The sequence below is a fragment of the Salvia splendens genome, chromosome 13 (assembly GCF_004379255.2).
Source record: "Salvia splendens isolate huo1 chromosome 13, SspV2, whole genome shotgun sequence".
Classification (NCBI taxonomy): Eukaryota; Viridiplantae; Streptophyta; class Magnoliopsida; order Lamiales; family Lamiaceae; genus Salvia; species Salvia splendens.
In genome coordinates this window covers 26,380,059-26,524,237 of record NC_056044.1, presented here as the reverse complement: position 1 = coordinate 26,524,237, position 144,179 = coordinate 26,380,059, and the positions used below count along the sequence as shown (strand labels likewise).

Sequence of the window (144,179 nt, the reverse complement as noted above, 5' to 3'; positions counted from 1 at the left end):
AAAATTTATCTACAAAAAAATAAACCTGTAGTCCAGAAAATTTATCTACAAAATTGCAATTTATTATCTTGGGCCAGCTCTTAATCATGGGCTTTGGAAGGAATATGTCTTACCACTTGAATTGTATTTCATTTTTTATGTAAGTTAAAGATGATCGAAAGTGCTAGTTTGACATAAAATGACTTTTTGGGCCCAGTATATATATATAATACCGTACCATAATTGAGTTTCCATCGTAGTTGAGTCATTTTTTATTTTGATAAGTTCCCCCTTATAGTTGAGTCATTTTCACATATAATAAAAATTAACACTTTTTTTCACTCTTACTTAACTATCTCTTTCTTTCTATTTATTCACTCTCCACTATATTCTATCTTTTTTTTCTCCCTCTTAATTTTTTATATATCTAATTAACACACTAAACATCCATTTCTTAAATTTCGTGCTGTAAAATTCTACCTCAACTATGAGGGAACGGGGGAGTATATTTTTATTGAGGAATCGGCTAATAATTATTGCAACACTTTCTATTTGTTATTTCATGTCGATTAAATACAAAATAAAAATACAAAAAGTTATAATCGCAAAACAAGAACTTTTTTTTTATTCAGATTACAAAACAAGATAAAAGTCACAAAAGTGACTCAGCATATACATATCTATCACTACAGATATGACGATCACTAAAAGAATCACATAGATGTGGATTCAGGTGTCATATATAATCAAAGAGCACTTGGTCGCATCCTTAATTAGAATCACAGCATACTTTCAATCTCGTGTTGTCACGTAGCACGAAAGATGCAATATTATGAACACTAAATTGTAACATATGTTTGTGAAGCTTGCATTTTAGTTATAAGCATATTGCATGTTAGTTATATGTTTTGCATTATAAACCTAAATTATCTACTATGCAAAATAAACTATATATATATATATATAGGGTTGCGTTAAAGATAGAACCATTCTTAAGTGTAGAACCTAGAACTCTACATATTTTATTCATTGGATGAGGAAAAAATGACGGTCAAGATTAAAAATCATATATATTAGACTATGTTTTCAAGACATTCCGGACTCAACATGTGAAAAAACTCACATGTTGATCGAAGAATGAATGAAACTAGGGGTGGCAAATCGTGTGTGTCGGGTCGTTATCGTGTCGACACGATAACGACACGAACACGATAACAGCAAACACGAACACGACCCGTTAAGAAAACCTCAAACACGAACACGAACACGACACGAAATCCTCAGACACGAACACGACACGAACATGACACGAACCCATTAACGACACGAACCAATTCGGGTCAACACGACACGATAACAACACGTACACGAGATGACACGATAACGACTCGATAACAACACGACCTGATAACAGTTAAACCTATTAAAAATGAAAATAATAAGAATTAATAATATTAAAATATTATTTGTTAACGGATAACACGAACACGACACGAACACGACACGAACACGAATTGTTAACGGATAACACGAACACGACACGAAATTTTCGTGTCCTTAACGGGTCGACCCGATAAGGACACGAACCCAATAAGCTCTGACCCAAACCCATTATTTTTGTGCCGGTTCGTGTCGTGTTATCGTGTCGTGTCAAAAATTGACAGCCCTAAATGAAACGAAGAATAGTCCATGCATGCTTTATTTTTTCACTTATCTGCATTCACCCATTAATAATAGTTTTGGTTGTAAAGGGAAGTTGTTGTGCAAATCAACACCATTGGATTAAAAGATCTAACGACCTCCGTTTGGCATTTGTTCTACGTTTAAGAATGGTTCTACGTTTAAGAATGATTCTATCTTGATCACAATCCCATATATATATATATATATATATATATATGCAATTCATCTATATATACAATGCAAATTAAACAGTGTAGGTCTAAATGCAAAACTCAACAATAAAAAATGCAATATGCTTATAACTAAAATGCAATCTGCAGAAATTTATCTATAACTTCCACAAATGTATATTGCATGTTACGTGTCATGTGGTAGCACGATGCTTGAAGTATATTGTAATTTTAGAATTAGTTATTTTTGAAGCATATCCCTATAATCGTATCTACAAAAGATCTACAGTTTTTACTAGGTATCATAGGTGTTTCAAGTGTAAAAGACTCGAGTCTTCCATAGAAGGCTAGAACACACATCACTGACCACAACGTACAAGATTTTATTGACAAAGCAACCAAAACACACCATGGACACGATATAAACACATTTGCATAAACAATCTGCTTTGATTAAAGAAGCGACAGAGAAAAGTGTAGAAGAATAAATGTTAGAAAAATACTCCCTCCATTCTACATTAGTAAAGTTATTTTTGTCATTTTAGCACGTTTTATAGGAGTGAAGTTATTTCCTTTTTTTGATAAAAGTTAACATATTTCTTCTCACTTACTTTACTCTCTTACTTTATTATCTATTCATCTTTTTACCTTTTTCATTTCCTACTTTATTCTTTATTACTTAACTCATCTAACACAATTTTTCTTAAACTCTGTGTCAAAAAGAAATGCATCAACTATTATGTAACGGAGTGAATAACTAGATTAGCATAACTATTAGTATTTAGTAGTATAATTGCAATATCAAAATTAATGTCTAGTAAATTTCCGCGCATTTAATTCAAAATAAAAGTGCATAGAACACGTCAACTTCCACGTCACTCAGAAGGCTGCATTTCCCAACTTATCCGTTAGTCACCACTGCAACCGGTATCTCCGGTTTCCTGTCTCAACCATCTAAAACTCTTTTCGCCAGATTTTGATTGTTAAAGTAGGTAAAACGTCCTTAATTTTCAAAGCTTTTTCCCAAATAAAATTTCACATGATTATTGCTATATACTAGCATCATAGTTCAAGGCTGATACACCTACCAAAAATGAGCGGCGGCGGCGGAGGAGGAGGACTAAGCAATTTAGGCATTTCTCTAGTGATAATATTCACAATCGCGCTTATCGCAATCTTTGCGCAGGTTTTCTACATCATTTGGCGCCGCCTTGCCTTCCGCCGTCGAACCAGTGCCGGTGGAGACGGAATCTCGCGCTACTCTTCGTCGGAATCCACACCGTCAAAGGAGCTCCTCTATTTCTTCTGCGTAAGACCTCAGCTGGACCTCGATCGCACCTCGATTTCAGGAGGCGTCGACGGAAGGAATTCGAATCGTGAATCGGATGTGGAGGTAATTGACATCGATTTGCTCAAAATTCAAGGAGTGTTTGGACCGCCGAGATTTCTGTTCACCATCAAAGAGGAGGAGAGAGAGGGCACGGAGTCGCTTCCTGCTGAAGATGAGGCGACGGAAATTGTTGGTGATGAGAAGAGAGGCGGCGTTAGTTTGGAGGAGTGTTTTCGGTCGGAGGAAGAGACGGCGGTGGTGGTAGAGGTGAAGACTGACGATTGCAGTAGAGATGATGATGCGACGCCGTTTTCGACGCCTTGCGCTTCGCCACTGTATTTCACTCCGACGGCTTCTCCAGTGCATGCGGTGGTCAATGGCCGGTCAACGGGGATTGCAACCACGGTTGCCGTTTAAATTTATTTTTTTGTCCTTTTCATAAATGCACCTTATAATATAATCTTGACACTTTTAGCTCTTCCGAAATTCAAGTGTTGTTAGTTTTTTAAGTATTTTGTTTGAACTAGCTTCTAACGCTCAACACCACGCCTGTTCTTTTAAATACTGACTTTAATAGTTAAGATTGAATAGGGAAATACTACTGACTACTACTCATATATGTGTGGTTAAATTTTTTCCTATAGTTTTACTAATAATATAATTACAGACGTGCGGTGCTTCACTGTGGTAGGATTAATAGGACAAAAGGTTGGAATATCAACACATTAAATTCTCATTTATATCATAAGGTTTATTTTAATAGGACTACATGAATAAGATGAACTACTATTATTAATCAAAACAAAAAAAATGACACAATTAGTCTAGAAACTTAGTCTAATTTATATTCTTTCAAAATCACAAAAAGTCACGTACCTAAAGAATTAGAAAATCACACATTAGAAGAGAATTAAACTAAGATTAACAAATTATGTGGAAGTTTGATAAAATTTTACTTTAAATAAATTTATGAGATCTGTAAAAAAAAGTATAAATAGAAATAATTAAGTTAAAGATATGTATTTTAATAGGAGTACATAAATAAGATGTATCGTGAATAACATAATAATAATAATGATGATGATTGAACACAAGACCTCATGCAATAAAGTCGATTTTGTCAATTTCTTATTGTAGCAAATTCATTATAAGACTTAATTTCATAGTTTTTGTTATCCAATTTTAGTTTGTGAAATTTTGATTAAAGTTTATAACTTTTGCATAGATGGGCCTTAATTTTAATATTTAAACAATCGGTTTTTACCATTCTAGAATTTTTAAACTCAAAATTGGGGCTTAGAACATCCACAACGATTATAGACTAGCAATAGCCTAATAATAACTCAGCCAAAACTCCTCATACCACATAATCATGGACCAACAACAGTCTAGCCAAACAACAATCTAGCAACAGCTCAGCCAATGCTCCACCCAGCAAATAATAAATGACAAATATAAAATTAAATTGGACAAAAAAATGAGTCATATATATAGAGTTGAAAGAATAAAATAATTTGAATATATATATATATATATATATATATATATATATATATATATATAGGGGAGCGTTATTCTCCTTTTCACATTTTAGATCCTTTTTCCTTCTTAATATTACGCGTTAGATCTAAGGCATCAACGGATCAGATTGATTCTATAAAACTGGTTCCGTGTTGCATTATAGAAGGTGGTTGTATGCATTACAGGGTTATTATTGACATTTGACGGAAAAGTAACTGCCACATTTTGGTATCTGCGAATAATGCACCACATGGTCACGAGTAATGCATATAATTGACTATATAATGCACAATATGTGAACTGCAATGCATACGAATAAGATGTACCATGTTATGATGTTTGGACACACGTTTCTTGTTTCCCCTAAGGGTTTAATAAGCTAGGGGCTAGGGTATAGTACGTAGACACGTATGTAATCTTCACATGGTAACGAGTAATGGATATAATTGACTATATAATGCACAATTTGTGAACTGCAATGCATACGAACAAGATGTGCTGTGTTATGATGTTTGACACACGTTTCTTGTTTCCCCTAAGGGTTTAATAAGCTTAGGGGCTAGGGTATAGTACGTACGCATTAATAACAAATTATAAAACGATACGAATAATTCACCAAATTGTCACGAGTAATGGATGTTATTAACTATATAATGCACAATATGTGAACTGCAATGCATACGAATAAGATGTACCATGTTATGATGTTTGACACACGTTTCTTGTTTCCCCTAAGGGTTTAATAAGCTTAGGGGCTAGGGTATAGTACGTAGACATTACTAACAAATTGTTGTTATTGGAATATACATATGTGCATTATTTGGTTTAGGTAGTGCATTATGTAGCTGTTAATTGTCATTATCTCAGTATATTATGCATTATTAGAGGTATTGTGTATATGGGTTAATCAAAGGATTGAAGATTACATACGTGCATTTAGTAATGTCTACGTACTATACCCTAGCCCCTAAGCTTATTAAACCCTTAGGGGAAATAAGAAACGTGTGTCAAACATCATAACATGGTACATCTTATTCATATGCATTGCAGTTCACATATTGTGCATTATATAGTTAATAACATCCATTACTCGTGACAATTTGGTGAATTATTCGTATCGTTTTATAATTTGTTATTAATGCGTACGTACTATACCCTAGCCCCTAAACTTATTAAACCCTTAGGGGAAACAAGAAACGTGTGTCAAACATCATAACACAACACATCTTGTTCGTATGCATTGCAGTTCACAAATTGTGCATTATATAGTCAAATATATCCATTACTCGTTACCATGTGAAGATTACATACATGTCTACGTACTATACCCTAGCCCCTAAGCTTATTAAACCCTTAGGGGGAAACAAGAAACGTGTGTCAAACATCATAACACAACACATCTTGTTCGTATGCATTGCAGTTCACATATTGTGCATTATATAGGCAATTATATGCATTACTCGTGACCATGTGGTGCATTATTCGTAGCGGTTTCCAGCCATTATTAGATTACTATTGTACCCTCATAATGCACAAAATAGGACAAATAATGCAACACGGGATTAATTACCCAATGTTGATCTTGACCGTCCATTTCTCTAATCTAATGGCTGATATTAAGAAGGAAAAAGGAGGAAATATAGGAAAAGGAAATGAATACATCCCTATATATATATATATATAATATATATATATATATATATATGATTGTGATAAATCGGCTAGCCGATTCCATCCACGCCCTAGCTCATGGGCATTTCTTTTTCATCCTCCCCGTTAGCCGCTCGTCGGCGGCTAGGGCGCGGGTTAGCTATTTCGATTTGAAACTGAATTGCCCGAGTGCTCTCTTTCTTCCAGAAATCAGGAGAAAATACCCATTTTTCTTCCTTCACAAAAACATATCCCTAAGGTCATCTCTAACCATTTACACCAAACTAAAATCCATTTTTTCAGTTTTGTCACATCAAACTGTAATTCTACTTCAATCATTTACACCAAACCAAACTCAAAAGAATATTTCATATGAACCTACTTATTTTACTTTTCCAATCTTACATACTCTCTCCGTCCCCCAAAGTTTGTTCCATTTTTTAACCATTTTCGTCCGTCCTACAAAATTTATCCTACTTAGAATCTTACCAAAAATAGACATTAAATACACTCTCAATCTCCTTAATGTGGGACCCTTATTCCACTACACACATTCATTTAATACAAAGTTAAACAATTTCTTAAAATCCGCGCCGGATCAAATTAGGACAAAGTTTGGGGGAAAAAGGGAGTATCATTTAAATTACACATTAACCCCATAATAATTTATCAATGATTTATATAAATTAAATATCTATTGTATAATTTGTTTTCTTATAGTATTAAATTTAAATATAATATTATACTATATATCACAAATTATACAAAATAAATATTTAATGCTAATAGTATAAAATAAAATGAATGTTAATTGACGTTTTAACTAAATGATAGATGAAAGAATAATTACACTTAAACTAAATACTACTACAAATACTTAACCAGGATTAAATACTTAAATATAAACCTGATTCAAATATATTTAAACAAATCCTAATTACATGAACTCAGAACTCTAAATTTGTGTAGTGTTAACATAAGTTAATTAGTACTTCTAAATATAACCAAATATCAATACAATTAGCAATTAAATATCTTAATTTTTACAAATTATTTAAATGATCATAATTAAATACTCCACCCGTCCCACAGAAATAGGTCATATTTTCTTTTTCGTCCGTCATATAGAAATAGTACATATCCCATTTATGGCAAACTTTTTATCCTCCTCTTTTACTTTACTACTATCATTTATGGATCACATCATCTATTACACAATTTCAATTATTTTTTCTCTTTCTCTCTTACTTTATCAATTACATATTAAAATCTATGTCCATCACAAATGGCTTATTTGTATAGGACGGAGGGAGTATATAGCTGAGTCCCACAATTATCAAGCCACTTATCAAGCCATATTGATAGACCTTAGAGCATCTCCAATAAGCACGGACGTCAAATAGCCATCAAATAGCCTTCACACTGCCACATCATCAGCACTACAATTCTCCTGCCACATCAGCTTGCCACATCAACTGGACATCAAATAGCCCTCACATAGCCTTCACACTACCTATCCACATCACTAATAACAATTATATAATTTAATTTACACTTGTATCAACATACGGAATTTAATTTACGAGACAAATACGGGAAATTCGAATAATACTATTAAAATTTAGAAAGTACATTAATTTTAAAAAAAAGTACAATAATTTAAAAAAAGTACAAAAATTAAAAAGTACAATTAAAAAAGTACAATATTTCTATATGGAAACATAAAACATTCAAGGATGTCTCTATAAAAGAGAGACAACCTAGAATGATTTTTGTCCCACATCGAATGTGAAACATAAAACATTCAAGGATGTCTCTATAAAAGAGATACAACCTAGAATGATTTTTGTCCCACATCGAATGTGGAACATAAAACATTCAAGGATATCTCTATAAAAGAGAGACAACCTAGAATGATTTTTGTCCCACATCGAATGTGGAACATAAAACATTCAAGGATGTCTCTATAAAAGAGAGACAACCGAGAATGATTTTTGTCCCACATCGAATGTGCAACATAAAACATTCAAGGATATCTCTATAAAAGAGAGACAACCTAGAATGATTTTTTCCCACATCGAATGTGGAACATAAAACATTCAAGGATGTCTCTATAAAAGAGAGACAACCTAGAATGGTTTCATAATTCGCAAGCCCATTAAATATATATGGGCTATTACGAATTTCTTGTATAAATTTATTTGTAAAAATTGTTTTTAAATATTAAAAACAATTTTCATAAATAAATAGTATTTTTAATTTTTTTTTAAATTCGAATTTTTAAAATTCGAATTAAAAAAAAAATTAAAAATTTGACGCCGGTTTGGCGCCGATCCGGGACGCACAATGGCGCCCGTGAGGATCGGCGTCGGAACCGGCGTCAGCGCGGGAATCGGCATGGCGACGCCGATTTTGACGCCGATTTCGCCCACGCCGGTTCCAATGGTTCGGCGTCAAACCGGCGTGGGCGAAAAATCGGCGTCGCGGTGGTGACGCCGGTTATTGGAGATGCTCTTAATTAACATACTTTATACTTATAAGACTAAAGTCCCTTTTTGGTCCTTAACATATAGCGATTTTTTGATTTTGGTCCAAAACATTATCTTTTGAATTATTCGGTCCCTCACAAATAAAAACGGGTCACATTTGGTCCATTTTGGACGGAAACATCAAATTTTTGACGGTTTTAATTTCCGGATCACTAATCCGTCACTAATCTCCACCACTAAACTCCGGCCCCTTTCTCTTCGATTCCCTGTAAAAATTCTTCAGCTCGGTAATTTTCTGCAGAATCGAAACGATGGACTTATCAGCTTCCTCGAGGGCGGCCTGGTCGATATCCGGCACGTGCGCCGCTTGAAATTGCAAATACGAAGCTTCAAACGATGAGAGGGTGGCGAAGAGAGAGGGAATTAAAGGCTGAATCAATTCCGCATCCGAATTATCCGAGTCCGGTTTGATGACGATGACTTTCTGGTGGGGGATGAACTCCTCGGCGGAGTCGAGGAGGAGAGTGACGTCGCAATCGGAGTCCACGGCGGCGTAGTCGTCTTCCTCGGCGAAGAGCTCGTAGGTTTTGGTCTTGAAGCGCGAATTTCTGGAACATGTCGGAAATCGGCGGCGGCGGCTGCTCCGACGACGGAGCACCGTCTATTTCCGCAATCTCTCGGAATCTATACATTCAAAGAATTTGAAGAATTTTTTGCCTTCTATTTTGGCGAATTTCCTGAAATTTTATGCTTTGAAATTTAGTGGGAATATTGCAATTGGGAGAAAGGGGCCGGAGTTTAGTGGTGCAGTTTAGTGGTGGAGATTAGTGATGGAGATTAGTGACGGATTAGTGATAGATCAGTTTCTCTCAATTAGTGACGGATTAGTGACCCGGAAATTAAAACCGTAAAAAATTTGACGGTTTCGTCCAAAATGGACCAAATGTGACCCGTTTTTATTTATAAGAGACCAAATAATTCAATAGATAATGTTTTGGACCAAAATCAAAAAATTGCTATATGTTATAAAGACAAAAGAGACTTTAGTCTACTTATAATTTAATAGCGTCCATCGCCTTCTTCAATTGAAGAAATACAGAACAGAACCCATCGTGTCTCTCTCTATGGGTTCTTGTTTCCGCCATTTCCTCTTCATCAAGCCACAGGTATGTTTCTTCCCCATTAAATACATAAATAAGAAGGGTTGTTTTGCAATTTTGAAACTATAATTCGAAGCCCTAATTTGGAACCCTTTTCAGCTCCGATCACTGAATTTGGATTCCCGAAGCCACAATTGAGCAATATTATGCTGAGATCACCGTCGTCTCCGCCAAAGTAAGAAGCTTTATGGTGTCGAGTCCCTTTCAAACAGCTGCTGTAGCTCCACAATTCGCATGTTGTTAGGATTGGATTTTCTGAAACTGCAGCGTCTTCCGTCTCTAGCTTCAGGTGAATTAGTGGATTTGTTGTTTTCCATTAAGCATAAAACTTAAAATTCCCTTTCTACTGTTTTGCAATTTTTCACAAATTATACAGTAGCTACAGTGCTACCCCATATTCAGGCATCTACTGTTCAAAAATCGAAAAATGGGGGATTTGGGATGCGTTTTGGTGTATGGTTGGAGGTGATTTCAACTGGAAAAAATGGGTTTTCCAGTATGGTTGGAGTTGCCCTAATTCTCTCCATCTCCATTCGTTACTTCTCCGCCGAGAATTTGCCGTGCGTAGAGCTCACGCCGCAGCAGCCGCACAGACTTGACGACTCCAGCAGCATCGACCCAGCTGCTCTACAACACAGTCTTCCTCCCTTCCGGCCGGCACTAGACGCCTATCCTCGATCACAGCTCCGTTCTGCGACTCGACACAATTAGAGTACCTCCCTACACCCTTTTTTTATGTAGTTATCTTCCAAATTTGTAAATGAAAGTTTCTCTATCCTCGTTCCTCTGTTTATGTGTGCTTTGAGTAACTGAGTTTGGATGGAGTGTTTTTTTCATTAAACAAATGTATCGAAAGATTAATGGGCTGAGAAATAGCAAAGGGTAAATGATGTGATTATGATCATGGGCATGCCAATTTTCTGTTGATATATTTGAGTGGGAAGTATGATTAATAGGGAATTGTAGTTTAGCCTATAGATACCAATACCATTGATGATTTGTGCTTAGAAATTAGAAGAATGTTAAATTTTGTATAGATCAAAATAAATAAGGATCTTTTGAGCTTTGGAATTATGCAGATGTTTTATTCAGTTTAGAAAGTATGTTTAGGATAGTTAAATTGGTAAATTAATGGTGTAGTATATGTTGAAATTTAATTGGGTTGTTATTGTTACAACACATCTAATTCTTAAGCCCAAACGCTTGATACAATTTCTGTCTAATATTTTGATTATGTCTAATATTTTGAAGCATGATGTCCAAGCCTCCAATGAATCCCAGCTATAGATTCTTCTTCATGAATGACTACAAAAATCAGCATTGCATCTCATTCTCACATCTCCAAGTGCGAAGGATGACTTCCAGCAAGAGGGTTCAGGACCGAAGCAAGTTCAAGCGAGTTCATGACCTTGAAATCGCGGCTGAGAAGCACAAGGTAATGTCCAAGATCCTGCATATGTTTGAGATACTCAAAGGGGAGCCCGAAAACATCGTTCCCTTAAGAAATCTCGACAAGCATCGCAAGCAGATCAATCTCCCCAAACCCAACAAATTCTCGGATTTCCTTCGGAAAGCACCGAAGCTCTTCGAGATCTACAAAGACAGCAGGGGCATAATCTGGTGTGGGATGACGCCTAAAGCCGAGGAGCTGGTAAAAGAGGAAGAAGAAATCATCGAAAAAAATGGAGCGCAATCTGCTGAGTACGTGACTAGGATGTTGATGATGGCGGCGGATAAGCGGCTGCGCCTTGACAAGGTCGCACATTTTAGGCGGGATTTAGGGTTTCCGATGGACTTTAGGAAGAATTGGGTCCATAACTATCCTGATAATTTCAAGGTCGTTCAGCCATTTAAACCTTTTGATGATACCGAGTATTTGGAGCTCGTGTCCTGGAACCCTAATTGGGCAATCACGGAGCTGGAGAAGACTGTCTTAGGTGTAATTGAAGGGCAGGATTGCAGTGATCATGTCCCCGGATTGCTATCACTGCCTTTCCCGTTGAAATTTCCTGCTACTTACAAGAAGTTATATCGCGATGGTGGGAAAATCGCGCATTTTCAGAAAAGGGAGTACCTGTCTCCTTATGCAGATGGTAGTGGTTTGCAACCCGGGTATCTCGAGTTTGATAAGCGGGCGGTGGCGATTATGCATGAGTTGCTCAGCTTTAGCATTGAGAAAAGATTAGTGACTGATATTTTAACACATTTTAGGCCAGAGTTCAACATGCCGCAGAAGTTGATGAGGCTTCTGCTGAAGCATTGTGGGATTTTCTATGTTTCTGATAGGGGAAGGAGGTTTAGTGCCTTCTTGAATGAAGCTTATGACCGCTCGGAGTTGATTCAGAAGCATCCGTTAGTTGTTTGGAGAGAAAATGTTTTGAGTCATGTTGGTTTTAGGGGGAAGAAGAAAAAGATTGAAACTTCTGTAGATATCTCAGATTTGGATGAGAAGGATTTGTTCGGGAGTGATTCTGAGGATGATGATGATCACCACATTGAGGTGCAACTTGGGCGGGAAGAGACGATGCATTCTTTAGATGGTGCTTCTGATATTGGTGAATCTGAAATGGATGTTGAGGGGGTCCGAGGCGAATACAACGATTGAATATGGTGAGGTATAAGTTTTTTGTTTCGTAGAAACCAATGTTATCCGTGATTACTTAACATCGCGAGGACTGCTAGTTATCATCAATTTCATGGAGGAGCTTCTTGTCATGTGAATATGAATCCATCCGCTTCTTTACCTGGTAATCACAAGGATGAGTCTATAGCCGGCCTTCATTTTTAATGAACTGATTGAGAAGGCAGATGGTTTTTCTGGGGTGTTTTCAGGTGGGGTTTTTCCCATTTATCTTCATTCTTTACTTCTATTGTATCTACGTTCTTTAGTACTCTATTTGCAATTGGGGATGAATATTTTAGTACACAAATATGAAATCATGAAGAAACTGCAGGAGAGGAAACACATGGTTGGCAAGACAAGTGATGATGTCAATGATGCCCCGACTCTGAACAAGGCAGAGATATAGGAATTGCAGTTTCTGACTCACATTATGCTCACTAAACCTGGGCTTAGTGTTATCAACATATTTTAGAGAATGAAGAACTATACAATGAGGTTATTCGCTCTCTATTTAACTAATTAAACATCACTTTCTTAAATCTTGGGTTGAAAAAAAAATGTCTTACTTAACAAATGACAGGAATAGTGATTGTTTTGTGTTCGTGTTCTTGTTTCTCCTCTATTTACACCCTCCATCGCATCTAATCTCTATCATATATTGTGTATCTTGTTTGCTACATTGTTTAAGTTAAGTTGTGATTAAGGCATTATGTTTACTTTTTGGCAGATATATGTTGTCCATCACCGTTCATATTGTGCTAAGTTGATTTCTACTTTAAAAAAATGTTTTGTCGTCATTCTTTGCAGAAATTGATTCCTTGTGTTATTATTTCTTACTTGCAGTTTGGCTTCATGTGTTAATTGCATTGATTTGGTAGTTTGATTTCTTCCCCCTCACGGTTTTGATCATTTAATAATTTTGTATGGGCATTTGATATAATTATGACAGTAGCTAACGATGAAGTAAAGCCATTTTTGCCACTTAATGTTGGAAACTCCCTATTAGATTTAACTTCAATCTTGAGGTTACTAGTACGAACTTATTAAATTTAATTAAAGTTAATGGTTTTAGCACCATTGGATTTTAACCAATCGATATTTGCTGTTAAGAATTTTCAATTCAAATTTGGGGCTTAGAGCATCCACAATGGCGCCCGTCCCGACGGATGTTCGGCCGGCGTGCCGGAGTTCCGTGAGGGACGTCCGCCATTGCGCAGCGGTGACGCAGATACGGACGCCCGCTGCGGACACCGGAGTTCCGCGGCGTTCCCGGGGCGTCCATCTCGATGTCCTTGCGACGTCCGCCATTGCGCTGACCCCACGGACGTCCGCGTGGACGTCCCAATTATTTTATATTTTTTTTTCAAAAATTCTATAAATACGGCTCGTTAAACTTCATTTCATTCTCACCACTTATATTAACGAGTATCTCTTTCTCTACGTTTCTTTTATATATCCAGAATGACTGATAGTTGTAGTGGTAGTGGCTTTGGTGCGGGCGGTAGCGGTGTGGGTGGTAGTGGTGGGGGGTATGATGACATAATGAGACGAATTCATGCACGTGTGCGAGAGGCAGCGAAGAGGGAGATACAGGCGGCCTTGGCGCCGACGGCACCTCGACCCATCCATCGTCGATATATAGTACCCCGGGACCACCTCGCTGCACACCGTCCGTTGTACGAGGATTACTTCGCTCCGGAGCCACGATTTGGGGAGAACATGTTCCGGCGACGTTTTAGGATGCATCGTCCGCTCTTTCTGCGTATCGTGGGCGCTTTAGAGCGTCGATAATGGTATTTCAGGGTGCAGGAGGATGCGGCTGGTAAACCCGGCCACACTCCGATTCAGAAGTGCACGACCGCAATCAGAGAGCTGGCATACGGAGGCGCGACTGACACGTTCGATGAGTACCTCCACATCGGCGAGACGACTGCCCGCGATTGCCTAAAGTATTTTTTCAGTGCGTTAGGGAGATATTCAGGGATAGGTATCTTCGGAAGCCTACCCCCCGAAGATTTTCAGCCTCTGCTGGATATGCACGGGACTCAGCACGGGTTTCCGAGGATGCTAGGCAACATAGATTGTATGCATTGGGAGAGGAAGAACTGCCCCGCTGCCTGGAAATGGGTGTACACTACGGGTTTCAAGGGCAAGAATCCCACGATGATCCTTGAAGCGGTAGCTGACTACCGGCTGTGGATTTGGCATGCCTATTTTGGAGTAGCCGGGTCGAACAACGACATCAACGTCCTCCAGTCGTCGCCCCTTTTCAACGATCAGTGCATGGGCGTCGGTCCTTCCGTAAATTTCGTCGCCAACGGCAACCAACACAACATGGGCTATTATTTGGCTGATGGGATATACCCTATGTGGCCCGTCTTTGTGAAGACGATCAGATGCCTAACAGAAGAAAATAAGGTATATTTTGCGGGTCATCAAGAGGCAGCGCGCAAGGATGTGGAGCTGACTTTTGATGCGCTTCAGGCTCGATGGACGGCAGTGAAGTGTCCATCACGGCTGTGGTATGCTGACAGCATCGCCGATATGATGTACACATGTATTATCTTGCATAACATGATTGTCGAAGATGAAGGTCCAGCACTGACGGATTGAGCCAATGATCATGCTGATGCTGCGGGTCCAAGCCACAGCTTGGCCACCGGCAATATACGTATGGGTATACCCCATGACGAGGTCGAGCGAGTCCGTGCATTTGCCGACATGCGCAAAAAATAAGTCCATATTCGACTCCAGAACGATATAATTGAAGAAGTATGACAGCGGAGGGGTCGTCGTTGATGGAATTTGTATTTATTGAAGTGTACTTTTTGTAGTTTTTTTTATTGAAATGTGCCTTTCTTTTTTTTTATTTAATGAAATTTTTATTCCGTAATCGTGGCGAAATTTTAATTCCGTAAATTGTTTAATTCCTTAAATTATTTAATTTGGTGAATTTGTGAATTTTTATTATTATGGGAAGTCCATCGGGATGTCCTTGGGGATGTTCGCCACTGTGCAGTGAGAAGTCCTTATGACGTGTTATGAGGTGTTTTTGGGATGTACGCGGAGATGTCCGCCGGGACATCCGCACCACTGTGGATGCTGTTAGTTTTAAAAGGGGGTTCATTTGAAATGCCCATTTTTCTTCTGGAACGGATCCGCTGTAGTGGAAAATAATTACAGTATGGTGCTGTGACAAAAAAAACGACTGTCACATTTGATTTCTTTAGCTATTTTTAGATTTTTATTACCCTTATATGTTACTCCACTTTAGTTAATGGGCGTTCTTCATTGTTATAATATTCCCATTATTCATTTTACAACACTTTTTTGTAACATGTAAATGGAAGTATAATAATGTATGCAAAATAAAATAAAATTTGTAATAGGAGTAATACAAATACTATATGCAAAATATATTTTTTAAATATACTAAAATAATAAACTGAAGTTTGAAATGAAATTTTATGAAAAATTGATAAAATAAAGAGAAAAAAAGAGAAAAAGTAGGTAAAGTAAAAGATATGGAGAAAAAGTAAGTAAAATATGGAAAATGAGAGAAAAATTCGGTAAAGTACGAGAGCGAAACTTTCTAATTTTAGAAATGAGATTATTTGGTTATATTTTTTATTTAGAAGTAACATTTTTTTTGGTCCGTGAACTTTGCCAAGATATCGATTTTGGTGCGTAACATTTGAAAATATCTTTTGCGGTCCATTTACTTCGATGTAATATTGTTTGAGGTATTTTTTCACTGTTTCAAACTTTTTTAGATGAAAATACCCTCAATTCCATGAAGGGTATTTCAGTGTATTTAATTTATATTTTGTCAATTTTTTTTGAAATAGTGAAATAAATAGCTCAAACGATATTACATCAATGTTAATGGACCTCAGAAAATATTTTCAAATGTTATGACCCAAAATTGATACATTGACAAAGTTTGATGATAAAAAATGTTCACTTTTTTATTTATAAAAAGAGTGAACTACATAAAACGACCCTGACCTTTGTATTTGTTTCACTCCAGGTCTCTGACGTTATATCGCCACAGGTCTCTGGCGTTTAACATAATCACATATAAGGTATTTTTGTCCGAAAATACCCTTCAGCCCTAAAAGGGCATTATGGTCAGACCACATCTGACCTGCAGTGGCGGCCACCATACTCTGGCGTGATTTGATGTGCGGGTGTCAGCCATCAAGTCATGATGGTAACGTGATGGACCACACGCACACGCCACGTACTCAGGACTCTAGGTGTGATTTATGAAATAATTTTCAAAAATTTCACAAGCCTTAGTTTCGGCCTTCACTCCCACCCCACCTAAAAGTTTTGCAAAAAAGGAATTATCTCTCCCATTCCGCCAAAAAATTGCAAAACATTGTGCTCACTCTTCAATCTAATCTCTCTCTCTGCCCCCTCTGTGAAAAAACTATTTTGCACGAATGGCGCCTAAACGGAAGCGCGCCGGATCATCAGGCGGTTCGTCGTCCCGGAAATCATCTCGCCGTAACAGGGAACCCACACCCCCGCCATCGCCACCACACTGGCGACCACCACCGAGACATGCACCGGTGGTCATAGATGTGGAAGAAGAAACCTAGGATATCCGCGATCCTGATCTTGATTTTTTTCGTCCCATAAGATGAATACAATAAGTTATAACCCTCGGTTTGTGATTTAGGGTTTACGGAATTTATTTAAACTGTGAATATATTTTTGTTTCTCCAGAAATTGATTTTTAATCCTCATTTGGTGAATTAGGGCGCCAGAGTTTGATTTTTTGTTGTGAATTCTGTTTACTGTTTTGGTTGATTGTTAACGGTCCGATTATTGTTATCCTTAACAAGGGATGCGCTTAGAAAGTTTTCAGTTGCTTTCCATCATGGCGGTTCATTCTTCAATACCAACGATGACAACAAGTATGTTGGTGGGAAGTTGACATACTTCGACTTCTGCAATATAAACAATTTCCCGCCCATAGACCTATCGAGCATGGTGTTAAAGTTGAAGTACGATAGGAAGATGATATGTGAGTTCTATTATTGCGATCCAAAGTACAGTAATGCGTGCGCGGGGGTTTCAATCGGCGGCCCGTTGTTGCCCATTGTTGAGGATACACATCTGACGGATTTCCTCAAGGTGGCGTCTACGAGAGGTAATGAGTTGTGATTTACACAATTGATTTAGTACCGCATTTGTGATTTTGTATACATTTTGTGTATATCATATGTGTACATTTGGTTCGTCTCATTTGTGATGTAGTCCATCTGTGATTTTGTGTTTCTCATTTGTGTATTGCAGGATGTCGCTAGACCTTCATCTGTGGACCATTCCATTCCGATTGGTCCAAGTGTGAATGAACCTGCATCTAAGCCGGAAGGATTAGTTCACCAACCAGATCCGGAAAGGGCAGGAGCATCAGCAGATGAAGACGTTTACCGATCGGCAATGGACGGTGGGATTCAGTCACAGCCGGACATTCGGGTTGACAATGATATCTTTCCGATCATTGAGGATATTACCCATGAATTATTCATGTCCGAAGCTGACACCCAAGTGCATGAGTCAGCTCCAGCTGCAGCCGCATGTGAACAACCCATACCAGTGGTAGAAGATGTACCCCATCAGGTGGCGGAAGATGTTTATTGTACGTTGTTCGATTATGTTCCTGATGGATGTCATCTTCATAACGAGAGAAGTACTGAAGATGATGGCAGTGGTGATGAGGTCGGCCATTTTATCTCGTTGGCCTACATGTGTCGTGATGAACAAATGTTTACCTCATATTACGAGTTGTTGTATCGGCAACAACACTCGGAACAGGAAGCGGGACAACAAGGGGGTGCGCAGCCAGAGACAGATGCACACGGGCCTGGACAGGAGACAGATGAAAGCAGTGGAAGCTCCAAGAAAAAACGCAGGTTCCCCCTTGTTGTTGATAAATGGAACTCGACAGATACAAACCTCTGTGCGAGCAAGATACAGTTGATGAGCTACAAGATCTCCAAGATCTCCAAGATCTTGAGGATTTGGAAGGCTTGCGTATGAAGGGTATCAAATACACCCCCTTCAAGCTGACAAATGAGCTGCCAAAGTGGAAGCCCGGTGAATTTTTTAAGGATAGAGATTTCTTCTATAAGATCATTCGCCAGTACGCGATAATGAGCAGACGTTGTATCGATGTATCCAAGAATGATAGCAAGAGACTTCGTGCCATTTGTAAAGGAAAGTCTTGTGAATGGTATGTTTATGCAAGGAAGATTGAAAGCCACAATAATACCGATTTTGTGGTAGTGAATATGCACAGAGATCATGCTCACACATCCTCCCAGGTATTGGATCAGAGATGGCTTACGTCCCAGTGGCTAGCTGAGCGTTACATGGAGAAAATCAAAGCGAATCCCCACATCTCATTGGCGGCTATACGGCAGTGTGTGGATGAGGAATTCGGGCTCAAAGTTGGCAGGATGAAGGCGTACCGCGCAAGAGACATTGCCTTAGAAGGAATTTTTGGCAAGGCGGGACTCCAATATCACAGGCCGTTTGACTACAAAGCTGAATTGGAGCGGACACACGCGGACTCTAGTGTGCATATACACTATGAGAACTTTAGAGATCCTGCGGCTGTGGGTACGAGATTCTTGCGGTTTTATACTTGCCTCGGACCGTTGAAAAAGGGTTGGATGCATTTTTGCCGACCGATTATCTTCTTGAATGCCTGTTTCTTGCGAGGAATGTACAGAGGCCAACTCATGACGGCCATGGGAATTGATCCAAACAACGACTGGTGGCCTATCGCGTGGGCGGTGACTGAGGCTGAGAGCTATGAGCAGTGGAAATGGTTCCTCGGCTATCTGGCAGAGGACATCCAATTACAGGAGAATGCCCCACGATTTGTCTTCATGTCTGATCAGCAAAAGGTACGTGAAATGTGATTTCAGTAAAACGTGTATACTGTAATTGTGATTATTTAAAGAATACTACTTCAGTTGTGATTTTGCCTATAAGCGTAGTAGTTCTAGTGTGATTATAGACTTTCTAGTATGTGTTGGGGCTTATAATACATGTACTACTGGATGTGTTGTGTTACATGAATTTGGCAGGGTCTTGCAAAAGCCATCCTGGAGGATTTCCCACAGAGTGAGCATCGCTTCTGTGTGCAGCACATCTACAACAACTTCAAGAAGCGATTCATCGGGGAGAATTTTAAGGAGATGTTGTGGGAGCTTCGTCAAGTACAACACACGTACAGTATGTTCAGCGGATGGATGCACTGCGGGTTATATATCCCCAAGCACATCAGTACCTACTCGGGGTTGCGCCTAAAGAAAAATGGGTGAAGGCTTATTTCTCTCCGCATGTTTGTTGCGATGTTATCCTCAACAATATATGCGAGACATTTAATTCGAAGATAGTAATTGCTCGCGAGCTGACCATTATAACCATGATGGAGGAGATCCGGACAAGTCAGATGGAGAGGATACAGATTAGAGGCCAGTGGATCAAGACATACGAGCACCCACTGCCCCCCATTATCAAAGAAATAGTGGATAAGTTGTTCGTGCCGGCTTCTTCTTGGAGACCAACTTGGAACGGAGAGGATTCGTACCAAGTTTCGGGACCGTCAGGCCAGTACGTAGTGAACATGCGGGACTTTACTTGCTCATGCAGATTATGGCAGGTTACTGGGATCCCCTGCACTCACGCCATCGCTACTATCAACAAGCTTGGGAATGATGTAGCAGCCTATGTGTCCCGCTATTATTTGATGTCGACAATGACGATTCTGTACGAGAATGTCCTCTATCCAATCAATGGGATGGATAATTGGCCGAAGACCTCTGCAGTTGGATTTGAACTGGCACCCCCGAGGACGAAGCGACAACGTGGTCGGCCAAAGAAAGTGAGGCGTGAAGAACCCCAGGTTCGTCAGCACGCGGATGGATCTGAGTCTCTAAGATGAACCTTTGTACTCATATGTCGTCGGTGCGGACAAGATGGGCATAACCGAAGAACATGCACTAACGATCCCCGTGTAGATGCTCTAACCGAGGTTGGACAGAGTTCACAGCCCGGTGAGCCCAGTGACAGGACTGAGTCGTCTAACGTGGTGCAAGATGAAGAGGCATTATTCATTACAATTACATGATTTCCGTACCCACTGATTGTGTATGTTAATGGTTTGTTTGTGACAGACAACTATGCCTCGGAGAGAACGACCTAGCACACGTCGGTCTGCGCGGTCAAGCCAGGAGGTAGTATTCACGATAATCTTTCATTTCTCATTTCCTAAAAATCCAGTCCATCTGACCAGTTTGTTGTTTGTTGTAGACCAATCCCACTGTTCCAGGGCCTAGCACACGCCGAACCAGGAGTCGGCCGCAACGCTGTGGCCGTCGACGGGATCAGGATTGAATATGCGCGGTTGTCAATCTTGTTTGTGGCTTGTAAACAATCTTGGTGTTTTTGTTTGTGGCTTGTAAACAATGGTGTCTTCAAGTCTTTCTGTCTAACATTAATCACATTTTGCATACTATGCTTGTTAGGGATCATGATGGGAATGCACTCGTATTTTGTTTTGACTATGATATATGAGAATGCCCGTGTGCTGCATATCTTAACTTTGTTTGTAGGATGGTATTTCACAAAAAGTTTTGTACGCCGGGTGTTATTCAATCAAATGTTTTGTACGCAGGGTGGTATTTCAACAGAAGATGCGTACTTTAGTTGTGATTATAAAAATATAACTACAAAATGCTAGTTTGATGTACCTATGCGTGAAATTCCAGTCGTCAGTGTGAAAGTTCATTCATACACAATATTTACTTGTTCACCCCGTACCTGTATACTACAAAATGGGACTTCAAATATTTAGTACCAATAAAGCCACCCTTATTGCTTAAAGAGCAAAAGTGTTACCATTACATTAAGAAAAAAATTACAACGCATAAAAACGATATTACAATCTTCAGATTTTGGGTAGTTTTCTTGGTTCTAACAATTTCTAAATTAACACATGCACACTCCTCACTGTTCATGCTCAATTTTAACTTCAGCTTCTCGCACTCGTCACTTTTCATGCGCAATTTATCTTCAAGGATACCTTCCACGATATTATTGCAACGGAGTTGTTCTTCAAACCTGTCTCGTTCGAGCTTGATTCTTTGAAAGTAAGTGTCTTGGCTTGGCGATAGACCTGCATCAAACCAACGGAAGAATCTGCAATCATCTTCCTTCCATATTGGACAACGATAGTAACGTCGCCCAGGATTAGCATCCGTCATAGATGTCACAAGCTCCGCCTTGAGATCATGATTACAGATCACAATCTATGGACGAGGCCACTCCCAATTGAAGCTTGACCCGAACGATTGAGAACTTGAAGAAGACATTGCACGAACGCGCTGAATGGGAAATTAAAAACCAAACATATTAAAAACCTATACGGCATTATTTATGAAATTAAATTCCCCAAAAAAATAGCCTGGCGACATCGGTATAACACACACATAACACACGTAAACCCTAAATTGCCACCTACAGCTGCAAAATCCACCACGATTGAGCTACAAAAACCAGCGAAATGGGTCAGAGTGCAAGTTTGCGATCTCAAGCTCAGCTTTACAGAATTGAAGGTGAGAATACAACACACTTTCATATCCTTCAAAATTCAAATGTAGAGGGAAGTACACAGCTTATTCGACCATCAACAAATAAATGCACAGTACAATCGAAGGACGAATTTCAGCCCAACACACATAAACCCTACATTATAACGACTACATTCAGCTGCAATCCACTCAAAAAAATACCCCACTCGGTAGGGATAAGACGACGACAGACAATGGAAGACCGATTTACATTGCGATAGAAGAAATTACCTAAATTGAGTCAATACGACGAATTATTACAGGTTCCGCTTGAATTACAGTGAGAGGAGGAAGAGAACAATTCAATTTCAAACATTTAGGAATGAATGCACAGTACATGTAAGAAATTAAATTCAAACGTTTGACTTGACATTGATGTAGACCGGTCTGCAAAAGTGCACCCTCGGGCAGAGATGCTTGCAACACGCCCGTAAAATGTCTAAAATACCATGCAAGCCATAAGGGTATTGTGGATCGAAAAATGGCTACAAATACCTGATATGTGATTATGTTAAACGCCAGAGACCTGTGGCGATATTTTTAAACGTCAGGGGTCTGGAGTGAAACAAATGCAAAGGTCAGGGACGTTTTATGTAGTTCACTCTTATAAAAAACACCTATTTCACAGTTATTATTATTCTGGTTTCTATTATTTGTAAATAACAAATTTAAAATGATTAATATTATTATAACACAGTAATTATGATTTTCATAAATCATAATTCGAACTATGGAGAGAATCCAATTAATTATTACCAATTACTACCTCCGTCTCCCAAAATTCGTCCCGGTTTGACCGGGCATGGGTTTTAAGGAGTAATTTGACTTTGTATTAAATGAAGGAGTGTAGTGGAGTTAGGGTCCCACATGGATGCTTTTGTTTTATTGTTGTACAAATGAGGTGTAAATGGTTTTATGCAAGTTTTGTACTCCATTAATTTTTGACATTAAAAAATTAATGTGATTAATTAATTAATGTGATTACAAAATCTAGGAGTAAAAATTTAATGTGAATTTAGCGTGCTTACATAATCAATCTGATTAACTGGTTACTGTTAGTAAATAATTAATGCGAAATTAATGTGATTACATAATTAATGTGATTAAAAAATTAGTGCTAATTAATGTGATTAATAAATTATGTGATTCAACCATTAATGCGAAGTTTTAGGCTATCACCCTGCAAATTCATTTAACTACAGTGTATAAAAAAAATGAACAAAAAAATTGAAATATGAAGCTCATACATTTAAACATGCCTATGCCTTTCAATACATTAGGGGCTACCACCCTATTTCATACATTTTGAGAGAGAATAAACCCAACTACCAACTCCCAAATGGAGGGAAAACAATTCAAATCCATGGAGGGAACACCATTTCATACACACAAATATGGAGAGAACATCAACCTACACATAGCTATACAAGGACTAGATCTAACTACAACTTGAGATTTTTATCACTAGTGCCCTTAAAAAAATTTCATCACTGGGCTATAGAGGAGGAGCTAGTAGATAGAGACTCACGCATAATACCAAGCCTAAAAAAAATCTGCTAGCTCAAAGGCTGCTGCAATGGAGCCAGGCAGGAGAAGTACCATATGGAGCTATTCAAAAGGCAGCAACAGAGTTTGGAGTTAGCAGGAAGACATCCCAGAGAATATGGATAGAAGCAAAACTCCAAATTCAGAGTGGAGTACCTGTCAACATAAAGGGCAGAGTTAAGGGCTACGAGCACACAGATAAATTCCAGCTTGATGCTGACAAGGTAAGAGAGTTGTCAGTTCTTGAGAGATCTAACATCCGTAAGCTTGCTTCAAAACTTGATGTAAGTAAGAGCACAGTTGGTAGGTTTGTGAAACAAAACCAACTAAGGCCACATACAAATGCCATAAAACCTCTACTTACTACTTCAAACAAAGTTGCTAGAATAAGATGGGGTCTAAGCCATATTCAACCACTCATAGTCAATGGTATGCTAAAATATCACCCAATGCACAATTAAGTGCACATAGATGAAAAATGGTTTTACATGACTAAGACCTCAGATAGATACTACCTGCTGCCAGATGAGACTGAGACATACAGATCATGTAAGTCAAAGCGATTCATCACAAAGGTGATGTTTATGTGTGCTGTGTGTAGACCTCATTTTGCAGAAAATAGAGAAGTAATTTTTGATGGAAAAATAGGTATTTTTCCATTCACAACTATGGAGCCAGCAAAGAGGAAATCCAAGAACAGACCAAGAGGGACTCTGGAGACAAAGCCCATTCAATCAGTGAACAAGGAAGTGATGAGAGAGTGCCTAATTCAGAAGGTACACTTTATGTTTTCTTTATGTATACAATCACATATTAACATATCATATATGTATAGATCATACCAGCAATCAAGGCAAAATGACCAGAGAATATAAGTAAGGAGATTTTCATTCAACAAGACAATGCCAAGCCTCATATACACCACAATGATGCTGACTTTCTGTCAGTTGCATCCACAGATGGGTTCCAGTTCCATATCAGGTTCCAACCACCACAATCCCCAGATTGCAATGTGTTGGATTTGAGATACTTTAGAGCAATCCAATCTCTACAGGATGATAAGGTAGTTAAGGGTGTGGATGACTTGTTAAGGAATGTGCATAGCTCCTTTGATGAACTTAGCCCATACAGACTCAACAATGTTTTCCTCACTCTACAAGGTTGTCTAACTGAGATTCTTAAGGTGCAAGGGGGCAATGGCTACAAAACTCCACACATGAATAAAGAGAGGTTAACAAGGATTGGGACACTGCCAGATGCATTAGAGGTTGAAGAAGGAGTTGTGAAGGCTGCTGTGGCATACCTCCAACAGCCAGAACATGATGTGAGTACAAACTATGACATCACTGGTGTCACAGAAGCTGTAGGCTTCTAATTCAGAATGTAGGAATCATACTTTTTGTCAGTTGGTTGAGTAAGCCGTAGAATTAGGGGTGGCTTATTCTATTCAACTGTTTTTGTCATTTTGTAAAGCCTCCAAACCTAAGCACATGGGTGGCTTCTAAAATCCTAATCCCTCATAAAGCTTTCATCATAGGGCAGCCTCCAAACCTGTTTAGGGGTGGCTTCTAAGGGTGACTTGTAATGTGAAAGTGTTTGTATAATGATTTTGTATGGTTTTTTCAGTTTAATCCCTCATATAGCATGTTTAAATCATGGATACATAAGCCTCCTAACCTAAGTACAGGGGTGGCTTATTAATAAGAATAACTCAGCAACAAGAAACACAAACATAATCATCACAAGGAATACACCGGCATCAGCAAACCATACAAAACCACAATGAACACACCAGCATCAGCAAGCCATGCAAAATCATCACAGGGAACTCATCAGACACAGCAAACAATACAAATGCCTCAGTATGGAGCCATACAAACTTCATAAGCATTCATCACAGCCAACACAAGAACATAAAACAACAACCAAAGCATTCAATCCCAAATCATCCAAACCAACAACACCCACATACTACAGCTCAGACAACAACCATGGCCATCAAACCAATCCAAACCCCCAGCCTCTAAACCCATCAATACCCACAGCCTCCAGATTGATCAACCACCACAAACCTTAAATCAACTCAAACCCCCAGCCTCCAAACCCATGTACACCCTCAGGCTCCAAACCAGTACAAACCCCCAGCCTCCAAACCATCCACATCCCTAAATCAGTACAAACCCCCAGCCTCCAGACCCATCCACACCCTAAATCAGTACAAACCCCCAGCCTCCACACCCATCCACACCCTAAATCAGTACAAACCCCCCAGCCTCTAAACCCATGTACACCCTCATGCTCCAAACCATCGGAAAACCACACCATCCAAACACAAAGATTGGAATTTGAGGGACAACATACTTAGATTAGATCCAAAAACCTAGGCAGCAAGACCGCAAACATTTCCCTCTCAACCGGCGAGTACACGATGGGGGAGCTTGCGGTAAGTTGTCAGAATTCGATGGTGGTGGTGGACCGTAGTAGGGGTTGGCTGGGGGTGGTGGGAGACCGTAGTAGGGGGTGGCTGGGGGTGGTGGGGGACCGTAGTATGGGCTTTTAGAGCCAAAGTACTCAAACATCTCAGATCGGGGGAGGTTTTCAGGTTCCGTTTCAGGGACGACGGTATCGGTATAGGTTCCGACATGATAGGGGGTGACAATGGGGGGTGGTATGACGGCCAAAGATTCTCTGGCGTGTCTGGGACGACGAGTTCGTCCATATCGTCGGCCGACAAACAAGGCCAGGAGTCGGGATGTCCACCCATCTCACAAAAATTAGGGTTTCTGTGAGAAATTTGGGGGGAGGCGAAGGGGCAACGAAATAGGGTTTCTGGTCGAAGAAATATGAGGTGGATGGTGGATGAAATCAAATCGTGGGAGGCGAATGGGCGACGAAATTAGGGTTTCTGTGGATTTGAGGAGGCGGTGGGTGGATGGTGCCCAGATTTCAAACATTTAAATGAGGGAAACAATGGGGGAAGATGCTGAATGTTATGGGAAAGGTGGGTGGGTGGGTGGTTGAAATGCATTGAAGGAGGCGGTGGGTTGTTGCAGAGCATTGAAGGAGGCGGTGGGGAGTGTAGAGGGAGACGAGAGAGTTGATCGAAAATAATGACCCATTTGCAAAATGAAATGGGTCAAATTGTAATTACCCTGAATGTGGAGGAGTGTAAATAAATGTCCATTTTTAGTAAGTTTGAAGTGAGACAAATTTTCAGGGACGGACCGAAATGGTAAACTGAGACGAATTTTCACGGACGGAGGTAGTAAATGAGAGTGTTAAAAAGAAACTAATTCAAATCCCTAATTCTCTCTATCTCCTTCCTTTACCTCTTCCGCGAAAAATTCGCCGTCCGCCACGCTGTACTTCCGCCTCGTTATCATTTCTTCGTCGCAGCTGCTCCTCGTCAAGCTCACGACGTAGCAGCCGCCCAGACTCCAGCAGCAGTTCCTCCCTTCCGGCCGTCACTGGACGCCTATTCTCGATCTCACCACCGTTCACCGACTCCACACAATTAGAGTACCTCCCTTCTCCTACTCGCCCCAGCTCCATTGTTTTTCATTAAACAATTTATCGAAAGATTTATGGGCTGAGAAATAGCAAAGAGTAAATGATGTGATTCGATTGTGATCATGAGCATGCCTATTTGCTGGTAATCTGTTTAAGTGGGAAGTATGATTGATGGTGAATTGTAGTTTAGTGGATCAGGTATTAGAAATGAGGGACGTTTAACCTTCCCTAAAAGGAACACTGTTGAAAAACTACAACTTTGGGAAAAAATTGTTGAAGAGAAAATATACTTACCGAACAGTTAGGTGTTGCAGGGGATTGATGATTTGTTCTTTGTATAATGATGCTCTAAGAATGTGAATTAAAAGGTACTTTCCTAGTTAGACACAGCGTACGAACTGGGGTGGAGAAAATCATATCCGAGCTTTACCAGGGTTTAAGCTGAAGTTGATATTTAAATCTGACTTGACTCCTTGAACTCCCCTTTTCTTGTTCACTCGGCTACTGTTGCTGCCGTATATGTTGTAGACTCAGACAATCCAACGTGATATGTGTTTATTAGTCTTAAATCTTTATCAATTGATGTAAGAGCATATGTAATGTTATTGTTGGTATGATTAATATTTATATTTTTTCATGTTTATGTGATAATTGGATCCACAAATGGCAAACCATTTGAATTCTTGCATTAAAAGGATTTTGTAAGATATGATCCAAAATAACTACAAAGGCTGAAATATTTGGTGTACTGTTGTATCTTTGGCTTTTGCAGCCATTTGGTGCTTGCTAACAGTCTCTTAAATAAATATTTGTTCAGGTGTCTATTGGTGTGGTAAATTAATGGATTCTCCAACAAATCATAAATGGAGGAAAGTTGCATATGGCGGGATGCAGCCCGGGTTTGATGACAATCATACCGACGAGTCTTTCTTAGAAGACATGATTATGAATGCCAATGTTGTGAAAAGAGATCTGGTTAAGGTGATTCTTGATGCGGTTTCCATCTCACAATATTTGTGTGTTGTTGCTCTTGTTGTCTTGGTCTGGACTTATACACTTAGATCCATCTTTAGCGAACAGTCTCTCTTGTTACTTGACATTGCTCTTCTCGGGTGGGGTTTTGTAGTTGTTCTCTTGACAGCAGAAATGCTATCGTATGAGCTACTGCTCAATTATATTCTCAGAACCTCTTTTTTCATAACCGGCCTATACATTTTATCTCCTATCTATCACACTTTGACACGCTCTATAAGTTCAGATACCATTTGGGCACTCACGGCTTCTCTTGTCGTACTCCATTTGTTTCTGCATAACTATTCTAGTTCCACGGCAGAAGCTCCCGGAGCTCTAGAGTTTTCTACCTTAACAAACAATATTTCTCTTAATGTTTCTATAGTTGCTTCACTTCTGGTTGCTTCCCGACTTCCTTCAAGGCTCCATGTTTTTGCTATCGTTCTGTTCTCCTTGCAAGTCTTCTTGTTTGCTCCATTTGTTAGTTATTGTATCAAGAAATACTCTTTCCGATTACATATGTGTTTCTCGTTGGGTTTGATGGCTGTAACTATGATTTTTGTTTACCACTTGCACCAATTGCTCTTTATATTGTTGCTGAGCATATTGGTATTTGTTAATTTGGTCTGCCCCTATTGGCTGATTAGAATTCAAGAGTACAAATTTGAGATAAATGGCCCCTGGGATGAGGCCAAGCTCTGTTTTAACATAACAGAGTGAACCGTTCTTCTTTGTGCTGTTGTGCATGTATATGTCTTGGCTTCGGTTGGATATGATATATACTTAAACAGGTTGCCTTTAACCACATATATTGTATAATAGTTCTGTTTCGGTTGATATGTAATCCATTTTTTGGTTGGCTGTATTAAAATCCTCTTCCAATTTTAATTTTGTTTTTTGTTTATTCTGAATAGCCAGTTTATTATACTCTTCCTCTGCGATTGACCAAACCAAATTATCACAAGTAGAGCAGCCCAGCCTTGCCCAGTCCTGTCTCGGGCTGTGCAGCTTGAGGTTTGGCTCGACTTAGGCCCATGGCTGAAGTAGGGCTGGGGAAAAATATCGAAAAAATGATATATCGCTCGTATCGTATTGAAAAATATCGAAAAATTATCGAATTTTTGATATATTGTAATTTTCGATACGATACGATACAGTATCATAAGTTTTCGATACGATAACGATATGTATTTCCTTATATCGCGATATATCGTTTTATATCGAATATACGATATATATCGATATTTTCGATATATCGTTTTATATCGAATATATCGAAACATATGGAAATTCAATACATATTAAAATTTAAAATTTAAAATATATATAAATCCATTTAATTGTACTTGGTTGTGTTGTATTTTGATTATGGAGATAAGAACACTATTAATTTTATTGTGTTGAAGTTTTATTAATTTTTGTGTGAATTTTAAGTTTTGAAATTATAATTTTCGAAATACAGGTATTCGATACGATATCGATATTTCGATATATCGTACCGAAATTTGATATATCGATATATCGAATTTCGGTACGATATATCGAAATATCGATACGATAATGATATTGATATTATCCATATCGAAAGTTCGATATATCGAAACTTTTGATACGATAACGATATGAAATTCTTTCATATCGATATTTTCGATACGATATACGATACAACGTTTTCTCGGTACAATATCTTGTATCGACCCACCCCTAGGCTGAAGCGCTGAGTTATTTATTTATCTACATTTCACTTGGATACAAAACTCTAAACTCTAATAAATATATTTTTTAAAGATTATGTAATTATAGACTCAAATTTCAAAACCTTTCGTCTTAAATATTAATCTCTATTATTATTCTAATGCGCGCATATAATTTCAAGAGTTATTATTGTTTAGGATAGTCGCCTAGTCGGTGATGTGGAATTTTGATTTCACGCTACATAAAATTACGGCACATAATTAGGAGCATCAACCTTGGTAATTGTTTTCTCTTTCGTACTTGTGAGTTTGAGATAGGAAACTTAGAGTCGGTGGATATTATATGTACGTATTATTTGAATCAAACTAGGTAGACAAGGCCATCAAATAATTATTTTGTACAGTTTTCGATGATGATGATGATGATGATGATGATGATGATGATGATGATGATGATGTAAAAAAACTTAATAGTCTTATTTAATAGATCAATATTTTTTCACTATTATTTCTTCTTTATTCCAGAGTGATAAGGATTTGATTCCAAAGAAGACTATAATTAAATTGGAATCTAAAAATGAAATTTAGGTTTTAAAAAGTGTGATTTTCCAATAAATTTAAAAACTTTCACCAAATTCTGGTTTTATATATCAATTTTAAAATCATCATATAAATTATTGAAATATTAATTTGTTCTGATTTTGCATTAAACTAATGATTTGTTATGATTTTGTACTAACCAAGATTTGGGTATTGACATAATTTGATGACTTATTGTGATTTTATCAAGCGACAATCAAATTTCTCGGTCATCAGATTATGAATAAATCCTATGAGCTAATTGAGTCATTGAATGCATGCTAATTAAGTTAGGAATTTTTTATTCCTGATACTCTGTATTTAGATCAGCAAGCAGATTTTTGGCAATACTTACGTCCCTAGTTTTGGTGAGCACTTTCTTTAAAAAACACTACAATAGATTTGAGTCTTCCAAGGATTTGAGTCTTCCAAGGAATTGTTTTTTATGTTGATTGTTATATTTAAGCTGTTTATGATTAAAAACAAATTTAAAATCAATAATTAAACTACACAAATCTCCATGAATCATTTGATTTTGAAGGAAGTAGAGAATATATGTATATTGCTTGATGATTTTTCTTTATATCGTGACGCCAAAAGACATGCATTTTATGATTTTATCAATTAATTATATCGATCATGCAGCAAATTGCACGACTCGTGCTTTCGCACCATACCATGACATTGAGTCGCCTTATTGTATTTTAGCATTCTTTCAATTTAAAAATATCGGTACATGACAAAGTCCTTTTTTCTATTGTAGTTACGATTTGTTAGAATTAAATGAATATATTATTATGCGGGTTTTTTAATATACTACTATTAAGTAACGCCGTATACTATTTGAGATTTCATTTCCGAATTCACACCACTTACTCACACAAACTGATAAGGTTCCTTGTGAGGGAAACCTTCCATGTGCCCAAGAAATACCCAAAGCGGTGTTTGATTTCAATTTTTTTTTTTGTGTTTTCAAGGATAAAGTAAAGATAAAGAGCCTAGCCTCCAAAAACTAAACTCAAAATGGTTTTGGATGGAGAGAAAGAAGGTGAGAAGAAAGTGTAAAGAAGGAGGAATCCTCTTTGAGGACCTATGACCTCCCACAAAAAGATGTGGGCAACCCTAGGCTACTTTCACCCAAAGCAAATACTCCATTGGCTCCACATTCATGACTACACAACCATAAATGCATACCTATACTTGATTTAGCCAAATGAACATAAAACAAGCAACCTACAATGTAGGAATTTGGATAGAAATCTCACATGGGAGATGCTCTCAAAGGAGTCTTCATAATAACATTCATCAAAGTCTGCCCTTAAAGTCTTACAAAAAGGATATTTATAGTTAGGGTTGGAAACCCAAGAAAAGGGCTAAAAAAACAAGGAAAAAACGGATGTAAAAGTTGAATCGCCCGGCCGGGGGTTTTGGGGAAAGTGAAATCGCCCGGTCGGGCGAACTTTCTGGATTCGGCGCTGCTTCTTCAAACGCCCGGTCGGGCGTTCTGGGATGGCGAAATCGCCCGGTCGGGCGAACTTTCTGGACTGTGGACGATGCTCAGCGCGCAAACGCCCGGTCGGGCGTTTTGGAGGTGTGGATTCGCCCGACCGGGCATTCCATCTGCCTCCTCCATTCCCCTCCTAATGAAGTTTGAAACGCCTTCCCGAAGCCTTTGTCTCATTGATCTCGTGACGGGCCTTCCGGGCAGCTTAAGGGGAGTCGTGGTCGGGTCAGCCCGGGCCTTGGACTTCCCGTTTGTATCATCCTCTCCCTCTTGAGAAGGATTTGTCCTCAAATCTGGGTCGTCCCCTACAAAATCAAACGGACTCAAGTCAGCCACATTAAAAGTACAACTCACGTTATACTCACCGGGAAGATCAATGATGTAGGCATTGTCGTTCACACGCTCTAGGACCATAAATGGGCCATCCCCTCGCGGGGCAAGCTTGGATCTTGCTTTGTCGGGAAAACGTATTTTCCGAAAGTGTACCCACACCCAATCTCCGGGGTTGAACAACATTTTCTTTCGCCCTTTGTTTACCCTTTGAGCTACTTGTTCCCCCATCTTGCGGATTCGTTCTTGCACTCGAGTGTGCACATCTTGTACAAACTTGGCTTTCTCCATCCCACCTACATCAACCATATAAGACATAGGCAAATCGGCCGTGGACAAGTCCAACGGGGTGAGTGGATTGAAACCATAGACAACCTCAAAAGGGGATTGTTGGGTGGTGGAATGTATGGTCCTATTATAAGCAAATTCGGCTATAGGCAAACATTCTTCCCAAGAAGTTTTATTTTCAAAAACCAAGGCACGGAGAAGAGTTCCCAATGAGCGGTTTACAACTTCCGTTTGACCATCCGTTTGGGGATGTGCGGTGGTAGAGAAAAGAAGTTTGGTGCCCATCCTACCCCAAAGTGTTTTCCAAAAGAAACTCAAAAATTTGACGTCTCTATCACTTACAATAGTTCTCGGGACCCCATGGATTCTTACAACCTCCTTGAAAAATAAACTAGCAATGAATTTGGCATCACTTGTCTTCCGACATGGAATGAAGTGAGCCATTTTGGAAAACCTATCCACCACCACAAAGATGCTATCATTTTTCCGAGGAGACATTGGGAGACCTAGAACAAAGTCCATGGACAAGTCTACCCAAGGATGTGTAGGAGTAGGCAAAGGGATGTAAAGACCATAATTGTTAGATTTAGACTTGGCTTGCCTACACTCTAAGCAACTACTACAAAACTTTTCAACATGCTTCTTCATGCAAGGCCAAAAGAAATGCTCACTTAGTATGTCAAAAGTTTTAAGCAACCCAAAATGACTCATTAGGCCCCCTAGGTGAGCCTCCTTAATCAACAAGTTTCTCAAAGAGCATGAAGGTATGCACAACCTATTCTCTCTAAAAAGATAGCCATCCAACTTATAGTATTTATCAAAAGCACCTTTTTCACAAGCTCCGTAAATAGAAGAAAAGTCATGATCATGCTCATAAAGGTCTTTAATAAACTCAAATCCAACATATTTGGAGGTACACATAGTAAGCACACGCTTTCTCAAACACACGGTATCACTCACAAGTAAAGTGCCATCATGCAAGGTCTCAAAAGGCTTCCTAGAAAGAGCATTGGCAACCACATTGTCCTTTCCCTTCTTGTACCTAATGACATAGGGAAAAGTCTCTAGGAAAACACTCCATTTAGCATGCCTTTTATCAAGTTTATGTTGACCTCCTAAGAACTTAATAGACTCATGATCCGTGTGTATCACAAACTCCTTGTGCATCAAATAGTGTTGCCAATTCTCAAGGCAACGGACTATAGCATACAACTCCTTGTCGTATGTGGGGTAGTTCAATTGGGCTTGATTTAGTTTTTCCGAGAAGTAAGCTATGGGCTTACCCTCTTGCATGAGAACTCCCCCGATCCCCACACCACTTGCATCACACTCAAGTTCAAAAGTTTTATCAAAATTAGGGAGTGCTAGTAAGGGAGCATGCGTGAGGTCATTTTTCAAGGTACTAAACGCTCTCTCTTGCTCCTCCCCCCACTTAAACTCAACATTTTTTTTGACAAGGTGGTTCAAGGGTGAAGCTTTTGTGGAAAAATCTCTAACAAACCTCCTATAGAAGCTAGCAAGGCCATGAAAAGACCTAACCTCACTCACATTCCTAGGTGTTGGCCATTCCCTAATGGCTTTCACCTTTTCCTCATCTACCCGCACTCCTTCATTTCCCACAACAAAACCAAGAAACACAACTTCCTCAACACAAAAAATGCATTTAGGCAACTTGGCATATAAAGTATGCATTCTCAACACTTCAAGCACATTCCTAAGATGACTAGCATGCTCTTCAACACTACGACTATAAATCAAGATATCATCAAAATATACCACCACAAATTTCCCAATAAAAGGACGAAGTACATGATTCATCAAACGCATGAATGTAGAAGGGGCATTAGTTAAACCAAAAGGCATCACAAGCCATTCATATAAGCCAAATTTGGTTTTGAAAGCGGTTTTCCATTCATCTCCCTCTTTCATGCGAATTTGGTGATATCCACTAGCCAAATCAATTTTAGAAAAACATATAGAGCCACAAAGATCCTCTAACATATCGTCTAACCTAGGTATAGGGTGTCTATATTTGATGGTGATTTTGTTAATTGCCCTACAATCTACACACATCCTCCAACTTCCGTCCTTCTTAGGTACAAGAATGACGGGTACGACACAAGGAGATAGAGATTCACGAATTAGACCTTTGGCAAGGAGTTCCTCGACTTGCCTTTGTAGCTCTTGTGTCTCCTTGGGGTTCGCCTTGTATGCGGCCCGGTTTGGGAGTGATGATCCCGGCAAAAGGTCAATTTGATGCTCGATCCCCCTCATGGGAGGGAGTTCACTCGGGAGTTCTTCCGGGAATACATCTTCAAATTCCTGCAACACACTTTGGACAATCAAAGGATACGGGTCAAGGTTAGTAGCTAAGCACAAATCCTTACGGACCACGAGGAGAACGGAGGGGTGATTGTTTAGTGCCCACCCAAGGTCGGTTTTACTAGCTATCAAACATTCCTTTCCCCCTCTTGTTTGTGGGTGCTCTCCTTTGGGCGCTTTTATTTTTCTCTCACCACCCCCACTCTCACTTGGCTTTTTTAGCTCACATTCTTCTACTAGCCTTTTTTCCCTATCTCTCTCTCTTTCCTTTTGTAGATGTTGGCTAGCCTCAAACACGGCACTAGGTAGCAATGGCTTCAAACGAACCTTCAACCTGTTGAGCATGTAGAAATACTCATTCGTGAAGCCATTTTTGTAGGCCCTTCTATCAAACTCCCATGGTCTCCCTAGCAAAACATGACATGCCGTCATAGGAATGATATCACATAGGATTTCTTCCTCAACTTCTCCAATCTTAAATGGAACTTTGCATTGAGCCTTCACCCTCAACTCTCCGGAGTCCCCTAACCATTGCAATTTGTAGGGGTTTGGGTGTTTAAGTACCTTCAATCCCAACTTGGCCACCAACCGGTCACACACCACATTTGTACAACTCCCTCCATCTATGATGACCAAGCACGTCTTGGACTTCACCTTACACTTCATATGAAAGATGTTGCACCTTTGCTCCTTATGCTCCTCAAGGTTGGGTTGTACATTGAGCATTCGGAGTACAACCATAGCCCTTAAGGGTGTATCTTCTTCTTCGCCACTAGAAAAAGCTATGTCGGTGTCCGGGCTCGCTTCTTTAGTGCCCACACCCTCCCCATCTTCTTCATCTTCCTCACTATACACGCTACCATCTTGCCCGATAACCATTACCCGTTGGTTTGGGCACTCGCGTGCATAATGGCCATACCCCTTGCACTTGAAACATTGAACCTTCTTGTCTTCCATAGGGGCTATAGCTTTAATAGGTTGAGTACCCGGTAAAGCCTTCTCGATCGGCCTCCCTTGGGTGTTTGGATTGGCCATGTTTTCCACCTTCTTGCCGGGAGCACTCCACTTGCTAGTCCTCGTCCCTCCGGTTTGGCTAGACGCCCATTTAGCCCGGCTAGAAACCAACTCCTTACTTTGCCTCTCAAAAGTGTCAGCAAACCCAATCACCTCATCCAAGGAAATTCCCCTCAATGCCTCCACTTGCACCTTGTGCTTCAAGTTGATGTTAAGGCCATGGATAAATCGATCTTGAGTCGCCTCTTCTCGCTCCTCCACCCCTACCTTGCTCATCAATGATAGGAGTTCATAGTAGTACTCCATTACGCTCTTCGTCCCTTGCTTCAAATCTTGAAACTCCCCTCGAAGTCGGAGGAAATAGGACTTTGGTACAAAGGTAGTCCTCATGAGCTCACACAACTCCGCCCACGAACCCACTTCTCCTCCCCTAACCATCCTTCTCCTCCTCATCGTATCATTCCACCATGTATCCGCATTGCCACGAAACTCGGCTATTGCCACCTTCACCTTATCACCTTCCGAAAAGTTATGGAGTGAGAAAATTTTGCTCATTTGTGACTCCCATTCCAAGTAGGCCTCGGGATCAAACTTGCCGTGGAACTCGGGAAATGTGTGCTTGATAGACTTGGTGGGATCATCATACCGCGGCTCCATCTCCTCCTCATAGTTTCTATATCTTCCATGCCTACCATTCCACCCATGGTGCCCCATGTTTCCATTCCCTCTTCCGCCCATCATGTTCCCGAACCTACCATTCCTATTCCCATTCCGTCCTCCTCCTTGTCCCCCGCGCCCCCCATGATCGTACCAACCATATGGCTCTTCCTCTCCATTACTCCCCTCGGAGGCATCATGATGTGTGTGATTGCTCCTAGGGGTGTTTGACCTTGATAGTCGCACGGCCTTCAAAGCGTTGAGCTCGTCGTGGAGAAAAGTTTGGTTTTCATGGATGGATGCTTGGTTCACCTTGAGTTCCTTCAAATCCCCGAACATAGCATCTTGAGTGACATGCATTGTGGTTTGGCCTTCTTTTAGATCCCTCAAATTCGTCATAATTTTTTCCATCAAGTTTTTCAACTCATCCCCCGCCACACTAAGACTCGTGCTCGCACCCGGTTGCGGATCCCCCATCGTGGTGGATCTAGTACGAGGTGGCATTCACAATGGTACCTACAATAAGAAATAAAAAAAACTAGGATCTAGTCCTAAGGGTTAGTAAAATCCACACTCACACACACAAGAAGGGGAGATTTTAGTAAGAACTCACTTCCCAATTGGTAATCCCACCCCCAATTCACTCACCAATGTCACTCGGAAAAAGGCTTAGAATATAGTGAGGGCTAGGTTCACTCACTCTCAATATCCAACTTCCAAAATGCAAGCGCTAAGACAAATCAATCAAGGTATACACATAGGCAATATAACCAAGCAAGTAAAGCCAATCAAGCATGTGAAAGTAAGGTTCAATGCCTAAGGAAGCTAACAAACAAACTTAGTTGAGCTGAAAATTTATGTAACACTTGGCTGATCTTTAGGAATTTTTTTGATATGGCTACCCAACCCCAAAATTGATGAAACTTGGTAGATAACAAGATTAAAGGGTTTAGAAAGAGGGAAAAATATCCCCAATATAGCAGGTTTTCGAGAAGACCCTCGATTTTACGTTTTCCCCAAATCTGTCAAACTAGGGCACAAAACATGGCAGCAACTTCACACATTAATTTGACCTATCAAATGATAGAATTTTTGGCTGAGATTTTTCAGGAAAATAGTTCATATATCAAGGTTCATGCACACCAAAAATCAGCTCAATCCTACAACAATTGACCAATAACAAGCAAAGACTAAAACAAAAGAAATAAGGAAAAATAAGGAAAAGGAAATTTCATAGAGGTTTAAAATCAAACACTTGGTAGGCACCTAGGCTCTAGATACCAAATGATAAGGTTCCTTGTGAGGGAAACCTTCCATGTGCCCAAGAAATACCCAAAGCGGTGTTTGATTTCAATTTTTTTTTGTGTTTTCAAGGATAAAGTAAAGATAAAGAGCCTAGCCTCCAAAAACTAAACTCAAAATGGTTTTGGATGGAGAGAAAGAAGGTGAGAAGAAAGTGTAAAGAAGGAGGAATCCTCTTTGAGGACCTATGACCTCCCACAAAAAGATGTGGGCAACCCTAGGCTACTTTCACCCAAAGCAAATACTCCATTGGCTCCACATTCATGACTACACAACCATAAATGCATACCTATACTTGATTTAGCCAAATGAACATAAAACAAGCAACCTACAATGTAGGAATTTGGATAGAAATCTCACATGGGAGATGCTCTCAAAGGAGTCTTCATAATAACATTCATCAAAGTCTGCCCTTAAAGTCTTACAAAAAGGATATTTATAGTTAGGGTTGGAAACCCAAGAAAAGGGCTAAAAAAACAAGGAAAAAATGGATGTAAAAGTTGAATCGCCCGGCCGGGCGTTTTGGGGAAAGTGAAATCGCCCGGTCGGGCGAACTTTCTGGATTCGGCGCTGCTTCTTCAAACGCCCGGTCGGGCGTTCTGGGATGGCGAAATCGCCCGGTCGGGCGAACTTTCTGGACTGTGGACGATGCTCAGCGCGCAAACGCCCGGTCGGGCGTTTTGGAGGTGTGGATTCGCCCGATCGGGCATTCCATCTGCCTCCTCCATTCCCCTCCTAATGAAGTTTGAAACGCCTTCCCGAAGCCTTTGTCTCATTGATCTCGTGACGGGCTTTCCGGGCAGCTTAAGGGGAGTCGTGGTCGGGTCAGCCCGGGCCTTGGACTTCCCGTTTGTATCACAAACCCACACATAATCACCACCAATAATAGAAATGAGAGGAAATATATGGAATACTCTAGTTCATACTACAGTATTTGTTTTCCTTATATCATTGGTGACTTATTTATATACTAAAAGAATTTAAAATGGCCCATGGACCTGTGAATAATGTTTATTTTGTCATGAAAATATATACTCCCTCCGTCCCCTAATAGGAGTCGCTCTTTGACCGGGCACGGGTTTTAAGAAATGTAGAGAAAAGTTGGTTGAAAAAGTTAGTGGAATGTGGGACCCACATTTTTATATTGGTTTTATAATAAAATGTGAGTTGAGTGAGTTAGTGGAATGTGAGGCCTAGTACCATTTATGGTAAAAATGAAGAGTGACTCTTAATGGGGACGACCCAAAATGGAAATTAGCAACTCTTATTCGGGGACGGAGGGAGTAATATATTTTTTTGGTTTGACCACATGTGTTCCGAATCCACGCGGAATCGGATTAATCCTTATTAATTACATGTGAAAGTAAGGAAATATATATATTAGTAGTATATTTTTAACAATCACATTAGCAACCAGCATGAATTAATCCTAGTTAACAAAAGGCGAACTGAAAAAATTACTAAAATCTCTTTCGGCTCAATAGAGAATACACCATCGATTTTATTTACTATCTAAAGAGCTGCATTATTTTTGTTGAAAATCAAATAAAGGCAAAAATACTACTCCAAAAATAGGGTTAGAAAACAAAAATGCAAAAAAAGGTGGCGTAGTTTGGTAGACTAGAACAATCTTGAACAGCTACAGTCACATGGGTGATGGGTCTGGTCTACACACAAAGTCCTAAATACAGCTCACCACATTAATCAAGACATAGGATCACTACAAATTCAATTAAACTTACACTATACATACTAATACTATAGATTACTCTTTAACTAACCCAATTTATCAATTTAGATCCGTTGATGACTGTCCTAGCTTTTTTTTCATGTTATCTAACAACTGTCCAATTTCAAAATTTAGAGAGTAATGTTTGACATCCTCGCATTTTATTATTCATCTATGATGTTTCTTGTAATTAGATAATTAGTTGTATGTGTATTTTTTTCACACATAATTTACAACGCTAAACACTTGAAGAGGAAGAATAGGAGGAGTGAATCTATATTTTTTTTATATATATATATATATATATATATATATATATATATATATTGTTTGTGTGAAATAATCAACTCAACTATAACTTGAGCTTCATTAAAAGTTTCCAATAAAAGAAACAATTATTACATATAACATCTTAAAACTACAGCATAACCATTAATTAATCAAGTGTAATAATACAAGATTGCAAATTTCGCATTGACCTCCTTGATCATCTCCCTCATCTCACCTCACACTTTATTTCCAGCAAATATACAATTCTTAAATTAAGATGCAAATATAAACCAAAAAGAAGCAGCAGCTGGAACTGAAATAAAAATGAATCAAACATTGACAGTACAAGTCTGCGAAAGCTGATACTTAACTGCATAGCCGATTACGATGCCGGTGTTCTTACTATTTCCGATGGGGATATAGGCGGCGCAGGCGACGTGGAGGTGGTAGCGGCCGGAGATGAAGGATCCGACCTTCCAGCGGACGCGGCCGTTGATCTTGATGAGGAGGTTAATGGCGCCGTTGCTCTGATCCTGAGCGAGGGCAATGCCGTTGTATGGGGCCACAGGGACGTTGTTTCCGTAGAGGAATGGGGACCACACATTGACGTCCTTGTGGCCCTGGTAGACGGGCGGGATCACCTGTTGCCAAATGAAATAAAAATATATATTAATAATATTTAGAACAGAGATCATTATAAGTCTACGAAACAAAAATAAATATGATAATATTTCACATAATTAAATGATTATGTTGTCGTATTACTAATTGGTTTTAGGATGAATTTTGTATTATTACGGTGTAGTAGCTGATCTGCTGGCTGCGGTAGGTGGCGTAAACGTCGAGGCGGTCATAGTAGACGCCGATGCGGGAGTTGGGGTTGCGGGAGTTGACGGTGACTTGGACGGTGGTGGAGATGACGTTGGGGGCGGAGATGTTGAGGTTGAAGATGGTGGCGTCTTGGAGGGTGAAGCGGGGCTTCTTGGGCTGGAGGATGGCCCACACGAGGAGGATGATGAGGAGGAACACGAACACGAAGCTTAGGAGGGCTGCGCCGCACCGCCGGGCCATCTTGCGCCGGGCGGTGTCGTGGTGGTCGCATACTTTCTCCGACATGGTGGTGGTGGAATGGAGGTTTGGGAGAAAAATTGGAATTGGGTGAGTAGTAATATAGGGTTCTAAATTTCTAATTTCTCAAGTGTGGGGTTGCAGTTAGTGGGGTGTCGGCGGTTTTACGATATCATGATGCATCATAAAAAGTAATACGAGACATATACAATAATCATACTTATTTTGTAGATATGAATTTTGTATAATCGAAAGAATAAAAGAGTAGCATTTTAGAGGCCAAAAGGACTCCAAAATAATGTAATTTTCGTGGATAAAGGAAAAAAGGCATGGAATATACAAAGTTTCTATCCCTCTCCTTCGTCAGCACTACCATTAAAAACGAAATATTTTTCATATATTGATGTGAATTGGGACAGCTCAATTAATTTCAGAGCTAGTACTATTCGATTGTAATCAAAATCATCATTGAAGTGTAAGAATCATTTTCAGACAAGGCACGATATATACAATAGTTGAACCTTAAGCTAACCCATCGAGTTTCGAGTCTATATATTCGAATTGTGAATTAATCGAGAGTTGGAATTTTATCAGGTTAATAATTTATAATCCTAGTTTTATAAGTTTAGTGGGTTATTCAGATCAATCTACGGATTTTGGGCGGCATTGGCGTCCTTATTTTGCAACCGCATTAATCTGTATGTTTGCAGATTTTAAATAATGTATTTACTATAAAATGTAACAGGGAAACAAGTGAGAGCAAGAATATTATTAGGATGGGCACATAGCATGTGAAAAAGTGTCACTGATATACAGTAAAAGAAAAGCAAGCTACCTTCATATATATATGGTCATATATATGGAGTAGAGGTAATTAACTGGGTATAATTATATTTATTGAGCTAATCGATATTATTAAGATTTGTTTAAGCCATGCAATTAATGCTGACACTGCTTCCCTAACATTTCAATAGTTTAAGCTCTTTCAATGTTAAAATAGTTATGGATTTTAATCAAATACTATTTTAAAATAGTTGTGGATTTTAAATATTTTTCCTTTGAGAACCTAATGAAGTAGGAGTAGTATCTTATTGTATACAGGCATGCAAGTACCTGCGTATTTCTACTCGTTTGTTTGGTTTATACAATTAGATATTTTACCATACTGAATACTCTCTATATTTGATTTTTGTTAGGAGGATATTGGAGTCATGGAAAAGGGGAGGATAAGGCATATTTGGGACATCAAAACAAAAGAGATATACCCACTTTAGAGATGAAAGGCCCTACATTAAATCATCTTTGGAGTTTGAGAAACCTTAACCCTTTATCGCATATACATAGTTTTCATATAAAATCTCTCAATGTAATTATGCATTATTTATTTTCAAATGAGGCAAATTCTTGAATTTTCTGGATATTTATTTTATTGACGATTATGGTGAACAAAAGTACAACATGCCATCATCTATAAATTGTTGAGTTTGAGGCCCAATTAGTTAAGTGGTCCAAATCTATTACCCTTTGAAATTCTGAGCCCAACTCAGATGTTCCACCCCATGCACTGCACTGAGCTACCTAGAGACCCTCGACGCTTTGTTTGACCTACGTGGAAATCAAGGACTCTCTTTCTCTCTCAAACTCTGAGATTTATCTGAGTCATATTCTTCGGGATATCCTTTGGATATAAGACTTGTATGTGCATCGAACTCTTGTTCTTGTATTGTGAGATTTGAAGGCCTGAGATAGATCTAGGGCTTTACGGTTTGTGTTCAGATATTCTTACTAAACCATGTTTAGTCACAGAGTTGAGTGTCTCTGGTGGTTTTGGCAACAGGATTAGGGTTCAGACATTTGTACTATTTTTGTAGATAGGTGGTTATTATGCAAGATTTGAGTCTTTGATTTCATCTATCTTTGTGTCTTTACTAATCTAAGTTTCTATCTTACTTTAGATCGTTTATAATACTGAATAAACCTAACTATTATTGATTTGTGCATGTGTTACAAAAACGTGTACTATATTCTTCTTTATGAGTACTCTTTTTGTAAAGATCTATTCATGTAAGGTTGATCACCTTGCTTTCGTGACAATAATTAATACTACTCCATAAACACATTCCGATCCCTTGATACGATATTTTGTTATACCATTTTTTTAAATATTACATGTCATAGGTTTTGTATATAAAAGAGAAGAAAGACAAAAATATTAAATATATAGATTAAGAGAAATGAAGTTAATCCTAAAAGAAATTAATTTAATACTCTTCTCAATATTAATCCTTTTATTACTTTATCATTTTTCCAATTTATAATTTTTATAAAACGGATGCAGAAAAGTGACTGAGACTCCTAAAGTGGGACGGAGGGAGTATAACATTAATACAACCTCGCCTATTCACTTACTTAGCACATAAACTTATTACTCCATCTGTCCACCATTTAAAGAGTTCTTTTGACTTGACAATGATTTTAAGGAATTGTTTGACTTTGCGAAGAAAAGTAAAAGGAGAAAGTGAATGGAATGTGTGGCTCATTTAAAGTATTAGTTTTATACTCCTATTTGATTGTGAATGTAAAAAGTTGGTGAAATATAGGGTTTGCATACAAAAAGTAGAATAAAGTAAATGATTTTATAAATCGTGGATAAAAGAAAATGCCAAAAAAGGCTTTTTAAATAGTGGATGGAGGGAGTATATTTTATTTTATTTTTGTAAGGATCGTGAATACGAGTCATGACAAAGAAGAAACGGAAAAGAGGATTAAGCATATTTGGGACATCAAATTAAATACAGACAAAGGATACCCACTCAGGGCTTTGAAGCGAATCAGATCCCCAAAATACCCCAGACTTTTGCACTGCCAATTAAATCTATTCTATTATTATCTTCTCTTTGTCTTAATCTGATTTCCACCTGCAGAAAGACCCTACACTAAATCATCTTTGGGGTTTGAGAAACCTTAACTTATCCTCTATCATCTCTGGAGTTTGAGAAAACTTTAACCTATATCGAAATATGCACAGTTCTCGTATAAAATCTATGCATGTTGTACAATCATGGATAATTTATTTTGAATTGAGTCCTTCTACTTGAGCAAAATTCTTGAATTAATTATGAGGGGTTATCACCAATTGATATTCGAAAGGAAGGAGATATAAAAAAGTGGAAAGGAATAAAGCATGTATTGAGATAAAATTTTGCGGAAAGTCAGCAAAATTCCAAACAGAATAACAGAAAGAAAAGCAGTAATGAGAGGAAATACACACAACAAAAATTCAAAAGAGGGACCTATCTTTACAGATTATAAGCCAGGAATCCCACCTTGGCCTTCAATTATATATATAATCTCTTCATAATAAAGAGAAACCACAATTTAACATATACTACTAAACTTAATTGTCACATTGATTATGTAACATGTACGTACCCCTTATATTGTTTAAATGTGCAATTAGCTTCTCTAGAACTTGGAATAGTTAATTAAAAAGATAAAGAAAGGAAGTAAGATTTTGATACATTAACAATCAATAAAAAATATAGAGTGCTAATGTATTAGATGCATATAACCTTTCAAGAAATAAGCCTATTAATCATCTTTGGCTCGGTAAAGCTCCAACAAAATCTGATGGTTTCAACCAACAGCATAATGAGATGATGAAGATCATTCCACAACTACATTCTTCAAACATGGATCTTCACTCTCAATCTATCAACCTCTGATCTGCTTCTTTCGATTGGCCATGCAGAATCAATCCAACGAGTTCAGATAAAACTCGTGCAAATCCAAGTCATTTTAGAGGTGCACAAGAAACTCAGTAAACAGCACGATGGATAACTCAGCTACATGGATAGCATACATAGACCATGGTTTACCTCTTTCGCAAAGCTATAATAGGAAACATACTAACATTTTCCATACCTGCAATAATACAATAAGCAGTAAAGTTATCATGTCGTAACAAATGAGATCATAAACAAGAGAAATCAAGTTACGAAGCAATACCACCGTAAAATGAAATGGCTTGAGAGAATTGAAGGGCTGTTACAAAATTGAGAAGCAGGAAAATTGTCCTCCTTCCTCACCATAGTATAAAAATACGACGCTGGAAATTTTGCAACTGCTCAGCCTTCCATCAACCGAAATTGTCAGTCAATAACTAGGAGTAAGTTATCCGAATTACTCCTTGAAACTAAGATAAACACATAATATTTGAGAAAGGGCATAGGACCACTAAAGTTTTTTTTGGAACTCTCCATTTGTATTTAAAAATGCAGGCTCTAACTCCGCTCACCAACTGATAATTGTAATTGATTTATTCACAAACAGCCTTCAAAGAAAACCAAGAAGGCAAAGATTATTATTGGCAACGGGCAAGAACACAGCATGGACAATTAAATTTGAGTTCATCATATACGAGTTAAAATATATATGTCACTCAAATTTTGAACTGATATAATAACCAGCACTCAACCACTCTATTAACACACAATCCTTGCTTTGATTTTTTTTTCCTTTACTTTTTTGGCTTTTTAAGGACATTGATTTCAATCTTCAGCATCCATGTTTGTTGATAAATAACAAAAATTGGCAAGTGCATACTGCTGTGAGCAAACAAATATAATTCCATAAACCTACAGATATCAATAAGTAGTGTTATGATGTATGCTGAGCAAGTAAAACAGCCATGACAACCATGAATCTTATCAAGTGAACCATGCACCCATCTGGTAAAGAAACTGAATATAAGTTCAAGAAACAAATTGAATATGAAGCAGAAAGCTAGAAAAGATGAAGAAGGCAACAAATATATCCCTTAAAAGCTTTCATCATCACAACTGGAAAACTATAGTTTCTAAAATCAAATTTGGTGGAGTTATCTGCATGTAACCTCAACACACACACACACACACACACACACACGGAGACAAGAAAATGATCATATAAACAGATAAAGAGAGTGACACGCACCTGATTGCGAAGCTTATTACCATGTAGTGATGGAAACGCCATGCTAGATTTTGAGGAATAAGTTAGGTGTATAATATTTCTCTTGTTTGAAGTACAAACCAAGATGTTTCATGATCATATCCCTTTCAATGACTTGTCAATAGAAGAAGATGTGCCTGCATTTGATTACTACTGAAGAAGAATAGAATCATGAATTGACAGCACTTATATAACCAAGACTACAATGTAGGTTTGGAGGATAAACATTTTCATGCAAACAATAGTAAACGTTGAGAATCTCGTTCTTCTTTTCTTTTTTTTACAACAAAAAACTTAAGTTATTTCCAAACAATGCAATCAACTCACAGATAATGAAAGAGATCATGTAATCAAATCTGAACCTTAGCTTTGATTCAGTTGAAGGAACAATATATTAACATATAAGTTTTGTATTGTAAATATATTGGACCATCATGTGAGTAAATGCCTACATGCTTCATTGGCAAATAGACTCACAAAAAGGACTATGCTGCATTAACAGATAATATGGCGAGATGTGGCAAGCCATAAGTTTTTATCTTTGTAAATAACCAACCTACTATCAATCTACAGGTTTCAGGGAAAAAACTTATGAATAATAATAAGCTTTTTATTCTACTATTTCCCTTGATAGACTCTATTAAAGCTAATTAGAAATTTAAATGAACCTGAAAAAACATGAAGGAAATTTTTATTGTCCATGAAAGCAGTGATGTGTTAATTTTTTTCAGTGGAACCCCTGGCACATATTTGTATGATAAATGATGATAGCACAACCTATTACACGTTACATTTATTCGCCAGACTTGACGTAAACCTAGAATTGACTAGATAGCAACACGTGTTTCAATTTATGTGAAACCAAAAATATGGAGCTTGATGTAAAGGAAGTTAGTAACGTCACGACAAAGGTCAATTAATTCAATGATACGGTTGCTGTCCAAGGGTTAAGCCACTTCTCAAGGAAAATCATCAATACCAGAAAGCCAGACCAAAACAGTTTTATAACTAACTGTTCTGCATTTTTTAAGGAAGTTCTGTAATTACTATGCTCCCGGACAAGAACAAAATCTGTAACCAGTTATGGAAGGATAGTTATTTGCATAAATATTCCAATGAATTTCCAATCACGAAATACTAAAAATGATTTCAACTATGATAAACAGTAAACTATGAACAGAAAAATCAGGGCATTACAACAGACCTAAAAAGGGAACCGCACATTGAGACCATGCACATTGTTGTACAGGAAATCAAGTACATGTTAATGATGCACATCAGTATAAAAAGCACATAAGTTCGTTCGGTGATGAGAGAGAATTTGGAAAAATCATACTCATATGATTCATATATTCATCACAATGAAAAAAATTCGAAGTTCAAATATATATTCATCATAAGGAGTGAGAACTGACATACATATTGAATAGCAAGTAAAATAAAGGCTAGTTCATAAAGCAAATGATAGAAGCTGAAATATAGACTACAAAGAGCCAGGCAACATATAGAAACCAAACACTTCACGATATAACTACAAAACAACACTCAATTATCAGGGATTCTATCTCATGTAACTTAACATCTTCAGCCAAAAGCTATCATTTATCGCATTTAGAAATGAAAACAAAGATCAATCGCAATCGCACAAAGGTGAGCTACAACAGGTCGAATGATCCCAAGTTAAAAGAATTTATTTAACTGTAGAAGCATCATATAATGAAGTATACATGGATCAAATCAAAGCCAATGAGACCGGAAATAATATTGGTTAATTTAGGTAGTTTGCATCGATCTACTACTTGCTCTATAGATGCATCTAACAAACATACATCAATTTCACTTGGAGTAAAGATAAACCTGGCATTCCTGATATGGATTCAAGAAGATGCCAGACTTGTTACTCGAAACAAAGCCGAAACTCACACCAGGACAGTAAGCCCTCATGTAACGAGACTTGGTCTTCCATTTCCCATTCCTAAATTTAATCACTGAGAAAATCTTAACCGTAAGCCCCAAGCTCCCGCGATCCAAGTCCTGCTTCATCGCGCTGACCATGCCACCACCGAGATCTACGCCGGAGAAGCTGAGATTAGCCTGCAAAGTCGTCTGGCCGCGCTTGGGCTGCACAATTGGCGGCTGGTGGAAATTCGAGAGGGGAATGTGAAAGATGGTGGAATCAAACGTGAAGTTTATCTCATTCACACCATAGAATCAACATGAAAGCTTCCTCATACACACAAGACTGGAGTCTGCTACGTGAAAGCTTCATGGCTCACTTCTCATACAAAGTGTAATTGCTGTGTCATTGCCATGTCAACTGCCATGTCAGCTTAGATATTTTGGAGATATTAGCTAAGAAGTGAGTTAGTTAGTTTGTTGGTTAGAAGTTAGTTGCAGATATTTTGTTTCTCTTCTTTACTCAAATCTTTGTATAAATGGAGCAGCTAGCTGCTCTGTATCAATTGAATTCTTCAATCAATAAGATTGTTGTTTCCTCTCTCGGATCATATGAATCCACTCTATCTTTTTCTACATGGTATCAGTTGTGATTTGAATTTCTTCCGCTGATTCAATCACTCTTCTCTTATCAATCATCTTCTATTCTTCTTCAATCTACGATGGTGCGTGGCAATAGTTCCAACTCCACCGCGAATGTTATTCATTCCTCTCCTATGGAGGATAATTCTAGTCCTTACTATCTTCATCCTAGTGATAATCCAAATTTGCAGTTAGTTCCTCACGTCCTCACTGGTTCTAACTACATTCATTGGAATAGATCTGTCAACACAGCACTTGTTGCGAAGAATAAGATTGCTTTCATCAATGGAGATCTGCGAAAGCCGCGTGAAGATGATCTGCTATTCTCGGCATGGTTGCGATGCAATAGCATGGTCGTTTCATGGCTTAGAAACTCCATATCTCCTCAGATCTGTTCCAGCATCATGTACCTTGATGATGCTCATGAGATCTGGTCAGATCTTAGACTTCGGTTTTCTCAGCTAGATTCTGCTCGAGCTTACCAATTGAAGCAACGCATTATGTCTCTTACTCAAGGAAAGGATGATATCAATGCTTATTTTACTAATCTCCGCATTGTTTGGGACGAGTACAAGCATTCTCAACCAGTGGCTTGGTGCGTTTGTGCAAACTGCCGGTGCAATAGTGCATTAAAATGGCATGAGTACCAGGAGCAGGAATGCACAATGCAATTTTTGATTGGGTTGAATCCTGCCTTTTCTCAGATTCGATCTAACATTCTCTCTATGATTCCAATTCCTCCTCTAGCGAAGGTGTTTTCACTTGTTTTGCAGGAGGAAAGACAAAGGAATATTGATGGCTATTCTTCAACCATTTCTTCTCCCATGAGTGAGCAGCCATACCTTGCCAATGCTGCAACATCTCAGTCTTATAACAAGGGGAGAATCTGCTCTCATTGTGGCAGAAATAATCATACCGTGGACAAATGCTTTGTCCTTCATGGTTTTCCACCAGGTTTCAACAAAAACAAGAGCAAGTTTGGCTCTGGTGCTAAGGAGGTCAAGTCCATCAATCTTGTGGAGGACAATATTGATGAATCTTCTGATAAATCTGGTTACTCTCCATCACAAAATCTGCCTACTCAAGAGCAGTGTCAACAACTTATCAGCCTGCTCCAGTCTCAGCTTACTGCTGCTGCCACTCTCAATCCTCCTACTCCACGTTCAGCCGCACCAAACATGCCTACTCCATCTCCTCATATTCCTTCTTTCTCAGGTACTACTCTATTCACCAACTCTTTCATTAATTCCTTTTCAAAATCCCCATCAATGTGGCTGCTGGACACTGGAGCCACACACCATGTATGTTGTGATCTCTCCATGTTTCATACATCCTCACCTATCCTAAATGCCTCTGTGAACCTGCCTAATGGTGCCACAGCATCTGTTACTCACATTGGATCTGTGCATCTAACACCTACAATCATTCTTCACTCTGTGTTGTTTGTCCCTACCTTCTCTTTCAATCTCATTTCAGTGAGCTCCCTTACTTCTTCTCTGTCATGCACTGTTATTTTCACTCATGACTCTATCCAAATTCAGGCAGCTTCTCAGGAAACTGTGATTGGGAGGGGTAGCAGATTGGGCAACTTATACACTCTTGATGTTTCCTCTGATTCACAACATGATGAAGGTTCTGCCATCTCTGCTTCTCTTACTTCATCTGCTGATGTTTCTCATGTTAATTCTGTCACTAGTATAGACATTTGGCATAAGAGATTAGGACATATCTCTTTTAGCAAACTGAAATCCATGTCAAATGTTCTCAAATTTACCAATAAATCTCATTCTTTATGTGACATTTGCCCTCTTGCCAAACAGAAACATCTTTCTTTTTCCAAATCTGATTCACATGCTTCTAAATGCTTTGATCTCATTCATTGTGATGTTTGGGGCCCCTTTAATCCCCCTACTTCCCAAGGCTACAAGTACTTCCTTACCATAGTGGATGATTGCTCCAGATTCGTATGGACTTTTCTGATGCATACAAAATCTGATGTTGGAGCAATCCTTCCTCAGTTCTTTAACACTGTTCTTACCCAATTTTCAACAAAAATAAAGGCCATTCGTTGTGACAATGCTCCAGAATTGAACATTCCCTCATTGTTTGCATCCTTTGGCACCATTGTCCAACACTCTTGTGTTGAAACCCCTCAGCAAAATGCCCGGGTAGAAAGAAAGCATCAACACTTATTAAGTGTTGCTAGAAGCCTGTTGTTTCAGTCTTTTCTCCCCATTCAGTTCTGGGGAGATTGCATACTTTCAGCATCTTACCTAATAAATAGAGTGCCATCCTCTGTGTTGCCTGATAATCTGACCCCTTTTCAAGTTCTCTTCCAAAAACTCCCATCCTATACTCACTTGAAAGTCATTGGGTGTCTTTGCTATGCCTCAACTCTTGAACGGGGTAGAGATAAGTTTTCACCTAGAGCTACTAAATGTGCTCTCTTGGGGTATCCTTCTGACTACAAAGGCTACAAACTCATTGATTTAGCCTCCATGGACGAAATCATCACCAGAAATGTGACTTTCCATGAAGACATTTTTCCTTTCTGTCATCTATCCCCATCTGAATTTCCTTCTTCTTCTTCACCTCAAAACATTTCTACATCATCTCTAGATACTCCATCTCCTTCCATACCGATTGTCTCCACTCCCACTCCCAATAAAACCACAGTTTCCAGCCATGGCAGATCCATAAAGCCACCTTCTCACCTCACAGATTTTGTTTGCAACTCTGTTGCCTCAACAACTCCATACCCAATTTCCTCTTATCTCAATCTATCAAAACTCTCACCTGCATACCTGAAATATACCATCCTCATGTCTGCCATTCTTGAACCTACAACCTATAAACAAGCCTCCCAATATGAAGAGTGGCAGCATGCTATGCAAGATGAGCTAGCAGCTTTTTCCAGAACAGATACCTGGTTTGTAACTGTCCTTCCACCTGGTAAAATCCCCATCGATTGCAAATGGGTCTACAAAGTAAAGTTCAATCCAGATGGAACAGTAGAAAGGTGTAAAGCAAGGCTAGTTGCTAAAGGCTTCACCCAACTTGAAGGGGTGGATTTTCTGGATACTTTCAGTCCAGTAGCCAAGCTCACTACTGTGAAGATGCTCCTTGCCCTAGCATCTATTCAAGGCTGGTCTTTATCTCACCTTGACATCAACAATGCTTTTCTCTATGGTGATTTAAAAGAAGATATTTACATGACCTTACCTCCGGGATATGAGGTTGATTGGCAGTCTGTTGAAGGGGCAAATTCTGATTCAACTCTTGTGTGCAAGCTTAAGAAGTCCCTCTACGGTCTAAAACAAGCATCAAGGCAATGGTACTTAAAATTATCCGAAGTATTGAGTGGATTTGGTCTGCAACAGTCTGCCTCTGACCATTCCTTCTTCTTCAAGAACAATGGCAATAGCTTCTTTGGAATTGTTGTATATGTTGATGACATTCTAGTTGCCACCACTCACCCTGAGATGACTGAGGATTTCAAAGCATTCTTATCACAAAATTTCAAATTCAAAGACCTTGGAGCTCCTAAGTACTTTCTGGGATTAGAGATTGCAAGAAACAAGAAAGGAATACTAGTGTCCCAAAGAAAGTATACACTAGACTTGCTGAGAGATACAGGAATGCTTGGGTGTAAACCCTCTAACGTGCCTATGGATCCTCTCAAAAAGCTGAGATTAGACTCTGGAACTCCCTTGAAAGATGCTTCAAAATATAGAAGGCTTATTGGAAGATTGCTTTACCTTTGTATCACAAGACCGGATGTCACTTTCGCAGTACATAAACTGAGTCAATATGTCTCAAATCCAAGTGATGATCACTGGGAAGCAGTTGAAAAGATCCTCAGATATTTGAAAGGCACACCAGGCCATGGATTATTCTATTCGAGCAGTGGCAAGATGAACTTGAGCATCTTTTCTGATGCTGACTGGGCAGCATGCCCAGACACTAGGAAATCAATGACTGGTTACTGTTTGTTCCTCGGTTCATCAATAATTTCATGGAAGGCAAAGAAACAAAACACCATTGCTCGCTCATCAGCCGAGGCTGAGTACAGAGCCATGGCTCAGGCCACTTGCGAAGTTGTATGGGCCATTGCTTTACTCAAAGACTTTGGTGTAAAAATTGAAAAGGCTGTGCCATTGTATTGTGATAATCAATCTGCAATCCACATTTGCTCAAATCCGGTTTTCCACGAGAGAACTAAACACATTGAGATAGATTGCCATACGGTGAGGGAAAGATATTTGGAAAATGTAATAAAGCCTCTGCATATCAGAACCAATCTGCAGTTGGCAGATATCTTTACCAAGGCACTGGGAGCGTTGGCGTTTCGTTCTATTTTGAACAAGATGAATTTCGAGAGCTTATACGATTCATCTTGAAGGGGCATGTGAAAGATGGTGGAATCAAACGTGAAGTTTATCTCATTCACACCATAGAATCAACATGAAAGCTTCCTCATACACACAAGACTGGAGTCTGCTACGTGAAAGCTTCATGGCTCACTTCTCATACAAAGTGTAATTGCTGTGTCATTGCCATGTCAACTGCCATGTCAGCTTAGATATTTTGGAGATATTAGCTAAGAAGTGAGTTAGTTAGTTTGTTGGTTAGAAGTTAGTTGCAGATATTTTGTTTCTCTTCTTTACTCAAATCTTTGTATAAATGGAGCAGCTAGCTGCTCTGTATCAATTGAATTCTTCAATCAATAAGATTGTTGTTTCCTCTCTCGGATCATATGAATCCACTCTATCTTTTTCTACAGGGAACCTGCTGCGATGCGTAGAGCAGGGAGATTTCCATGCGGTCGTATGATGCGGTGAGGTGGTGGTTGGGGTTTGTGAGGACGAGCGTGATGTTGCACTCGGCGGAGGCGGTGAAGGAGACGGGCGATATGGAGGCGGAGGCGACGTTGAGGAGCGGGAAACTAGGGTGGAAAATTATCCACATCAGCACGAGGAAGCTGGCGAGGAAGATGAAGCCGAGGACGCACCACTTCAAGGTGCGGCAGAAGAAGAGCATCTCGCGGCGGACGAAGGGGAGGGGCTCGGGGGCGGGATCGCGGTAGAGCTGGTGGAGGTAGACTGGCTGGAACGGCGCCGCGGCGGCGGGAGAAGAAGCCATTGGGGAATTGAGGGTTTGCGTGAGTGAGGGTTGGCGGTGGTGTGCGGAGGCGTTATAAAGAGAGGGGAGGGATAACACGTGTAGAAAAGGAGGAGAGCTTCGGCGAGAAGGCGGAGAAGGGGTTTCTCATTTTTGTCGTATTTCAGAATTTGGGCGGCTGAGTCGACTCGCGCTTCCATAGCTGACGTCGCCCGAGTTGGCTGGAATTCGCGGAAAGGGGAGAAGAGCTACCTATTTTTTGAATCATCGATTTATTGCCGCGCCATTTCTTTTCCTATTTTTTTTATTTATTTTGAAATTTATATTCCTTCTATTAGCAAACCTATTTTATAACTTGATTTTAGCTATTTCTTCTTCTAACGAAAATATAGTTTATTGAAATACAGTTGTAAGACGATAACGTGCAACTCATTTGATAAGACATTTCTCATGAAAAAACATTGTTGATCCATATTTGCATATGTAATAGTGCATGCTTGTCCGCACATTTGTTCTATTAATAAGAAACAGAGGGAGTGCATTGCTTAATAATCTGTGTGGGAGTTTTTAGGATATCATTAATGTACTTCATTTTTATCCTCTTGTCGCATAATTAAATACCACCAATTTCTTTAGGAACAAACATAAACATTATAAGGAAATTAATTAAACACCACCAATTTATTTAGGAACAAGCATAAATATTATAAGGAGATTAATATCATTTCTACAGAAAAAAAGAAGCAATAATAAACTTTACAAAAAAATTACAAGTGGAATTTGCAGCCAAATATGATGTATCTATCTATCTATCGCTTGGGTTCGTTCCACATCTTTCCTTCGAAGAACTCAGCCAGCATTCTCTCTAAATCTTCAGGTGTATATCTGATGTACTTGGTTGGATTTTTTCCACCCTCAATCATAGGCCTAAGCAACATATAAGAATTACATATAGATTTGGATCACAAGTTGCAGTGAAGCAGAAGAGGTTTCTACGTACCCAAAACGTCGGATGAAAGATCTGTAGGCAGGCAGAAGGACCTCAGCAACGGCAAGCCTCAATGACTCCCGCAGCTCGCTATCAGGAACTGTCCATTGAGATTGCCGCTGATGGATCTCTTCAAATGCGGTGTTGAATGTCTTGAACCTATCTTTCACCGTCACCCTCGAAACACCAGCTGTGCTATTGCTATCCACTGCCGAATGCGCCCCCTGGATCGTCAAGGTTTGCAGAATCTGCCATATTTCACAATCAGAAATATTGCTCAACAAAATAACAATCCCTCATCAAAACTATTTAGTCCATATATGTGAACCTTAGACCACGCAATTCTCTTGTATTGATTAGCATGCTGCTGGACAACCCTTCGATGTATCTGCACCCAGTCGTCGCCTAATAAATCCTTTGCCTCTGACCTAGAAATAACAAACAAGATTCAAGAATGAAGTGTTTACTCCACTAATCTAAAGCCACTTAATGATATACTCGTTGTTATAAGCATCGCGCACCTGCGTACAGATCTTACAATATAATGTATGTTGTTCATCAGAAATAGTTGAGTTAAAGCAGCATCTTTGTATTGCTTTGATTTTACTTCGAGATTAGTCTGAAGTGCCTGCATAATCTTGGTCGTTATAAATGCCAACTGTTGTTCTGAATCGCCTTCGCCAAACTCTTTGAAGAGTTGCTGTAGAGTTGAATGATAGCTGAAAGTAGGAACATGAAATAAGAATATACTACTGTGTAACTTGTTGTCAACAAAGGCTTCACGCAGCAAACTGACATACTTTAACGGGAATAAAAGCTCAAATCAGCCAAAACAAAAATACCTTAAAACTATTAATACTCAAGTGGAATGAAATAAGGCATGAATAAAGACTATATTTAGGAATTTCTCTAATCCAAAATTTATTTCCTTATTAAAATGTGAGCGAAAACATGAATGTTATCAAATAGTGGACATGGCGGCGCCATGGCATGGCGTTTGGAGTATTATTTTATTTATTTAATTATTGACCGCCATATCCACCATACTAATACGTGATATCCCTGTGGCAGTTTTTTGGCGAACCGCCATAAGCCGCCTTACGAGATTGAAAACATTGAAAACGAGTGCACAAGTTTTTACTTACTCGAATAGAAACTTCACATAGTTGATCACGTAGCTGGTTAAAGGATGGACTGTTCCATCAAGAACAGCAGTTTTTGTGCAATCTTTTTCAACGGCTTCCTCGAATTCAGCAAACGTCTTCTTAGCAGTCTTTGCGAGTTTTTTTGTGAGGGCTGTGAATGCTTCCCTCATTTCAGTACTGTATTTACTCCCAAATATGACCTCCATCTGTCAACAGCAGTATTAAGCTAGATACAAAGATGGCTTGAAAGGATAATAAAGCACTGGAGAGACATAATCTCATTTAAGATATAACACTTTTATTCAAAACAATGATAAGACAGTGATACTTGGCCAATATCTCAAGGTCATCTAGCACCATTTATATAGATAAGACAAAAAACAAGGATCATATGGATCCGGAAAATGAACAAATATCGTCAACAGGTTCTGTACATCAATATCTTTGAGAAGACCATTCACAAAAATGTATACTCCATCCGTTACATAGTAACAGTCCACTATTCCCTTTTTTCTCCATCTCAAAGTTTATACCTATAGTCCACTTATTAATTTTTCATAAATTTCAAATAGCGAAGTTGTAATGTCCCTACTTCAGTTTGAAATGTTAAAAGTCACAGTTATACACCCAACGTCAAATCAATGGACATAGAGTTAATTTTATCATACCTCAGGCTGAAGTTCTCGCATGATCTCATACATGTCCAGCAGGACAAATAGCTTTTCCGGCGATTTCTTACTCCTAGCGATAGCATCTCCAAAACTGAGAAGCGTTATCACGCTGGTCCCAGTTACTTCAGCAAAACACTGATCTTTGAGACTATCATAGGTCTGAAAAATATCATCACATACTTTCTTTTCAGCAGTAAACAAAAGCTTGACCTGTTCCATGCACGATACAATTAGGTGTAGTGAGAGATGAAAATAGAAGGGGAAAGGGGCGGGAAAAAAGAATAACAGTTAATAATTGTTGGTAGCTTCTTACAGCAATTCTCATAAAATGAATCCAGTTTCCTATCTTTGCCTCTAAAACTTCCCACTGCATCTTTTGTACCTCATCTTTACCAAGTTTCTCAACGCCTAGTTTCTTCAGAGTTTGCTCTACTGCTGTGGATCTAGCTTCCCTACATCAAATTATTGACGATAGCAAAAATTGCATCGGAAGTGTGAAAAAGATAATGTAGTAAATGCAAAATGACGTCATGGAAGGTAGCATACCATATAATTTTAAAATACTAGTAGTAGTACTTATCTCATTTGGAAGAGGCGACTAGAGTAAAACAGAAGGTTACCATGTTCCCCTGTTCACTTGTTAATCAATAGGGTAGTAATGTATTAACATGTTTCCATCATATGTGATCATTATGATATAATTGGATCAGACCTAAAAACAATGCCTTTCTCAGTTCTCACCTTAGGTAAAGACTTAAAAAACACTAATAACTGACATGCCAACATCAACATCAAAAATAAAATCATGCATATACAATATTACCTGTATAAAATGGCAACCTGCTGTTGGTGACCAGCTTGAACCATTTGCTTTGAAATCTCCTGGAGCAAAGGCATGATTCTAGGAGGAACTAGGGTTGGAAGTTGATAGACCACTGTCTCTGCTGAACTTTTGTTATGGTGGTCTGATGGTTTCTTTCCAGCCGGTTCACCTTCACGAGGTGATCCTGATGATGGCCTCATTGAATTTGGCAGGCAGTCAAAGAGAAGATCAGGTTCGATAGGTTTGCTGAAATTAGAAAGGTATATAAGCAGTTCATCAACAAGTCTTTATTTTCTTACCATCATACAACTTAGACAATCACAGTAAACAAATCTCACTAAGGGACACGACCTCTTAAAACAAATAGTAAGATTTTCATTAGCTTCAATGATAAGAAATTGAAATTTGTGGAAAGACAGAAATTCGATAACTCCTAGTCGATAAAACACAAATTGAGTATAATTTGACCATGATGTTGTCAATACTTGAGGCTCACATGTAGGGCAAAATCAAACTGAACTGTTATAAAGCCTGTCTGTTATCTTAATTTTTTTTAACCTGAGAAGCTAGTGCCAAGTTAGAATGCCTGACTATTATCTTAAGTTTTTTTTAACACGATAAAGCTACGGCAAGGAGATGGAATTCTAGAAACTAGCTTTTCCAGAGAATTTGCATTTGTTTGAGAAATTAAATTCAGGAAGCATCCATATCCGTTAAAAGACCAAGTTGGATCTAACTCTAGGATTCCTCTGGTGTTAAACAAAGACGTGAACAAAACTTGATATTTCCTCACATATAAAAAAAATCACACAGTCTTTGGTTATGTAAATAGGAAGAAGAAAAGTATATTCATTAGTCACTAGCCAAGGAACAGCTATCTTCTATATAAGTGAAATGAATGTTGCATTTACAGCTTACGCATGGTGCAAGTTGTGGTTCTGTAAAAAGCATAATAAGGCTGAATCAAATGGTATATTTCACCATCAACTTAATAACAGGTTAGCTTGGATATAAACTATAGCCTAGTACAAAAGAAATGCGTAACTTCAAACAAATATTGAGCATGTAAGGGAACATCCTTTGCACAAGGGAAGATCTTTACCCTATAAAAAAGAGAGGATAAGCTCCAAATGATGATATAAGGTGATTTTGATCAATAGTTACCTTAATGTGATCAGTAACCAGAATACATTTCATTTGAACACCAATTAGTCAATCAATATACTAGCATAGAAGAAAATTGTGAGTGTGCCTCAGAAGCCTTCTTTCAAGATCGAGGTAAAAAATGACTTCACCTGAAGGTGAGTTTATTGATAGTACCCAAAGATCATATCCTGAGTATATAAAACAATTTCATCGAATAATCATCGGGGGGAAAAGATAAGTAGCAGATGCATGTATAAAATGATGATGCACAAACAAACTTATATATGAGCTAAACACGACTCTAAAAGAAACGAATAACCAAGATAGCAATGATATGATTGTTGTGGATGAGCGAACCTGTACAAGCTGAGAAGCTGTCGAAATTCTTCCTCTAGTTTAAGGATTGCTTTTCCAAGTAAGTTGTTGGCTTGACTGACAATCCCAATACCACTCTTAAAGTTTTTGTTTCCAGTAAAAAACTGAATGACACCCCTTAGCTGTTCCACAGCTTGAAGGTAGCTTTCTAAATCTTCATGAGGGCCCCTTAATATTTTAGCTTCTGCCTGAAAATTAATTTTTCAATGTGATAGAAGTGAGCTCAATCTACTAACGATGCAAAGAACCCTTGAACTTTCTGATATGTTAAGAAAAGTATATCCAGGACCCTTCCTTTGTTCACCTTTAAATGACTGAACATTGTAACGGACAGTATATTCATTGTATGTGTGTTACTATAAATTACAGATGGACTGTTTGTCTTCGAGCTCAAGCAGTGTTGTCAAAATGTCGTTTGGGTCGCTCAGGTCGCCAGGCTCGCAGCCAGCACCGCCCCAACTTGGGTGGGTTGATCGAGATACGGGGTCGCGGCTGGGGCGACGGGGGCGATTGGGTCGAGCCGGAGTCGATACTGTGGGTCGCAGTCAAGTGGAGAAGAAAGAAAATAGAAGATGAACAGTCCCTATAATATTTAAATACTCCTATACTAAATGGAATACAACTTTTACTCTCCTAGATTACATAAATGATTTAGTGGTGCAGGGCTGCTGGCACGTTTTCCTATAGTAATTAATAGGCTGTCTCTCTTTCTCTCTCATTACTCATAGATAGAGTAATATTTAACACATTCTCCATCTCTGTCTTACTCGGCTCTCCATTTCTAACAAATGTTTAATTAATATTTCATAGGTAATTATGCATCTCTCTTTCTTTATAAGCTGTTGTTATATAAATACATTACCTATATTATAATAAGAGCACAAACCTATCTACAACTTAGTTATATTAATAGAGTGAAATGGTAGGTCAATAAAAATAAAAGTTCAGCGTGTTATGCAATTTTTGCACTATTACCACGTTTGATTGGTGGGGCGCACGACCCGGTCGACTCATCGCCCCGCGACCCAAAATTTCACTCAATCGCCCTCGGTGCGACCCGCGACCCTAACAACACTGAGCTCAAGCCATGGATTCTATATCAAACTTGAGCTCTATAAAAAAAACAATCTAGCTCATTTTAAAATCTGTAACATCTTAATGAGTTCCAACTAGTTTAAAATCCTGATTAAGAAAAAGAAACCCTTTCGCATCTAAAACCTTCCAAATACAGTGTCAAATGCACCTTGGTTAGCTAATGCACAAACAATATTCCAAAGCAGTTACACATTATGTTTAGATACTTCATTTTGCATCTTATCATTTTGTTTGCATAACGATTACTTATTTTAAGTCCATAGAAATATGCCAAGTTCTAAACATAAAATTACATTGGGTTGGGTTACAAAACTTCTAAAATTCATCTTTGGTTCCATAACTATGGGGAGTAGTAGTATTTTAGTACTGTAATCAAGGGGTCTGAAAATAAGTCCTTTTCTTATTGTTTTCCTGGAATTCACTTGTTTTATGCTGGAAAATCGAAATTTGGGGGTTTCCTACTAAATAGTAGTTTCTATTTCAGGCAACATCTCAAATAAGTATTTATGCAATTCACTTGTGACACTAAATGCAATTGAACACAACTTTAGAAGATTTCCTAGAACTTTCATATCATTAAGTCATGAAGTAAATGAGGCAAACATGTTGATAAAATCAATACCAAAATGCGTTAAACACTAAATGATAAGAAAAAAATGTATAATAACGAAGATATCCGAGCAAAGAGGCAAAACTGGCGATTTTCTTTTCTGAAAAACAATACTCCATAAAAAGAAACGAGTGTAAGGAGTGGAGAAGACCTCGCGTGAGCGATCGAATTGATCGAGAACAGACTCGGCAGTCTTGAGCGTCTTGTCGATGTTCTCGTGCGCCTTCCTTATGGAATGCGTTTTCAACTAAAACCCAATAATTGGATTAGGGAATTAGGACTGGTATCATTTCTCCATGCATTTCACTCCTAATACAAATAATTAAGTTTGTTTGGGAGAGAGAGAGAGAGAGAGTGCCTGCGTGGGGCGCATGGCGGTCTCGAGGGCGGAGAGGCGGTGGTCGAAGGAGCCTAGAATGGTGACGACGTTGTCCGTGATCGCCTGGGTTTTCTTCATCGATTCACGCATCAGCGCGGCGCGCTCCGTTAGGGTTTCCATCGCGACGGCGTACGCCCCCATTTTGGTGGTACCTCCGATTCTCAGAGACTGTAATTGTCGATCATGCGTTAAGGTTTTCTTCTTCACTGCCAAATTAAATGAGATGAAATTCGAGCTTTCGCTTGGCAAGCTTTATATAGTTTCCCCTGCTCCACTAATTCGATGGTATGGGAAATTGGACCCCGCCAATCGAGCTCATTATCTAATGCACATATCAGATTGTTACGTCAAATTTATTTAATTCCATATGTTTGAATATACAGTGTCCACAATAGAGTGTCATAGCTATAAAAACTCTTCTACGGCCACAAAAACTCTTCCATAGCTATAGAAACTTGTACAGCCCCCTATAATGGTCATGCCACAGCCACAAATCACATTATTTTGTCAATTGTTGGTATATTTTAATTGGATCAAAATAAAAATTATCGGACAAAAATAATTAGAAAAAAACATAATTTATTTAAAAAAATTAGTAAAACCAAATCTTCGTTGTATTATAAATATTGAAAAATTATACAACGAACATTATCGACATCACACTTAAAACAATACCGCCGCCACGCATATCACGATGTGCCCGCTCCCCTACTACATGCCTAGATCTCTTCAACCAAATCGGCCGGGAGCTGGATATGTCCTGTTTCCCTGTGCATATCGGTGAAAGTTTGGAGCAAGTATTCATTACAATGTGATACACCCATTTGCAGGGGCGCAGTGGCAACACCGTGACTTGAACTAGCACCATCGTCCGATGTCTAACGCTCTGCAGCCGATCCTTCATCGTCTATTATCATGTTATGCATATGATACATGCATACATGATATCAGCGACAACGTTTTAGTGCCAAACTCGTGCCGGGCACCGTATAATGCCCTATCGCGCTAGGAGCACACCAAAATCTTGCTCAACATCCTTCTTCGCACCTCCAAATGTTGCGCGAAATAGGATTTCTTCGGACCAACTGGATGCCGAATCGTCTTCACAAATACGGACCAACGAGGGTATATTCCATCTGCCAAATAGTAGCCCCTATGGTACTTACTGTGTGTCGTTGGCCACGAAGCTGACCTCTAGACCCTCACCCGGCACTGCTCATCGAAGAGAGACGACGACTGCAGAAAGTTGATGTCGTTGTTCGACCCTGCAACACCGAAATATGCATGCCAGATCTGCAACCGGTAGTCAGCAACGGCTTCCAGGATCATCGACGGGTGTTTACTTTTGAATCCAGTAGTGAACTGCCCTTTCCAAGCCACAGGGCAGTTCCCCCATTCCCAGTGCATGCAATCTATGCTGGCCATCATCTATGGAAAACCGTGCACCCTCCCTTGCATATTTAGCAGTATCTGACAGTCGGTGACAGTTGGCTTTCATAGATACTCTGGACCGAAGATGGCTTTGATGCCCCTACAAAACTGCCTCAAAATCTCTAGGCTAGTCGTCTCCCCCATATGTAGGTATTCGTTAAACATGTTAGCCGGTCCAGCATAGGCAAGCTGCCTAATTGCAGCGGTGCACTTCGGCAACGTCGACAGTCCGATCCAGCAGCTGGCATCACGATTCACGTCGGAGGGTGAAACACCTGTGCCGCCCAGCCAATAACGTCGATATATGGAGGAAGAGCCGTTGCGACATTCTGAAATACCGACGGAAAAGCTTTGGCGGATAACGTGGGTTTTCGGAAAAGTAGTCATCCATCAGCCGCTGGTTAGCCCCGGCATGGTCACGTCGGATTGTCCGCCAATGCCGGATCGGACGAGGGACCCGCTCCGCATCTTCTTGTACTTCCCGCTCCATCTCTTCAACAATTGCGTCAAACGCCCCATCCAATGCGCGTTGATACTCGTAGTCATCCATTTTATGAAAGTGGAGTTGAGTAAAATTTTAGAGTGGAGATTGGAATGGTGTGAAAAAAAATGAGAGGAACAGGTTGTATTTATAGAAATAAATTAAGAAAATAATAATAATAATAATAATAATAATAATAATAATAATAATAATAATAATAATAATAAAATAAAATCCTCCGGCGGCGCCGCGGGCTCTCGACGGTCTGCAATAGACTGCCGAGGTCCCGTCCAACCCCTCCCCCCCGCTGCGACTCCCTCTGGCCTAACTATGGTCGGTCGCCGTGGCCACCCTATTATGGCCACTCTAATACTAAGATTGATAAAGAATTATATTTAGACATTTTTAATTCTTTCATACAACAATGAAATATCTTATCTCTGCATATCTTGACATGAAGCTCATATTTCTTAGTTTATTTTACATAGCTTCTCATATCTCACATTTCTTATCAAACGGGTCCTTAGTGTTTTGAGTTACATATTGTTTTTGGATATTTAAAGATTTTATTTTACTTTCAAACAAAGTAATATTAGTATACTCCTTCCTATCCCACAGATATACATTATTTCCCTTTTAGTCCGTCTCACAATAATATGCATTTTTTAGTTTTAGAAACTCTTTTCTCTCTAATAAGATGAGACTCATTCTCTACTAACAATACTTTAATTACTTTTTCTTTCTATATCTCTCTTACTTTACAATTATACATTAAACCTGTGTCCAACGCAAAGTGGATATTCTTGTGAGTGAGATAATTAGAAAGAAAAACCCTTGTCACTATCCCTCTTCACATCTTCCAGGTCTTGAAGCCGTATGAGTATTTGATGAAGGATTTGGAGCAGATTTTGGGCAGGTTTTTTTGGGGCACGGTGGGGGAGCAGAGGAAGATTAACTGGGTTAGCTGGAGGAAGAAGATTTGCTTGCCGTTGGATGAGGGAGGCCTTGGCATCCGTCGTTTTTGTGAGCTCGTCAAGGCTTTCAGCATCAAGCTCTGGTGGAGATTCCTCGCGCAGGATTCTTTGTGGGCGCAGTTCACGATGCGCAAGTACTGTTTGGCGTCGGCTCACTCATATTAGGGGTCAGGTGCATGGTCTTATTAGATGGTCCCTAGGCGAAGGGAGGATTAGTTTCTGGGACGACGTGTGGGTCGAGGATCGCCCCCTTAGGACCTATTGTCCGCCCGGGACTGACCTTCCTGCCGCTGAGGTTTTTATGTTCTGGCATGATCATACTTGGCATTCTGAAAAACTACATGATTATTTGGCTTTGTATGGTGTGCCTTTGTATGTGTTGGATCTTATCAGGGCTGTTCCGATTGAGGTGGGCAGGCGGGATGTGATGCGATGGAGCCTCACTGGCGATGGCGAATTCTCGACGGCCTCAGCTTGGGAGCTCATCCAAACACGGTCCCCTAGACATTTCGGACTTCGCATGGTTTGGAATGCTGGGCTGACCCCGACTATCTCTGTCTTCATCTGGCGCCGCCTCCTCCAGAGGGTCCCCGTCGAGTGTTATGTTCAGACCCATGGTATCTCTGTCGCATCCAAGTGTCTGTGTTGTGTCTCTTATTTTTCAGTCGAGTCTTTCCAGCATTTGTTTGTGTCGAGTCCTCTGGCGAGATCGGTTTGGGATTTCTTCGATGGTTGGTTCTCATACATCAGCAGACACATTCACACGTCCACTGACATTGCACTTAGACTAGGATTTTGGTGGAGGTCCTCTCACAGGGCTCCCACCTTGCACATCAGTTTCATTATCCCTTGCCTTGTATATTGGTTCATTTGGACGGAGAGGAATAGCTGCAAGCACCGTGGCATGCCTTTTCATTCTTCACATGTTATTTGGCAGGTTATTCGGCATCTGCGGATCTTGGTGGCGGCGGGTGTGCTCCTACCCCTTCACTGGCGCGGTTGCACCCCGACTGTCGACTTCATGCCTTCGGTTCCTCCTCGCCGGCGAGTTCTGAGGTCCCTGAGTATGCTTTGGCATCCACCCGACGATCCTTGGGTGAAGTTGAACACCGATGGGTCCTTTTTCACCGCGACGAGACAAGCTGGCGGTGGGGGAGTGGTTCGTGGTTCAGACGGTTCTCTCCTGGGGGCCTTTTGCACGCCACTCGTAGCTGGGTCGGCCTTCAAGGCGGAGCTCTTAGCTCTTCTTCACGGGTTGACATTGGCTATACAGTTCTCTTTGCAGGTTTGGGTCGAGATGGATGCAGCAGCAGTGGTCGCGATGTTCACTTCAGGACGCGGAGGAGCAGCGGATGTGAGACATCACATGGCTCGCATTCGCACTTTGCTCTCACAGTTGCAGGTTATGTTCTCTCACATCTTTAGAGAGGGCAACCGACCAACCGATTTTCTGGCAGGTAGGGGGAACAGACCCCTGCTGTAACGACCCGCTAAGCCGATATTATTATAAACTATATTATTAGCTTGATTATTTATATAAGTGACTTTTATGCGATTTAAATCCGAGCTACGATATATTATCGTTGCTGTTTGTTTTGACGATAGGAAAGTGAATAGAACACGTAAAAATATTACACTTATATGAATATTATAAATTAAAATAAATAAGTAAAGTCCCATAATTAAAATTTTAATGTCCGATACATCCAACAAAAGTCCAACAAAAATTTAATTTATACATCGTAGGTTTTAAGAAAACGGGTACTTCAACGCGGACGGCCACGAACTTGAACCAATTATACCCACGCCAAATTAAATGATTAAGTAAGCAAATACTCAAATAATTAATAAAAAAATAAAAATAAAAATAATAATTATTATTTAATATATGTTTTTATAAGCTTATCCAAGAAGGAATCCTTGTCATGGCAGCATTTAATGCTGCCTTAATGAGTTGTAGAAATAAAGAGTGCTGCATTAATGATACGTGGAAAGAAATCCTCATCCGTCATCCTCTTACACATATTGAGATTATCCTCTGGCCGAATAATTGAAAGTTATACGCCACTTGCATCTTTTATGTATATATACGTATATACAAATCTTATTGTCTCACCCACCTCACAATCAAACTTTCCAAAAAGAATTCCACATAGAACGGAGGGAGAGTTGCAGATAATTGTAGAGTCAAGCACTACAATCCAACAACACTTTACTTTCCACATAAAAAGGTAAATTCCGAACCATTCTTTCCTTTTTCATACATGTACGAAGCGTGCATATATTAGTTGGAAATAAGAATATGCCCAATGTTAACAACACAGTGAGACTAACATGTTACACATGAGTCTTCCAAGTAGCAAGACATTATTCAAGAGTCACCAAAACTTTTAAATCAAAGATTAAAGAAATAAAACCAAAAAGGAAATAGAATAGAGTTTCCCAAACTTACCTCTCGGGAGTCGGTGAGGAGGCAGCGACCCGCGCTGGAGTGGCGCCGGGAAGCTTCTCCGGCAGCACGAGGCACGGAGAGGCCGAAGCCGCCGCCTGTGCATGCACAGTGGTGGCGGCGGCAGATCCGAGAGAAGAAGAGGGAGTGAGGGAAGAAGGAGAGAGGGCGCTGCCGGAGCGACAACGCCGAGCGACAAGGGCGGTGTACGCGGGGCAGTGAATTGGAGCCGGTAGCGGCTGATGTGTCGGTGGTGAGAGGCCGGGAGGGACGACCGCAGCGGCATCGATTCCTGTACAGCAGCGATTCGGCGAAACGACGAGCTCCTGGAGCTTGAGCATCTTTAAATTTTGAAGATGTGGGTGTGTTCCTTGTTTAAGATTTATAGAAGAGAGAGAGTTGAGGGAGAAGAGGGAGTATACGTGTACATCTCACAAAATGAAGAATTGGAGTGTACGTGTACTTCAATTCCTTTATTGAAATAATTCCTTAATATTCAAAAATGGAAGTGAGGAGTGTACGTGTTTTTTTTAAGGGAGTTCATATGTCTTTTGTTTCTTGGACCAACTCTTTTTTTTGTTTTGGTGGGCTAGTGAATAAATTATATTGGGCCTTTGGTTTTTAAAAGAATTAGGCCTCATTAATTAAAATTGGATGTTTTGTTTGAGCTCTTTTATTTTGTTTGGGGCTTCATAATTAAATTGGAGATATTAGGTGAGGGGAATAATTAAGTTTGGGTCGATAATTAATCATGATGAATTATTTAATTAATCCCGGAATATTTCAAAGGATGAATAATTTTATCCTAAGTCCAAAATAAATATATATATTAGAAGGGGAAATGGTCGCGATAATTTAATTATGTACTTTTCTAATTTTGGGATTTTAATTCGATATCGTGGAGGGAAATACGACGAGCCAACGGAGGAACTTTGGGCGGCCGCCGAATAATCGAAAAACAAGAAAAACGAGATAAAAGACTTTACTTAGGATGCATGCATTTTTATTTATTTATGTGAAAAGTGTGTTAATTTATGTATTATCTAAATTTTAAAGATGAATCATCGCAAGTGAAATGTGCTACCAAGGGGAAGAAAGTGCTTGAGAATTAAGTAGTCGAGGTGAGCTTTCTTATACTAAAAATACAAATCGTATTTTATGAAAACACGAACACATGTTTGTGATTTTTAAAGATGTTGTCTTGCCATAAATATTTTGTGTATGATGCCTATCTGTTGGCTACGGCCAAGTGAATTATGAATGATGATATATGTGAATCGATTCGATTTTGAGTCCTGGTAGGGTGGTGTCCCTACTTGGAACCTCTGACCGTGAACGGCGGATAAGGTGACCGTGGAAGGTGGCCACCTTCCCGGCACAAGGATACCTCTGACATGACGGGCAGAGAAGGTGACCGTATGAGAACACCATCTCAACGGCACAATGTGATCAGATATGGCTAAGTACAGGAAAAAGGGACTGCAGTCCAATGTGAATATTTTTAGTAAGCTCGGGTCCTTTTCAACAACACCCCCGAGTGTTACTGTGATGATGGCTTGACAATATTTTCAAATGTATATGTGTAATTTTCGGCAATGTGTTCACTGAGTACTTTTTGTACTAAGCTCTGCATATATTTCTAAATGTACAAGTTGAGCAGCGAAGTGGTGGAGGAAGTGCTATTGAGACAAGATATTTAATTCAGTCAGATTTTGACTCTCGGAGGTTCATGTCTTCATACATGGAACTGCGTTCATTTACTTCCGTTGTGCATCTGAAAAGACTCAAGTCTATTTTTTTCAAAACTCTGATATTTTAAAATTTTTACAAACAATTACTCGAGTTTTTATGATCGAGTATCTTTCTTCAATGTATCGGCACTTAATTAGTCATGCCTAGCAACCAATGTTTGATTTTATTTTCCCTTATTTCTTTCCCCGCTTCTTATACCCCCACCCCTAGTCACGGTTCCCCGACTATGCTATCCTTAGCTAGTGCATTCGTGACAGAGTGGTATCAGAGCATTCTTTCTCACTCTGAACCTCGAGAGTCTCCTTTGAAAATCTCTGGTCTAGCCTTGTTCGACTAGACTGCCTAATCGATGAAAATACTCTTAGCACTCCGTCCCATCGCGCTCAACGAGGAAAAAGGTAACTTGTTCTTTTTCAAAAGAAAGTCAAGATGTTTAAAAGTTTGAAATGGAGAAATAACTCATGCAGTTAATTTGAGTGAACAGATGAAAATACAAGTTTAAAGAAAGAGTTGATGTTTCTTAATTTTGTAGCGTGCTTAAAGAAAGAGTTAGTATGTCTTTTCTTGGCTAAAGATTGTGAATACATGAATAAAATAAGTAACTTTCCTAAATGGAAAAAGGTACTGAAATATGAAAGCATAAAGTACACGAGTCTTGTACCAAGTGGTGAAATGATATCTCTTTTTGAGATAGTCATTGAATCATGTTGCTAGTATGGGGAAATCAAAATTTCCAAAGAACATAGAATACTTAGATATGCATTCCTTCTAGAACATAATATGAACTCAAACTTAGAAGTACAGTATGAACATTTCTCGCTTTCCCGAGCGACGAAAAGAAAAGGACGCGATAAGAAAGAAACTTCGTCATGAGAAAAACAATCCAACATAGAACAAAACGATGTTTCTAGAAAGATGGTAGGGGTTAGATGCCATTTTCTACGTCCCAATGACATGAATAATCCGGGTTAGCCATTGTCTTTCTGGACAATCCAATCACTCCAAGGATCATACATTTGATCCAACTAAGCGATGTACACATACATAGCAAGAGAATATGATTACAATGCAAACAAAGAACCTAGCTCTACAATATAAGTAAGCAGAAACAACGTGTTACGAGTATGAGCGTTATGATGAACCGAGAGCACCAAAGAGTCGTAATCCCCACATATGGTCATCTAACGTGATTGTAAAGTGAAAGTAGCTTGTGACCAAAGTTTCCCATAACTCATTTACCCTTCTCTATAAAGAGTTAAACAAGGGAATACCACCATTGTAGTTAACCAGGAAGATTCATCAGCAACGCTTACTTGGGTTCCCATGAATTCCATTTTCTCACATCCCCCTTAATCAAAATACTTTTGTTGTTTAAAATCTTAAATGACTTCCTTTGCAAGGTAATGTGCCATTATTTTCCCTCTTCTATGTCAAGGTTGTAAATCCCTTTCAGTTTTGAGCTTGCTCCCTCATGTTTTCTAATAACCTCCAGTGACTACAGTCCTTCTTTACTCGTTCTGTATAAAAGCATTACATTGACTCTCTGAATTCTTGCCATCAAACTCCTATACTAGGAGCTGCTTTATTTATAGCATTCAGAATGAACATGTTCCCTAAACTATTGTCTCTTCAATGATAATATTCTTCAAAGATCATTAGTAGACCTTTAGTGTTTTCAAAAGTGCTTGCTGACACTCATTAAGTTATACAGAATAGTCACCTCTTTTTAATCCCACTATAATTATTCCATCATGCTTTGAGCTCTTTAGCAACTCCAAGTCTAAAGTAATTTGCTCTCTTCCCTAACTAGGTTGCTCTTGTTGTCTTCTCTACTAGTTAATTTTCGTGATTTGGTTATAAACTTTGTGAATTCATTAACGTGATATAGTATCACGATGTTGTTGACCCAAAAGGGTAGTTCTTTGTTATTCTTCTTTCTCAAATCCACTTTAGCCCAATCATTTTCAGTCTTACTATATTGGAGCAGCCATATGGTGAGACCTTAAACCTTTTAATTTGACCCTTTGTGTTTTCAGACATACTTATTAACAAGCTCTTTGTTTACATGAGTACTCTCATCTTCTGAATTCAAATATGACTGTTGTCTCTTGATTTGAGCTTTTCTGCAAGCTCCATGTTAAAGCTGGCACATTGCTTCTCCCTTGGCTAGTTTCCTCTTGTTGCCCTCTTTATTAGTTAGTTTCCCTGAATTGCTTATAAACTCTAAACATTTCGTTGATATGATCTTCTATCACAGTGTTGTTGAGCAAATTGCAATTGTTTGTTTTTCCTATTCTTTTCAAATCCATTTGTAACCCACCATCTCAGGTCTTCCTGTTATCATCTGGAGATACTGGAAACTTTTCTACTTCACTGTTCATTTTGATTATTTTATTGGCAACTTATTATTGACTCTGCATTCTATTCATCATACCCCACTTTTGCAATTTATTCCATGTGGCAAGCTCTTCCCACAATAAAATTCCCAAGCTCTATGGGTATAGCTTATGCCCTTTGAAGTTGTATCTTTTCTTTTCCGGGAGTGAGCATAATGAGCCAAATTGAGCCTAGTCTTTGCACTTCATGAAAACCTTTGTTGCAAGCTACTAGTGAAAGTTTGTGGTGAACCAAACACTCACGTAATTGAAATAATTATAATCGTTTTATTTTCATGGCTACCTTGGAGCCTACACAAAGCAAGAACGATTCGAATATTTCTCTTGGAATCCCAAATTCAGTTCCTATCAAAGTTAAAACGGTTAGATCAACTCTATATTTCCTCGCAACAGACCCTCATGGGAGGCAAGACATAGACCACTGCAGAAAACGCCAAAAAAAAATCCTACGCGACGAACGTCGAACCGAATTGAAAATTAACATCAGAGAGAATGATTTTTTTAAAAAGTAACCCTTTCCAAAGGGATAACCAGATTTGGACTCAAGGGAAAGCTGAAACCACGATTTATTGGACCCTATGAAATTCTGGAAGAAGTGGGTCCAGTAGCATATCGCTTGGCATTAGCACCCAACTTTGGGAACGTACACAACGTATTCCACGTCTCCCAACTTTGAAGGTACGTGTTCTACCCAAAACATGCGATTCGCCACGAAGAAATCACTCTAGAACCTGACCTGAGTTACGAAGAAAATCCGGTAGAAATACTAGATCGAAAGGTGCAGCAGCTTCGGAATAAGTCGATTACTACAGTGAAGGTTTTGTGGAAAAACCACGGACAGGAAGAAGCAACATGGGAGGTAGAAGAGAAAACGAAGAAGAAATATCCCGAGATTTTTGTCTAAGTACTTCCTAAATTTCGGGACGAAATTTCTTTTAAGAGGGGTAGTATGTAACGACCCGCTAAGCCGATATAATTATAAACTATATTATTAGCTTGATTATTTATACAAGTGACTTTTATGCGATTTAAATCCGAGCTACGATATATTAAATATTACACATAAAAATATAACACTTATATGAATATTATAAATTAAAATAAATAATTAAAGTCCCATAATTAAAATTTTAATGTCTGATACATCCAACAAAAGTCCAACAAAAATTTAATTTATACATCGTAGGTTTTAAGAAAATGAATACTTCAACGCGGACGGCCACGAACCTGAACCAATTATACCTACACCAAATTAAATGATTAAGTAAGCAAATACTCAAACAATTAATAAAAAAATAAAAATAAAAATAATAATTATTATTTAATATATATTTATAAGCTTATCCAAGAATGAATCCTTGTCATGGCAGCATTTAATGCTGCCTTAATGAGTTGTAGAAATAAAGAGTGCTACATTAATGATAAGTGGAAAGAAATCCTCATCCGTCATCCTCTTACACATATTGAGATTATCCTCTGACCGAATAATTGAAAGTTATACGCCACTTGCATCTTTTATGTATATATACGTATATACAAATCTTTTTGTCTCACCCACCTTACAATCAAACTTTCTAAAAAGAATTCCACATAGAACGGAGGGAGAGTTGCAGATAATTGTAGAGTCAAGCACTACAATCCAACAACACTTTACTTTCCACATAAAAAGGTAAATTCCGAACAATTCTTTCCTTTTTCATACATGTACGAAGCGTGCATATATTAGTTGGAAATAAGAATATGCCCAATGTTAACAACACAGTGAGACTAACATGTTACACATGAGTCTTCCAAGTAGCAAGACATTATTCAAGAGTCACCAAAACTTTTAAATCAAAGATTAAAGAAATAAAACCAAAAAGGAAATAGAATAGAGTTTCCCAAACTTACCTCTCGGGAGTCGGTGAGGAGGCAGCGACCCGCGCTGGAGTGGCGCCGGGAAGCTTCTCCGGCAGCACGAGGCACGGAGAGGCCGAAGCCGCCGCCTGTGCATGCACAGTGGTGGCGGCGGCAGATCCGAGAGAAGAAGAGGGAGTGAGGGAAGAAGGAGAGAGGGCGCTGCCGGAGCGACAACACCGAGCGACAAGGGCGGTGTACGCGGGGCAGCGAATTGGAGCCGGTAACGGCTGATGTGTCAGTGGTGAGAGGCCGGGAGGGACGACCGCAGTGGCATTGATTCCTGTACAGCAGTGATTCGGCGAAACGACGAGCTCCTGGAGCTTGAGCATCTTTAAATTTTGGGCGGCCGCCGAATACGACGAGCCAACGGAGGAACTTTGGGCGGCCACCGAATAATCGAAAAATGAGAAAAACGAGATAAAAGACTTTACTTAGGAAGCATGCATTTTTATTTATTTATGTGAAAAGTGTGTTAATTTATGTATTATCTAAATTTTAAAGATGAATCATCGCAAGTGAAATGTGCTACCAAGGGGAAGAAAGTGCTTGAGAATTAAGTAGTCGAGGTGAGCTTTCTTATACTAAAAATACAAATCGTATTTTATGAAAACACGAACACATGTTTGTGATTTTTAAAGATGTTGTCTTGCCATAAATGTTTTGTGTATGATGTCTATCTGTTGGCTACGGCCAAGTGAATTATGAATGATGATATATGTGAATCGATTCGATTTTGAGTCCTAGTAGGGTGGTGTCCATACTTGGAACCTCTGACCATGAACGGCAGAGAAGGTGACCGTGGAAGGTGGCCACCTTCCCGGCACAAGGATACCTCTGACATGATGGGCAAGGAAGGTGACCGTGTGAGAACACCATCTCAACGGCACAATGTGATCAGATATGGCTAAGTACAGGAAAAAGGGACTACAGTCCAATGTGAATATTTTTAGTAAGCTCGGGTCCTTTTCAATAACACCCCCGAGTGTTACTGTGATGATGGCTTGACAATATTTTCAAATGTATATGTGTAATTTTCGGCAATGTGTTCACTGAGTACTTTTTGTACTCAGCTCTGCATATAGTGGGGGTATAAGAAGCGGGGAAAGAAATAAGGGAAAATAAAATCAAACATTGGTTGCGAGGCATGACTAATTAAGTGCTGATACATAGAAGAAAGATACTCAATCATGAAAACTCGAGTAATTATTTGTAAAAATTTTAAAATATCAGAGTTTTGAACAAAATAGACTTGAGTCTTTCCAAATGCACAACGGAAGCAAATGAACGCGGTTCCATGTATGAAGACATGAACCTCCGAGAGTCAAAATCTAACTGAATTAAATGCCTTGTCTCAATAGCACTTCCTCCACCACTTCGCTGCTCAACCTGCACATTTAGTCACGGTTCCCCGACTATGCTATCCTTAGCTAGTGTGGTCGTGACACCTGCCATCACTTTCTTTGATGCGGATTCAGCGCCTCAGTATTTGAAGTCGCTCGTGAGGATGGACCAGTTGGGCTATCCGAACTTCAGATTCAGATATCGAGATGGATGACTACTACACTTGGCTCGTGGTTTTGATTTATAGTTTTATTTTTTCCTTTGGAGATGGCCAACCCTTGGTCACCATCCTTGTATTTATTTTCTTGTTATGTTAGTTTTATCATTTGTTAGATGGTTAGTACCCGGTCTGTGGGGATACCATTGTAGCTTTGTTAGCTCTTGTGATTTGTATCTCCTGTGCGGACCGAGTCACTTTTGGACTTGGTTGATTTATGTTTCTTTCGTGATTTTTGATAAAAAAAAACTAAGAGGGAGGTAGAAAGAAAAAATAATTAAAGTATTGTTAGTGGAGAATGAGTCTCACCTCATTAAAGAAAAAAAACTCGAAATTAGAAAATACATACTTTTATGAGATGAACTAATAAGGAAATAGTGCATATTTTTGTGGGACAGAGGGAGTAATATAGTGTTTGTATAATAACATGAAAATTTTCACTGGTTAGTGGTTATTATAATACTCCCTCCGTCTCAAGGTAATTGGACATTTCTTTTGGGTACGAGATTTAAGAAGTTGATTTGTTAAAGGTTAAAATGGAAATATGAAAGTAAGAGAGGGAATAAAGTAAGAGAGATAATAGTTTTTACCAAAAAAGAAAATAACTCAACTAACTTGAGACAAATAAAAATAGAATACGACTCAACTACCTTAGGACGAAGAAAGTATGATAAATTGATAGACAAATAAGATTAAGCTAATATAATAACATTGATTTAGAAAATAATATATATCATGCCTAAAAATAGGAAAAAAGCACTTACATTGATGATGGTAGGTGGAAATATAGTAATGTTCTATTCTCTTTAGGAGTCCCGGTTATTCATATTAGTCCATCTCATTTTAGGAGTCCGAGTTAGAATCTTTCATAAAAGGTAATAAACCTTACATTCCACTAATCTCATTCGTTCACATTTTATTATAAAACTAATATATAAAAATAAGACTCATATTTCACTATTTTTTTCATATAGTGAAATATAGTCGGTGGAAATATAGTAATGTTCTATTCTCTTTAGGAGTCCCGGTTATTCATATTAGTCCATCTCATTTTAGGAGTCCGAGTTAGAATCTTTCATAAAAGGTAATAAACCTCACATTCCACTAATCTAATTCGTTCACATTTTATTGTAAAACTAATATATAAAAATAAGACTCATATTTCACTATTTTTTCATCAACTTTCCTTTATATTTCTTAAAATACATGCAGAATTCAATTGGAACGCCTAAAGTGAGGAGGGAGTTTTAAACGAAAATATTGCGTACACACACCCTTCACTAATTAAGTTTAATTCTTAATTATAGGTTTATTTTCTTTGTCAGTTTGTCACATTGCAATTTATGAACGGTCCGACCATCCGATCACGAAATTAAATAGCCATAAATGGATGCAATTTATTTTTGAAACATTTTATTTATTTCTTATTATATTCTTATAAATAAATAGTCCACATCTACTATATTGAAGTGTGGGGAAAGAGACGAATAGGGAGGCCCTTAGTAGGAAAAGGCGTGGGGTCCATCACAATCTTCTCGTCAGGAAAGACCATCTCCAGTTTAAATCTGGTTACCAGATGGTGCATGAACACCAATATCTCCAGCCTTGCATACTCCTTCCCGGGGCACATCCTCGCTCCCCCGCCGAACGGGACGAACGTATACGGAGCCGGCCCCGATCCCTCGAACCGCGACGGGTCGAATCTCGTTGGCTCCGCAAAGAACTCTGGGTTCTTGTGCGTCGAGTTCGTGTTCCAGTACAGCTTCCACCCTTTTGGAATCGAGAAGCCGTTGTAAGTAAAATCCGCAATGGCTTCCCTGAACGCCCCTTGCAACGGCGATGCCAACCGCAGCACCTCACACGCCACGTTCCACGAGTACTTCATCTTCTGCAGATCCTCCCAACTCAGTAGCTCCCCGGCTGCTTTGGATCTTGCAATCTTCACTTGCTCTGTCATTCCACGGAAATAAAAAATATATATTTATTTATTGTGTTGCACGGATAAATAATCAAGCAAAAGAGAATAAAATAAAATAGACCACTTTTTCCATTTTGGTTTATCCCATAAAAGTAATTACTTACTTCATCTGATTCCTAAAAATATGAACTTTTGAAACTGACATTAATTTTAATATAAAATTGGTAAAGTAAAAGAAATAGAAAGAAAAAGTGTATCAGTAGAAAATGAGTATCACCTTTTTAGAAAGAGTGGAAGTTCCCTAAAATGGAAAGTTTTCTATTTTTAATAAATGGACAAAAAAGAAAAAAAAAGCCTTATTTTTAAAAAAATGGAGGCTGTGTATTTTAGGGGAAAAAATTTCTCTAATGAAATAGACCCCAAGATCTACTAATAATACTCCAATAATTTTTTCTTTCTATCAATCTCTTACTTTACCACTTGTGTCGTTTCAAAAGTTGTCTATTTTTATAGGACTGAGAGAATACTACAATATATGGAAATGACTCAACCAAGGGTGAATAAAAATACATACTGTAATTTTTGTTAAAGTACAATACCTTGTCGATTGATTTTGGTATGGTTAAGGTATAGATTTGTACATACCGGTATATTAAAACACAATATTATATCAGTATCAATATATACTAATCCGATGTATCATATTTAGTATATATATATATCAATCATATATATTTACATATTATAATTATGATTACGGTTATAACAGTATTACTATATCTCGTACCGAATTTCGGTATACAGAAATATGGTACAACATACCATAGTAATAATACAGTAACAGTAAAATTTATCATACGGAATTTCCAGCATACCGAAAAATTCGATAAGGTATAACTATGATAGTTTCTCATACTGCAATTTTTGTTACGGTGTGCAGCATCCCTAGACTCAACTATGTGGATCGTACCAAAAATGGAAAAACGACGCAACTATGGTGAAATTGAGGGAGTAATATTTTAGTTACCATTGTAGACACGCTCGTAGATGTGGGGTAGCTCGGCGAGGTACTTGACGATGGAGGTGCAGACGGAACTAGCGGTGTCGTGGCTCCCAGTCAGCAACGCTAGGATCATGTTGGCTATGTCTAACTCCTGCGTATCGTCGCTGGTGAGCAGCATTTGCGAGAGGATGTCCTGCGACGACGACACCTTGCCATTGGGGAGGTCTAGCTTCCGCTGCTTGATGATGGCGACGAGCTCCTTCCTAATGAAGTTGGAGGCCTTGATCCCCTTGTTGAAGGGAGTTCCTGGAAGATCAATGGGGATGGAGATCACACCAGAGGCAAGCAGATTGAACGGCTTAGCAAATTTGTCGAGTTGTTTGGGATCCTCAATGCTGAGGAAGAGGCGGAATGCGATTCTGAATGTGTAGTTTTTGGCGAGAGGGAAGACAACGACCTCCTTCTTGTTATCCCATCCGTCGGCGAAGTGGTGGCGGGCGATGTGGTCCATGATCCCGATGTAGCGGTGGAGGGCTTCGGGTTGGAGGAAGTTAGGGAGCATTTTCCTCATCTTGATAGACTCTTCTTTGTAGGAGGTTCGGATGGAGGATGAGAAGATCTTATCGACAGAGAATGGCCACCACGACTGCACGAGCTTGTTCTCGTTGGAGAAGAGGAACTTGTTTCCTGTTGCGCCACAAAAGACGGCTGTGCGCTCGCCAAGGAGGTGGGTGCGGAAGACAGCGGGGGAGTACTTAGCCATTCGGTCGAAGATGAACTTCTCAGGGTGGCCCTTCCGGCCCATGGAGAAGAACTCGAGGCTCTCACCAATCACTGGCCACCCTGTCCTGCCCGGGGGCAGCCCTGTCCCCGGTTTGGACTTGTGGAAGAGGAACCGGAGGGATGAGAGCAATAAGGTTACCAAGAGGCAAAGGAGAGGCATGTAGAAGATGTCCATGCAGTTGTATTTGAGTGTTTACGTTGCTTGTTTTGTTTAATTGGTTGATGCATGTTGGAATGTTTATGAATTTATGTGTTGTTTATATAATACTCCATTCATAGGAAGATGACCATTTCCTTAGGCGTCACGAGATTTTATGCACTTTTATTGTGTGTTAGGTACAAAAAATAAAGTAAAAGAGATGGAATAAAGTAGAGATCAATGAGTTTCTATTTTTAGTAGTCATCTTGGATAGAACAAACTAAAAAGAAATTTGGGTCATCTTTGGTGGGACGAGGGGAGTATATCATCGGCTTCTATTTTAACCTTACTTTTGAGAAACGTACGGAAAATACAAGTATTGTAACCTTATTTTTTTGGGTTTAACAAATGTTTTTTCCTTTTCTTAAATTGTGATTTTGGGTTGGAATTCTGTACCGTGTTACAAATGGGAAGTGTAAACTAAAATAAAAATATTGAATAAAAAATAAAACTAGATATGATAATTAGAATTTGTAAGTATTTTAATTTTTTAGTTAAGAGCTCAAGTGTTTTACGTAAAACGTACTAGTATTATTCTTTAAAACATTATACTCTCTCTATCCACGATTTATAGATCCAATTAATTATTTGGATGTCTACGATATAAAGATCAATATACTTTTTCAATTTTGGTATACAGATCACATTCTACAAACTTTTTCCACTCATGTTCTATTATAATATGAATACTAAAACGAGACTTACATTCTACTAATTTTTTCATTAAATTGTTTTTTTCATAAAATTAAATAATTATTTTAAAACTCGTGTCAAGTCAAAATGACTCTTTCAGTAATGGTCGGAGAAAGAATATAACTAAATCCAAATGATATTCCAGCGTTTCATATATTGTTTTTGTGCATTTTAAACACACCACTTTCTACAGTATTACAAAACACAGTAGAGGATCCCACTCAAAAGAAAAGAACAAGACTTTTTTTTGTTATGTTGTGTGTCATAGTCATAGAGTTTTAAACACATCACTCTATTGTGCTTTCAAATTGAATAAAAGATCCCACCCGTAATTGTAACATTATATTTTGGGTTGACAAGTTACTTTTTCCTTTTTCTTAAATTGCGATTTGTATGTGATCAATTAGGGAAAATATTTCCCGTTGTTGCTAAAGATTCAAATAGATCAATTTCTTTTTGTATCATTTATTTTGTCCTTCATTGATATATACACATCCTACATATTGTGTGATTATCGAATGACAAAGCATACATCGAATATGAAATAAAATACAAATAGAATTATTTTCGTCTGTTCCATAAAAGATGTCTCATTTTTCTTTTTAATTTATTTTAAAATATCACCTTTTCAATTTTAGAAAAAAATTCTCTCATATTAATATAAAAATTATATTTTTTTCTTTTCACTTGACACAAAATAAAACCTTCTAAAATCATATGTCATCCCATAAATATGATAGTATCTTTTATGAGACAAAATGCAGTACAATATTGAGCAGGGCACGATTTGTTTGATCATGTGTTAACTGCTGTCTGTTTGTCTACATTAATTATTTCTGTACGATAATAGTAATAATTTCTTTGATCTACATTAATTATTTCTTTGATCCCATAAATACGAATGTATGATAATAGTAATAATTTGTCCATTAATTATTTCTGTTTTATTTTTATTCTTTATTAATTGTGTGCGCCAGAATAGTCCTAACAGCCTTTGTTGTTTTTGTCCATTTTTCGAACTCCCGCCACTTATAAAATTATTGAGAAACATAATGTCTTGTTATTTTCAGACCTAGAGATAATCTCCATTGATTCTTGGGGCAAAGTGGAATCTACAGTAAATAAATTTTTGCTTAGATGACTGAAGAATATGATCATATGATTGTTGTTTGAGGTGTTTGAAAAAGGATAACAGTCATTTGAATCATGAAATTTGGTCAAATTTTGATCAGTGTCATAAACTTTGAAATTTGAATATTAAATAATGATGTGCCAATTTTACTCAACTGTCTCATCTATGCACAAATCGGCATTTTTTGGTGATATCAATAACAATAATATTTCAACAAAATAAGAAGAGAAATACGAAAATAAAAGAATGTTAAAAATATTTATTTTAATGAAACATCTTGTTTTTATCATCATTAAAAGACGACATTTTATGCACGATGGAACACCTAAGAAAAATTGAAACTTATTTCAATTTTAATGGTACAAATAACTTACTTGGATTCGAAATGCTCATAGCTCTACATAATCATTTTCTTAGATTGATATCAATCGTCATTAATTTACAAGAAGGTTCTTTGATCAATATATCCATCACTCAAACAAATTAATTAACACCTCCCTTGTATACATTGACAGAAGAAACGTACACAATTCTAGACTATATTTGATGTTGGAAAAGAAAAGGTTATACACCATTATGAGGATAATCGAATTCTAGACTATATTTATTACTAGTATGAAAGAAACACCAATATGACCTGACGAAATATTTAGTAAAAATTAGTAAGAGAAGAAACCAACCAAAACGCCCAATTAAATGTAGTAATATTCTCAACCTTTATCTATAGTACACAATTTTGCAATATGTTTAAATTTTTTTACATTAATTATAGCGCACTTATTATATACAGATCACCACCGTCACATTTTACATCATGGACCGCCTGATAATTCAGTAGCACTCTTCTTCTCCGGCGAGTCGGTGGAGGAGTCCGCCTGAATGTCAACCCCCACATGATCACCGTCATCTTCGACGGGGCTAACGATTCCACGGTGAAAAATCTGCTCCGGCGTCTGTTCGCCGGCCGACTTCGGATTCTTGAAACCCGCTTTTCTCGAAAGTTCACAAACCGAGAGCACGATTTCATCGACGCTGCTAATGATGTCGATGAGCACGGACGCGGTGACGAGTAGCGGCACCATCTCCTGCAAATCCGGCTTCGGCGGCATCGAGTAGCTTTGGAGCGTAGTTTTCAGTTGATCGGCGGCCGATTTGGCCTTTTGCACGTGTGTTTCGGCGGATTCCGGCGGCCTCATTTGCTTGATTGCGGAGGCGATTTCGACAAGGGCCTTGGCGGATTCCGTGCTCATTTCGATGCACGGTTGTCGGATTATCGTTTGGAATTCCGATGACGTTGCCGTTGTAAGAGATTTTGAAATTGTGTATGTGTTTAATGAGTCGATGAGGCTTGCACATTCCCTACTCAGCCTTCCTATTTTGAGGTATTGTTTCCATGGATGATTCAACTTGAATTTACCGTGAGGAGGCTCCCACCATGCAAGATTTGCCTGCACTCACAATAATAAAAATGTTGATTTTTTAGTACTAACGGGAAAGAAATGGGTTGTAGTACTAAATAAATATGGTTTCTTAAGAAATTTAACTATTTAATCAACCAATTGATTGATAAGTACTTTGTATAAAATTTGGACAATTGGGCAAATTTAAAAACTCAAAGAAAAAGTTAAGTAAACTTTAAGAAATCAAAGAAAAAGTAAAAATAGACTTAGTAGACACTTAAACTCTCCTAATACTTTGTCTATCAAAAATAATTTTATTAGTAGACACTGATTTTTATGCGAAATTGGTAAAATCCAGAAGAAAAAGTGATAAAAGTAGAAGAAAGAAACATATAGTGTAAATAAATAAATGAATAATAAATTAGGAGAGAGAACATTAAATAAATGAATAATAAATTAGGAGTAATTTTTTATTTTTAGTATAATAGTACTAATTTTAATGGAAGATCAAAAAAAAAAGTGAGACTAATTTTTTTGTAGGCATAATAAAAAAACGCTGATGTACTGACCAACAAATCCACTGTCGCCTTAGAATCAAGGACGCTTTTGTAGCCATTGAGCGATTTCTCGACATTCTTGGCGCCTGAATCATTGCTACTTTCATCACCGGCACAAGTTAAAAGCTCACCTCCATATCCTATAAAGTATAAACAAATATATGTATAAATTAAAAACCAAGAACATGATTGTCTCCTGTTTTAATTAAATTGTTTATAATAAAAAGGACAGAAAATACCTTGTAAGAAATCAGCAAGCTTTTCAATATTTTTAGCAACCAAAAACTGCAAATCTGGACCAGCCCAAACAGGGCAAATGAATATGGATACGATGATACAAGTCGCCCCGCCAATGAGAACCGTGGATAGCCTCTGATGGGCCAGCTCCACTATCTGCCCGACCCGGTAGCCCGACACCGCCACCATGGTGAAAGTCAATATGAATATCAATACCCCATAATCGTACCTCCTCTTAACGTTCGGATAAAACCGCGTAAATGTAGAAACCGCAGCTGCATTTGCATTATACACAAACAATATTACATTCTCAGTTGTATTTAGCGACGCTTTTTAATTGTGTCATTTTTGGTGGAAATTAAATTTAGAGTCCCCAATTGCATAGAAAATGTTATTAGTCATTATTTTTCTACTAGCTAATAAATTTGTACCTAATGAGAAAACCATGAGTCCAACCACAATAGGCTTGCCTGTGACGCCGCAAACACTAGCCAAATGATGGGCTCCGAGACCTAAAGCGCCGGCAAACAGCGTTGCGAAGCCTCTGTTTATACTTTTTGATAGGGTTCCACCTATAATAATATTATGAATTATTTAATTGAAAACTTAAATACATGCAAAATATATTTTGCTGTGTGTATAGTACTCCCTCCGTTCCAAGATATTGATGTGTTAAATATTAAAGTGCAGAAGAAAAGTTTGAGAAATAATAAAGTATGGGAGCGAAAGAGAGAGTGAATTATGAGTGAGAACAAATGGATTTTCAATAAAGAAAAAGTTTAAAGACTCAACTATCCTAAAAAAGGAATAAGAGTCGACTACGTTGGGACAAAGGGAGTATGATATACTTACCGACAGTGAACTCAAAGACAACGACAACAGTTAAGATTGCCCACATCCCGGCCTCTCCGAAGCCATTGTAGAGGGGTCGGATGTAGTAGAGGAGGGAGCTTAATGTCAAAGCCAATCCGAGTTTGGCGCAGTGTGTGATCCTTCTTGGATCATCCTCTCCAATTTTCTTTATTTTCTTGATGAATTTTGTTAGGTTTGAGTATAGTTTTGAAGGAATGGAGGTGGTGAAAGATGTCTCTTGAGTTGGTGAGTTCATGTCCATGATACAAAATGTGGTTATGAGATGGAGAGAAGCTCAAGACTCAAGAGATATGATACACTTCTGATGGTTGCTAGCCAACTTATATAGAGATGATAATGTGTTAATTTGTGTGTGAGAGAGAGAGTGATAGAAATAATTTAGATCATACTGATCTGATTCCCCAGCTTACTACACAGGCTTGTAGCGTTTTCATTTCTATATTCCATTTCGTATTCTTTATTCTTTTTAAGGTTTCAAGTATAATTTCAAGTGCACTGATGCAGTTCTAGAGTACATGTATTTGAAAAATTAATTTCATATAAAATATACTGAAATATTCAACGTAAATGATGGGAGCTGGGCTAATGCAAATATTTTTATGTTTAGACCTACTTATGATGACAGAAATAACTACATATTGCACAATCATCAATTGTGACGGACACACAAGTGGTACGAAAATTTTCTTTCTTTTATCATCAATTTTGTTGAAATTAATCAAAATTGCCTTTAGAGCTTACTAAGACAAGGCACATAGTTATAGGTTGAATGGTTAGAAGGGACTAGAATTAGAGAAGGAAAGAAAAATGGATGTAAAAGATTGATTTAAAAAGAAAAATAGAGTAAATGATCAAATGAAATAGACAGTAAAAAAATGTCTAAAAATGGCTTACATGAACATAATTTCAAGTTAGTTAATGTACTGTACTTAGGGATGTCAATCGGGCCGCCTCGTCAGGTTTCGGGTCAACCATACTTGGGTTGCGGGTCAGTCGGATGAGGGCTAATCGGTTGTGATTCCTTTCGGGTTATAAAAGTTCAACCCTAACCCTAAAAGCTCGGGTTTCGGGCTAGCCCAGCGGGTTAATCGGGTTGCTTCCGATAATATTAACATACGATCAATCCAATAAATAATGATTAAAATTAGTTATATTCATACAATGTAAAATATTTAATTATGATATATTTGAGATATATGCTTAAACTCAATCATAAACATGATCAAATACTAATATTTGAGATATTTCACGGAATTTTAATGCATGTTTTAGAAATTTAAATATTTTTTTAATGAAATTGAAGTTTTTAATTTATTGATCAATTATTATATAAATAAAAATTCAATATATGGTTTGTATATTTAATATAAATTCGAAAGTTATTTTTTAGTTATCTATATTATAAAATTAATCAATTAAGTGTCGAATTAAGAGTAAAAAAACAGAATAATAAAATTTTTATCGGGTTTTCGGGTCTGGCCCTAACGGGTTGCGAGTTAATCGGGTGCGGGCTAATCGGGTTTTGATTTTATCGGGCTAGAAATTTCCAGCCCTAACCCTATAAATTTGGTGGGCTATTCAGGCCAACCCACGAGGTACGAGCTAAATTGACATCTCTAATTGTACTAGTATACTAGCTTTAAAATGGCTTAAAATGAAGTACTATAAAATATAGTACTGTAATATCTTTATGGGATGTAATCAATTGCTAACTAATTAGCAATCCAAAATTAAGACCAATTCTTAACCATTAGATTATGAGATCTAGTGATTGATATAATACTAAGTCGATCATATTTTAAATTTAAATAATTATTAAATAAAATTAAAGGGTACTAATGTCAATTCTCTCTTATTAAAATTATCCCAAAACTTTAAATTTACGTAACTCTCTCGATTTAAATTATTTTTTAACAAAAAATATATCAAATGAAAGGTAATTTTATAAGGATTCTAACTAGATCTCAATTGCATAGTTCCGACGACGTTCGGATGATGAAATTTGATAATTTTTATTTCAATTTTCGTATATGTTGATAAACCGATTTTTATCAACAAATACATCAAAAAATTTCAATATAATGCATGTAAAATCTCAATAAAACCTTGTAAAATCTCAATTAAACCATGTTGATATTTTTGTGTACTTATGTTGAAATATTTATATCATTGTGTTGATATTAATTTGTAATACACTATGTTGATATAAATAAAAAACACGAAAATTATGATATGATAACAGAATGACGATCTTACCCCTTTATTGATATTTTGTCTACTATTTATTGAAATTCATAAGGTTTATTCTCATCCACTCATTTTAAAATCTAAGGGCGTAGATTTGATCTTAATTTTGGATTATGATGCTAGAAGCAATAGAAGAGGACCCTTATTTTTATTATGTATATAATATATTTTACCAAAATTAAGAATATTGGCTTAAATTTAATCATGTTTATGGGAGTATTATTCCTATTATTTAAACAATAACAGTACTTGACTTTGAACTCTTCAACTCGAGCTGTTTCCGTCCACTTGATTGAAAATTATCAAGTTTTACAATAAGTTAAAACATGACCTCATTAATCTTGTATGAAACACTATTAATTATCCTACACTAGATTAATCTTTTTTATACCAAGCCATTTATGCTCATTTTTAAAGCTATTTTTATCTATCGGCGAAATGTTCCAGCTTTAATTCCTCTATTTAAAATATATTATTTTATTTTCAAACAATATAATATACATGGCAGTTTATCGATATTGATACATCATAAATTAGTATAGTACATTTATAGGCGCACGAGTAGGTAGTTTAGTAGTAGTATTACTTAATATAGTTGTCACAAATTATAGCGTGATCTTAATTATTCCAGATATATCACGATCACGAAACTTCGGCAAATTGCCTAAACCGATCGAGTTTGTAGTTGACGAAAAATAATAAATTTTGAAGAAAAAGTGAAAATGAATTCAATGTACGCACAATACTCAACTATGAAAATAAATAAATGTTGAGGAAAAAGGGAAGATGAAATCAATGTAGTATACGAGAGGTTGAGTGATTGTCAAATTGCAATTTATTATAAGTGGAGTTGAGTCCCTAAAATGTACGGCTCATATGAATTTTTGCATACGGAAACCTAGGATTATAACGCTCTCAACTTGTATTTTGTAGGCAACTTGTTATAAATGTCGCTCAAGTCGGACGCCGTAAAATTATAACATACATACAACTAGTCTACAAGGGTTGATTACTGTTCAAATCGTGACATTACACTAATAAATTAACATACTACCAACGGGTTGTAGCACAGCTGGCAGTGTGGAGCTGTGATGACCTTAAAGTCAAGGGGTCAAATTCTGTCACTCGCTGGGAGACTTTCGGCAGGGACGGACGCCATGGCTGTATGTGTCTGCATTGCACCTTTTACATTTTATTACAGAAAGAAGGGGAATGAGACGGAAGAGAGGAGGGAGAGAATTAGAAAGTAATTATGACAATTAAATTTACAGCTGTGTGGGGTCCTCTATTGATTTACATTTTAATTTCTATTGTTTATATAAGACGTTATATACTCCTACTAATATAATTTCTAGTTTGTTTCGAGATTTGGGAATAGTGGATATAAATCTATAATGAATAATCAAATTTGCATTTTTTTTTATTTGTGGAATAATACTACTCCATATGCTAATTTTCTTGCACTTATAGGATAATAGTATTGAGTTTATACGTATCAAATTATTTTACATATCTCCAAAATATCAAAAATTTATGTGTTTATGTGTTAATGTATAAAATGTTATTCAAAAGTTGAAAATAAAATATAAAATCAAGAAATTTCAATTTTTTTATTAGACTATATATATTTTCTTTTATTTTTGTTTTCTCATTTTAATAAAAGACTATCGTTTTAATCATTTTCAAAAGACAATTTTTTTAATTAATTGTGAAAAGTTGAAAGTTTATAATTTAATATTCTAATTCCAAACATAATGATATTGACCAAAACTTTCCTAAATTTATTAATTTGAATGAATATTACAGTATCTCATATAAAAAAATAAATTTTGTATTTGTAATTCAATAATGTAATTGTGTTTTCATCATTTTATAAATTTTAAATAAAGAAGGTAAGAATAATCAAATATTACTATTATAGATATATATACTATTATTTTTTATAATTTTAGCACCGGCCTATTCAAAGTTCTAGTTCTGTCCCTGACTTTCGGTGTTATTGGAGGATCTAGGATCGAAAAATGGAGAGGGCAGAATTGCCACTATGTTTCTTCCTCGAAGCGATATCAGAAGCAAACGGATGGGGCAACCATGGAAATTTATGCCCGGGTCCATGGTAACTAGTTGTCGGGGAGGGGCATTAATCTGCAAACCTAGTCGACTAGAATTAATCGGGGTGATATCAGAAGCAAACGGAGGGGGAAACCATGGAAAATTTACGCCTGGGTCCATGGTAACTAGTTGCCGGGGAGGATGGTTAATCCACAAACCTAGTCAAGAAGAATTAATTCGATTCTCATTCCACTGCAGGCGGATTCAGAACATCTGTATGTGGTCAGACCAAAAAAAAATTTAATTAACATACTCTTACAATTTATTGCAATTTTCTTTTTAAATGGATTATGTCAAACAAAATTCTAGAATAATTATACAAATATATTACTAGAAACATTTTATACTAAAATGATGGTCACTGACGAAGATGAAATAAAATAAAGCTTTAAAACAATTCATTTTAATATAATTATTAGCGAAGTAAAATTTAGGATTTTACCCAATCTTCAACTAAAATTAACACCACATAAAAAACAATGTCTGACCATAGATACAAATAATTTTTAAATATTTAAGTTTTTAAAATTTAAATATGATGTCAATCACATCAATATTTTTCATTCTCGAGTGAAAAAATCATAAATAAATTAGGATTCCATAATATATTGAAACAGGGGAGTGGTGAATTACTAACTCACTCCTTAATTGCTAACTACAACTAATTTAAAACCATAGGATTTTAGAAATCAAGTGGTCTAAAATTTGCCACGTGTAATTTTCATTTTTATTAATTAAATCGAAAAAGGTAAAAAAACTACCAAATTAGGGATTTGAATGAAAATGTCAATATAATGTTTTGAAAATATAAACACAATGCTTTGAGAATGTCAACACATTGCTTTAAAAATGACATTCTACATGTATTATATTGACATATTTCATATACTATGTTGATATTTGTTGCTGTACGAAAATATTGAAAATTTTTGAATTTTTTTTCAAATTTTGACATCGGACATATGCAAGTGAGATCTCGTTAGAATCCTTATGAAATAATCTTTAATTTGATATATGTTGTGCGAAAAAAAATTAAATCGAGAAAGTTATATGCGTTTTAAAGTTATGAGATATTTTTCAAAAGTTAATTACAACTAATTTGTTATAAATTGACCTTAATACCCTTATTGATGTTTTTTTGTTGATTGTACTGACATTCCAGAGCTATGATCTAGACCCTTGATTTAAAAATCTAATGGCTATTAGAGCATCCCCATCCATGCTCTTGCCAAAGAGCATGGATGTGGGCCCGTACCCACTTTTATTAATTTTTACTCCCTACTCTTCCCCAAGAGCATAACAGCCACATCTATGTTCTTCCGCAAGGACATGCTCAAGGGTCCCACCATCCCATTATTTAATTTAAATACTTCAATTACTAAAAACATTTATACAATATAAAAATACATTAAAAATACTCGAACTACTATTACAAATTTAAAAAATATAAAAATTACATAATTAAATCCTAAAAATAAAAATTACTCCCTCCGTACCGCTTTAGGAGTCCCGGTTGATCAATTTCGGGCGTCCCGCTTTAGGAGTCCCGATTGGGATAAACTAATAAAAAATACCTACAAAGTAAGTAAAAAAAAGTTAAAAGTGGGTCCCAACATCCACTACAACATTTATTTATTAGACACTTGAAATGCTCGTAGAAAGTGTGCTGCACTATTGATATATCACAAACCCCTAGGTCAAGAGAATTCGCTAGATCACAGGGTCTAGGAGATCGTGGAACCTTCAGAATTCGGTTGTTGGACACACACTTTTCCCGCTTCAAAACCTCAACCCACTACACTATTGGCTAGTATAGGGAAGTAAAGGATCGATCCCACGAGGACGGATGAGTTAGCATGCATTTGGAGGGTTTTGGGAGGGTTTGACTGCTGCCACGCAACAAGTGGGTCGAGTATTTTAAACTATTGGGTCCCGAGAATTAAAAGCACTCAAGTACTAACTAACTACTAGACCTAAGAAACAATAAGAACACGTACGCATGCATGATTCGAGACTTGAAATTAACTGCAGAGGATTTATCAAACTACTGAGTCAAGTAAAAAAAAATTCCTAAAACGGTAAAGCAGTGGGACAGATTCCCGATTTAGCTACTGTGACAGGTAAAGTTGCAAAAGCAAACAAACTACGGATCTAGATCTAACTATCAACGATTTTCATCTTCTTCGGCAAATAAACATGAACATGAACGAAACAGAGCATAAAAAACAGAGCAAACTCAGATCGAACGTCAAACATTATGATTAAGCAGAAAACTATCAGATCTAAGCTACCAGGTCAAGTAAATCGAAACCAACAGACATAGCCATGCAGATCCAACAAGTACGTATCAGATTCATCTCTCGAAACCACAATCCACTCCAGATCCAACAGATCCAAACTCAACAACACCCAGATCCATATCCATCCACTCCGATTCAAACAATTCCTCAACAAACAAACTCAGATTCAACCAACCTCAACTCCAATTAAACAGTCAATTGCAAAAGCATCCAAAATCAGTAAAACCAACATCAAACATCAGAAACCAAAGTAAAACAGAAAATAGAAACTGCCATAACCACGAAAATAAGGTTCAAACACAAAAGCAGTCACCGAGCTCCCGGCAAGGAAGTTCACGGTGAGAATAAACGACAGAAAATAAAAACAGATTGTATCTTCACCCTCGTGAGGACGGTGTTACACCACAGAGACTAACTATCGCCAAGCCTGCCCAGAATCTCCCATCGGTCGTGTTGATAAGGCTCATTTCATTCATTGGTTATGAGGATAATTCTGTAAATTCAGTGAACTAATAAGTGTTTGTAAGTTCAGGTGCGTGTAAAATCTGTCGAACCCATGAAGGCATACAAATTACCAGGGGCAGAGGAAAATGAAGTGAAAAACGCCAGCAATTTACCAGACTGAGGAGATGAAAAGAAACGCTGGCAGAATACAAAAAATGGAGCAAGGAGCAAGTATAAGGATCAAGGGCAAAAAAGACAAATTATGAAAAAGGAGAGTGCCCTAGGGATCCGTGCCTATATAAAGGGATGACCCCTTTTGAAGAGGCAGCCTCTTTCATCACTTTTTATCTTTCACTCTTAGTCTCTTAGTTTCATTTTCTAGTCTTAGCTCACTTCTCACGCACTTGGCACCGATCAATTAAAAGTGGGTCCCAACATCCACTACAACATTTATTTATTACACACTCAAACACTTTCTTAAAACATGTGTCTGACTTAACCGGTACTCCTAAAGCAGGACGGAGGGAGTACAAACTTAAAATCCTAAAAAATAAAATTTACAAACTTAAAATCCTAAAAAATAAAAATTTCATAATTAAAATCCTAAAAAAAAATACATAATTAAAATCCTACAAATAAAAAATTACATAATTAAAGGCTAAAAAATACCCCCGTGGAAGACTTGTTCTTCGGCCCTATCCCCAATGTTTGTTGGAGTCCTCGTATCATTGTCCGATGCACTACAAGTTGCTCAGGAGATGATAAGGCTAATTTCATGCATCGGTCTAGGGATTTTATTTCATGAAAACGATGGGTCTAACGCATGTTTAAAGCCAGGTGTGTGAAGGTTTTCGCTAGATCCAGGAAAGGAAGAGGACGCTTGCATGGTCCTAGGAAACTGGCGAAAGAGTGGACATTATGAAGAAAATTGTTTGACGGAGGAAGCCTCGGAGTTGAAGGGTAGAATAGGGATTTCTACGAAGACTCTAGAAGGCTATGTCCGCATCTATAAAAGGAAGAAGCATGTAAGCTGGAGGGACCTTCTCGGTTGGAGGCCTCGCTAACAGCTTGTAACTTAGTTCACTTTTCACACACTTGGGTTCTTTTTTAGGGGAGATTCAGGGTGACGCACCTTGGGTTCACATCTAGCTTTCTCACGTTCTCGATTGGGTTGTAACACCGTCCTTCTGTGGGGCGAAGAAACAATTTAATTTCCGTTTTCGTACTTTGCTGAATATTTCTCTTATCTTAATGCAAGTTTCGTTTTCGCTTATGTTGATTGTGTTGATTTCTGTTTGTTGATTGTGTTTACTTGAATTCTGGAGTTGGAATTGTTGGAGTTGGTTGTTTTCGCGGATTATTGCAGGTTCGTGGTTGGATCTGGGAGAATGGAGTTTGTTTGTGGATGAATCGGGGTTTTGTCTGGCTGATATTGTAGGATTGTATGTGATTGTTGGAATTCGGAGTTGATCGGAGCAGATCTGTAAGAATCGGAGTTATGGAGTTGATTTTGATGGTTGTTGAGTTCGGGTGGCTTGGATCTGGAGTGGATTGAGCACTCGACGTGAATCTGAGCAGTGTTGATTTAATTTCATGCCTAGTTTACGTGTTTTCATTTCGCTTCGCCTAGTTTATGTCGATCTGATGTATTTCCGATTCGTAGCAAGTTCCGGCGTCCTGATTTCTATATTCTGTTTGAATCTAGGTACGTACTCTGTTTTCTCCATTTACGTACTTGAGTCGGTTAGGGAAATGCATGCCGTTGTTAGTCAGGGCATGAGTTGGATGTTTGCAGCTTTTACCGTACTTACTATATTTGGAGTCGTGGTCCCCACTGCTTTTATTCTCTCTGTCTAGTCTTAATTTGTGAATCGTTTACACGGTCTAGGAAGTGATTTTAATACCTCGCGATCATGACGATGTTTGCTGTCAGTGTGTTTACAGTTTCCTAGGTCTAGCATTTACATTTTGTGCCTAGGACTAGAGTTAGGTAAAATTCTCAACCCTTTACGTGGCAGCAGCCGCTTGTTTCCAGAGTCTCTAGCACTACTTCACGAATCCATCTTCGTGGGATCGACCTCTCTTCCCTATACTAATCCATAGTATTTGGGGTTGAGGGATTTAATTGTTGAAGGGGAGTCGAGTGTGTCCAACGACAGAAACATTCTGTGTTCTTTGAGTTCCTGGACCTAGTGATCCAGTGGATTTAAGAAGCGCGGTGTCTTGACCGAGCATCTGCATTAACTTTCTCTGTGCACACTTGCTCACTCCGCTCCTGAGTCATCTCTTAGCGAGCACTCGCGGGCACAACCTTCAAATGGCGCCGTTGCCAGGGTGGATGGCGTGCTTTGTGATAGTGTTCAGAGCATGTGGTGTAAATAGTTTTGATTTATTTTCTCTCTCTTTTATTTGTAGTTTATGAGCAGAGGCTCAAGATCTACCTACTGGAGCTACTCATCTGGGTGGAAGCACGGCCAGTTTAACTGGCGGATTAAGGATACAGTCTCTACTGTGACCACCAGATCAGGGTTCACCACGGGAGATCCGTTTCCGAGTGAATCTACTAGCGACGAATCTTGGACGTCGTCAGGACACGAAGATCCAGAGTCACCACCCGAATCAGAAACAGAGTCAGAAACAGGGGAAGCAGAGGGAGTAGTCATGGCGCAAGTAGTAGATCCAGATCCAGAGATCGGTTCGCTCACTGCCCATTTAGATGGAGAACCAGCTCAAGCAATAGTGATGAATCCACGCCAGAGGACTATTGAGATCAAGACAAACGTACTCGGCATCTTACCAACGTTCTCTGGGCGTAGGAATGAGTGTCCGTATGAGTTCCTAAACGAATTCAGTAAGTTGTGTGGTATTCAGAAGAGGCCGAATGATGCAACAGAAGAGGATTATCGCCTACGTGCAATTCCATTTACCTTGAAGGGGGAAGCTAATACGTGGTTATTGAGGTTGCACCCAGATTCTATCCGCACATGGAGGGACTTCAAGTTGGAATCCTTAGATTATTTCTTTCCATCCAACAAGACGAATGCCCTGAAAAAAGAAATACTAGAGTGTAAGCAAGATTACGAGGAATCGCTGAGTCAATATTGGTCGAGATTCAAGGGGTTGTTGGATGCATGCCCGAACCACCGAATGATAGAGCAGAGACCTACTCTCTGTTTTACGAAGGGGCACCTCCTGAGTCAAAGGACTTAATGAATTCCTCGAGTGGAGGGGATTTCACAAGAAAAAGAGGAAGTGAGGCAAGAGAAATCCTGGGGAAGTTGATCGACGCTAAAAAAACATACGATAACCCTAGGAATGCAGTGAGGAGAGGATCGGTGCATGCTGTAAGAGAGCAGGAAGATGACAAAGTAGAAGCAAGAATTGATAGGCTCGAGAAAGCTCTTTTGAACGCAATTGAAAAGACGATTCCACTGGCTTCACAAGGGAAGGAGAAACTTCCTGGTTCAGGAGATAATCAAATTCAGCAATATTACGGGACCCAGGACGAAGATTATCAAGCCCAGGTCAATGCAATAGGAAGTTGGAATCCCGATGGGAGCTGTAATCCAGGGAGACAGAGAGATGCACCCTGGAGAAACCATCCAAATTTCAGATGGACTGACAATGAGCAGAATCAGCCGGCACCACAACAAATTCAGCACTTTGCACCTCAGCCCGAAAGACAAGGTAACTGGTCAGGAATGAATCAAGAAGGGCAGGGCAGCTGGATCAATCGGAACCAAGGAGACCACTCGAGCTGGGGAAACAGAAATCAGAACAGTCAAGGGAACTCTTATGTACCACCGCACTAAAGGAATTTTCAGAACAATTACCAAGGTCAAGGAAATCAATACAACAACTCTTCAGGAGGTCAAGGAAACGTTCGTCAGGGTCAAGTGAGTGGACCGACTCTTAGCATAGGGCAAGGGCCCAGTCAGCCATCGAAATCACCAAAGAGTATCGATGATATGGTGCACGATCTCGTCAGTTCTCAGCAGCATATGCAAAACAACCTGCAATCGAATAATGACGTCGGCCACAACCTTCAAGAAGCTCAACAGGAGCAAAAGGCAGCAATGGATATACTGGCCAAGCAGTTATCCCAGATAGCCACTTCTTTGAGTGATATGAGGGGGAATGAAGGGAAGATTCCCGCCTCCGTAAGGCCACCGGATAGAGCGAATATAAGTCAGATTACCTTGAGATCCGGGAAAGGATATGATGGGCCAGAGGTAAGAACGAAAGAAGCGACAAGCCCCAAAGAAGGCAAGGACGAGGCTACAATTCCTAGGCCTAGGAACTTGGAGGGAGGAACTTCCTGGATCAAGAATGACCTTAAGACAGGGGATGTGGAGAAACCCTTGCCAAGGTCAGCTGAGTTTTTTTTCCTCGATCCAGAGCCGGAGTTAGAGAACGAGGCAGTAAGAGAGGAAACTAGAGAATTCTTAGCTGAAAGCTCTACAGGAGCAGGGAAGCGACTGAAGCCTTTCCCAAGCCGGGGGGAAGCCAAGAAGAAGAAGGAAGAACCGGTGGACTTCATGGATATTTTCGAGAAATTGGAGATTAATCTACTATTTTTACAGGCCTGGAAACTGCCGGTGTTTAGCAAGTTCATCAAGGAATTTATAGCTGGGAAGGCTAGACCCAGAGGGAAAATTTTGATAGGCGAGAACGTCTCTGCAGTGATTCAAAAGCGGAGGATGCCTTCGAAATGCAATGATCCAGGTATGTTTACCTTACCCATCTCTATTGGTGATGTGAGAATCGAGCATGCTATGTGTGATTTGGGTGCATCGATAAATGTGTTACCACTGTCTATATACAAGAAGTTAGTGGGGGTAGGCATGGTGGACACGAAAGTTGTGATCCAATTGGCAGACATGTCATGCATTTGTCCTGAAGGGGTACTTGAGAATGTGATAGTGAAGGTACACGACTTCTTGTACCCAGCTGATTTCCATGTGATTAGAATGAGCGATAATGAATCTGCAGAATCTGGCGGAGTACTTTTAGGGAGACCTTTCCTACGTACCGCTAAGACTATCATTGATGTCTTTGATGGAACCATCTGCCTTGATTATAATGGGGAGAAATATACATTCAGTGTAGATGAGGCAATGAAGAAACCTCTTGACGTCGAAAATCTGCATGCTATGGATGTTATTAACCCCTTGGTCCAGGAATATCTTGAGACCGAATTAATGCAGGAACAGATTGAGAATTCCGAGATGAGTCATGCCATTGATAGAGAAGTGGCCAGTTGGTGTCAAACAATGAACACAAGTGAGTTATCAGATGAAGAGTTAGCTGAAGCAATTCTGGAATTCTGTGCAAACCCGGAGGTAGCTAGGTCAAGGAATACACCTTATGTGGCGAGTGTGGAAGGTTCTGCTGGGTCGACGAAGGGAATGACAACGGAAGCAACAGAAAAAAATCCCTTGCCCCAGGAAAAAGACGTTCCCAAGAATGAATTGAAAACACTTCCACCAGGGCTCAAGTATGCGTATCTGGAGGAGAATGAAAATTTCCCGGTAATTATTAACAGCAGCTTGACCGAGGGACAAGAAGAGAAATTGCTGAAGGTGATCCGGAGACACAAGAAGGCTATTGGGTGGACACTCTCTGACTTAGTTGGGATCAGTCCAGATATGTGCATGCATTACATTCGTCTAGAAGAAGGAGCAAAAGCCTGCAGGGACCCGCAACGCAAGTTGAATCCGAACATGAGGGAAGAAGTGTTGAAGGAAGTAATGAAGCTGCTATCCCTTGGAATCATATATTCTATACCAGACAGTGAATGGGTTAGTCCAGTACATATGGTACCAAAGAAGTCAGGAATACAGGTGGTTAAGAATGATAAAAATGAGTTGGTCCCCACTCGACTTGTTACTGGGTGGAGGATGTGTATCGACTACCGGAAGCTGAACGAGGCTACTAAGAAGGATCACTTCCCGTTACCTTTCATTGACCAGATGTTGAAGAGGTTGGCGGGCAAGCAATATTTCTGCTTCATGGATGGATATAGTGGGTATTTTCAAATCTATGTGGATCCCGAGGACCAGGAGAAGACGACTTTCACGTGTCCCTTTGGAACGTATGCTTATAGACGGATGCCGTTTGGTCTGTGCAATGTGCCAGGCACCTTTCAACGGTGTATGATGAGTATCTTCTCGGATTTCCTGGAGGATTGCATCGAGATTTTTATGGATGACTTCACCGTGTACGGGAATTCATTTGACTCGTGTTTGGCAAGTTTGGATGTAGTACTGAGGAGGTGTCAGGAGAAGCACTTGGTTTTGAATTTCGAGAAATGCCACTTTATGGTCACCGAGGGAATTGTCCTAGGGCATGTGGTATCGGAAAGAGGCATACAGGTAGATCAAGCAAAAATTGATGTTATCTCAAAACTGCCTTACCCGATGAATCAGAAAGAGGTGAGAGGATTCCTAGGGCATGCAGGATTTTATAGGAGGTTTATAAAGGATTTTGCGAGAATTGCTCAGCCACTCACTCACCTGTTGCATAACGATGTTGATTTTGTTTTCGATGAGGAGTGCAAAAAAGCTTTTCAGTTGTTGAAGGACAGGTTAGTTTCTGCTCCCATTATTAGAGCACCCGACTGGAATCTACCTTTTGAGATCATGTGCGACGCAAGCGACTATGCCGTGGGAGCGGTGCTAGGTCAAAGAGTCGATGGGAAAAGCTATGTGATCTTTTATGCTTCAAAAACGTTGAATCAGGCTCAAAAAAATTATGACACTACTAAAAAGGAAATGCTGGCGGTAGTGTACTCATTTGAGAAATTTCGCCCGTACTTGCTTGGGTCGAAGGTGATAGTCTTCACCGACCACGCGGCTATAAAGTACCTGTTGGCGAAGAAAGAATCCAAACCGAGATTAATCCGTTGGGTGTTGCTTTTGCAGGAATTCGATTGGGAAGTCAGAGATAAAAAGGGGACAGAAAATAAGGTGGCCGATCACCTGAGTAGGATATTTCAAGGGGAGACCGAGGAAGCAATACCGGATGTATTCCCCGAGGAACATCTGTACTATGTGAAAGAATTTCCTCAACCTATCAGCTGGGAAGAGATTATGGCGTTAACAGGTCCAGGGGAAGCCGAAAAATGGAAATGTCGTCAAAACGATGAGCCATGGTTCGCTGACCTGGCAAATTACTTAGTCACTGGAGAGGTGCCCAGTTCGCAGGAAATTTCCCGGGCCCAGAGGATGAAGCTCAAAAGTGAGGCCAAGTATTATTTCTGGGACGACCCGTATTTGTGGAAAATGGGAGCTGACCAAGTGATTAGAAGATGCATACCAGAATGGGAACAAAGGGATGTGCTGAACCATTGCCATGCCCTAACTTGTGGAGGTCACTTTGGACCTAGGAAGACCGCAAGGAAGGTGTTAGATAGTGGTTTTTACTGGCCTACATTGCATAAGGATGCTTTCGAGTTTTGTCAGAACTGTGAGAGGTGTCAACAGACAGGGGGAATCTCCAGGAGGGACGAAATGCCACAAGTTCCAGTGATTGTGTGTGAGATCTTCGATGTCTGGGGAATGGATTTCATGGGTCCATTTCCGTCTTCATATGGGAACGCATACATACTTGTGGCAGTTGATTATGTTTCAAAGTGGATAGAGGCCAAGGCGACCGCATCGTGTGAAGCCAAAGAGGTAGCGAAATTTCTTAGAGCTAACATCTTTAATAGGTACGGCGTGCCCAGAACTATAATATCTGATAATGGGACGCATTTCCGTAACCGGACTATTGAAGCTCTAATGAGAAAGTACGGAGTTCATCATCGCCTTTCCACACCATATCATCCTCAATCAAATGGGCAAGCTGAAATATCAAACAGGGAAATCAAAGCGATTCTGGAAAAGACGGTTAATCCGTCAAGGAATGACTGGAGTAAGAGACTTGATGACGCACTATGGGCATATGAACAGCATATAAAACGCTCATGGGAATGTCTCCTTACAGGTTAGTATTCGGCAAGATGTGTCACTCGCCGGTGGGAATTGAGCATAGGGCGTACTGGGCAGTCAAGGAGATTAATATGAGTCCTCAAGCCTGTGAGGGAGAGAGGAAACTGCAGCTCCAGGAGTTGGAAGAATTGAGGCTTGAATCTTACAAATCAGCGATGTGGTACAAAGAAAAGACCAAGCTTTGGCATGATAAGAATCTCCAGACCAAGGAACTGCAAGTTGGGCAGAAAGTTCTCCTGTTCCAATCCCGACTCAAGTTAATGCCTGGTAAGCTGAAGTCCAAATGGACTAGACCATACACTATTGTGAGTCTTCGTGCAAATGGAGCAGTAGAGATCCAGGGAAGTGCTTCAAACTCAACTCCTTTTCTTGTCAACGGTCATCGTGTGAAGGTATTTAGGGATAACTCGGAGCTGTGTGTAGTGGACGAAATGCCACTACGCGCACACCCTGATATCGCCTTATCGGTCTAGGAAGAGAGTGTTCTTAAGGACTTCCTAGGTCCAGTATCCAAAAAGTTTTATCATGACCTGACCTAGGAATCGTGAGAACACTTGAACACAATTTGTAAATATTTAATTGTTTTCCTTAAATCAAGAAAACTCAAACAAATCAGAAAAAAATAATCTTCCAAAAATATTTTCGAAATACCAGACTCCTTGGGAATGTTTTTTATATTGTCATATCCTAGATCTGGGGGGTCTGGCGTTTCAATTTTTTAGTTTGATTCTTTTTATGTGTAGTTCTGCAGAGAGTATCTACTGGGGCAGGGAGTTGAGGAGCAAAACATTGGCGGGAATTAGCACCGGTTCGGATTTCAAAACTAAAGGGGCACCTTTATGAGGAGACGTACGGTTGCTAGCCTCATGCCTGCAAAACCGTCATCATCCATACCCATCAGCTAATAACCGTGTGCTGCCTTTTATTTTTCCTTACTCACTCTCTCTCTACATCCAGAATTCCCCAAATTTCTCTCTAGGTTTTCTTTCTCTAACCCTAATCCAAGAAAATTTCTGTCCAAGTTTTTGTCAAAATTTCTACAGAATTCTTCATGGATAACAAGCAGAATACCGGAAACACTTCGAGTTCCACCGATTCCAACGCAGCGGCATTCATGGCTGACCTACTACAAAAATTTGGGGGGCCAGAAAAAGCTATGGAGGCGTTCGCCATGTTCGCATCTATGATGGGGAAATCCGTACCAGTCGTTTCAACATCCGCCACACCGCCACCAGAGACAGTTCAAGAAGCCACCGCTGAGCCGGAGGCAGTTCCAGAAATCACTACTGCCGTTCAAGAAACCACCGCCGCGGAAACTCGTGAAGAAGAAGCAGATCTGACCGCGGGGTTGGAATTGTTGGCCGTAAGTGAACCCAGGTTAGGTTCTGTCACTGAGGGGGAAATCCCTGTTTTAGAGGTAAAAGGTAACGTGGTTGACGTTTCTGAAGGGGTGAATCCTGTGTTTGCCGCTGTGGATTTTGTTGAGAGAGAATCCCTACCTGAATCTGAGGGTGTGGATCTTTCTGCTGTTACTGATAGTCGTACAGAGGGGGAAACCCCTGTTTTGGAGGAGTTTGTTGAGGGGGAAACCCCTGTTGTTGGTGATGATGTTCCAAAGGGCGATGACGCCCAAGAAAACGTTAGTAAGGGGGAAACCCCTGTACAAGCGATGGGTGCCAAAGCCAACGTTAGAGATGGTTTGGAGGGGACAAAAACCCTTATTTACATCACTGGGGCAACCCCTTTACTGCGTGAAGAGGGAGAAGCCCTCGTCTTTGGAAATGTACAGGAACCCGTCGGCGACGGGATGAATTTGATAGTGGACCTGACTGATGTCCCCGAAGAGACCTATTCACCGGTTAACGCAAGGGAAGCAAGGAGGCAAGCTCGCCGGAGCCTACTTGATGAGATAGATGAAACCGTCCAGCAGACGGAAGAAGGGTTGCTGGGTCTAGAGACTGCAGCCCCTGAGCAGGTAATCTCTCCTAGTCTTAACGATGAGGAGAGTGACATGGAGGAGCGCCGCCAGGCGGTGGATAGAAAGAGGAAAGGAAAACAGATTGCTCCTTCCTCGACCAAGAAAACAAAAGGAAAGACCGTTGAACACTCTCTTACTCCACCTGCTAAGGTACCGTACGCTGCTGAGTCCAGTGACTCCGACGAAGAACAAGAGGTGGAGCTCAACTTTGAGCCGAAAGAAATCTGGATTACTAGAGAGCTGCTGAATGAGATGAGGATGTTCGCGGATCCAAAACGCACAGCAATATACACGGAGAAGAGTGGTTTAGGAAAGGTTGCTAAGTCCGGGAAGATGTATGACTCGGCGGAACTAAAGGAGATCTCGAGCAACGATGAATTTCGGGGGTATATAGAGGCAATCGGCTTTGACTGGTTGCTAAAACATAGCACCCTTGAGGTTCCAACTTTTCGGTTTAAGTCCACCACTGACTTGGATGCCGATTCCATCAACTTCCGGCTTTTCAATGAAGAGCATGTGATGAGCGTCCGTGAGTGGACTTTACGAATGGGTCTGCTGACGCGTACAGAAGATGACGAAGGATTATGGAACGAGAAAATGGTTGGCCCACCAAAGTTCACACCAGGCTTCAAAGCGCAGAGCGCATGGGAATTCTGGACTCACCCGAGGGTGGGTCAATTTAAAACTAGCTTTTCGAAGGCTCACCACATCGAGGACAGGGTCCTGAGGTTCGCCCAAACCTTCATTAGCTACAATCTGATGGGCACGGCCAACAACGCATTGACGACCCCCGACTTGTACTTACCTGGTGCATGGCCACGGGAGTGCGTGTCCACTTGGGTTACTGGTTAGCTCAAGCCTGCCACCAAGTAACTGCCAACCCTTCCCGGCATCTATACACATGCCATCTTCTTGGGGCGTATCTACAGCGGAATGTGATTATGAAAATCCACAAGTCCTGCCGAGAAGTGAAGATGTGTCTACCCCCAGAAGTTTTCAACATGGATTACTTCTTTAACAAGGGGTTGCTAATCACGCACGGGAAGGACGTCTGTTTCTATGAAGTTGGTAAGTCGGAAGCCCAGATCAAACAAGAGCAAGAGGTGCGCGGGAGTGAAGGAAGTTGCTGATGTGGATGGAGCCAGACAGTCAGTCGTAGAAGTGGAAGTAATGAGGAAGGAAGTCGGATGGATGAGATCCGAAATTAAAATGGTGAGAGAAGAGATCGTGGCCCTACGGGGCAAAGGAAATGACAGTGCTGAAAGTGAGAGAGTACGGAAGGAGGTCACGGGAGTAAGAACGGAAGTACACAACATGCGGATGGAAGTTGGGCAAGTTGGGGAAGAGATCGTGGCCCTTAAAGGGCTTGTTTCCGATCTAGTGGCTACATCGGCCAAGTATACTGAGAAGATGACGGAGGCCGTCGCACTAATGATGACGATGGCAAAATGGTTTAAAAGGAAGTTCCCAGACGCACCAGAGTTGCTTCCTGGACCTGGGAGCACTTCGGAATCGCCGGGGCAGGGAAGTTTATCTCTTCAAAAGCTTTCCCAGCCGACAAAACCTCTAACCGCCCCGTCTACCAGCAAGCCCGTGATTGTGAAATCAATCCCCAAATCCATGACCCTGAAGAAGACCGTACCCGGACAGACAGAAGAGAGGACAGAGAAGCGGGAATCACCGGCAAGAAAGAAAGCTAAAGAGACCCAACAGGCCATGCCGCCCAAGTCTGGCTCCCGAGGGGGCCAGACCCCGAATTAATCTCCCAAACCAAGTAACCTTTACTTTTCTGTTTTTTTTACTTTTCGTTTTTCTTGCGTTTGTGTTTTTATGTGCCAGCATGCTTTGTTTTGTATATATGTGTTATACCCTCCTACACTTAGCCCGATTTTTGGTCTAAGTGTGAGAAGGGATTGTTTTGTCTTGCATGTCTTGGTTTTGTATGATGTGCCTTCTCCTACTTAGCCCGATGTTCGGTCTAAGTGTGAGAAGTTTGTTTTGTTTGTGCGCCTTGTTTGTTTTTGTTTCATGTTTCTGTCTGCTGTTCTTACTTCCTTTTCCCCCTTCACTAGGATAGCTTGGGGACAAGCTTGAGTGAAGAAGGCGAGGGGGGAGTAAGTATGGTGTCTGTTTTTCTGTTTTAGAGTCTTTAGGATGTGTGTTTCGCATGAGCTAGCAAGATAATAAGGCAAGTTTCCCTTAGTGAGAGCGATTAAAGAGAGAATGCATGTCAACTTTGACACCTTCTTCCTTAATAAACTAAAAGCGGTCTGAATGAAGTTAGGACGATGGAAAAAGCCTTAGATAACCTAGATGTGCAACCCTACTATAAGAGTGAGTTGTAAGCCTAAACACCTTTTGTGCTAACATGTAAAATGGGCTACCACTTGATGCTTAGGGAGTAGAGTATGAAGGAGAAAAAATGGGTTATGAAGGTATAAGCTGGACGAAGTCCAGAACATGAGGTATAAGCTGGACGAAGTCCAGGGGAGGAGTATATTGAAATATATATATATATATATATATATATATATATATATAGGAAAATGATCAATACAAAACTTGATCTCAATACAAAATCCAGACCAAATCCTGACCATGAGATTTGACAATCCAATGGTCAATAATTAAACAAAAACACGGAGGGTCATTGTAAAGCAGTTTTAGGTCATATTATAAACTTTGGGTTTGAGGTCATGTTAAGATCATTTCATGTCATCCTTACTATAATGACGTAAAAATAAGCTTACAATGACCTAAAAATGACTTTTGTATGCTTGGTTCTGCATTTTTGTATTAAGAATGGTTTTGCATGGATCAAAACCCTATATATATATATATATATATATATATATATATATATATATATATTGAAAAAAAAGGGGGAAAGAAAACGGAGGTATAAGCCGGACGAAGTCCAGGGGAAAATAAAAAGAGGAAAAAGAAGATTAATTACCTAAGGGCAGGAAGAAAATATTACCTGATCCAGGAAAAAAAAAGGGGGGAAGGAGATGATAGAAAGGGTAAACTCCCATAACCCAACGCATCAGTGGTATAACTTTAACTGTGGAGCGTGTTGATCCTAACATCCCTGGTGAGGAATGAGTGATCGAGCGAACCTAACCGCTGGGAAATCAAAAGGGTATCTTGACGAACTGACAGACTATTTAGATAGAAGAAGGAAGGAGGAGGATTTGAAGACTGCAGACGATCGGATTGAACTTAAGCTTGTGGGGACGGTCGCCTAAAAGTTGAAACTAGTTCATGTTTATCTGTTATGTTTGTTGTTTTTTTTGTTTTTGTGATGTTTTCTTTTTTGAGTCTGTTAGTTGTCTAGGTCTAGGAGTCTGTTTTTTGTTTTGTAGAGTCGTACTTGGGGACCGCGCATTGAAATTCGCCTTATTTCTTTCCTTGTCTTTCATACTTAAGGACAAGCATGGTTTAAGTGTGAGCAGTTTGATAAGGCTAATTTCATGTATCGCTCTAGGGATTTTATTTCATGAAAACGCTGGGTCTAACGCATGTTTAAAGCCAGGTGTGTGAAGGTTTTCGCTAGATCCAGGAAAGGAAGAGGACGCTTGCATGGTCCTAGGAAACTGGCGAAAGAGTGGACATTATGAAGAAAATTGCTTGACAGAGGAAGCCTCGGAGTTGAAGGGTAGAATAGGGATTTTTACGAAGACTCTAGAAGGCTATGTCCGCATCTATAAAAGGAAGAAACATGCAAGCTGGAGGGACCTTCTCGGTTGGAGGACTCGCTAACAGCTTGTAGCTTAGTTCACTTTCACACACTTGGGTTCTTTTTGAGGGGAGATTCAGGGTCACGCACCTTGGGTTCACATCTAGCTTTCTCACGTTCTCGATTGGGTTGTAACACCGTCCTTCTGTGGGGTGAAGAAACAATTTAATTTCCGTTTTCGTACTTTGCTGAATATTTCTCTTATCTTAATGCAAGTTTCGTTTTCGCTTATGTTGATTGTGTTGATTTCTGTTTGTTGATTGTGTTTACTTGAATTCTGGAGTCGGAATTGTTGGAGTTGGTTGTTTTCGCGGATTATTGCAGGTTCGTGGTTGGATATGGGAGAATGGAGTTTGTTTGAGGATGAATCGGGGTTTTGTCTGGCTGATATTGTAGGATTGTCTGTGATTGTTGGAATTCGGAGTTGATCGGAGCAGATCTGTAAGAATCGGAGTTATGGAGTTGATTTTGATGGTTGTTGAGTTCAGGTGGCTTGGATCCGGAGTGGATTGAGCACTCGACGTGAATCTGAGCAGTGTTGATTTAATTTCATGCCTAGTTTACGTGTTTTCATTTCGCTTCGCCTAGTTTATGTCGATCTGATGTATTTCCGATTCGTAGCAAGTTTTCGGCGTCCTGATTTCTATATTCTGTTTGAATCTATGTACGTGCTCTGTTTTCTCCATTTACGTACTTGAGTCGGTTAGGGAAATGCATGTCGTTGTTAGTCAGGGCATGAGTTGGATGTTTGCAGGCTTTTACCGTACTTGCTATATTTGGAGTCATGGTCCCCACTGCTTTTATTCTCTCTGTCTAGTCTTAATTTGTGAATCGTTTACACGGTCTAGGAAGTGATTTTAATACCTCACGATCATGATGATGTTTGCTGTCAGTGTGTTTACAGTTTCCTAGGTCTAGCATTTACATTTCGTGCCTAGGACTAAAGTTAGGTAAAATTCTCAACCCTTTGCGTGGCAGCAGCCGCTTGTTTCCAGAGTCTCTAGCACTACTTCATGATTCCATCTTCGTGGGATCGACCCCGCTTCCCTATACTAATCCATAGTATTTGGGGTTGAGGGATTTAATTGTTGAAGGGGAGTCGAGTGTGTCCAACGACAGAAACACTCTGTGTTCTTTGAGTTCCTGGACCTAGTGATCCAGTTGATTTAAGAAGCGCGGTGTCTTGACCGAGCATCTGCATTAACTTTCTCCGTGCACACTTGCTCACTCCGCTCCTGAGTCATCTCTTAGCGAGCACTCGCGGGCACAACCTTCAAGAGACATGTGAGACGTCTCGGCCATATTGAGTTGAGACAAGAGGGTCCACAACGAGTAGGTGGGGGGTTGAGGTGGCACAAAGGGAGCGGGAGCAGGAACAGGAGCGGGAGCAGGAACAGGAGCGGGAGCGGCACGACGGCGGTTGGCCGTCGCCTGTTTCCTTCCTTGCGGCCGGTATTGGGAACTGCTCGGGCCGGTGTCAGGGCTACACAAGTTAGCTCTGGCAAGCTAGCTAGCCACCTCATCCTCGCCGGCATCGGATAGGGATACCGACCTCAATTGTTTGCTAGAGGAGTTGGAGGAGGATGGTACGACTCTCTTATACTTCAGATGCACATGCACCTCCTACCAAGCGTTGAGGTACTTGAATGGTTTATAATGTTGGGATTGGTAGGTCGCCATGGTGGCACTGATGATGTCGAGCTCGCTCCTGCCGCTCCTTGTCGACCGCTCTTCATGGATGTAATACCCCTGGAACTTTTGGATTTCTTCGTTGGCTCTGAAGACCATACTCTCATTGCGCTCGATGGTTCCATCCGGTCAGTTTCCATTGTACCGGCGAGAGACGGCCACCAAAACCTATCCCCACTTTGGTTCGTTCCAACCTCCGGATCTTCGGAGATTACCAAATAGGCTTTGAATAACTGATCCATCTCCCCTGGAGTGTACGGGGTGCGGACGTGAGTGTCACCACCACGACCCTGAACACGAACACCACGAGGAGTAGGAGTAGGAGTAGGAGAGTTTGAGTGCCGCCGCTACCTCCCGATCCGGGTTCGGGTGCCCACCCGTATCGCCCATCGGGAGCATCTTGGTCGTCCACCGGGTAAGGCCGGTAGCCACCCGGAATTTGAGAACCTTGAGTTTGAGGAGGGGCCGAGAATTGCGTTTCCGGACTAGGGAGTGGTTATGAGCCGAACCATTCGTGGTTCCAACCGCAGGAGTCGGAGGGGTGATCACCGGAGCTGGACATTTTTTTTGTAAGAGTGAAAGATTGAGAATTGATGAGAGAATTTAGATGAGAATTGTGTAGTGTGGTAGGAAATTTTTTGTGTCGAAATGGAGGTATTTATAGATGAAAATGTGAAATTTGGGGAAAAAATAAAAAAATAAATCAAAAGTGATGAGAAAACGGATATAATTTATTGGGAAGTGGGAAAATATTTTTTTAATTTAAAAATGATTTTTTAAATTAAATTTGAATTAAAAAAAAATTAAAATGCCAACGGCTATACTGTTGCCCAATCCCGTCGCGCCACGTTGGCCTGCTCAGCGGCACGGACGTGCTTGATGCATCGAGCAGCGCCGTGCCAGCGGCAAGAGCATAGCGGCGGACAACACAAAGCCGCGCCAGCGGCACGGACGCCGTCCTTCAGGGAAAGCACCGATACAGATGCTCTTATTTAATTGTAGTTAGCAAATAAGTATTGAGTTAACAATATAACACTCCCCTATCGAAATATCATATTGTAAAAAATTTGAATTTCAACACATACTCCATATGTTATAGATTTATCTTTGAGCACCTTTAACATTTATTGCTTGCACCTCTTTTATTTTATATTTATATGTTTCACACTATTGGAGCATTCACAATGGGGTGGAGATCGTCCGGACGATCTCTCTTCCGGTCGATCGTCCGCCCTCATTCTCCTACTGCACGGTGAAGGACGAGCACCTCGCCCAAAAGTTCATCCGCGGATGACGCATCACCCGTGTGTCGTCTGGCCACTGTTGGCCGACGGACGAGTTACGCGTTTTCTCTTTTTTTTTGCTTTTTACACTTTTCAATCTATAAATGGGCAAAATTCCTTAAAAGTCACAAACTTTTTCTATTTTTCGGTTTTACCCACGAACTAAAAAAATGGGGCTATAATGTCATAAACTTTACCAGGTTGTTGAAATTTTCCATTTGACCCGACCCTGGAGTTTTCCGGTCGAAATCTTGCACACGTGGCAAGCCTGAATCTGACGTGGAAAACGCCGAAAATTTTATTATTCCTTAACGCCACAAACTTTTCTCATTTTTCAGTTTTTCCCACGAACTTTTCATACTCCCTCCTGTCGAGATTTCTGCCGTAATCAAATTTTGATTTTCCCTATTTCAAATAATCGATTTTTTGTTAATTTCGTTTGAATGTGTGATTTTTCAATTTGTTTGAATTTAGTCATTTTTCTAGTTTGAATGGGTGGTTTCGATTTCAATTTCAATTTTTTTAGAATAATCACTTTAGCTCTCAAATCTTGACCAATTCAACGTATCTTTCAACAATTTAAACGGCTCGATTCCGAAAGGCCTTGTGGGAAAATAGAAGGAATCATTTCTCGACACTTCATTTTCGCTCATTTCTCACACAACTCTTTCTTCATCTAAAAAAAAATAAATAAAATACAAAAACTCTTTCTTCATCTCAAATCTCACTCACTTACTTTTTCCAAAATGAATCCCGGCAACGACTTGTCAACCGACGAAGGCCAATCATGCACTCATGTCCGACTTGGTTGAAGAAGTTTGGGCGCATAGAAGTCGTTGAAATTGTATTTTTTTAATTATTATCATTGTAACTTTTTTTAATTATGTAATGTAGATTTTGCATTTAATTTAATATTTAATTTTGCTATTTATTACTCTCTTTGCCGGAAGAATAAGAGTCCCGTTTTTTTCATTTCGTTCTGACCGCGAATAGGAACTCCAGTTTAATTTTACTATAAATGGTAACAGGCCCCACATTTCACTAACTTATTCCACTCATATTTCATTTAAAACTAATATATACCAGTGAAATCCATATACTACTAACTTTTTCACAACTTTCCTTAAAATTTCTTAAAACTCGTGTCGAAAAGAAAATGGACTACTATTCGCGAACAGATGGAGTATATGTGAAAAACAAATTAATATTAAAAATTAAATAAAAATGGGTTTAAAAAATATAATCTGGCTACTAGTTTGCACCACTGTAGGAGGAAGGGTCGAACTAAGAAATGCTTATGTGCCGGACCTATATGCTGTCACTAGTCGGACCATTAGTGATGTTCTTATAAAAAAGTTCTACAAAGAAGATTTATAAAATAAATTTGGCTTACCAAACGATAAAATAAGAATAAAAGTAATTGATGGTTCAGTTAATTATCATAAAGTAACAGCATAAATGAACTCACTCAACTCCTATTCATTAGGCTAATAAACCAAAAATTATGTAATAATTCACCCCAACTATAAAAGCAATTAATACATACTCAACTCCTATTCATTAGATGAAATGTTGTCACTTCGGCTATCCGCAACGCTGTCTCTTATCCGTCTCATCTCTTTACTATTCATGGCCTCACTGAACTTTTCATCACATCTTTTAACTAAGAGACAGCACCTGCAACCCTCCATCTCTTAAGCGTCTCTTAACCATCTCATCCTTTAACTATTCATTCAATTTCATTTTTTATTTTTTTTCCAACTAATTCAATTAATAAAAAACACACTTCATTAAATAAAATAAAAATAAATCTTAAAATTCAAAAAAATAAAAAAAAACACATAATTAAAATCCTAAAAAAATAAAAATTACATAATTTAAAATATAATTTTATAGAAATTAAAAAAACTACTCCACCGGCGAATCATCCCCCAAAGGCGGTGGCGGTGCACTCAAGCTACCTGGAGGCTGAATACCAATTTGTCTTGCCATATACTCAATTCCGGCAAGATGAGCTTGATATTGTGGAGGCGTCATGCGGGAAGTGTCCGCCATCGTGGCGGTCAAGTACATGGACAATAGGGTGTTCGAGCCCGAGCCCGCCTGGCTTGATTCGCCTCCCCTCCTCCCTCTAGCCGCCTTCGCCGCCTTGGTCCCTTGCGGCCGACGGTGCCCACCGGAGGAGCCCCCTGCATCAGTGGCCGTGCCCTCAACATCTTGTGAGACAACCTCTTGTGAGGCGCTGCCTAACCCGCCCTCACTAGACGAGTATTGGCCACCCGCCGTGTGCTTCGTGCGCTTCGAGCTCAAGCCCTGGCTGGACTGGACACCGCCGGCCCACCTTTCAACGTCTTTGACGGCCTCCCAAACATCGACATGTTTGAATTCTTTGCAGTTGTCGTCAAAGAAGACTCGCAAAGCCGCTCTCATAATATCGGCTCCAGTGCCTCCACTTTGATAATGAGTCGCTTCATTCTTGTAGAAGTCGCATAATTTTTTGACATCTCTGTCGACTCGGTCAAAGTGACTTCGGAGCATCTTCATGGTGCGGCAGGACCCCTTTGGCTTGGTCTCGTTGTAGGCGTCGGTGACCTTTCCCAAAAACACTTTCGGGTTTGTTGATTCCCGACGATGGGATCAAACGAGACGCTTACCCAAGTGTCCTTGCGGCTGTATGGATGACGGCCCTACATACTCCTCCTCCTCGGCCGCCTCCTCCTCTTCCTCCACGACGTCGAATGCGCGACCCCTGGAGCTTTCACCGCCTCGTCCTCCTTCCAGATTAGGTTCATCCGGATAATCCTTCCTAATTTGGGATAATCCATGCGAATACCTCGGGGCGGAGGGACGAGCGTATGCATCCACATCAAAATGGGGTGGCTGGTACGCCGCCGGCGTCGACGAGCCTTGGGTGCCCGGCGTCGACAAACCAGAACCGGAACCTCCCAAGACATTGTACATGCACCCCCAGTCGCCAAAGTTTCCGTCGCCGGACATTTTGTGATGAAAATTGGAGAGGAAATGGAGATGATTTGAGAAGAATAGATGTGTGTTTGTGTGTATAATGAGGATGAAATAGGAGTATTTATAGAGTAAAAAAAGAAAAAAAAAAGTAAAAAAAAAGTAAAAAAAAAATTACCGTTGAACGGTCATATGACCGTTTATAATTTTTAATTTATTAAAATCGAATTTTAAAAAATGATTTATTGCGTCAGCGTGACGGCGCCCACTCGCAGGCCGGCGAGTGGGCGTCACGCCTAGCGCCAGCGCGCGCCAACCGTCTCGCTGGGACGAGACGCTCGCCGAGACCGGGACAAGACGCGGGGCGGCAACGCCGTCTCGCTGTCGTCTCGTCTCGCCGAGATGAATTAGAGATGGCAACGAGACGCGTTGCGGACATGGGCGGATCCAGGATTTAAAAATCGTGGGGTCGGACGAGATAATTAATATAATAATATTATATATATTATAAAAATACATTACAAATAAAATTATCTTTGTTTTATCACGATAGTTGACTTTTACGAGTTCATATTTTTAACTTTTACGAATATTCATATTTTGAAGCTGGCCGAAATTTTATCATTGGAAATAATTGCAAACATATCTTCCAGTCGTTGATTGTGTTCAACATTAGCACCAGAAGAACAGATAAAACTCATGAGAACAGATACAAACTCAAGATATTTTTAAAATAAATTTATCCATTAATTTAATATGGATGGTAATTAAAATCAATAATAAAAAAACATAAGTATATAATTATTATATTCATAAAAATTAGGTCAAATAAACAAAATAAAAGTAAAAAAATAATAAAACATGATTAAAAGAATATCAATAACGCTCCAATTTTTTTTGTGCAAAGCCTATGCCCCTAAAAAATCTTAATCTTAGTCTCCTACTATAACTTTCTATTTAATCAAAATAATAATTGGGTAGAAATATAGAATTTTTATTTATAAAGAAAGTTGTAACTCTTGTAATAAAGATAAAATTATTTAAAAAGGACAGTATTGACTGATTTTTTTAACTAATAAACTTAAATAAATTAGGAAGTTATGTAAATTTGTGGGAAAACTAAGGAGAAAAAAGTTAATACTACATGGCTTAGAAAATTATTGGCAGGCGAATTAAATGAAAAAGCAGTATTAACGGCGAGTGACCAGAGGCAATCAATTAGATTTTTTACTTATAGATTTTCTAACCCAACAATCAATAGGAGTATTAACCACTCCTCAGCCCAAAAATCAATATTAACCTCTCTGTTCATCTTGTTCGTTGAGAATACATCAGCTTCTTCTGCAACCCCTCCCCTTATCTATCTCTACTCTATTCTTATTAGTATTGTTCCTTTCTCCTCTTAGTTTTTGGAAAAGGCGGAAGGCTTCGGGGTAGAGTTGAAGCTGGCCGTGGGGTCGGAGACGGAACTGCACCAGGTCAAAGGTCGAAGATGATGTTTTCCGGCAGTGTTCGGTGGACCGCCGGTGGGGTCGGCAGACCCCGCGCGACCCCACCTGGATCCGCCGATGGTTGCGGATGGCCTTACACTGTTGTGTAGTGTAAGTAGACAAAAAATTTTCTTCTCTCTCTTTATTACTCCAATTATTTAATTTATAAATAAATTTAAAACTATACAAATATACTTCAACATTTTATTCGTGGCTGGAGTGAACTAGGCAGTCGCTTTTGCATTGCAAAAAAAAGTTCTTATCTTTCTTTCTTCTTAACTGCATTTAGGTAGTAATTAATGTTAATATCGATTTCAACATTTAATAAATCACCCTCCACTTTTTCATCTTAGCATTGACCTCATCAATTAAGTTATTAAGGGAAGCTGTATGTTTTTAAATTAATACTTGTAGTATTATATATGTCTATAGAGATCAAACAAAAAAGAAACAGTCAATCAAGACAAACATTCACAATGGGCCTGTTAGAACTATTGATATTGGGCTTTATCAGCTCATGAAAAAAAAAGAAAACTGTATAATACTGGTGAACAAAAAATTGAAAAGATAAAACAAATTTGTGGTATCAGGTTTTTTCGGCTGATTATTTATGGTTTCTAATTCAGTAATGAATGTTAGTAATAGTTTGTTTAATATGAGATGCTAACTGATTATAATTGTTACTACATTCCACTTAAACCAAGCAACACCATCGCTGAACTTCTATAATGGGCCTTTCTTAGGAAAAGGCCTATATCAATACAGTCCATATTTACAGAAAAATGGGCTTCCCTTAAGAGCATCTCCAGTGGTCGGCGAGCGAGCAGCTCGCCGATTTTTAGCGTTCGCCGAACTATTGCAGCCGGTGAGCGCCAAATCGACGAGAATTTCGGCGAGGGTACGCCGATTCCCGGGCGCTCGCCGATCGGCTCGCCGCTATTGCAGCCTTCCGATCGGCGAGGAACCGGCGAGCGATTTTTTTTTTTTTTAATTTTCGAAACACTATATACACGCGATTTGCACGATATTTTCATTCGCGCCACTTGTTTTAACGAGTACTCTCTCTATCTTAATTTCTGTATAAGATCAACAACAGCGCGAAATGAGTAACGCGGGTGGTAGTAGTAGTGGTAGTGGTGGGGATGCTGAGGAGTACGAACAGCGTTTGAACGAACATTTGGATGCCTATACGTCCCGAGAGATAGACCGGCTGCTACAACGGGCCTCGCAGCTGGCGGTACCTCAACCTCGACCCGTTGTCCACCGCCGAGTAGTGCTTGACCGGGATCACGTAGCTGCACATCAGCGGCTATACGAAGACTACTTCGCACCGGAGCCGCGGTTTTTTTTTTTTTTTTTTTTTTTTTTTAAAATTAACTTCATATATTTATATCATATATATGAAGGAGGAAATTACAAATCAACTCCTATAACAAGGAGGAAAGACAAATTACGCCACCCAGGGTTCGAACTCGAGACCTCCAGGATGGACGCGGTATCCAGTACCCTTTACCGCTAGGCCAAGGGGCTTGGATTCGCACCGGAGCCGCGGTTTACCGCTAACCTTTTCAGGCGGCGTTTTAGGATGAGCAGGGCCCTGTTTATGCGTATTGTCGACGCTTTGGAGCGTCGATATAAGTGTTTCCGCTTCAGGCACGATGCGGCTGGCAGACCTGACCACACACTTATTCAAAAGTGCACTGCGGCAATCAGGCAGCTGGCCTACGGAGGCGCGGCAGACATGTGGGACGAGTACCTCCACATCGGCGAGACGACTGCCCTTGAATGTATGAAGTATTTTTGTTAGGGCGTGGTTGAAATATTCGGTGAGCAGTACCTTCGAAGCCCAACCCCCGAAGACTGTCAGGAGCTGATGCAGATGCACGGGGAGAAGCATGGGTTCCCGAGTATGTTAGGCAGCATAGATTATATGCATTGGGAGTGGAAGAACTGCCCTGCTGCCTGGAAAGGGTTCTACACGACCGGCTACAAGGGAAAGAATCTCACGATGATCCTCGAGGCCGTAGCTGATTACCGGCTGTGGATTTGGCATGCGTATTTTGGGGTAGCCGGTTCGAACAACGACCTCAACGTTCTAAACTCGTCGCCCCTTTTCAACGAGCAGTGCCAGGGCGTCGGTCCGGCCATCAGTTTTGTCGCCAACGGCAACCAACATGATATGAGCTACTACTTGGCGGATGAGATATACCCTAGGTGGCCCGTCTTTGTGAAGACGATCCGATGCGCATCAGATGAGAGGAAGGCCTACTTTGCGGCACGACAGTAGTCGGCGCGCAAGGACGTGGAGCGCGCATTTGGTGTGCTCCAGTGTCGATGGGAGGCAGTTAGGGGTCCAACGCGTTTGTGGCATGTCGACTGCATTGCTGATATAATGTACGTCTGTATTATCATGCACAACATGATTGTCGAAGATGAAGGTGTACAACTGACTAGTTGGGTCAACGACGATAATGAAGCCGGTCCAAGCCACGGCGCGGCCACCCCCAACGTACGAAGCGGGGTACCTCACGATGAAGCCGGCCGCCTCCAGGAACATGCCGACATGCGTCAAGTGGATGCTCATATCCGACTCCAAAAGGATTTAATTGAAGAGTTGTGGGCGCGGAGGACTGCATGACGATAGTTTTTTTTTAATTATGTAATTTTATTAAATTATATAATTTCTTTTATTATGTAATATTTTTTATTATGTACATTTTTTTTAATTTAAATGAAATTATCGAATTTTCCCGTGTGGCGTGAATTTAATTCCGTATTTTGTGTGATTGTTAATTATTTATTTTTAGTGCTGATGATGCGGCAAGGCTGTGGCTGGGCTATTGCTTTTTCAGTTGCTTGTCCAACTGATGTGACAGGAGGAATTTAGTGCTGCTGATGTAGCATGGCTGGGCTATTGCTTGACCGCCGACAACCGGATGCTCTAAATATACAAGCGGGGCGATGGCATGCTGCTTCACCTCTCGACACGTGTCATGCCGACACAAGTCACAGCCCGTTTGGTTCTGGGCCCACATTTCCTCTTCATCATTAACCTTCCACGTGGGTCCCGCTGATTGGTTGGTTGTTATACAATAACTACACGGCTCTCGCACATACTACTATAAAATAAAATCTAAGTAAAGACTTGGATGAGTGGGCCCGGGTGCGGCGAATCTATTGGGCTTTTGTGGGATCCATATTAAGCTTATCCTAAATTAATTGCTTTGTTTAATTACTTCATTTGTTTCTGAGATTTCATAATTTTCAGCATGCCGTTTGAATTGAGCAGTCATAATTTATTTCCGTACAGGATTATATATATTTTACCATAAGGCATAAGTGATCAAGAATTTTATAAGTGTTGGTGTAAGATTTCATATAATGCGTTGATATATCAGAAGCAGTGGCGGAAACAGGAGGGGCGACAATTATTTTCCCCCCGGAAACCTGCCATGGCCCTCATCGAGATGGACGGGAGTGTGACTCTGTGATGGACGTGTAGAAAGTAGACAAATTAGCCTATGCTTTGGTGTTGTTTAGTTATAGACATGAATGGAGAAGATGTTGTCTATTAAGCAATAAATGTTGTTTGATTTGTTCTAGCCACGCCTCGACATTTGGGGTGGACCGTTTTCTGTGTCAACACTGTCTACGCGGGCTGCATCTAAGGTTCTGACTTTCGTCACACCTGTTGACGTGGACCGCGTAGTTGGTGAAAACTAAGTACACGGTTCCCGTTGTTAGTTGCAGGGTACTCTCTCCGTTCACGAATATGAGTCTCATTTCTTTTCGGCACGGGTTTTAAGAAATATTAAGAAAAATGGGTGAGAAAAAGTTAGTGAAATATTTTATACGTGCACTTCTAGGTTCTCACGACGCACCCTGGTGTACCTATTGACAACTTCAATTTTTCCCAAAAAAGTTTGGTTGTCAATAATTGATATTTGTTCATATTCATATAGACTTTGAAAATTCGCTTGGTTTTATCGACAGTATATAATTGCGCTCATCTATCTCGAATGAGAATCTCCACTTCATTGAAAGTTGGATGTTGTACGAAGCTTAGGGAGACGACGAGCTATGAAAAACTTAAAAATATGAGTAGGATGACTCTATAGTAGACATTCCAAAAGATAGATTAGTTTACATCGAATAGTGATTGTTTGGATCGTGACATGTTGCCGGAAGTCACTCTATGAATTCATTGAAAAGATTCACCATATGAAAATTTAGAAAATTAATTAGTAGAAATTAAGAATAATAGGAGAAGAACAAAATTGGAAATAAATGTGAGCAATAGAAAAAAGAAGATGATTTTTCGGTGTGAATGAAATGAGAGTAGTGGAATATTTATAGAAGCAGACGACGAGAAAAATAAAAATAAGGTTAAACATCTATATTATTCCCTCCATCTTTCATTTTTAGTATGTCCAAACCAAAATGACACATTTCTATTTTTAGTAACTTTCTATCTCCAATTAATACACTCAATCACTTTTTTCTCTCTCCAATTAAATATTCAATTCTCTTTTTCTCACCATTTAATATTTACACCCATTCTTTCTCTCCAATTAACCACATTAACCAACGGCTCAAAAATCATGTACTAACTATGAAATGTGTCATTTTAACCGGAACGGAAACAGTATTACTTTAATATAGTAGTAAATCCTAAAAATATTTTATTAATTTTCTAAAAAAGTAAACATTAAATGGCTGAAGCCGCCCCCCGTGCCACGCCATAATCTTAATCAATGCCTAAATTCCTTAGTTAATTCTAGAATTTAGTTAGAAAATGGAATTAATAATTCATGATAAAAACTTAATTAATAATCATGTATCAAATTTCTGCTAACCCTAAACCTTAATTCAATAAATCCTAGTTTAGGACGCACTCCAACTCTCTCTTGATGTTCAATCGCATATGTGTTGTGTTGATTGGGAGACCACAACTAATTTATTCTGAAACCTTTTAGACTTGGAGCACTCAAATGAATGGAAAAATTATGCATGTGGAGTCCCACCAAATTAGACGTATAGTCGAGATATTTAGACTGAAAAATATAATGTTCTTTAATTCATGGAAAAAGAGAGACAATTATGTTCATCAATTAGTACTATATATATATCTGGGTGGCTTTATTGCACGAAAGAAAATCTCCATTCTCTAGACTAGGGTTTGGACCATCCAATATTCATGCTTGTAAAGACGATGCATATTATGACTTGCTAGTAAATTGGATATTCTTATTCATATTTTTAAAATTGTTAGTAATACTCTTGAAAAAATGTAATTTTTGTAGCTATAAAGTAAAAACCAAAAAGACTCATTTGTTCCTCTTGTAAAGGCACTTTTTTAGACGATTTTTTTTTCTCTTTCAAATATTAAATATATATCCACATTTTGGCCACTTAAATTAGGGGGATGGTACACAATCTCCTAATAGACTAGGTTGGGGTTCAAATAATCCCCATATCCCTAACTTATCATCTGTCACATTCACAAGTAAATGTAACCTATGTAAAATCATATACTAACGTTTAGTGATTATCATGTTTGCTGTTTTTCTCTTCAAATCTTTGTATGTAATAATATTCATGATAATACTGATATTTATATTTGATATAATCTGAATTCACTTTCAAATCAAATAATATCGCGTGCTTATGAAAGTGCCCAAGAAAGAGTGCATGGGATAGCTAGCAATCTTATCCTAACTCCCCACAATATCTAAAACGTTGAAAAACCGGCCAAACAAAACAAAGGCAATAGTTATAACCACATAAGACTTTAAAATGATTTGACTAAGAAACTACAAACTGAATTATGAAATACGAAAATATACACATAAAATCTTACAATTAATTATGTGAACGTCTGTAAGGCCATGACAAATAATAGGACAATATTAGTGTGAGTGTGACAGATTCTCTCATCCAAATGAGTAAATGTCATCTTTTTCTTTACGCTAACTTGGTAAGTACATATGGACAAGAGAGCTGAAGTGTCAAAATTATGAAAATTGGCATAAAATATTTATATTATGAAACTAAACTGAAAACCATTTAATCGTTCTGTCATATATAAGAGAACCAAGGATGTCATTTTCTGCTAACTAGTATGAAAACAAAATGAAGAAGAATAGTATTAACTCATTCGATATATATATTGTCAAAGAACATCAAATATTTGATTACCATTAAGAGAGAAGATTATGGAATAATTGATTGATGCAATCACATAATAGCCTAGAATAGAATGATCATATTTATGATATTTTTCATAGTTAGGAAAGAGTCTTTCCTATATAATAAGGGGTCGTAATACTTTGTGAATTATTAAAATCAATAAACATCTTCTACTCATAAACGTCATCTTGCAATCTCTTTCGCCCAATATGATCTGCCTCTCTTGATTACCATCTCTAAGATGGTATCAGAGCAGGACGATCGAAGTTTGAGACTCAGAACAGTTTCATCATAGTCTCGATACCTTTCCCGACCTTTTTTGAACCCTGCACAAGCCAACAACCAAAATGTCAGAATCTGACCGACCAATAACCCTATCTGCAGAACAATTTGCAGAATTTCTGAGACTAAGTATGTCTCACAACCCTTCAAAACAGCCCCAAACCGAACCCCAACCAGAATCCTTGGGGGATGTACATGTGCAAACCAAGCTCAATGGGGAAAACTATCCCCTATTGGCAAAACTGATGCAGAGGGCCATCGGGGGGAAGGGGTTTGATATCTCACATTTCTGGAGTGTCAAACCCCCCTTCACCGACAGACCCGACTTACACAAGGTGGCTACAAAGAGACCACTGTTGCTTCAACTGGCTTATCAACAACATCGACGCCAGCCTCATAAATGAGGTCTCCCAATACGAAACGGCTCAAGATCTGTGGGAAAACTTGGTTGTCACATACGGGAGCGGCGCCGACCCATTCCAAATCTCATACCTGCACAGACAAACATACGGGATGAGACAAGGAAATCTCTCGCTGGAAAGTCTATGGCAAAAATTCCAGGACTTGTGGATCTCCAAAGATAGCTGAGACCCGAATCCGATGGATACACCATCCTCCATCGAAAAATACAATCAGAATACCCAACGACATCGGTTGTACCAATTCATATGGGAACTCGACGACAGATACGACAAGATCAAACGGGAAATCCTGAACATGGATCCCATCCCAACAGCCAGAAAAGCCTACGGAATGGTCAGACGGGAGGCTGTCAACGAAAAATTGATGAACCCAAAAGCCAAGGAAGCCAGAATCGGGGCAAGACTCGCCGTCTTCGACTGAAGAAGAACATATAGCCGCCACCACCAGCCACCACCAGCCAACAAATCGTACCGGCCAGACGAGGACAAGAGCAAGTTGGTATGCTCCCACTGTGGGGGTAAAAAGCACACGAAAGACACGTGCTTCCACCTCCACGGCTTCCCGGAGTGGTGGGAAGAGATGAAGAAGGCCCGCCAACAGAAACTCAATCACAGGAACAATGGCGGCGGCGGAGGGAAAGCGGCAGCAGCCTTTACATTCGGGGATCGAGCCACCTACCCCAGTACAACACCGGAGGGCGGCGTCGGTCCACCAATGACGAATGGGGGCGACGACAGAAACAAGGCCACAGAGGAGGAGAGAGCCGTAGCCTCTGCATCAATGGCAAGAGTGTGGTCGGAAGGTAAATTAACGGGAGACGCCATCACCGGCGACTGGCGACGACGGGTGAGGGCTAGGGTTCCCACTGGAGAAGACAGGGCGGCTAGGGTTCCCGAATCGAAGGCGACTAGGGTTCCCAATTTGGGGATGATTTTTTCCTTAAATCAAACCCACTCTCCAAAATCCGAAATTCACCCCCCCAAATCCTTAAAATCCCAGCCCACACCCACAAGTTACCCGAAACTCCAGAATGAACCCCGAACTTCCAATATCTCCCAGATAGCACCCCGAGAAACCCAAATATCACAAAAAACCCGAACCCAAAAAGTATTTAACATCTGCACCCCAGAAAATCAGAAATTACACTCCGACCCCAAAACACCAAAAACCTTACAAATCGCCCCCCTCACGCCTACAAAATTAGACATCCGGCCCTCCGTACCATGTAAAAATTTCTTTGAAGCCTTAGCCTGTTCCTCCATGTCCCAAACAGGCCCGAGAAATAACCAATGGATTTTTTACTGCGGGGCAACCGACACAATGTCCTTTGAGGCTTCCGATTTTTTGGCCATTTCGAAATACACTAAGACCTAAGTTCAAACTGCCAGTGGGAACCTAGCCCGAGTCCACGGGGCCGGAACTATCAATATTTCACCCACTCTACGGCTTTCTAACTGTCTTTTTGATATCAAGACGGGGACGATAGTTGGGCATGGCACTGAGCACTGAGGATTGTACTATGTGAACGAGATAGCCCAACAGAGTGCCGCGATGCTAACTCACGGACTGACAGACAGACAGGCATGGCTTTGTCATCGTCGATTAGGACACCCGTCCATAGGATATCTTCGCATGCTTTATCCCAAGTTAGTTAATTCTATAAACTCCTTTCATTGTGAAACTTGTGTGTTACCCAAAAGCCACAGACACACTTTTAAGTTGAACAATACGAGAATGAAAAAACCTTTTGCTTTGAGACTTTCTGATGTGTGGGGTCCGACTCCGGTTATTGGGGGTCAAGGTTTTCGCTATTTTATGCTATTCATTGATGATTATTCTCGTATGACTTGGATATATTTTCTGAAAAATAAGTCTGACATTTTTGCTAAATTCAACGAATTCTATACCCTAGTCCAAACTCAGTATAACCAAAAGATTCAAATCTTAAGGTCAGATAACGGGGGGGGGAATTCATCAACACAAAAATGCAAGACTTTTTTCTGGAAAAGGGTTTAGTTCATTAGACATCATGTGGCTACACTCCAGAACAAAATGGGGTAGTAGAAAGGAAGAATAGATATATTCTTGAAATTACCAGAGCCCTTTTAATTGAGTCCAAAATACCCAAATCCTTCTGGCCCGAGTCCATTGCTACTGCCGTCTACCTTATGAACCGCCTGCCTACTAGGATTCTAGACTTTAAATCACCCTTAGACCTGTTTTCTCAACATTTTGAACTTCCGTCCTCCCTGTCTCTAGAACCTAGGGTGTTCGAGTATACTGTCTTCGTCCACATCCCAAAACAAGACCGTACCAAATTCTCTCCATGTGCCTTGAAATGTGTCTTTCTTGGCTATGGCAAAAAATAAAAAGGATATAGATGTTACGATCCAGCCACTAGTACCATATAAACCACTATGAACTGTGATTTTGTGGAAGGGGAGTATTTTTATAGCCAATCTAGTAGTCAGGGGGAGACACAACCTTCAGATAATCATCCGAACAGTGACCTACTAAATTGGCTACCTACACCCATATCTAATACCAGCCCAGGGGAACCTCAATTAGGGGAAGAGCCACAGTCAACGTCTGTAACAGACGTTGGTCCAACAGAAGAAGTTAGCGATACCGTCGGGCCGTCACATCCTGTAGTTCAGAATGAGGAACAACGTGGCATCGACCAAACATCAACCCCGTCTTCGATTCCTGAGTTAACTAGTTCAAATGTTGATGATAGTGCATCCTCGGAAAACACTAACCCTTATAGGAACAACGAAGCCGCCGAATGTGAAACCAGTGGCAGGAGCGTAGATACGGAACAACAACCGTACGAGCTACCAACTAGAAGTACAAGAGGAGTCCCACCTCGGAGATACTCACCTGAGTGGAAAGGGAGAAAGGCTAGATATGCAGTGGCAAATATCGCACAAGGACAGCTATCAGAAATGGCAAGAGCATTTGAAGCTGCCCTGTATGAAGAGGAAGAAATTCCACAGTCCTTCAAAGAAGCCTCAAAACATAAACATGGGAAAGAAGCCATGAAGAAGGAGATAGATGCCCTCGTAAAAAATGGAACATGGGAAAAGTGTACACTGCCCAATGGAAAGAAGCCAGTTGGATGTCGATGGATTTTCACCATCAAAAGACGAGCAGATGGTTCAACCGAGAGATACAGGGCAAGACTTGTGGCGAAAGGGTACACTCAAGTGTATGGAATAGATTATGAAGAGACCTTCTCTCCTGTTGCAAAGTTGAACACTGTACGAGCCTTACTGTTTGTAGCAACGTGCAAAGATTGGCCCCTACACCAGTTCGACGTCACCAATGCTTTTCTTCATGGAGAATTGGAAGAAAATAAGGAAGTCTATATGGAAACACCCCCTGGTTTTTCGGCAGAGTTCGGGACAGGCCAAGTGTGTCGTCTGAGGAAAACACTATACGGGCTAAAACAATCACCGAGAGTCTGGATTGGAAGGTTTTGCCAGGCCATGGTTAAACAAGAGTTCAAACAGAGCCAATCAGATCACACACTCTTCACGAAGAAACGAGGGGACAAGATAACTTGTCTAATTATCTATATAGACGACATGATCATCACAGGAGATGACAGTGAAGAAATTCAAAACCTAAGAGAGAACTTATTCAAGGAGTTTGCGATGAAAGATCTAGGAGCATTGAAGTATTTCCTTGGAATCGAAGTATTGAGATCCAGGCATGGGATATTCTTGAGGCAGAAGAAGTATGTCCTAGATTTGTTGGCAGAAACTGGTTTATTGGAGTGCAAGCCGGCCGAAACTCCCATGATTCCAAATCACGGCTTGAAGATAGAGGAAGGAGCTGACCTTGCAGATCGAGAATGGTATCAACGACTGGTAGGAAAGCTTATCTACGTAGGAAAGCTTATCTACTTATCTCACACTCGGCCAGACATCACTTATGTAGTGGGCATAGTTAGTCAGTTCATGCACCGACCACAGACCGACCACATGGAAGCAGCCTTAAGAATCGTCCGATACTTGAAAGGGACGATAGGCTATGGAGTGTTTTTGGCCAAAAAGAACGACCTTGAGATTGATGGATACACTGATGCTGATTGGGCAAGCAATCCCATCGATAGAAAGTCCACAGGAGGCTACTTCACCTTTGTTGGAGGCAATCTTGCTACGTGGAGGAGCAAGAAGCAGAAAGTAATAGCTTTATCAAGTGCCGAGACAAAGTTCAGAGGCATTAAGAGTGGACTTATGGAAATCATGTGGTTAAGAAGGTTATTAACAGAAATTGGCTACCCCCTACACGGAAAAGCCAATTGTTCTGTGACAACAAGGCGGCGATCAACATCTCAGAGAATCAGGTGCAACACGATAGAACTAAACATGTGGAAGTCGACCGACATTTTATTAAAGAAAATCTCGAGGCAGGCACCATTGAGTTCCCGTTTGTACGATCCGAAGAACAGCTGGCGGACATTCTGACCAAAGCAGTCCATCCAAGAGCAATCAAGGAGATTTTGGGCAAGTTGAGTATCGGGGATACCGTTGCTCAACTTGATGGGGAGTGTCAAAGAATATCAAATATTTGATTACCATTAAGAGAGAAGATCATGGAATAATTGATTGATGCAATCACATAATAGCCTAGAATAGAATGATCATATTTATGATATTTTCCATAGTTAAGAAAGAGTCTTTCCTATATAATAAGGGGCTGTAATACTTTGTGAATTATTAAAATCAATAAACATCTTCTACTCATAAACGTCATCTTGCAATCTCTTTCGCCCAATATGATCTGCCTCTCTCGATTACCATCTCTAAAATATATGTATCTGGCTCTAATTTTGATGTCCTAAGAGTTTATTGGTTTTGCTGGACCACATTTCCAATTGGTTCTTAAAAGTGATTGAACAATCAACGTTGAGATGGGGTCTTCCATTTTTCAGCTAATTAATTGACCGTAAATTAAATAAAGGTGACATATTATCCCTATACCCCTAACCTAATTTGCTTTAATTGTCTCACCTAATACACGTGTTTTAGGTTATCAACAACAAATTCTCAACATATACTATAGTTGTTTATTTTTGTAATCAATCAGGGGGGTTTATAATTCTATGATCAAATGTGCGATGGAAATTGTGCAGCTATGGCAAGTCGTACAACTAATTTAATAATTTCAAATTTGTTGAATGACAGATAAATGTGGATATTATGTGTTTCTACTCGAAAAATATTGAAATCTTAGTATTTATTTGCCCAAACCGTTGTTAATTTGGAGTTATAGGCTTCTTTTTATAAAATAAAAATTGGAGTCATAGGCTCAAAGGTTGACGGATACGTTGATTGTTATTAGCTTCTGCAAACTTTAACACTTGAATTTTTTAACCACGCGATTACGTACTGACTATTATATTTAATTTAAATAGCAAATGTTTATAATGAAATATGATTTTCGACAATAATTCATTATTGTATTTGCTTTATAAATGCTTAATGAAAAATTCAATGGCATAATTAAGTAACTATTTAGGAAAACTATTTGTCCGAGTTCCTACACACTTATATCTCATCAAATTATTTATAGCTATTATGCAAGTTATGTTTTGAATTACATTCCGTTCTGCATCTACTACGAAAATAAGTGTCTGAGAAAATACGGCCTACCGGTTAATTACAAATTTAGGATCATCAAGAAATTAAATTTATACATATAAGAACATTTCGCACACTTTTTGGCCTCATATCTATATATAATTAGGTGTCATATGGCTGAAATTCTCAATCAAAAAATATTCTAATAAATTGGGTCTGAATCAAAAAGCCTGACGTTACTTACATTCCTAATTATTACAAAAATTGCAAAATTACATGAACATAATAATAAAAAAATTAATGGCTAAGATATATAGTAAGTACATAATATCATTTTGTATGTGTAATTCGCATAGATAAGGAAAATGACAGATTAGATAAAAAAAATTAAAGAGTTACAAGATTAATAATACTATCATTTTGGACCAACGGGTCGTAGCGCAGTTGGCAGGTCAAGTGGTGACTTTGAGGTCACGGGTTCAAATCATGCCACCTATTGGGAGACTTTCGGCCTTAATTACAAATCCAGTTCAAATCCTGCCACCTATTAGGAGACTTTCAGCCTTAATTCACAAATCCGGTCGACATTGAGGTCACATGTCCAAAAATCTCACTACTACTAATAATAATAATCGTTTTGGGTAGTTAACTAGTCGAGCCATTTAAAATGTTTCGTGGCTTTATCCTCCAACTCTTTTATGCACCACAGAAAAATACTCCACCAAGATTGACATCTAATTAACGATAGTAGTGATATGTATGTAAAATACAAACAAAAGGAGAAAAAGACAACAATGAAGTGCCCCCCTAGAAAAAAGAGAAAAATGGCCATCCTTTTGCTCATATCATTATTCACGAACAACATCCATAATCATCTTCTTCTATATCTATTTTTGCAACCTTTTTTTATTTTTCTATTCAAATGTTACTATTGAATTATTCAGGCAGAAGTGGACGTTTCCTCGTTTTTAACTGTTTGTATGTATGCATCTTCTGACACACTAAGATAATGGCGTTTTCGAACTAAAACACACACATCACATCTCTGTCACTCTTAAAAAAGTTGGATTTATCTGTTAGATTGAGGAAGAGAATCCCTGACACTGCAGCCACCTTCAAAGTTCTAATCAAACTGAAAAGGATGGTGAAAATCAGTTAAATTCTTCCTCCTTTCATCAGAGTTCGTCTCTTGTACTTCAACCTCCAAAAAAATATTGAAAACTTGTGTGTTAAACAAACAACTCTTTGTGAATCCAATTTTTAATTAATTAAATAATCAGCAGTCCAATTTCTACTTTTATTTTTTCAACTATTTATATTAGGAAATAAATGATGTGGTTGGCTTCTTCGCCTCTGTACGCCATCGAAGGTGAAGAGGGCACACATTTCTCTTTTTAAATTAATCTTATCAAGACTTGCAATTTATTTTTAGGTACCAGTCTTGATTGGACACTTTGTTAGACTTTTCAGTGCCCAAGATTTTCGAGGCCAATAATTTACATACACTATTATTGTCGTTTTGAAATTTTCCAACTGGCGTTTTCAGCAATCAATCTTTATCACTTCACTTCACTTCAATATATATGTGTTGTGTGTGAAAAACAAAGTACTTTTCTCAGAGATCAATGGCTACATACTTTCATGGAAATACAGAAATGCAAGGAAACGGCGACGCATTACAAACCCTTATTCTGATGAACCCCGCCAACCAACACCACCTCCCGCCGCCCTCCACTGCCGCCAACTTCGTCTTCCTCAACTCCACAAACGCCTCTCACGGCATCCCCCTCCACTACAACGGCGGCGTAGGGGTGCCTGAGGTTAAGCAGGGACTCTCCTTGAGCCTCTCCGGCGAGGAGGAAGTTAGGGTTTTTGAGAAGGCGGCGCTGAGTTGCAAGTATTTGAAGGCGGCGCAGCAGCTTCTTGATGAGGTTGTGAACATAAGGAAGGAGGCCAAGAAAGGTAGAGAACCAGCTAAGGAAGATAATGGGAAAGATCCAGAGCCATCCGCCGGTAAACGCGGAGCTGAGCTCACTACGGTGGAGAAACAAGAAATTCAGATGAAGAAAGCCAAGCTTGTTGACATGCTCCACGAGGTAACCCTAGTGTTACTGAGACCAAAGGTCTTGAATTCGAGTCCGTTTTTAAATTTCTGATCATTTATCAATGAAAAAAAAAGACAATATTTGAAGATTATAGTATAGAAAATGTAAAATGAAAAAAAGGAGAAATTGTAGGTTGAGAAAGAGTACAGGCAATACAATGAGCAAATGAAGACAGTGATAAGGTGGTTGGAGGAAGCCGCCGGCGTGGGGTCCGCCAAAAGCTACACTGCTTTGGCATTGCAAACAATCTCGAAGCAGTTCAGGTGCCTAAAAGATGCAATAATGGGGCAAATCCGAGGTGCCAGCAGAAACTTAGGCGAAGACAGTGGACTGAAACTAATGGAGGTGTCGAGGTTCCATGATCAGATCAACAACGCATGGAGACCTCAGAGAGGCTTGCCGGAGCGCTCTGTTTCCGTTCTTCGCGCTTGGCTCTTCCACCACTTCCTCCACCCGTATAATATAAATCCCATCACATTTCACTTTCCATTTTTTGGTTTTCTTTTTACTATATCTGGTTCTTGATTTTGCAGATATCCCAAGGATTCGGACAAGGTCATGCTTGCCAAGCAGGCAGGCCTTACAAGAAGTCAGGTATACCGCTTTTAGCAACAATTCATAACACTACATCTGTTTCAAGATAGTTGAGTCGTATTCCTTTTCATCAGGTGTCTAACTGGTTCATCAATGCCCGTGTTCGTCTCTGGAAGCCGATGGTGGAGGAGATGTACGCTGAGGAGATGAAGGCACAGCAACGAAATGAATCAGAAGAAGAACACACAACCGAAACAGAACACAAAAACAAGAATTTCGTAAACCAAAACACAAGTTCAACATCACCAACTGCCAACGACAACGAGGGCTTCGGCCTCATTGGATCATCAGAAATGGACAGCATCATCGACGGGATCAGAAGCCACAAGAAACCTCGAAACAGTGACGCGTCGCTGCTATCCCCATCAATGAGCATGTCTGAAGTGGAGAACCAACACATAATTCCCATGAAAGTCGACTATGAGAGCGAGAGGCAGATCAGACAAGGATTTACCATAACTGGGGCACCTGCAAATTTCTTCGGTTCGTATGATCCAACTGTAGGAATGGAACAGTTCCAACAACTGTACTCGATAAATGGGGTTTCACTCACATTAGGGCTCCAGCACTGTGAGAACCTCTCCAACCAAACCTTTATGCACAACAGAAGCGTTGAGGGTGATGCTCAAGGGAATGATTTCGTTTATTACTAGCTAGGGAAAAAGAGTTGATGCATGCTTAGGTTATATACGAGGAAATGTGCTTAGGTACTAATAACATTAAGACAGCTTAATTTAGTACATATTTCTTATTGAGGGCAGTTCTGTATATTGATTTTGTTAAGACCAGATGATTTGGTCGGTGGTATATACAAGAATAATGAGTGGTTTAAACTTCATTTTTGGAATGCTTTGGTTTTTCTTTCTTGCTTTGCAATTCTAGATTCTTTTTTATTTCAATCATCCATTAGTTAAAGTGACAAGTTAAGAGTAGTAGTTAAGTGTTTAGACTATGAAGAGAGAAAACTGGCTGTTAATGGCAGTCAGTGAAGATCAGCAAACAAGGGGAAAAGGGAGTAAGAAATACTCATTCTACCATGACAACGAGGCGCAACTTAGTTGGTAAGACGCTTCCCATCATCCAATAAGTAGGGGTTCATAATCATATAAATTAGCTTTTGAAGCTTGAAGCATACAGAATCAATATGTAGCTCACCTGCAAAACTACAATTCTGATATTTGCAAAATAAAACATTAAAAAAAATCTTTAAAACTCAATGCATCGAAACTATGTTGAGTAAAAGTTGCATAAAGCATACACCAGATCTACGTGAGGATTAGTACACTGCTTTTGAATTGTTAATTTGCCATGACAGGTTACAGAATCTTACTAGAAGAGTGATACAATCCATCGAGCAAAGCCACCCTTATCATACTCTGTTAGGAGTTGGGTCATTTCCATCGAGTAACGCCAGCCTTCGCTTGGCAACTTTTGATCTGTAGCACCACACTTCAAATGCTTCGGTTAGATCTGGGTAGCGAATCTGTTTATTTTCAAACCACTCTGTCAAGATTTCTGCTTGGTCTGATGATGGCAATGCAAGAATTATCGACACAAATGCTGATTCCAATGATTGCCAAAGCTCGTCATTAGATTTCAGCAGCATATCATTGTCATCATCAGAAGTGACAGAGTCAACTGAAGGCTTCACAAATCTAACAAACGGTAGCCAAACTTTGACCATTTTAAGGCGTTTCATAGTAGGTAAGATGAGAGTTCCATACCCTATAGCTTCCAACACTTTGGCAGCAACCTCAAGAACTTTCACCTGGATGTGTAGTGAGCTTCCTCGACAAGCTTCCTCAGCAACTTTCACTATCTTTACAGACATCTCCACCCAGGTGAGAACAAAATCACTTGAGATTTCTAACTTTGTTACTACTTGAGAAGTCCATGATAAATCATTCAAATAGGCCTGGAACAACTCGATCTTCCCTGCTTCAGCCATTGATTCTTGGAGATCACCCACCAAAGAATCCACAAGGCTAACAAATCTCATTAGTAATCCATTCACACATAACTTAGCTTCCATTTTGATTTCATCAGCAGCAGTTAACAAAGGAGCATCGTCATCCTCAGTCAGCAAGTATTCAAGCTGCTCCTGAGATGAGACCTTCAGATCATTCATCGAGGATGGTGGCGAAGATGTGGCAAATTGGATGGCTGATATGAAGATCTTAACAACAGCCAAAGGATTGACTGGCTGCAAACGAGCAAGTACCGCTTCTGCTTGGGATCCCATTCCAGGAATAACTTTCAAAACCTCTTCTTCCTCAGATTCATCCCAAGGGACTGCTTCCAAATAGCCTACACAGGTGGAAACAATTTGAGGGCATACCAGATTAATCGCAACTCTCAGTATTCCAAGAGCATTCTTAACACTGCCTATATCAGTCACACTCACATCTGAGGTGAAATAGAAAAGTCTAAGAATGACAATAAGATGGTCAAACTCGGATTCTTCACAATGAACCTCAACACAGTTACGCGAGTCAAGAATCTGGCATGTTGGCCAACTGTCAGATAACCGGTCAGCAAAATACTTGCTCTTGTCTACAAGAATATGTGAATGACAGTATATCCAATCATCACGCCCTTCCTGTGTTCTAATCCTTACAACAACGTCGCTAGTACTTCTGTCACCAATCCTGCATGACGTCCTAGATTCCTCATCCTAGAATTATCGAAACGTTGAACCAAGAAATGATTGCTAAGTATTTTCCAGCAGACATGATTTGTAGCAATTTAAGCACGCAAAATGACTCACAGATAATTCCATCAACTGATTTTCTAGTGAAAAATGTTGTAGCTTCTAAGCATTGTAATACCTGTGGTCAGACAAGTTAAAACAGACAAACAGTAAGTACATGGACAGCGTAATTCTTCCTGCAATCATTACACTTACAAATTATCGATATGGAGAAAATAACTTGGAGCTATACTCTGCAAATTACAATATTCAATTCAAGCCAACAAAGCTTGCCTACATTGCAATCAAGCTTTCACATTTCACTTCGACATTTAGCAAATAAGACTAATACCTTAATTGATGCTTATTTAACTTTCAAATTATAACATATAGTGAAGCTTGAGGGTGTTAAATAATGCTTTATACCAAAAAAAGGGAGCACAGAAGACCAGCATGGAATTTTAACTTTCATATGTTAGTAAACTCTCAGAGATAGAGATCAGGAAAAGAGTATTTTAACTCTGGAAAAGGACATTCATTGTTGTTGGTGTTGAGTGTGGGAGAGTGATGCCGTTTGTAGCATAATAAAAGTGCATGGCTAACCTGATAAAGCGAGAAAGAAACTCATGCTGAAGAAAAATCTTGGCCAGTGAAAGTTAATGTAATATGAACAAGCAACTTAGTGGCTTTATGTTCTTGTAATGACTTAGATAATCATTTCTTCAGTCCAATTTTACAGGCTAAATGATAGATACAATCAATGAGCTGCCTAGCCTTACTTGAGCAAAGCAAACTAGAGCATATCATAGCATACAAGTTCCAACCTCTTTGTGCCACGTATTAGTGATGACATATACAATTTACTATTAGTACACCCAATTGCATAAAGTAACTTTTAGTTGCCTAAGGGAAAATCCGGCGCATAAATATGAATACAAGTATATGACAAATGAAGAAAATGGTAGGAAGATAATCCAGCATTAATAAGCAGTTACCAAAAACTATTTTGACATAATTCGCATTCCAATATCCATCTAGATGACATGTATTAAGAATTAAAGACAAAGCATAGACATAGACTTAGTAAATAGCATTCAACCTGCCATACATGATTCAATATAGGATGTCATACAACAAACTGAAAAGGAACATATTCCAATTAGCCAATTTGCCTTTGAGGCGATATTGCACCGAACATTCAGAACTCTTAAAAGTTTTAAAACCACCAATTGATACTACTCAGGAGAGATTACTTATTAAGAACATACATATAATAGCAGAAATCAAATACCAAAACGCACACTCGCACAGGCAAACCACAAAAGTCTAAGATGCATGAGAATCGCCTAGCCTTTGGATTCTGAGTCACAAAGGTTAAAAGAAAATTACGGAGTACTAGTTTTAGTAAACTAAGTTAAGCAGTTAGACTTACAATGGATACATAAATCCACTCAAAACAAACCTAAAATCATGAGCAACTATAAAATGTAAGACCAAATTTTTACAAAACCAAATCCTTCGGACCCTCATTACTTAAATGTCACACTAATGAGCTTGAAACTATCAGCCTATCACCAATTCACCACTATAAAACTGTGAAATTGAATTGACCAGAGCAAAACCAAACAACAAATAAGCTTGTAGAATCGATGGAATTAAGTTGGAAGAAAACTCACAAGATGAACTTTTGCATCATCGATTTGTGCAGCGTCAGAGATTTCCCCTTCATTTTACAGATATGCTGCACGATGGAAGTAATTAAGCACACATGAAACATATACATAAACTAGAGTCATTTTTCAGCAAGGTTGAGCGTGTCCTCAAATCTGATTTTTCATCACACAAAAAGCTACAATTCTCCGCCATTCAACAAATTCCAACCAACATATCACCAGCAAATTCGTATGCAGTGATCACACTCACATAAAAAATACAACTGGACTGAAATCAAAGCACACACGAGAAATCCTACTTCATACAATTAGATTTTCCAATCTCATAAAGAACAAAGAGAAATTTGGAAGATAAAAGGAATAAATAAAAAAAGGGGGCAAAAAGAGCCGAGTTTGGGCGATTAAGGAGGTACTCTTGTAGTGTCGAGTCGCTGAACCGATCTGAGGGCGAGAAGAGGCGGCTGAAAGGGCGGCGCGACTGAGCTGTCGCTCGGCTTGGTCAGGCGGCAGCTGTTTATGCCGAACGGCTGCTGTTGAAGTCGGACGGCGAATTGCAGCCGGAGTAGAAAGGGGACAGAGTTGGGGATTTGGTTTTGTCAATATGGTGTTCCTAAACAAAAATGTTTATAAAATTCGTTTTATTTTACAAGTGAAAAATATAAAGATTAAAAGTAATCCATAATATTGCAGGTTCATCCATGAGATCATTAAAAAAATATTCCCTAGCATTTATTAAACAAATATATAATGAAAATAGTGTAGGTGGGTCCATATAATTAGTACTCGTAATGTTTAATGGGCTTAAACATTTCTAATTTAGATAGTTATAACTTATAAGTTGGGATGATAAAATGGGTAGCGGGTAATGGGTAATTTTCATCCCGACTTGAAACCTGCCGGGTATCGGGTATCTGTTACCCGACGACAACCGAAAACGGGGTGTGATCGGGTAGTGTGTCTTAGAGTTTTGCGGGTAGCGGGTATACACGTTAACCCCGATAATACCCGATATTATTAGTATTAGACTATTAGCCATATACACATCTTTCAATACTTTATGTTAAACTATCGTGGGGAACATTGTGGACTATTATTATTGGAAGATGGAAATTTTCAATAATTTTTTACACATGATGGTATATTATTTTTTTCTCTCTCAAAATAATCAAATCTTAATAATAATAAAGAGTTGGAAAGGAACATGTGAAAAGCAAAGCTTCAACAATATTAGTGGTTTTACGAACCCAACTATTAGTTTGAAGCACTTTCGATTAAAGGATCAAACTCAACATACTCAAACTTGGAAATCTCACATTATCACATGTAGAAGCACCAATTTGGGGTCGGGTACGGGATACTCGACACGAGTATCGAGTAATCTCGATATCTTGCGGGTCACATATTGGGGCAGCAAATTTGGCTGAAATCGTGTCGGGTACCCGACTTGTCAGGTGCGGGTATCCGCGAGTAACTTGATTCGCCGCCCCTAGTTATAAGGGAGGAACTATAAAAAGTACTTTTATTTTTATGGAATACTAGAGCATTTGTTTTACTTATCGAAATGTGTTGCAATCCAAATAATCTCGTTTTGGCGTTAGCATCATCGAATCAGGGGCGGAGCCACTGTATAGCCACCTGGGGCATTTGCCCCTCCTCACCCTTCTTTTACTACTCCCTCTGTTCCATAGTAGTACAATCATTTTGTCATTTTTTGTACGTTCCATAGTAGTGACGTCATTTTATTTTTTAGTAAAAGGCAACACATTTCTTCTCATTACTTTACTTTCTCTTACTTTATTATCTCTTCTTCTCTCTACATTTTGTATTTCCTATTTTATTCTTCATTTACTTAACTCACTTAACACAATTTTTTCTTAATTTCCATACCCAAAAGAAATGCCTCCACTACTATAGAACGAGAGAGTATTGCATTTCTATACACACATTTCCAATTATATAGATCAAATACACTAAATGCTCCTTCTGAAATGCATAAAATTTTTGTATATGCTATATTTTTGCCCCACCTTAAGCATAATTCTGGCTACGCCCATGCATCGAATGCAGCAGCAACATTGGCAATAGAAGATGTGAGAGAGTGGTGGATAATATTGGAGAAAATAAATAACAATATGATGAGTGATGAAACTAATTACTTATATTTCAACGATCTTTATATATTGCTCAGTTTGCGATTATATTTGCCCCTGATGTACACATAACTAAATTAGTGCTCCAATAAAAGTTTTAATATTCGTACTAACTTTCATATCTCCCACAACAAACTTTAAAACTCCATATTACTTCTACTGTTGTACGCTAATATTGTTACTACGTACGATTGATGAATAATATACTCGCCAAATGAGCTATAATTTGAATTTATTGGAATATAAAAATATATGTGAGCACTAATTTAGTTTGGAGGGAATCTTTAGCTTCAAAGTAAAATTTATTATATATATTTAGGTTGTTTAACTTTATTTATTCATTTATTTTTGTTTATATTGTGAAATTATTACGATATTATTATTGTGTTTATTTTTCAAAGCCATCTTACTTGCATTTTCATTATAAATAATTTTTTTTCCTTACACAATCAATTAGCACTATTTTGGTCAAATACTCAATGAGAACCTGGAAAAATATCAAAATCGAGTACACGAAGAAAAGCCTGATTACTTTAAATTTTTTTCCCAGAAAAAAACGAAATAGGTTGATTCAAGTTGAGTATTCTAAAATTCAACTAGTCTAAACATAGGAGAATTTAATAATCTACATTAACCAAAAAGCAAGAATTTGGAATTGGTCATGGTACTGTCTCCGTTTAGGCGCAGGGGATTGCGGGCAAATTAGAGCAATAGAAGTATAGAACTATACCCTAAACAGTGAACAATATGCATAGATTAATGGGATTCCAACTTTGTACAGAAAAATTCAAATGAAATTAACTTATTTAATCACTAAAATAGGTTTAAATATATAAATAAATTTTGTTTTGCAGCATTTTAGTGTACAAGAGACAGAGAGAGAGAGAACAAACGTGTGAAAAAGAGAAGAAATGGAATAGTGAGGAATAAGATTCCAATGGCACACTGCGCAGCTTCTGTTTAGAGCATCCGCAATGGCGGACTTCGACGCGGAATTCCCACAGATTTGGCGGACGTCCGTGGCGGACGTCCGCCATGAGGACGTCGCAGGTCCGCGCCCTTCCGCGGAATTCGCGTGGAATTCCTTCCTGACGTCCGCCATTGCGTGGACTGTCACGGAATTCCATACGGAATTCCGATTTTTGCATTTAATTTATTTTTTATTTTCTATAAATACGTCTCGTTGAACTTCATTTCATACGGCGATGGATCCGAGGAGTGACGAGCCGGTTTTTATTTTAAAAATAATGTACTTTTTTAAAATTAATTATGTATTTTTTTTAATGAAGTATGTTTTTTTAAAAATAAAGTGTGTTCGTTTTCTCCATATTCGCATCGAAATTTTAATTCCGTAAAATATTTACTTCCGGAAATTGGTTAATTTGTGAATTTATGAATTTTTTTAATGTAGGAATTCCGTCGGGAATTCCGCAGGGGAATTCCGCCACTGTGCAGTGGGAAGTCCTTATGACGTGGCAGAGCAGTGGGAAGTCCTTATGACGTGGCAGTGGGAATTCCGCGGGGAATTCCGCCGGGACATCCGCACCATTGCTGATGCCCTTACTCTATTTGTAGAGGTTCAAATATTGTCCGGATATCTTGAAGTCTACCTTAAGGTAGAATACTCGTAAAATTTCATAATGACCGAAGTAGATCAAATTTGAACGATTAGATCTTCAGTTATTAATTTATGAACGTTGTTGTTGTGTTTGTATTGTATTGGAGTCTAGTCCGGTCAACACAGTTTGACCGGATTGTACTAGTGACCAAAATTTAACTATGAGAAGTTAAATAATACTCTCTCATCCCAACTAAGTTGGTAGACGTCTCCAAACCGAACCGGCCCCGAACCGTCTCCGGCGGTTCCGAACCGGAACTGGAACCGTCACCGGCGGTTCGAACCGGCACCGGAACCGCCGGAACCGCCGGGCCGGTTCCGGTTCCTCATTTTATGCAAACCGTAACCGGCGGGTCGGAACCGCCGGTTCCGGCGAAACCGGCGGTTCCGAACCGGCGGTTCGGCGGTTTCCGACACAATTTCAGGCCTACTCCCTAGCCTTTTCACAATTTCAGGGTTAAACCGGCGGTTCCGGGCCTAAACCGGCGGTTTCCCACCGCAATTTTCAAAATTTGAAAATTCAAACGGTCCGTAAACCGCCGGTTCCACCGAAAACCGGCGGTTTCGGCGTTATTTTTCAAAATTTGATTTTTTTTTTAATTTTTAATCACAATTTTCCCCTATAAATACCCCCTCCTCTTCCATTTCTACTCACCCCATTCTTGTGTTAATAAGAATTTCTCTCTCAATCTCAATTTCTCTATTCTCCATCCTCATTCTCTCAAGTTGTGTACGTTGTTTGCGCTCATAATTTACTCACGTTGTTCTTGTTCACGTTATCATATAGTCATATTCACATAAACACTACTATCTATTCTCTACTTCCAATTTCCATAATATCATGTCTTCATCTCGTCGTGGTGGTGATCGGGGCAAGGGCATTGCTCAAGATCAAAGTGACTCTCGGCGTCGTCGTGCCCCTTCTAGAGCACAAGTTGCGGAGGAGGTGGGAAGGCGAGCCGCTCTTCGATTACAAGTAAGTTCTAAACTTCTAAATTAAATGTTTTACTATGTTAATATGTTATAATAAGTTTTAATATGTTAGTAGTTTTTTAATATGTTTTATTATGTTATATGATATAAGTTTTAATATGTTAGTAAGTTTTAATATGTTTTAATATGTTATATGATAAGTCTTTAATTTGAGAGCACCATTTGGTATACTTGCTCGGAAAAAGATTATGTGCGGACTACCGCCTTTTCTTATATCCTTGTGCAAGATGGCCTATTGTGGAATGCCTCAGCGTGGTCCTTCCTTTGATTTATATGTTAGTATGTTTTAATATGTTATATGATAAGTCTTTAATTTGAGAGCACCATTTGGTATACTTGCTCGGAAAAAGATTATGTGCAGACTACCGCCTTTTCTTATATGCTTGTGCAAGATGGCCTATTGTGGAATGCCTCAGCGTGGTCCTTCCTTTGATTTATATGTTAGTATGTTTTAATATGTTTTAGTACGTTTTAATATGTTAATATGTTTTAATATGTTTTAATATGTTTTAGTAAGTTTTATATGTTTTAATATGTTTTAGTAAGTTTTAATATGTTAGTATGTTTTAATATGTTTTAATATGTTATAATATGTTAGTATGTTTTAATATGTTAGTATGTTTTAATATGTTTTAATATGTTATAATATGTTAGTATGTTTTAATATGTTTTAGTAAGTTTTATATGTTTTAATATGTTTTAGTAAGTTTTAATATGTTAGTATGTTTTAATATGTTTTAATATGTTATAATATGTTAGTATGTTTTAATATGTTAGTATGTTTTAATATGTTTTAATATGTTAGTATGTTTTAATATGTTTTAGTAAGTTTTAGTAAGTTTTATATGTTTTAATATGTTTTAGTAAGTTTTAATATGTTAGTATGTTTTAATATGTTTTAGTCACTACTAGAAAATTGGCTTTTAATGGCACTTCAAAATGCCACCAGAATTTTATTAACGTTACACTTAATCTATAATGGCACTTAAAGCAAGTGTCAGCCCCAGCACATGTAATAATAGATCAAGTGCCATGATAGAGTGTGTGTTACTTCACTGAAAAACAGCATAAAATACCTTATGAAATGGCATTTCAACGTGCCATTAAATATCGTCTAAAGCTACACTAACATAATACAAGTGATAATTTACAAAATACCCCTATAAATATTAATAATTACAATAATTCTTATAATTGTTTGTAATGTACATTATATCCCACAAATTTCTATAATTTACATATTCATCCTTATTTTATTTATAAATTATAATTTTCTTTAAATTATATAAGTACATAATACATTTTTTATTCCAAAGAACAAAATCATTCAACAAAACTTCATAAAGAACTCATACGTCAAATTTGAACTTACAAAAATGTAAAATATCTAATCATAGATCTTATTTTGACTAACTTTGTAAAAAATCTAATGGAACTGTCACTGGATGTATGAGAGAAGACATAATTTGAGGTCTTGATTGCTTGCTTATCAGTGGCTCGATCATTGCAGTGCATGTCATCCAACACTAATGCATAAGGGTCGTTGCTCATTATCACTGACACTCGATGCTGCAATTAATAAAATAAGTTAATAATCATATACACGTTCGATTCAAACATAATCATATGCATCATATACTATAACTCAATCTGCCACATAGAGAGACGTACAAGGGAACTAAAAGCTACGGCGTTGAAGCGGTGGGGATGGGTAGGCCGATTTTCAGTTACATTCATAAGAAGTGGCAGTCTAGTCTGATTATTGCTTCTTCATATTCTTCTTATTATCATTGGTTGCCTGGAATGCAATAGTCAATGAAGAACCATTTGAAAAAGAAACTACGAGAATGCATCATAACATCAAAGATGCAAAATTAGTCTCTGCTCGTACTTTAGTGTAATTGAGAAACTAACAAATAGAAACATGATAAATAAACTTTCTAAATTTTACTAATTTATGGTCAATATATAATATATTACCTCAAAACGATGAGGTATAGGTCTATCATCTTTGATAGAGTCATCAATTTCAGTTGCCTTCTCGACATTTCTCCTGAATACATCATATTTTCACTGCATATAGAGTGTAATTAAATATGTAGCCATTAGAAGTAAAGTTTGCCAATCAACAATATAGTTCATGTAGAACAAAGTCAGCTGTAGAAGCTAATACAATATTCACTAGAGTCACGAAGTGGTACTACAACAAAGCTTGCTTTGAAGATTCTCAATTGGGTTATCTATATTTGTAAAGTCTAATACAAATTGAATCCATCTTCAATAGATATAAAACTAGTAACAAGTTAAATTTTCAGGCTCATTATGTTAAAAAAGAAACATCATCAAATTCCAGAAAGTGCAATAGAAAACGAACCAAATAAAGCAACTTCATGGGTAAGATTTGGATCTATGCATTTCAGATACCAAACAGAACCATTAATAGTTCACAGTCCTTAGCATGTCAAACACACTTCTAAAATTTGACACCAAAAACAAAATTCATGAAAAGTAAATTAACCAAATATAATAACCTTGTCTATGTAAGTCTCACTGATATTGGAAGGGTTTAATCCTTAGTCCTTTCCAAACTCATATTGAACTAGATGAACCACATACACAAAAACACCATAAAAATATACTCAGTTAAATTAAATACGAGGAATAAAAGAAGAAGATTAAAGATTGAGCTTAATCCACATGAGCATATTTACCATAAATTAACCATCTACCAAAGTCAACAATTACACTGCAATATTCAAACAGAGACTAAACTCAGGTAAGACAATGTCAATTACTATTAAACAACAGCCATAGTCACAATAAGAAAACTTGCAAAAGAATAAAAAGAAAGTAAGAAACAAATTACTCTCCCAATTAATGAGGTTTAATCCTTAGAGATAACTTTGACCTCACAATTTTTCAACAATTTTCAACATTTGTAGACAATTTACCTCATCCAAATGCTTGATATCCATAAACATGTCCAACTAAATAATTTATACAACTCCAAGTCCAATTAGATCTAACAGTCTTTAGAAACTTAACCTGCACCAAAATCATCCAAATTTTTAACTTGAAATTGCAACCTAACTAAAATTCTAAAAGAGAACTTCAAAATAAAGGCACCAAGATCTAGAATAAGGAAATGATAATTTTTAGGAGCGTTGTATAGAGTGAGAGAATAACGAAGTGAATTCGAGGGTCGTAGTATTTCGCCTTGTTTGGCTACAATATTCACATAAGAATCGAACAGTTGAAAAATATCAATTACACCACAAAAATTAGAGAACTAAAGATAAGCTCTATAAATACCTGTAGATAGAAGATGGCATTCTTGACTACACCAACATACACTTCTCACCGTTGTAGATTTATTCGAGTCTTCCATGCTTCTTCGATTTTTTTTCCCGATGAGAGAACGCTAGGAGGAAAATGGTTTGTAAGGTAAAGGTGAGGGGATTAGTGGTAAAGTCGTGGGTAAGTTACAATAATAGATCTGCATTTTTTATTGTTATTTAGTATTATTATTAACTTTTAGTGTGAATTTCGAAATATAATGAATTAAGGTTTTAGTGGGAATGTTTCCGACTCTTCTTATTAATTTGACAAAGTCTAAAAGTGTAAGGAAAGAAGCTTTATTATGGCATCTATTTGAATGCGTAGCATTAATATATGGTAGGAGTGCAGCAACATACTAATGTAATGACAAAGGATTTATGCTGACACCTTTTAAAAAGTGTCAGAAATAAAACGTAGTGAAAGGCCATATTTTTAGTAGTGAGTAAGTTTTAATATGTTAATATGTTTTAATATGTTTTAATATGTTATAGTAAGTTTTATATGTTTTAATATGTTTTAGTAAGTTTTAATATGTTAGTATGTTTTAGTATGTTTTAATATGTTAGTATGTTTTAATATGTTAGTATGTTTTAATATGTTAGTATTATATGTTTTAATGTGTATAATTCTCGTAGGAGGAAGAAGATCGAAATGCGGTCTTGTTACTTGCCACCCTCGGCGACGAAGAGCCACATTCGGCTTCGCGTTTCGAATACGATGTGAATCTATCATCGGACGAAGGCGACGACGGATCGCATCAATTCCCACCTTCTAGCGCCGGCCAAGTTGGCGAAAATGACGAGGAGGCCGAAGCTCCTCCTCCTTCCGGGAGACAAAAGAAGAAGATGCCTCCAAAGTTGAAATCCGACATCTTCACCAAACATTACAAGAAGGTCCCGGTTGTAATTTCTAATCCTGATGATTCGACCACTACCATGGAGACAGGCGAGTTCAAAGCTTATTGCAACTATTGCGATAAAGTCTATCCATTTGTAATCGGTGGGGGATATGGTACTCTCACACGCCATTTGAAGGCAAAACACCCCGTGGAATTTGGGCATTCTAGATCCCAAACCCAAATCAACTTCCCCGCCGGCTCATCGTCTCAAACAGGTACGCCACTATTTAAATACGATCCCAAAAATACTACCGATACCATGGTAAGATGGGCGGCAATGAAACATTTGCCGTTCAATTTTTTTAATGACAGAAAATATGAAATGACTATGCAACAAGCTTTTAATGTTGCTGCAAAAAGAATTCCCCCCTCTACTGCTCAAAGATCTAACAACCGGCAGTATTTTAAAAAAAAAATGGAAATTGCAAAGAGTCTATCCACCTTGGGGCACAAAGTTAATATTTGCTCCGATGTGTGGACGGATTCTTTCCAATGAAATTCTTACATGGGTATTTCTTGTCATTTTATAGACAATAGTTGGTCTTTAAATAAACGTTTGATTGGTTTTAGATAATTTCCTTCCCCACACACCGCACAAGCAATTGCTTCTTTAATTATTCAAGTTTTGAATGAGTATGAGTTATGCAACAAGATATTTTCGGTTGGTTTTGATAACGCAACCGCCAACACCGCAAGTATATCCGATTTAATTGCGGCTTGCTCCCCGGTGATAAGTGGTAAGTATTTTCATCAACGATGTATTTGTATATTTTAAACTTATGTGTACAAGATGCTTTGTCTTTATGGCAAAGACATATTCAACCTATTACTACAGTTGTATCCTTGATCCACTGGAAGCCTCAAATTGGCAAGGCGTGGAAGAAGTATTGCCACTCGAAGAAAATAAGGTACACAAAGTTTACTTTAGACGTTTCTACTAGATGGAACTCTACATATGACATGTTGCAATCTACAATGGAGCATATAGACTATTTAGTTGATTTTTATAGAACTTACCCTGTTGATGATTTATATCTAACATCTTCTTGTTGGGAACAAAGCCTGAGTTTATTTAATTTATTCAAAAATTTTCGAAGTGCCACTATGGAGTTATCGGGTGTGTATTATTGCACATCCGTTCGTGTTTAAGAACATTGCATGATCATATCACTTGGTTTTAAAACTGCAATGAAAAATTCCGCAAACAATCTTGAGCTTATGTGTGTTTTATATTACATGGTTGAAAAATGGCTCAAGTATTTCAATGAGATCCCAACAGTTTTTTTGCTTGCCAAAGTTTTGGATCCAAAGTGGAAACTAGTTGGTACTTTCAAAATTTTAGAATTTTATTACAACAGTTTAGCTTCTATTGATCTTGAACCACTCCGAGCTTTGCAAACTGACGACGACGACAACTACATAAACCTTGCCCAAACATTCCAAATAAACCTCCCCCACCTCCCAAGCCTCCAAAGAAATTTTGAGTTCGACTTGCGGGCTCTCTTTCACGATTACGAAGTCAAGTACAACACTACCCACCAAGTTCGACCTAGACCCCCCCGTCAAACACAGAACTTTGGCTTCTTCCAAGTTGATGACCCCGACACCCAATCCCAATTGGCGGACCTATACGCCTTCAGCAGCGGAGGAAGGACGGCACATTCGGTAAGTGAGTTAGATTTATATTTAGACTCACACTTTTCATTCAATGAGGAAGAAGGAGGTCCCGTTCCCCAACAAATCGACGTCCTAGATTGGTGGTCTTCACACGAGAAAGATTTTCCCATCCTTGCATCAATGGCCAAGGAGATCTTTTCGGTTCCGGCTTCCACTGTCGCCGTCGAGTCCGCCTTTAGTGTTGGAGGCAAACGTCTTGGACGACGGAAGAAGTAGGCTCACCGGACAAAACATGGAAGCCACCATGTTACTTGATGATTGGTGCTCCGCCGAAATTAGAGACCAAGAACCGGATTGGGATAAACTAGTAGTACAACCCGACCAAGACTACTTCCCCGACGAAGAAGAGTAGGCGCCAATACTTCCGATCAAGCCAAATAGGTAAGCAAGGTAAGAGAACTACGTGGACTTTGATTCCAAAATGCAATTGAGCATTGAGGATACGTAGGCATCTCAACTTATATTTCAACTTAAATTTTAAATTTAAGTTTAAATTTAAGTTGAGCTCAAGTCCTTTTCCTTTATTTCTTTTTTCTCCCCTTTATTTCGAATATGTAATTTTGTAAATTGTAATGAAGACTTTAAGTCTTTTGTAATTTATAATTTTGAAGTTGTAATTTCTAATTTTTATGTTGTAATTTGTAAATTTTAACTTGTAATTTGTAATTTTAAAGTTGTAATTTGTAATTTTGAAGTTGTAATTTGTATCAATAAAATTACATTTGTACATCGCTTCATTCTAATGTTATTTACGCAAGTTTTTTTACATTTTAAACTTGAATTACAATTTACAAAATGCAAAAAAAAAAAAAAAAAAATCGGATAAACCGCCGAACCGCCGAACCGGCCCGGAACCGGCCCGGAACCGGGTAACAACCGACGGTTAGGCCGGTTCAAGTGAACCGGAGGTTCACGGTTCATAAACCGGAACCGTGCGGTCTTCGACGGGCCGGTTCCGGTTCCAACAAATCTTGAACCGGAACCGCCGGTTCCGAACCGTGAACCGGTGGTTCACGAACCGTGGTGACGTCTATAAGTTGGTAGTATAAAACTTTTGGAAACAGAGATTAAGAAATTGTTTTGAATAGATTAAATGAAAGTAAAATAAATAGGAGAAGGAAAAAAGTAGGAGAGATGAAGAGAGAATAAAGTAGGTGATTAAATAAAGTAAGAATGATTGGATGTTTTGTTTTTTTGTCAAAAAAAAGAAATGACTCTATTTTGTTGAGACGTCCCAAAAAGAAATACGTCCCAACTTAGTTGGGACGGAGGGAGTATAGAAGCTATCTACGTTTCCAAGTAAATAATCATGATATACTCCCTCTGTCCCCCATTAATAGTTCACTTTTGTCATTTTAGTCCGTACCCCATTAATTGTCCACTTTCACTTTTTTACCATAAATGGTAATAGAACTCACATTTCACTAACTAATTTCATGAACATTTTATTATAAAACTAATATAACTAATATATAAACGAGGGACTCATATTCCATTAACATTTTCAATCCACTTTTTTTTAAAAATTTCTTAAAACTCGTGTCGGAACCAAAGTGAACAATTATTAGAGGACGGATGAAGTAATATATATTGATCTCATTCGTAGGATTTTGATATAGACGGTATTTGTATCTATAATGTTACAATAATAATATCTCTCAGCCAATAGTATTCGTCTATCATTTGGTGTACTAAATGGACAAAATAATAGTAGTAAAAGGTAGAGGAACACTACTGGTTGTGTAACACCCCGACTTTTTCTACTCTTCTTATTTGTTCTCGTAGTGACATCGTTTGTGCATCTGAAAATTTTTCGCCTTTTTTTATTTGTCGAGAGTTGCCGGCAGTCAACGAAAGAGAGAGAAGAGGAGACGGCGGCTGATGCAACCACACGAGCAGCAGCGCGTCGTAATAACGGACAACAATGACGCCTTGGAGAAGAGAGCAGCAGCGGCTGACCCGGCAGCGACAACGCCGGCAGCACTTTGACAGAGCGGCGCTGTGAAGGAGATGAGGGAAAGATATGGTGGTGACGGCGGCGCAGAATTTGATGAAGGAGAGGATAACAGCGGTGGCTCGACGTGAGATCGAGGGAGAGGGATTTGGGGCTGCATCGTGGAGAAGAAGAAGAGGGATCAGAGAGATACAAGCATGAGATTCGAAAGAGAGAGAGTTCTAGTTTGATACAACTAAAGGGAATAGTGTTGGACTGTGGAGTATTACATTATTGGGCCAAAGTCTATTTATTTATGACTTGGCCCGAGAATTAACTAGTTGTTGGACCTGGAATTTTTTGTTTGGCTTGAGGAAGTTTATTAGTTAAAACGTGAACTAATGAAGGGGCTGATGGAAGTAAATTAAATACTTGGATCGAAGTCTTAGCTTTTGGGGACGCGGATGGCCGATCGGCGTCGCCAACAACGCCTCGGTTGTCCTTGACAATAAATGGAAGGAAAGAGGAGCATGGACATAAATGAGATTTCTTTGCAAGTAAAATTGGAGACGAAGTAAGGAATTCAAATTCAGAAAAATTAAATGAACGAGGTGGGCTTTCTTTTTAAATATGGGCAATGCCCTAAGTATATTTTTATGTGAAAATGATATGAATATTTGTCATGCCGTGTTTTATTTTATTCTATGGAACCTATCTGATGTGGCTTTTGTCATCAATGGATAATCGAATTTGGGTCTGACTAGGGAGTGAGTCACTATTCAGGCTAGTGTACACCTATGGAGATCGTGCGCCATCTTTCGAGTTGGCCGGTCGGTGAATTGGAATGTGGCCACGTTCCTTGTCATCAATGGATCAGATATGGTAGGCATCTATGGGAAAATGGTTGATCAACCGAATTTTACTATGGAAATTATTTTAGTGTCTCGGGAATTTCTAAAGTTAAAATCCCGAGGTCACTCAATGGTGGCATGATAAATACTTTTTATAAAATGTTTTCGGCATGAGTCCACTGAGTGCATCAAGTACTCAACCCTGCATTTCTTTTTAAAAATATGCAGGTTGAGCGTGACG

General features: G+C 39.0%; 10 protein-coding genes and 1 long non-coding RNA gene across 19 annotated transcripts; 5 read left to right on the top strand and 6 right to left on the bottom strand.

Moving 5' to 3' along the window:
- Window positions 1-2,839: 2,839 nt before the first annotated feature.
- Window positions 2,840-3,703, top strand: LOC121761345. The gene has a single exon (XM_042157001.1). It carries the CDS (start codon window positions 2,926-2,928, stop codon window positions 3,577-3,579), a length of 654 nt encoding a protein of 217 aa, XP_042012935.1. The 5' UTR covers window positions 2,840-2,925; the 3' UTR covers window positions 3,580-3,703.
- Window positions 3,704-9,888: 6,185 nt separating this feature from the next.
- LOC121762415 (protein WHAT'S THIS FACTOR 1 homolog, chloroplastic-like) lies at window positions 9,889-13,331 on the top strand. 5 transcript variants are annotated; one of them, XR_006042205.1, is made up of 5 exons: window positions 9,889-9,988; window positions 10,082-10,271; window positions 10,385-10,694; window positions 11,234-12,814; window positions 12,937-13,331. XR_006042205.1 is itself a non-coding variant. In XM_042158293.1 (4 exons), exon 4 carries the CDS (start codon window positions 11,235-11,237, stop codon window positions 12,585-12,587), a length of 1,353 nt encoding a protein of 450 aa, XP_042014227.1. In that variant the 5' UTR covers window positions 9,889-9,988; window positions 10,082-10,271; window positions 10,359-10,694; window position 11,234; the 3' UTR covers window positions 12,588-13,331. The 5 variants fall into 5 exon arrangements, 1 of the variants encoding a protein (XP_042014227.1); XR_006042206.1 differs by having other exon boundaries at window positions 10,368-10,694; XR_006042203.1 differs by having other exon boundaries at window positions 10,359-10,694.
- Window positions 13,332-19,356: 6,025 nt separating this feature from the next.
- On the top strand, window positions 19,357-20,114 carry LOC121761814. The gene is made up of 2 exons (XM_042157486.1): window positions 19,357-19,531; window positions 19,715-20,114. The coding sequence occupies exons 1-2, from the start codon at window positions 19,364-19,366 to the stop codon at window positions 19,949-19,951; spliced, it is 405 nt and encodes a 134-aa protein (XP_042013420.1). The 5' UTR covers window positions 19,357-19,363; the 3' UTR covers window positions 19,952-20,114.
- A 7,073-nt stretch (window positions 20,115-27,187) lies between these two features.
- On the top strand, window positions 27,188-29,198 carry LOC121759905 (phosphatidylinositol N-acetylglucosaminyltransferase subunit C-like). The gene is made up of 2 exons (XM_042155478.1): window positions 27,188-27,325; window positions 28,134-29,198. Exon 2 carries the CDS (start codon window positions 28,157-28,159, stop codon window positions 29,045-29,047), a length of 891 nt encoding a protein of 296 aa, XP_042011412.1. The 5' UTR covers window positions 27,188-27,325; window positions 28,134-28,156; the 3' UTR covers window positions 29,048-29,198.
- A 10,896-nt stretch (window positions 29,199-40,094) lies between these two features.
- LOC121761046 (NDR1/HIN1-like protein 1) lies at window positions 40,095-41,165 on the bottom strand. The gene is made up of 2 exons (XM_042156634.1): window positions 40,815-41,165; window positions 40,095-40,657 (listed from the first exon to the last, which is right to left on the bottom strand). Exons 1-2 carry the CDS (start codon window positions 41,130-41,132, stop codon window positions 40,346-40,348), a joined length of 630 nt encoding a protein of 209 aa, XP_042012568.1. The 5' UTR covers window positions 41,133-41,165; the 3' UTR covers window positions 40,095-40,345.
- A 3,375-nt stretch (window positions 41,166-44,540) lies between these two features.
- Window positions 44,541-48,229, bottom strand: LOC121761790. Of its 2 annotated transcripts, none has more exons than XR_006042097.1 (3): window positions 46,059-48,229; window positions 45,093-45,417; window positions 44,541-45,008 (listed from the first exon to the last, which is right to left on the bottom strand). It is a non-coding gene; the product is annotated as an uncharacterized LOC121761790 (long non-coding RNA). The 2 variants fall into 2 exon arrangements; XR_006042098.1 differs by having other exon boundaries at window positions 45,093-45,216.
- Window positions 48,230-54,386: 6,157 nt separating this feature from the next.
- LOC121761654 (exocyst complex component EXO70A1-like) lies at window positions 54,387-66,944 on the bottom strand. 4 transcript variants are annotated; one of them, XM_042157283.1, is made up of 12 exons: window positions 66,306-66,944; window positions 60,947-61,173; window positions 60,740-60,835; window positions 58,866-59,071; window positions 57,363-57,608; window positions 56,853-56,991; window positions 56,537-56,749; window positions 55,869-56,074; window positions 55,245-55,442; window positions 55,052-55,151; window positions 54,736-54,971; window positions 54,387-54,662 (listed from the first exon to the last, which is right to left on the bottom strand). In XM_042157283.1, the coding sequence occupies exons 1-12, from the start codon at window positions 66,586-66,588 to the stop codon at window positions 54,545-54,547; spliced, it is 2,268 nt and encodes a 755-aa protein (XP_042013217.1). In that variant the 5' UTR covers window positions 66,589-66,944; the 3' UTR covers window positions 54,387-54,544. The 4 variants fall into 4 exon arrangements, with proteins under 4 accessions (XP_042013217.1, XP_042013220.1, XP_042013219.1 ...); XM_042157286.1 differs by having other exon boundaries at window positions 60,947-61,135; window positions 66,306-66,658; XM_042157285.1 differs by having other exon boundaries at window positions 60,947-61,289; window positions 66,306-66,434.
- An 8,100-nt stretch (window positions 66,945-75,044) lies between these two features.
- LOC121761221 (beta-amyrin 28-monooxygenase-like) lies at window positions 75,045-77,814 on the bottom strand. Its single transcript, XM_042156845.1, has 2 exons — window positions 76,853-77,814; window positions 75,045-75,857 (listed from the first exon to the last, which is right to left on the bottom strand). The coding sequence occupies exons 1-2, from the start codon at window positions 77,784-77,786 to the stop codon at window positions 75,367-75,369; spliced, it is 1,425 nt and encodes a 474-aa protein (XP_042012779.1). The 5' UTR covers window positions 77,787-77,814; the 3' UTR covers window positions 75,045-75,366.
- Window positions 77,815-80,447: 2,633 nt separating this feature from the next.
- On the bottom strand, window positions 80,448-82,943 carry LOC121760793 (aluminum-activated malate transporter 8-like). Its single transcript, XM_042156410.1, has 5 exons — window positions 82,682-82,943; window positions 82,261-82,401; window positions 81,832-82,104; window positions 81,605-81,732; window positions 80,448-81,083 (listed from the first exon to the last, which is right to left on the bottom strand). The coding sequence occupies exons 1-5, from the start codon at window positions 82,941-82,943 to the stop codon at window positions 80,448-80,450; spliced, it is 1,440 nt and encodes a 479-aa protein (XP_042012344.1).
- A 42,059-nt stretch (window positions 82,944-125,002) lies between these two features.
- LOC121761235 (BEL1-like homeodomain protein 1) lies at window positions 125,003-126,955 on the top strand. Its single transcript, XM_042156865.1, has 4 exons — window positions 125,003-125,514; window positions 125,656-125,978; window positions 126,057-126,117; window positions 126,192-126,955. The coding sequence occupies exons 1-4, from the start codon at window positions 125,044-125,046 to the stop codon at window positions 126,768-126,770; spliced, it is 1,434 nt and encodes a 477-aa protein (XP_042012799.1). The 5' UTR covers window positions 125,003-125,043; the 3' UTR covers window positions 126,771-126,955.
- Window positions 126,956-127,322: 367 nt separating this feature from the next.
- Window positions 127,323-131,131, bottom strand: LOC121761236 (BTB/POZ domain-containing protein At3g05675-like). Its single transcript, XM_042156866.1, has 4 exons — window positions 130,893-131,131; window positions 130,483-130,547; window positions 128,885-128,945; window positions 127,323-128,791 (listed from the first exon to the last, which is right to left on the bottom strand). The coding sequence occupies exons 3-4, from the start codon at window positions 128,894-128,896 to the stop codon at window positions 127,487-127,489; spliced, it is 1,317 nt and encodes a 438-aa protein (XP_042012800.1). The 5' UTR covers window positions 128,897-128,945; window positions 130,483-130,547; window positions 130,893-131,131; the 3' UTR covers window positions 127,323-127,486.
- Window positions 131,132-144,179: the final 13,048 nt, after the last annotated feature.

Coding starts and splice junctions, on each gene's coding strand:
- LOC121761345 (XM_042157001.1), top strand. CDS start 2,926: ATGAGCGGCGGCGGCGGAGGAGGAGGACTAAGCAATTTAGGCATTTCT.
- LOC121762415 (XM_042158293.1), top strand. CDS start 11,235: ATGATGTCCAAGCCTCCAATGAATCCCAGCTATAGATTCTTCTTCATG.
- LOC121761814 (XM_042157486.1), top strand. CDS start 19,364: ATGACGGCCATGGGAATTGATCCAAACAACGACTGGTGGCCTATCGCG. Junction 19,532..19,714: donor TCATGTCTGATCAGCAAAAG/GTACGTGAAATG, acceptor TGAATTTGGCAG/GGTCTTGCAAAAGCCATCCT.
- LOC121759905 (XM_042155478.1), top strand. CDS start 28,157: ATGGATTCTCCAACAAATCATAAATGGAGGAAAGTTGCATATGGCGGG.
- LOC121761046 (XM_042156634.1), bottom strand. CDS start 41,132: ATGTCGGAGAAAGTATGCGACCACCACGACACCGCCCGGCGCAAGATG. Junction 40,658..40,814: donor AGCAGATCAGCTACTACACC/GTAATAATACAA, acceptor ATTTGGCAACAG/GTGATCCCGCCCGTCTACCA.
- LOC121761654 (XM_042157283.1), bottom strand. CDS start 66,588: ATGCCGCTGCGGTCGTCCCTCCCGGCCTCTCACCACCGACACATCAGC. Junction 56,075..56,536: donor TGCGAGAACTTCAGCCTGAG/GTATGATAAAAT, acceptor TGCTGTTGACAG/ATGGAGGTCATATTTGGGAG. Junction 54,972..55,051: donor AGAGAATTGCGTGGTCTAAG/GTTCACATATAT, acceptor GAAATATGGCAG/ATTCTGCAAACCTTGACGAT.
- LOC121761221 (XM_042156845.1), bottom strand. CDS start 77,786: ATGGACATCTTCTACATGCCTCTCCTTTGCCTCTTGGTAACCTTATTG. Junction 75,858..76,852: donor CTACGAGCGTGTCTACAATG/GTAACTAAAATA, acceptor GTGGAATGACAG/AGCAAGTGAAGATTGCAAGA.
- LOC121760793 (XM_042156410.1), bottom strand. CDS start 82,943: ATGGACATGAACTCACCAACTCAAGAGACATCTTTCACCACCTCCATT. Junction 82,402..82,681: donor TGTCTTTGAGTTCACTGTCG/GTAAGTATATCA, acceptor ATATTATTATAG/GTGGAACCCTATCAAAAAGT. Junction 81,084..81,604: donor AGGCGACAGTGGATTTGTTG/GTCAGTACATCA, acceptor TTGTGAGTGCAG/GCAAATCTTGCATGGTGGGA.
- LOC121761235 (XM_042156865.1), top strand. CDS start 125,044: ATGGCTACATACTTTCATGGAAATACAGAAATGCAAGGAAACGGCGAC. Junction 125,979..126,056: donor TTCCACCACTTCCTCCACCC/GTATAATATAAA, acceptor TTGATTTTGCAG/ATATCCCAAGGATTCGGACA. Junction 126,118..126,191: donor CAGGCCTTACAAGAAGTCAG/GTATACCGCTTT, acceptor CCTTTTCATCAG/GTGTCTAACTGGTTCATCAA.